Source organism: Mauremys mutica, chromosome 9, assembly GCF_020497125.1.
Source record: "Mauremys mutica isolate MM-2020 ecotype Southern chromosome 9, ASM2049712v1, whole genome shotgun sequence".
Classification (NCBI taxonomy): Eukaryota; Metazoa; Chordata; order Testudines; family Geoemydidae; genus Mauremys; species Mauremys mutica.
In genome coordinates, this window is record NC_059080.1 from 52,487,744 (window position 1) to 52,631,922 (window position 144,179).

The 144,179-nt window shown below is 47.2% G+C and overlaps 2 protein-coding genes and 1 long non-coding RNA gene across 6 annotated transcripts; 2 read left to right on the top strand and 1 right to left on the bottom strand.

Annotated features, from left to right (window-relative positions):
- Positions 1 to 37,843: 37,843 nt before the first annotated feature.
- On the bottom strand, positions 37,844 to 56,551 carry LOC123378011. The gene is made up of 3 exons (XR_006582421.1): positions 56,505 to 56,551; positions 38,932 to 39,067; positions 37,844 to 37,995 (listed from the first exon to the last, which is right to left on the bottom strand). It is a non-coding gene; the product is annotated as an uncharacterized LOC123378011 (long non-coding RNA).
- A 72-nt stretch (positions 56,552 to 56,623) lies between these two features.
- LOC123377981 (intracellular protein transport protein USO1-like) lies at positions 56,624 to 94,093 on the top strand. 4 transcript variants are annotated; one of them, XM_045031397.1, is made up of 12 exons: positions 56,624 to 56,788; positions 57,869 to 57,915; positions 61,081 to 61,245; positions 63,641 to 63,758; positions 65,550 to 65,600; positions 69,283 to 69,360; positions 70,150 to 70,206; positions 71,741 to 71,800; positions 73,917 to 73,978; positions 86,726 to 86,804; positions 91,394 to 91,449; positions 93,359 to 94,093. In XM_045031397.1, the coding sequence occupies exons 1-12, from the start codon at positions 56,786 to 56,788 to the stop codon at positions 93,573 to 93,575; spliced, it is 993 nt and encodes a 330-aa protein (XP_044887332.1). In that variant the 5' UTR covers positions 56,624 to 56,785; the 3' UTR covers positions 93,576 to 94,093. The 4 variants fall into 4 exon arrangements, with proteins under 4 accessions (XP_044887332.1, XP_044887335.1, XP_044887333.1 ...); XM_045031400.1 differs by having other exon boundaries at positions 91,394 to 91,445; positions 93,359 to 93,496; XM_045031398.1 differs by lacking the exon at positions 91,394 to 91,449.
- Positions 94,094 to 102,473: 8,380 nt separating this feature from the next.
- LOC123377566 (alpha-1,4-N-acetylglucosaminyltransferase-like) lies at positions 102,474 to 104,375 on the top strand. Its single transcript, XM_045030611.1, has 2 exons — positions 102,474 to 102,887; positions 103,764 to 104,375. The coding sequence occupies exons 1-2, from the start codon at positions 102,477 to 102,479 to the stop codon at positions 104,373 to 104,375; spliced, it is 1,023 nt and encodes a 340-aa protein (XP_044886546.1). The 5' UTR covers positions 102,474 to 102,476.
- The last annotated feature ends 39,804 nt before the right edge of the window (positions 104,376 to 144,179 follow it).

The following is a 144,179-nucleotide window of genomic DNA, read 5'->3' on the forward strand; positions in this document are numbered from 1 at the left end:
GAAAATTCCTTCCCGACCCCAAATATGGCGGTCAGCTGAACCCCGAGCATGCGGGCAAGACTCTCCAGCCATACCCTCTGAAAGAGGTTAAGAATATCATATCATTGACCCAATTTGACCCAATTAAGTACCAGTTTGGCACTTAATTGACCTATTGACTAAGCCCGTTATCCTATTATACCATCTCCTCCATAAACTTATCTAGCTTAATCTTAAAGTCATGGAGGTCCTTCGCCCCTACTGTTTCCCTCGGTAGGCTGTTCCAGTATTGCACTCCCCTGATGGTTAGAAACCTTCGTCTAATTTCAAGCCTAAATTTCCTGACTGACAATTTATATCCGTTTGTCCTCGTGTCTACATTAGCACTGAGCTGAAATAATTCCTCTCCTTCCCTGGTATTTATCCCTCTGATATATTTAAAGAGTGCAATCATATCTCCCCTTATCCTTCTTTTGGTTAAGGAAAACAAACCGAGCTCCTCAAGTCTCCTGTCATACGACAGGCCTTCCATTCCTCGGATCATTCTAGTGGCCCTTCTTTGTACCCGTTCCAGTTTTAACTCATCCTTCTTAAACATGGGAGACCAAAACTGCACACAATACTCCAAATGAGGTCTCACCAACGCCTTATATAACGGGACTAGCACCTCCTTATCCCTACTAGAAATACCCCGCCTAATGCAACCCAAGACCGCATTAGCTTTTTTAACGGCCACATCACATTGCCTACTCATAGTCATCCTACGATCAACCAGGACTCCCAGGTCCTTCTCCTCCTCCGTTACTTCCAACTGGTGCGTCCCTAGCTTATAACTAAAATTCTTGTTAGTCATCCCTAAATGCATAACCTTACACTTCTCACTATTGAATTTCATCCTGTTACTAATACTCCAGTTTACAAGGTCATCCAAATCTCCCTGGAGGATATCCCGATCCTTCTCCGAATTGGCAATACCTCCCAACTTGGTGTCGTCCGCAAACTTTATCAGCCCACTCCTACTCTTGGTTCCCAGGTCAGCAATAAATAGATTGAATAAAATAGGACCCAAAACCGAACCTTGAGGAACTCCACTGGTAACCCCCCTCCAACCCGACAGTTCCCCTTTCAGTACTACCCTCTGCAGTCTCCCCTTTAACCAACTCCTTATCCACCTCTGGATTTTCATTTCGATCCCCATCTTTTCCAATTTAACCAATAATTCCTCATGCGGTACCGTATCAAACGCCTTACTGAAATCCAGATATATTAGATCCACCGCATTTCCCTTGTCTAAAAAATCTGTTACTTTCTCAAAGAAGGAGATCAGATTGGTTTGGCACGATCTACCTTTCGTAAATCCATGCTGTAATCTATCCCAGTTGTCATCGGCCTCCTGCTCCTTAACCACTCTCTCTTTCAAAATTTTTCCATTACTTTGCATACTACAGATGTTAAACTCACAGGCCTGTAGTTACCCGGGTCACTTTTTTTCCCCTTCTTGAATATAGGAACTACATTAGCTAATCTCCAGTCCAACGGTACAATCCCCGAATTTAGAGATTTATTAAAAATCATCGCTAACGGGCTAGCAATATCACTCGCCAATTCCCTTAATATTCTAGCATGAAGATTATCCGGGCCCCCCGATTTACTTCCGTTAAGCTGTTCAAGTTTGGCCTCCACCTCAGATACCGTAATGTCTACCCCCATATCTTCATTCCCATCGGTCCCTCTATCACTATTCCTTAGCCCTTCATTAGCCTCATTAAAGACCGTGGCAAAATATTCATTCAGATATTGTGCCATTCCAAGATTATCCCTAATCTCCACTCTGTTTAAAGTTTTAAGCGGTCCCACTTCTTCCTTCTTGGTTTTCTTCCTATTTATATGGCTAAAAAACCTTTTGCTATTGGTTTTAATCCCCTTCGCTAGGTCCATCTCCACCCGTCGCTTTGCCTTTCTCACTGCATCCCTACACCCTCTGACCTCAATAAGGTAGGTTTCTTTGCTGATCCCTCCCATTTTCCACTCCCGGTACGCTTTCTGTTTTTTCTTAATCACCCCTCTAAGACGCTTGGTCATCCAGCTTGGTCTAAAACTGCTACCTATGAGCCGTTTTCCCTTTCTTGGGATACAGGCCTCTGACAACTCCTGCAATTTCAACCTGAAGTAACCCCAGGCGTCTTCCGCCTTTAGATCCCTAAATATGTTAGTCCAATCCACTTCCCTAACAAATCGCCTTAATTTAGTAAAGTTAGCCCTTTTGAAATCGTAAACCTTAGTCTCAGATGCAATTTTGTTTATCCTTCCATTTATTTTGAACCGAATTAGCTCATGATCACTCGAGCCAAGGTTGTCCCCTACAACCATTTCCTCAACAAGGTCCTCACTACTCACCAAAACCAAATCTAAAATGTCATCCCCCCTCGTCGGTTCAGCTACCACTTGATGAAGGAATTCATCAGCTATCATGTCTAGGAAAAGCTGAGCCCTATTATTATTACTAGCATTTGTTCCCCAATCTATATCCGGGAAGTTAAAGTCTCCCATGATCATACAGTTCCTATTAGTATTTACCTCCTTAAAAACATTAAAGAGTTCTCTATCCATATCCAGGCTAGATCCCGGCGGTCTATAGCACACCCCAATCACTATCCCAGGGGAGGCTCTAGTAGTTTTCTTCCCTAATGTGACCATTGCCCAAACAGACTCCGTATTATCCATTCCATTACTAGTTATTTCATTACAGTTTACCTCCTTATTGACATACAATGCTACTCCCCCACCTTTACCTTTGTTTCGGTCTTTCCTAAACAGCACATACCCTTCCATACCTGTACTCCAGTCATGACTACCATTCCACCATGTTTTGGTTATTTCTACGATATCCGGTTTCAATTCTCGGACCAGGAGCTCCAAGTCCTCCATTTTGTTACCTAGGCTTCTCGCATTGGTGAACAAACATCCTAATTTTTGCTGTTTGGCTTCTCTCACCTTTGTTACCCAATTTGGTAGGGACACAGTACCACCAGTATGATCTATTGGTCTAGTATCCATCCCCCCCCTCTTCCTTATGTCCAAACCCCTCCCTCTGGCTATATCCGTTCTTATCCTGTTGTCCTCCCTCTCAATGTTTAAATTTGGCATGGAGAGTGCCTGGACATCTCCCAACCGTCTCCCCCCAATACCTAGTTGAAAGCTCTTTTGATCAGATGAGCCAGCCTCCCTCCTAGAAGTCTATTTCCTTCCCTACTCAGGTGGAGCCCATCCCGTGAGAACAGTTCTCTGTCCCCGAAAGCCTCCCAGTGCCCATACATCCCAAAGCCCTCCTTATAGCACCACTCCCTGAGCCAACTATTTATCATCACAATCCTGTCACCCCTTTGTCGCCTTTCCCTAGGGACAGGTAGAATCCCACTGAAGATCACCTGAGCCTCAATTTCCTTGAGCGTCTTACCCAGCCTGGCATAGTCTCCCTTGATTCTCTCCAGCGAGAATCTAGCCGTGTCATTCGTTCCTACATGAAGGATGATCAACGGGTTCTTACCTGCTCCTTTTAGGATCCTTTTCAACTGCAGGTCCACATCCCGTATTTTAGCGCCCGGTAGACAGCACACCCTTCTGTTCTCCGGATCGGCCCTGGTCACAGGCCTGTCCAACCTTCTCAGTATGGAATCCCCAATCACGTAGACCTGCCTTTTCCTGGTGACAGTGCGGTCTGCTAACCTATCCCCCGTTCCCCCTGGTTGCAAGCTCCTTCCATTCCTATCATCTCTTGTAGTCCCCCTTAAGCCACCTAGTTGGTGGCAGCTTTACCAGATCTAAACTAGGATTTTAGTTTAGAGGAGCCTATGCAGGTCCCCATCTTGTGAACGCTAAAGTTCAGAGTGGGGAATAAACCTATGACACAGCCACCCCCCAGTTTAATTCTTAGCAAAACCTTTGCTGTTCCTATTTTGACAGTGTCATTAATCAGACCAGTTTTCTGGTCCAAGAAGCTTTATTTAGAATGGGTTAGTGGGGGCTGAAGGGCAGGATTTGCCTTATATGGAAAAAAGGCATGGTAACACTTCATAATACTAAAATTTCCCATAAAATGTTTAAAAGGGGTATTTATCGCCTCCTCTCCATGCATGCCTTTGTAGTCATTTCCAAGGGAACATATGGCTGCAAGGGAAGAGAGCACCATTTCCTACAAGTAGCTGGGTGCATTTGCTGCAATGGAAAGCATCCCTGCTTCCTAAATAAGAAATGTGGATGAAGGCATTAATAAGGTGAAATTTACAAAGTCAGTGGCTGCAGATGTTTTAAAATCAGTACAACTGTTTTAAACTATTTTATTTTAGGAGTAAGTGAAATGATGCAGACTTTCAACTTTGCTTCCTAGGAAGACTAAAGACAAGCATGAGAAGGGTTTTCTGGGCTCCAGTAAACTTCACAACTGGAAATGTGGACAGAACTGAAATCAGAGATCTCCATCTGCCCCTCCACCTCTTGCATATACATGCTTACAGTGAGTCATGTACAGTAGATATAGTGTCTCCTTTTCTTTCACTCTCTGCCTACTGTGGTGCAGCATTTGGAGCCAGCAACCTGATTTTGTCTTTATGCCCTTCACATGAAAGGCTTGTGATTTGTCTGATCTTTCTGCAGTCTGTCTCAATTTCATGAGCAGCACAATTTTTTTACCTGTATCTTTGAAGAGGTTCTAAAAGAGAATCTCCTAATTCGGGGGCACGGGGGTGGGGGAAGAGGGAGGAAGGGAGGCAACACGGTGTATCTGAGCTGTAGTAATCATAGATTCATGGTTGAAAGGGACCATTATGATCATTTAGCCTGACCTCCTGCATATCACAGGCCAGAGAACCCATATTCCTTTTTATCCTCAGTGCATTTCCTCATTAGAATGTTTTAATTTTAATTCACTCCCTGATCTCTTCCAGTTGTCCACTGCTCTCAAGGAGCAGTTAGCGCTGGGGTAGGCAACCTATGGCACGGGTACTGAAGGCGGCACGTGAGCTGATTTTCAGTGGCACTCACACTGCCTGGGTCCTGGTCACCAGTTCAGGGGGCTCTGCATTTTAATTTAATTGAAGCTTCTTAAACATTCTGAAACCTTATTTACTTTACATACAACAATAGTTTAGTTATATATTACAGACTTATAGAAAGAGACCTTCTAAAAAGGTTAAAATGTATTATTGGCAAATGAAACCTTAAATTAAAGTGAATAAACAAAGACTCGGCACACCGCTTCTGAAAGGTTGCTGACCACTGAGTTAGCGTATGGCATCTTTCACTCTTTCTATGGGGATATTCACCTTGGGTGCTTAGCCATCAGTTGTCCCTAACATGCCAGCTATTAGTACTTTTAAGCATTATATGCTTATGCCCTCCAGGAATTAGCTCTAGCCAAGCCCTTTATACTTGGCTAGTGCAGTGTGGAAACCCTTTCCAGGAGGACAGGGAACAGATCTATGGACTCCCATATTCCATGCGCCAGATCCCACAGAAGAATAGCAGTTGTTATGACTAGAACTGGTTGAAAACAAAACCCAGTTCACAAACCATTTAATAATTCTTTTAGTTTCAATGGGCTCAGAATAGATCCCTTTCCTTTTTGGCACATTTTATTGATACATATTTTTATTCAAAAACATCATTTTTTGGTAAGTGAAAATGGTCTAACCATTTTTGACTTTATAATTATCAAGATAAAGGCACATTTTTCAAGAAAAATGTTCAACAATGTTGGTGATTTTTTTTCCTTCATACACTCAAAATTGTTTTTGAAGGCACGCAATTTTTTGGATGAGAAATCTTTTTGTCTCAAAAATTGGGACTAGTTCCACTCATGACGGCCAAGGTCTCCAACTTAGCTCCCCTCCCCCCCGGAAGCTGAAGACTGACTGGATTTGCATGGGTGGAGAAAGCAAAAGTCATTACTACAAGCATGTCACCCAAATGACTGTATAATGTTCTGCAGTACGATGCCCTAGCACTAAACTTTCATCCTTGTTCTAACCATTTCTAAATAAAAGGACTATGTAACCTTTGGCTTCTCTTACTTGCAAAGTATCTCTGCAGAGATACATTTGCTACAGCATGTACCATAACCAGTACATAAAGCTGGCCTATCATTTTCCTTTGCTAGTAACATATGGCCCTTCACTGATTGCACACATGAATATGGACATTAAGAACTGGCCAATATCGTGGGGAAGAGAGTTTTATCTTCAAATAATTATATTCTCCCATCAGAGTCTTCACATCTAGAGATTGTCAGTTGTCTTTGACTTCTTGGTGTTTCTTGGAAATTCCTGGGAAATTTTCCGTTGTCTGCAGTAGCAGCGGGATGGAACACCTAGATTTGCCCCTCCCTTTAAAAAATAGATATTCTGGGAGGACTTGGGGGTTTGTGTGTGTTGACAGATGTTTGGCTGCATGTGTGTGTTCCCTCTGTGTGCCGCCCCAGCCCTGTGCAGATAGCTTTCAAGGCAGACCGTGAGGAACTGCCCAATGACCACAAGATCCGTTAAGGGACAAAGGCACCCAGCCAGGTTTATTGTTAATGAAGCATGGTATTAGTAGCCTGCAGACTCTACCAGACCACTAATACATGGATGCCTATAACACTGGACCAACACAATAAACAGCGGGACATTCTGTTCCTCTCTAGGCTAGACAAAGATACTTCCTCTAAGACACATATTTATACTCCGATACAAACAAGTTAGTACTGCCCCTCTGACATAGTTAGTTACTGCCCCCTGACGTGCTAGTTATCACCCACCACCTTGTACATGTTGGTTTGATTTTTATTATGGACTGTTATTTTGACCTTATTTTTTACGGGCAGTGAGTGTGTTCGTGTTATCCTTGAGAAATGTTTTTGTACCATCCTTAATATCAAAATGTTCTGGTACCACTTAATATCAAAATGTGTTTGAGTAAGTATTCTGTAACTAGTGCTACTTAGAAATATGTATTTTTGCAATATTAACCCTGTTCTTGCCAAATTCTATAAGCAGGTCCTGGCTCATACCAAGCCTCCAGTACAAAGGCTTATGTCTCAGGCTGTCTTCCTACTACAGCATCTTTGTTTTTAATCACCTTCCTCTGAAGCAGGAGGAATGGCCATGGCTGGAGATGGGACACGGGACAGAATGGGCCATGGCTCTGAGGTGGTAACAAGCATTCTCTCTAGCAGGTACTTGGCTGGCTGGTTCTTGCTCACATGCTCAGGGTCTGAGTGAATACCACATGTGGGGCTGGGATGGAATTTCCTCCCAGGTCAGACTCATAGGGATCTTGGGGGCTTTTCACCTTCTTCTGCAGCATGTGGGTGCTGGTCACTTGCCAGCATTAACTGGGTCTCTCTCATTTAATCATTTCCCTGCCATTGCAGGGGCCCCAAACACTGCTGCACCTCAGTCCCTCCTATTCTCTGCCTGCAGAACATACTAGTCTAGTCTCCTGTGGGCTGTAATAGAATCCTAGAATCGTAGGACTGGAAGGGACATAGAGAGAGGTCATATAGTCCAGTCCCCTGCACTCGTCGCAAGACCAAGTATTATCTAGACCATCCCTGAAGGTTGTTTGTCCAACCTGCTTTTAAAAATCCCCAATGATGGAGATTCCACAGCCTCCCTAGGCAATTTATTCCAGTGCTTAACCACCCTGACAGTTAGGAAGTTTTTCCTAATGCCAAACCTAAACCTCCCTTGCTGCAGTTTAAGCCCATTGAGTCTTGTCCTATCCTCAGAGGTTAAGGAGAACAATTTTTCTCCCTCCTACTTGTAACAATCTTTTATGTACTTGAAAACTATTATGTCCCCTCTTAGTCTTCTCTTGTCCAGACTAAACAAACCCATTTTTTTTCAATAGGTCATGTTATCTAGACCTTTAACCATTTTTGTTAGTCTTCTCTGGACTTTCTCCAGTTTGTCCACATCTTTCCTGAAATGTGATGCCCAGAACTGGACACAATACTCCAGTTGAGGCCTGATCATAGCAGAGTAGAGCAGAAGAATTACTTCTCGTATTTTGCTTACAACACTCCTGCTAATACATCCCAGAATGATGTTTGGTTTTTTTGCAACAGCGTTACACTCTTGATTCATATTTAGCTTGTGATCCACTATGACCCCCAGATCCCTTTCTGCAGTACTCCTTCCTAGGCAGTCATTTCCCATTTTGTATGTGTGCAACTGATTGTTCCTTCCTAAGTAGAGTACTTTGCATTTGTCCTTATTGCATTTCTTCCTGTTTATTTCAGACCATTTCTCCAGTTTGTCCAGATCATTTTGAATTTTAATCCTACCCTCCAAAGCACTTGCAACCCTCCCAGCTTGGTATCATCTACAAACTTTATAAGTGTATTCTATGCCATTATCTAAATCGTAGATGAAGATATTGAACAGAACCAGACCCAGAGCTGACTCTTATGGGACCCCAGCGGATATGCCCTTATAGCTTGACTGTGAAGCACTGACAACTACTCTCTGGGAATAGTTTTCCAACCAGTTATGCCACCCATCTTACAGTAGCTCCATCTAGGTTGTATTTCCCTAGTTTGTTTATGAGAAGATCATGCGAGACATTATCAAGAGCCTTACTAAAGTCAAGATATACCACATCTACCACTTCCCCCCTATCCACAACACTTGTTACCCTGTCAAAGAAAACTATTAGGCCGGTTTGACATGATTTGTTCTTGACAAATCCATGCTGGCTGTTACTTATCACCTTATTATCTTCTAAGTGTTTGAAAAATTTGTTGCTTGATTATTTGCTCCATTACTTTCTGGGTACTGAAGTTAAGCTGACTGGTCTGCAATTCCCCAGGTTGTCCTTATTTCCCTTTTTATAGATGGGTACTATATTTGCCCCTTTCCAGTCCTCTGGACTTTCCCCCATCTTCCATGACTTTTCAAAGATAATCGCTAATTTATAACACTTTGGTCTCATGTCAGTTATTGGGTTTAGTGTGCAGGTGCTGGGGGGGGCTGGTGTCCAGTGATATACAGGAGGTCAGACTAGCTTATCTGGTGCTTTCTTCTGCCTTAAACTCTATGACATCTGAGACCAGCTACTAATAAGCCCCTGGCACCTGTTTGGGCAGGGCTAGAAGTGCTCATGTTATGCTCTATGAAGGTTATCTTCATTTTTAAGGGTGAAATGCATTTTTTTAAGTATATCACGACTTCATTAATCACATCAATATTTTAAGATGTTCACAGGCCCAAATTGTGCCACTATTTGGCCTAAGCTTTGTAGCCTCATCAGATGACCCTCCTATGGTTTGTTTCCCCATCATTGAGTCCCACCTAAAATAGGACCATAAACGGATTGGGGCACAACATGAGGTCTCCATTCCTCCTTTGCTGGCAGGTACTGATATGAGCAGGAAGTGACAAAGTGATATTTCAAACAGGAAAGAAAGCTTTGAGGGTTTCTCACAAAGCCTGATCTCGGTTGGGGCCTCTCAATGCTATTCTGATCCAAATAACAACTATTATGCATCTCCCATAAACCATGCTTGCTGACCTGCTGTGATGCTCTGTACCTCGGGGGAACACCCAGCACTCCCATGTTCATCCTTGTAAAATGATTGTGTGGTATCCAATGCAAAGTTTGTCATGTCGGGTGTCTTCGGAAGCTCATGATGCATTGAGTATTGTTGTTATAGTGATGTTATAGTAAATGTTCTTATAGTAATGTTATAGATTATAATTTCATGTATATAGTTATGAGGCTGAAAATGTGTCTTCATGGCTTAAAATAAGCCCAGGAAAAAAACCTCTCTAAGAGCAGAGAGGCAGTTCACACCTCATCAGGGCAGGTATGGGACAAACCCAGCCCAGCCTCACAGGAACAAAGGACCCTGGCCTAGGCAGCAACAAAAGGATCTGTTGGCCTCTTGAATGAGTCACCCCCCCACCGTCCTTTAGTAAGTTTGGAATTGCGATGAGGTAATGCTCACCTGACTCTGAAGGGGGGGGAGCAAAGCCAGAGGGAAGAAAGGACATGATAAAAGGGAGAGACGTTTGCCATGCTCTCTCTCTCTCTTCCACCTACATCTACAGACACCACCACCACCAAGTGACTGAAGTGCTGATCGAAGGGGAGAGCCTGCGGAAGGGCAACCAGCCAGCCTGTGGTGAGAAGCATCTAAGTTTGTAAGGGCACTGAAGGTGTTAAGATCAGCTTAAAATGTGTTTTGCTTTTATTTCATTTGACCAAACCTGAATTGTTGTGCTTTGACTTATAAATCACTTAAAACTTATCTTTGTAGTTAAAAAATCTTTTTGTTTATTCTCCCTGAAGCAGTGTGCTTGGTTTGAAGCATGTCAGAGACTTCCCTTGGGATAACAAGCCCAGCACATGTCAATTTCTTTGTTAAATTGACAAACTCATATAACCTTGCAGCGTCCAGCGGGCATAATGTGACACTGCAAGATGGAGGTTCCTAGGGTTGTGTCTGAGGCCTGGTCTACACTAGGACTTTCAATCGAATTTAGCAGCGTTAATTCGAATTAACCGCTCAACCGTCCACACCAGGAAGCCGTTTAATTCGACCTAGAGGGCTCTTTAGTTCGAATTCGGTACTCCACCCCGACGAGGGGAGTAGCGCTAAATTCGACATGGCTATCTCGAATTAGGCTATGTGTGGATGCAAATCGAACTTAGTAGCTCCGGGAGCTATCCCACAGTGCACCACTCTGTTGACGCTCTGGACAGCAGTGCAAGCTTGGATTCTCTGACCAGCCACACAGGAAACGACCTGGGAAAATTTGAATTCCTTTTCCTGTCTGGGCACTTTGAATCTGATGTCCTGGTTGGACATCGGGGCGAGCTCAGCAGCACCTGCAATGATGCAGAGCTCTCCAGCAGAGGAGTCCATGCAATCCCAGAATAGAAAGAGGTCCCCAGCATGGACAGACCGGGAAGTCCTGGATCTGATCACTGTGTGGGGCGATGAGTCTGTGCTTTCGGAGCTGCGCTCCAACAAACGGAATGCAAAGACCTACAAGAAGGTCTCCAAAGCCATGGCACTCAGAGGATACAGCCGGGATACAACGCAGTGCCACGTGAAAATCAAGGACCTGAGACAAGGCTACCAAAAAGTCAGAGCGGCAAACGGACGCTCCGGAGCCCAGCCCCAGACATGCTGCTTCTACGAGGCACTGCATGCCATTCTAGGTGGGTCTGCCACCACTGCCCCACCAGTGACCGTGGACTCTGAGGATGGCATAGTGTCGACGGGCAGTTCCTCGGCGATGTTCGCCGATGGGGAAGATGAGGAAGGGTTTGTGGAGGACGACGCAGGTGACAGCGCTTACAATACCGCTTTCCCCGACAGCCAGGATCTCTTCATCACCCTCACAGAGATCCCCTACCAACCCTCTCCGGCCGTTAACCCGGACTCAGAATCAGGGGAAGGATCAGTCGGTAAGTGCTATAAACATGGAAACATTTATTTTTTAAAAAACAGGAATAAAAACTATATAAAAAGAAGGTCCACACAAATAGGGATGGAACAGAAATCCTCTTGGGACACTTCCACGAAGCTCTCGTAGAGGAGCTCGAAAAGCCTCCGCAGGAGGTTCCTGGGGAGAGGTGCCTTATTTGGTGCTCTGTGGAAGCACACTCTTCCGCGCCAGGCCATCCTAACGTACAGCGGAATCATTGCCTCGACCAGCATGGCAGCATACGGTCCTGGTCTGTGCAGGGATTTGAGCAGCATCCTCTCTCTCTCTCTCCGAGTGACCCGCCTCAGGCTAATCTCGTTCGGCGACTGCTGCATCTAATTAGGGCAATTAGTGTACTGTTACTATTGTGAATGCTTGACTTTTACTTTGCATAGCAATGACCTTCGTTTAACAGCCACGTGTTGGAGGCCGCAGAGGAAAAGCATACAGTGATCTTTCCCGGGCACAGCCACGAGGGGCTGGAACAGGGTCAGACTTTATGTTTTACAGATTGCCTTCAGCGGGAGGGCACAGCTATCCATTAACTGTTAAGCAGCCTATAGTGTAGGGCTTACCAGGCCTGGCTGCTACACGGATTCAGCTGTACCGCCCCGCTTGTCCGATCTCCTGTGCAAGACCGCAGCCAATGAAAGCGTATTCCGAAATCTCGAACTTGTCCTGAGAGCTCATGAGACTAGGTGCCCTGTATGGTCTTGTTCACAGAAACTGAGTAGACTGTGTTCAGTGTTTGCAAACATGTATCTTTTCAAGGAAATCACTTCCTTTTTCCCATCACACAGCTGCGGCTCTTTCACGAACTGCCCCGGCATCCCCCTCACAGAGGCTGGCGCAGATTAGGCGGCGAAAGAAAAAGACTAGGGACGACATGTTCTCGGAACTGATGGCTTGCTCCAGAGCCGAGGCGGCCGAGCAGAGACAGTGGAGGGAGACCCTATGTCAGCACCAGCGCTCACACAGCGAACGGGAGGACAGGTGGCGGCAGGAAGACCAGCAGGCGACTCAAACGCTGCTTGGGCTAATGAGGGAGCAAACGGACACGCTCCGGCGCCTTGTAGATGTTCTGCAGGACCGCAGGCAGGAGCAGAGAGCCCCCCTGAACTGTATCTGCAACCGCCCTCCCCCGCCACAAAGTCCTGTCCCCCCCTCACCCAAAATCACAAGAAGGAGGGGCACTAGGGGCCGTGAAAACTGTCACTCCACCCCAGCAGAGCGCTCATGTACCAAACAGCTCTCATGCCATAAATTTTGAGAAGTGCTTCCCTTCCTGGATTACCCAGTCCCAAATCCAAGTTTCATCCCCCCACTGTGTAGTTGAGTATTAAAAGTAGTTTGTTGTTATTCACTGTTTCCGTCACGTTTTCCTTGTCAGAAGACTTTGTGTGAAGGGGGGGAGGGGTTTTTTAATTGCATAGGACAGCCTCCATTAGCAGGGTACAGACTTGGGGGCAGGATCAACAGCAGGACACACACAGACTGCAGTCACTAGGCACCAGGGTCAGTCTGTGAGGTGTATGCTGCCCCGGGTCAGTCTGTGAGGTGTATGCTGCCCCAGGGTCCTAATGCCTGCCTTTACCATGCCCTTCCACCCTAGCCACGAGCCTCTCCGATGCCCTGAGCCCCAGCAAGAGCCCTCATCCACGGACACATACTCACCCTTCCCACACACCCCTCACCCCTTCCTATGCCCCAACCCCCAGCCCAGAGCCTGCATCCAAACTCCATCCCAAAGACGGCACCCCTCACCCCTTCCTGCAAACCCACCCCTTCCTGCACACCCACCTGCAACCGTCCTCCCCCCAGAGACCGCTGTAGGAGCAGGAGCCTGTCATTCCTCTAGTGTAGAAGCGGTCTGTACATCAGTGCACACCGTACCCACCACAGTCTGCGTCCATGTTTCAACCCTTGAACAGGAATTCATAATTAAAGAAAACTTTGTTAATAATCAGTGTTCCATTAAATTTATTTTAAAACGTGTGTTGGAAGGGGGGAAACCTGGAGAACGGGGTATGTAACCGCAGATCGAAGTCAACAGTCACTGAAACAGGCTCAGGTTCAGCTTCTCTGTAAATCAAGTGGACAGTCATAGGTTACCCTGCTCTCCGAGGAACCTAGCTTTCAAGCCTCCCGGATGCACAGCGCTTCCCGCTGGGATCTTCTATCGGCACGGCTGTCTGGCTGAGCATAATCAGCAGCCAGGTGATTTGCCTCAACCTCCCATCCCGCCATAAAGGTCTCCCCCTTGCTCTCACAGAGATTGTGGAGCACACAGCAGGCAGCAATAACAACGGGGATATTTTTTTTTTCGCTGAGGTCCGAGCGAGTCAGTAAGCTCCGCCATCTCCCCTTGAGACGTCCGAAAGCACACTCCACCACCATTCTGCACTTGCTCAGCCGGTAGTTGAAGAGTTCCTTCTCACTGTCCAAGGCGCCTGTATAGGGCTTCATGAGCCAGGGCATTAGTGGGTAGGCTGGGTCCCCGAGGATCACTGTAGGCATCTGCACATCCCCAACCGTTATTTTGTGGTCCGGGAAGAAACTACCTGCCTGGAGGCGTTTAAACAGACCAGAGTTCCTGAACACACGCGCGTCATGAACCTTGCCCGGCCACCCGACGTAGATGTTGGTAAAACGTCCCCTATGGTCCACCAGTGCTTGCAGCACCATAGAAAAGTAGCCCTTTCGGTTAATGTACTGGCTGGCCTGGTGGGCTGGTCCCAGGATAGGGATGTGAGTCCCATCTATAGCCCCACCGCAGTTTGGGAATCCCATCGTGGCGAAGCCATCTCCGACGACCTGGACGTTTCCTAGAGTCACTACCTTTGAGAGCAGTTGCTCAACGATTGCATGGGCTACTTGAATCACAGCAAGCCCTACGGTAGATTTGCCCACGCCAAAGTGGTTCGCTACTGACCGGTAGCTGTCTGGCGTTGCAAGTTTCCAGAGGGCTATGGCCACTCGCTTCTGCACACTCAGGGCTGCTCGCATCCGGGTGTCCTGGCGCTTCAGGGCAGGGGACAGCAAGTCACAGAGTTCAAGGAAAGTGCCCTTACGCATCCTGAAGTTTCGCAGCCACTGTGATTCATCCCAGACCTGCAGCACTATGCGGTCCCACCAGTCCGTGCTTGTTTCCCGGGCCCAGAATCGCCATTCCACACCATGAACCTGACCCATTGCCACCATGATCTCCACTGCGCGGCGTACCCTGCTTTGTGAGAGGTCTGCGCCACTCTGTGACTTCCTGTCCTCACCGCGCTGCCGGAGCCTCCTCGCCCGATTTCTCAGCAGCTGACTGAGAAAGAGGTGGACGATAAGGTGCGAGGAGTTGACAACGGCCATAAGTGCAGCGATGATCGCAGCAGGCTCCATGCTCGCAGTGCTGTGGCGTCCGCGCTGTAACCGACCAGAGAAGGGCGCGAACAGATTTCCCGCCGGCACTTTCAGGGAGGGAGGGCGTGATTGACGGTTCAGTGACGACAGTTACCCAAAACCACCCTCAACACATTTTTTTCCCCCAGCAGGCATTGGGGGCTCTACCCAGCATTCCAATGGGCAGCGGGGACTGCGGGAACTGTGGGATAGCTTCCCACAGTGCACCGCTTCCAAAGTCGACGCTGGCCCCGTTACTGTGGACTCAGACAGTCGAATTAGTGTACTTAGTGTGGATACACAAATTCGACTTCATAAGGTCGATTCCACAAATTCGAGTTAAGTAGATTCGAAATAGTCTTGTAGTGTAGACGTACCCTGAGACCGGAGATATTGGTTAGTGCCATTCACTTGCAAGTAGCTGGGAGAAGCTTACATGCCAGAGGCTGTGTGTGAACAGCCCAGGAGTGGGTGTTCTCACAGCAGAGCAGGGTAAGACTGGCTCCCAGAGTCAAGGATTGGAGAGGCCCAGCAGATCACTGGTCCATTTAACACCAGAGGGGAACGTCACACCTGCCCCGTGGCAATGAAGGAATTACAACCCTATGGGAATGGATACAGTGAGCCACTAAGAATGGTCTTAGGTTGCTGATAGGCTTTATATATCACTTCTTGCACCCACTCTTTCTTAAGAGGTCCCTTTCATTTGGCTTCATGGGCTCAGCTAGTGTTAATCCCTTTGGGTTTGATCAGAACCTTGGACTTTCCCAGGTGACCCTAACTGCGTGCTTGTTGTAATTGCTGTTGATTCCATAGAGAATGTATAATGGGTTATTGAGTGTTGTCACATTTTTATTCACCATACATTGCCTCTGCCTTTCCTGTCTGCCACTGGAAGATAATTCCCAAGTGACCACTGGGGGATTGCTTCCATAGAAACTATTTGATATGCAGAAGCTCCAGAAGTGCTTCCAGAATTAGCAACTACTCCAGGTTCCCCTGATCTCTTTGAAATGTGCCACTTCAACTCCCTTCAAGAGGTTGATTTGGGAAGTAAATGGGATTCGGAGCAGGTGAAACATTAAGTAATTACAAATTATTGGAACACTTCACATTATAAGAGCCCTTCAAATAATTTTAAATTGCTCTGTGCTAATTGTGATCAGTGCTCCATTCACTTCCAAAGGCCTCTTCAGACAAACAGCAATGGTGTATTTTAGGGTCTGGTACACAAGGCTTGGTTTAAAAAAAAGTCAATTTTTTTAAGCTAAAATACTTCTAGAAATATAGAAAAATATTTTTTTCAGCTTGACAGATGTTCCCCACACACACACCTTCATTCTACCTACAGAATGGTGCATTAAAAGCATAGCAGGGCCAAATTCTTTCAACACTCCATTGACTTCAGTGAAGTTGCACCAGCGTACACAGGAAATTCGACCAATATATATATGCCCACAATATAAGGGGAAAGGGAACCTTTCAGAGTTCCATGTTCCTGGTAGAATTTCAGTGGTTCTGAACCTATTTATCATTGTGGGCTGCATATGCAACCCATAATGTGTTACCTGGGCCACAGGTTGAGAACCACAGCTTGCCTCCTTCCAAGCTCCCCCAAAACCCCTATTCCCAGCGCCTCCTGCCCAGAGACCCCTCCACAGAGTGGGGCCAGGAGCAGAGCCCTGGGGGGCGGAGCTGGGCAGGTGGCCCGCACCAGGCCGGGTGAGCAGCCTGGACCCTGCCACGTGGCCTGGCAGCCTTTAGCACACAGCTGGGCCACAGCTGTGTGCTAATTGGGCCGCATGCAGCCCTTGGGCTGGGGGTTGAGAGCCGCTGAGAGGAATGATTGGAATTTGGGGTCATGACCAAAGGCTTCATTTAGTTAACAGATTATTCACCAGTTTATACTGTAGACAGAGCCACAAATGGCCAACTGGGTCACCCAGACCTGCACTGGCCTTCTTCCATCAGCTGCATTAACAGACTAATTTTCTAGACTGCTAAGAGCTCAGCTGTGGTCACTTGCTTCACCAGGAACTTCTGAGTGTTCAGTGCATTTGAAAGTCTGGCTCAGAATCCTGACTGAGTAGCCTAAGCCCACTGTAGTCTATGGGAGTTCACAGATATTAGGATCCAGGCCCAGGTGCCAAAATTTGGCTTTAGGAACATAACTTTAATCCTCAGGCCAAAAATGGGTGACTAAGCAACCGCCTCTCCCCCCCACCCACCCACATTCTTGAGTATCTCCTGAGCAGTTACCAGTGGTGGCTCTTTGACAATCTAGTTTCATATTCCATTGTTCCAATTACCAAGAATTGTTTCCTGATGTCTCACCTATGTTTTCCAACCTTAATTTTAGGTCACTGTCCTTGTCTTATCAATCTGAAATAATATGAATTATTCATCAGATAGGATTAGATTCATTGAATGTGTTTAGGAAATTTGTATTTATAGACAGACAATACAAAACATCCTAACCTATGGAGGCCAAATCTTCAGTTTTTTAGATCCAGTCACAACAGGTTTATATATTGCAGAATTATCTTTGTTTTTATTTCTGATGACTATCAAACACTCTTATTTTAAGCTGTTTCTCTCACTCATTCATGAAGATATTAAATCTTAAATGTCCCTGCAATCATCCTTACAAGGTCTGTGTGTTTGACATCCAAAAGCTGACGGCACTTAAGGTCACACAGATGGTTGACACACTAGAGCTGACAGGCCAGAAAGGCAAGAGGGGTATAATCAGTGATTCGAGCTGCCAGGCAGCTCATCATTAACCTTAACATTCCAAACAAAAATCAAGCTGCTTTTCAGGTGTTTCTCTTATTCTTTGCTCAGAATGTGGATAGGAAACAGTGCCTACTGATTCTGAGTACCATTTCTTGGTCAGGTGATGGCCAGAAGTGGTTATAAAATTCAGAGCAGAAATCTTCTCTCTCTCTGAGTTATGCAGGACTCTATCCATTCTCTGATAACATTCTGAGGAAGCGATAGGAAAACCAGCCCCGGGAAAACATGACTTTGCTTGGAATGGTTATGGTAATAATTAGCTTTGAGTCAGCTTCAGCCAGGGTATGTTCCTATTGGTTTTCCAGCATATCTTTCCAGCCTGAAACTGTTTTGTTGACCTCATCGATTCTCAACATTTTGTACTTAGTCATGTATCCATGGCCAACCCTGCAGTGCCTCATGGGATGCTGTTCCTAACTGGAAGGATTTAGGGTTAATGAATATTCCATTTCCTGTTTGGCAGCAAAGGTCTGAGCCATGCTAGGATATTTTTACCTGCCTGATATTTATCCACTTTTCAATGTGTTTTACGTGGTTCTGCATTACTCATGTCCAAATGTACCTCAAGGCTGGCCTTGTATGGAGCTGTGAGCATAATTCTGCACCAAAGAAACGGCAAGTGCAATTCAGTGCACTTAGGCCTCTACCTATGTGATTGCGCCTGGGTACAATTCCATTGCGGTCACGGGTAATACTGGCTCCCTCTCCTCTCCTCTCCTGATGCTGCTGCTCCTCTGCCATCAGCTATGATGAATCTTCAGACCTTTCCCCTCCCATCAGCCATGAAAGAGCTAGGTGCTCCCTTGGGCAATGGGAAATACTAATGATTTGAAAAGCCATGCCACTTATGTAGCATCCTTAAATATGGATTTAGGAGCCTACCTTCAGGCTCCTATTTTTGAAAATCTTAGCCTGTGCACTGACTTTAGTTGTGCAATAGGGCAATAATGCTCATTTGCCTTTGTAAAGTGCCTTATCTATAGATGGGGAAAATACAATTTAAGTGCATTCTCATTAGCTATATTTTTTCAGGTGGGGTAAGTAAAGCACAGGGAGGTCCACCAACTTGGTTTGGTGGTGCGGTGTGGGCATTTTCATTCCACTCTTGGTTGTGTCACTTAATTTGCTATGATTTGTGAGCACATTTACCAACCTCTGAAGCAGAGGTAGGCCGGGCAGGGCATGAATGTATCTCCAGCTCTGGATCCAGAAGAACACTTGAGCAGTTTCATTGAGTTCAGCGGGATTACTCCTATGCTCAAAGTGGAGCACATGCCCAATGCTTTGCTGGATCGGAGCCATAATGAGTGTGTGTGTCCTGTGAGATGTGCATTAAACAATGCAGGTCTCTGCACAAGCCATTATGAATGTAACAAGCAATTCACACTCCTTCAATTTAATAATCTATGACTTACTTAAACATGTTTGTTATTCAAGAAATTATTTAGCTATACATTTTCCCCAGGAACTGGATTTAGCTCAAACAATAGTTATGTAGCCCACACAGTATATGCAAAATCTGAAGAACCTAAGCTCTCATTTTTTTAAAAAAGAAAACTTGTAGCCCTAGTGGTTGTGAAGAAAACCATCCATATATGAACTGACTGTAACTGATGCAGTGTTGTCCATCTGAGTTTGCAGAGATCCTGAAACAATGAACCTGAAAGAATCCCCTGCCCCCATAAGTCCTATTGAGGTGTTAATACCAAGGCTGAATGGGTCTTTAAATGTCACCAGGAACTAGATCATACACTTTCAAATATTTTAGAAGTGAATTCCATGGTTGTGGGGGAGGGGTAGGCTGGGAGTTGCTGCAGCAAAGGAAATGCAGAGAGATAAAGGAGAAGTGAGAAACATGGAAGGAGAAGAGAAATGGAGGAAGGAATGTGGAGAAGGAAGAGAAGCAAAGGGCAGGAAGAGTTGGTTGCCTGAAAGGGAATAGGTTTTCCTACTGAGTGATACTGAATGTGACAATAGACACATACTAAATAATATTACCTATACATTCAGGTGCCATGTAAAAGCCAAGCCTCACACACCGAGATCAGTGGGAACTCTGCTGTGGAATGAAGGGAAGAGTCCTACATTAGAAATCCTGGCCCATGGTCCATCATTAGAATTCAGTTGCAGAACAAATTTGATCTACTCCTTCCAGGGTTTGACATGAAAAAAAATGAGGAAAAGAAATCAAAAAGAGACAGGGTAATTTACTAATATTTAAAAAAACTGTCAAGTTTGCAAACTAGCAACAATGAATATACACCTCTACCCCGATATAACGCGACCCGATATAACACGAATTCAGATATAATGCCATAAAGCAGTGCTCCATGGGGGCGTGGCTGCGCACTCCTGCAGATCAAAGCAAGTTCAATATAACGCAGTTTTACCTATAAGGCGGAAAGATTTTTTGGCTCCCAAGGACAGCGTTATATCGGGGTAGTGGTGTAGTTACCTGTCCCATCATTTACAAAGCCCAAGCCCTGAGAAGCATGTACATGAATAGTTCAGGCCAAAGTTAACGCTTAGCCTACCCCCAGAACACACCTCCGGATGATCTTAGCACATACAAGGAAATGCATATTTCATCACAACCCAGCAACCTTAACTCTGATCCAATACACATAGTATCCTGTCAACAGTAACTTCATACGCAAATTCTGTTGAAAAAGAAACATAAAAATGATGCAGGTACATATTAAAGACTCATTTATCAGCCTCAAATGTAATTCCACATACATGTGTAGTGTTACCATAAATTAACAATACTATATACATTCCTTGGTAAACTACACATGCAAGCAATGCCAGTTATAAGTTCTGGTCGAAAAATCTCTATCATTTGATAAAGATATTAACTGATATTATATATTTCAAAGTGTTACTTAAAAGATAATATTAAACCAAAAATCAAGATAAAAATCCAATTAAAAAAGCCAACAGCTCATGGATCAGAGTAAATATTGTGTTGTGCTGGAAAAGTATATTCCTTTATATGTCACAAAAATAATGTGTCTCTTAGGAGGACATGGTAAGACTGGTGATTGCCCTTAGCTAGCCATTTCCATGCATTTAAGTGCTTAGGTTTTGTAAGTCCTGCTGTGAAGAATGCCACCTAAAGATGGCTGAAAAATTTCTGTCAAAGCAGTTGTGACAGAAAATTAAATTTTTGATTAAAATAATTAAAAAAAACCCCAATTCTACTTTCCACGGAAGAAAAAAACTGTTTGCCAAAAGATTTCAGCTGAAAATCAAAGATTTTGGCTTTACAAAATTTTGGTTTTCCAATTTGCAGTAAAAAACTTGAAAAATTCTACAGAATTTTTCCCCCCATAACAGTTCTAGTACCTATGTTGTTGTCACTCGACAATCTTAACTGAGTTATGAAACAAAGTTCTATTATTTAGTTTCTGATCAAATAATTGACTGAATGACCATGTTGCCAGCTCATGCCTCTATCACAAGTCTCACAATATTTGATGTTTTTCTTAAAGCCCCAGCTGCCACAGTCAAGTGATCACCTGAGAATCTCAGCTTTCATTTAAAAATAAAAATAAGTCTCTAGCCCTCATAGTTGCAGAAAAATATGAAATCATGACCCCTAAAGATTCAGAAACCAGAAAGCAAATAAAGAGAACCCACGGTTTATTCTTTTTTTAAACAAACCAATCATGATTTTTAAGCCAGTCACATGATTTTGGATGCCCTGACTCTCAATTTCTGAATGCTAGGAGCTGGCAATACCTGACATATGTGTTTGGTCCAGAAGTCTGGGTCCGATCTTGACAACAGGACTTACTGGGTTGGGATTGGAGCAACACTCCTGATGACACGGTGGGCTCTAGCAAAACCAGGTTTTTTTCCAAAGTTTGTTAGAACGATGAGATACCAGCTCAGCTCTTGTGCCATCCAGCCCTGTGGGAAAGGGGGGTGGGCAGAGAGCCGTCCTATATCTGCTACTTTCTTTAAGAGGAACAAGGGGGAAGGGTGGTGAGAGAGCAGACAGATGTGGCAGGAGGAGGGCTGGCCAGAAATTAATGGCAGAGGAAAGGGGTTGATGATGATTCTGTGCAGGGTTATGGCAGTTATTCAGCTACTCTTTGATTCTAGTATTTTCTGAAAAGGCATCTAGCCTTGGTGAGACAAGGTGGTAGATTCTCCATTTCATCCATGTGCATCTCTCCTATTGAAGGTTAATGAAATGTAGGAGTCTGCATTGTGGAGGAGAACATTGCCCCACACTATGAACGGCAGTATATTACTAACGTTCTGCAGCTATGTGGCTAACAGCTCATTAGTATTGAAATTGGTTCATACATAGTTCACTTGCAATTTAGGCTTCAATAAGCTTTCTATTTAGACCCTGCAATGCTATGCATTTATGTCCAACTGAAACCTCTTCTAATGCTACTGTGCAGACATGCAATTTCATACAGTGATAAGATACAGATCTTATGTACTCTGATGCTTCACTTTCAAAAGGATACCTTGTCAGACCATAATTTGATACGCTTTTACCACTCCAATGGGGAAAAAACCTTTAATTAAAAAAAAAATCACATTTTTACTCTTTTGTTCAGTAATGACACAAATAGTAAAATGTTCAGATTACATCAGGGAATGGGAAGGCACTTGGAGAAGACGCTGACAAAAGTTTCATTTTCTGGTGCAGTTGCATGTGGCTTGGGACATTGCACAAGATAGTGGATTCCCCCCCGCCCATCCACCCACAAAACTCTGAATATTAATAGATTTTACACATGTGCATTCAAGAATACAGACCACAGGGAACAGGGGGTTTATGCTCTGTAATGCCTTCCAGGAATCTCAAAGTGATTTATTATAATAAGGTACATGCTGGTGGTTCAGAAATTGTATAGACCAATGCTCCAAGTTTCATCAATAGCTCACATCCAGCTTTGGGCATTAGGTGTACTCATTAAAACAGTTTCTGAATTTTCCCCCTAATCATTTGTTTTAAAAGTACTTTGGTATTATTAACTCCTACCTGGACAACCATCAGACAGAGCCAGAAAGGGTTTGTCTCACCCGTCTGTTTTGTCTCCTCTGTTAAGACTGTTTTGGGCAGAGACAGCGGCTTACTATATATTTGTACAATGCCTAGCACAGTGAGATCCTGGCCTGTCTGGCCTCTAGACGCTACTGCAATAGAAGTATTAAACAGCAAAACAAGAAAGCACCAAAGCAAAGTTCCCCCGAGAGAGCACACAAAGTTCCTTCTCTACCCTGTACTGAATGTTGAGAACAAAAGGGCTGCTGCATGGCGTATACGAAGGGGATGCTTAGAAACAAAGATGAGTGCACAGAAAACAAAACACTCCAGTTTCATTGTTACGTACAGTACATGGATATTGTTAATCTTACAGAGCTAGGGTCTTAGTGCACAGGCACTTTTCTGTGTGCACCGAGGTACAAAGTTGACTACTGTTAGGCAGCCCTCAGTTGCCTCCAGAGTGGATTACTGCAATGTGCTCCCACAGGGGCTACACACCTGATGACTGCCTGGAAACTGGCTAATACAGAATGCAGCTCCCCTCTTGCTTAGTTCTCACAGCAAGTACATTGCACATGTGCTCTTTGGTCTGTTTCCTAGACCAAAACAGAACGCTGCTTTTGATCTATAAAGCCCTACTGCAAATGACTTGGGCCCTCGCTGTGTAAAAGCTGCCTCTCTCTCCTCCTCACATCATATTGCTCCAGGTGAGATCAACTTGAGCTAAGAGACCTCCAGACTAAATGAGAGAGAACTTTACTGGGACTCCACAAGGAGGTGAGATTCCAGCCAGGGGGATCCCAGTACAGGAACAACATGTAACTGAACTAGGAGGTTACAAATCCATACTCTCGTCCTGTTTCCTATTTCTGATGCACACACAGACAGGTCTCTTGTCAGAATTTCATGTCTAATTCTAATTAGGTTTTAAAAGATCTAGATGGTTTTAGTACTTCCAAGTTCCACATCCACATTTGTTTAGTTAATAACCCAGAGGAAACAGGGACTATAGCAGACAGCAGCACAAGCAGCAAGCTAAGTGATCCAAGCACCATTGGACTACAACACTCCACAGCTGCATGCCACTGGCATAGTACATTGCTAGTAGCGATGGATAGCAGTGCAGGATCTTTTTTTCCCATTGATGCCTCCTGATTTGACCCTTATCAATATGGCATGAAGTTCTGGTAAACTTTTTAATATATACCATGTGGGTAAGATTCACAAAGGAGGAATTTACTGCAGGAATAATAAAGTATTGATCAGGCTAGTGCTTAACTGCACAGCTTCGAATCAATACCAAACACAGATCGCATTCAGGTAGAACAGTCAGTTATTGTTAAAGCAATTGAAAGTTCTCCGGGATGACAGATAGGAAGGTATAGCCACTTCATATTATTGTGTGTTGGACAGAAATACAGCAGCGGCCGCAAGCTTAAAAAGGTATTTGAGTGCCAATAAACAAGAGTACCTCTCTCTTTCACCTTCAATGCTCAGAAAATGCAGCATAGCCCTTTCAGCTATTCAAACCACTTACCAAGTTAGAGAAATCAGCTTCCAGTGCATCAGAAAAAAAATGGATCTATTCAAGAAGCTTACTCTGCTGTTATATTTTCGATGTATGGTACCTAACTAAAACGTTTAGTGAAACAATGGAGTGCTGTTAAGTAAACACACTCTAAAGATTTATTCGTTGGAAGAGTATATGTTTTTGTGTACTGGACTTTAAAGATCGAACTGGACAACACGTTATTATTAATTGAGGCCCTGTAAAAGGGTGGACTCCCCACTGGCATGCCCCCACTTGGCTGGATGTGGCATAGCAGGCACTCCTCCTCTTGTGGCCCTGGAGACAGTCACTCTGGCTGTGTGGTGGACAGCTTCTTCTCCTGGCCAGGCCCTCCAGCCAAGTCATGTTTTAGTCCCGCCCCTTCTTGGGTAACAAACAGTCAATGTAAATAAAAGTCCCAATCCTTACACCTGGTCTTTGGCCCTTAACTGGGGGGGGGGAAGCGGCTGTGGTCCTTATGTAACTCACACACCTATTGGGTGTAGTGTTCCGTCCCATCTAGTGGCACCGGGACACTGAGACAGAGCTAAAATGAGACTGCTTGACAGCCTTAGCTAATAGCCAGTGGCTCTTTAGCTCATGCAGTAGAGGCTCATGCCCTAAGGTCCCTGGTCCAATCCTGCCTGATGAAGACTGGGGTCTGTCAACATTAGACTTACACCCCCTTCTCTCAGGGCTTTCAACTGTTCTTATCCCTTCTCAGGGGTTGACATTTTCTTCCCAGTGGCTGGTACTGGAACCCAGGCCCTCCTGCTACACCTGGTTCCAGTCCAGGGAACCTGGGACAAGCAGCCAAGATCTGCTCCATCAGATGCATAGCTGCTGCCTTCCTGGACTTTTTCCTACCACTAGTCTTCCTTCAGGCCTCTCCCCAGATGCAGCAGCCTCTTTGCATCAAACATCACCAGATCTCCTCCCCAGATTAGTCCTGGTTCCTGGCTCTGTGTCAGGATCAGTCACAGGAGTTTGCTTCAATAAATCCTGTGTCCTGCAGGTATCATTTCTCCCCACCCCGCAGGAGCCTTCCTTTTCCCCACAGGCCCTTCATTCTCTCCTACCAAGAGAAGAAGTATTAGTACAGAGTATCTTTCCGCAGCTACTTTCTGCCTTCATAGCAGCCACCCAGCTGAGACTCATCTTCAGCTGGAGCTGGTGCAGCCTCTCAGGCCCACATTAACGCTTTTTGAACCAAGATGGGGTATGTAGCCCATCACAGACCCCATTTGAAGCCAATTGCTGTGCACATGCATGGTCCCTTCCCAGAGAGTTTACAATCTAAATAGACAATGGGGGAAGGGGAAACAGAGTCAATGAGAAATTAAAGGCCAGGTCTGTGAAGGTGTTTAGGTGTCTAAAGATGCACATAGGTACCTAGTGGGATTTAAATGGCCCTGTGTCAGTTGCCAAAGGTAACATATGTCAGGTTGGAGGGAGAGCCAGAAACAGAACCCATATTTTCTGAGTCTAATGCTCGATTCTCTAGGCCCTGCTGCTTCATGATCGCGTGCCTCTCATGATCTTTTATGATACTGTCTTAAACTTTGCGTAAGATGTGAAGTTAGCACATGTAAAGTAATCACGTGCATAGTCTTAAATACCTAGGACCTGACCCTGCCATGTGCTGAATGCTTGTGGAGAGATGCTGAGAACACCTGACTCCCAACTAAAGCGCTGACCCTGCAAACACATAATCTAGATGAGTAAATTTGTGAGTTCAGTGAGACAACTTTGGGGACAAAGGTCCTCGTGCATAAAGCTACTCACCGTGCACAGCTCTGTACACACACATACACAATCCCACCTAGAAACTTTTTGAAAAACAGCTTTTTTCCCTCCCAGGGCTTGTATCTCCTGAACGCCTTTCTCAAATGATCCCAGATAGGGGTCTCTAAGCTTACTCTATACTCTCACGAGGCATAGCCATTTGCAAGCAAATCCATGCAAACATGCAGATTTTAGAGCACACAGGAGCATGGTCATTTAAACAGGAAGGACAGAGGGAGGATGGAGGGAAAGGGCTCCACATCCTCTGCAGCACAGCAAGCTCTGAAAGACGCCTGGCCCATTAATCCCAATGTGTTGGTCACAGCTGAATGAGAACACACCAAGGAGATGAATACAGCCAGAAACAACAGTTCTGAGATGTGTGAACTGCTCCATCCATCTCACTGGGTGTTCCCATACCCCTTCCTGAGTGTCCTAGAGCCCATGGTATGCATTAAGTATGTCAGCTCTCATCTCCCCACCAAAAGGGTAGGTCTTCCCCAGAGATATGGGGGCCAGGGAGGGGGGCCTCAGACCTTCCCAAAAGGGCAATGCCTTGCTTCCCCCCTAAATTCAGCTCACATGGAGTTCCCCAGGGGTCGGTCCTGGGGCCAGTTTTGTTCAACACCTTCATTAATGATCTGGATGATGGGATGGATTGCACCCTCAGCAAGTTCGGCAATGTCACTAAGCTGGGGAAAGAGGTAGATACACTGGAGGGTAGGGATAGGATCCAGAGGGACCTAGACAAATTAGAGGATTGGGCCAAAAGAAATCTGATGGGGTTCAACATGGACAAGTGCAGAATCCTGCACTTAGGATGGAAGAATCCCATGCACTGCTACAGGCTGGGGACTGACTGGCTAAGCAACAGTTCTGCAGAAAAAGATCCAGGGATTATAGTGGATGAGAAGCTGGATACGAGTCTACAATGTGCCTGTAACGGGTTGGGACTCACCCCAGCGGCGCCTCCTCCTGGTGACTCTGGGAATTAGCTCATTCCAGTGGAGCGCCTCCTCCTGGTGGTGTCCCATCCGTCGTTCTGTCCTCTGTTATCTCTGGACCCGCATTGCTGCGTGCTCGGCGGCGTCCTCTTCGAGGCCACTGCCCTCCGGCAGTGCCCCTTAGTCCTTCTGCGCCCCCTTCCGGGGGGTCAGTGCTCAGCAGTCTCACACCCCAGTCACTATGTGCAATCGCCCTCTGAGTCTAATCCCTCCTGTCAGGGATCTGGCATAGCAAGATGGCCGCTCCCTACAGCCAATGGCTGGGTGCACTGCAAAGGGTGAAGGGGGGGACCCAGGCCCGCCCTCTACTCTGGGTCCCAGCCCAGGGACCCTCTGGCGTCAGCCTCGCTGTCCTTCTCTCCCCTTCTGCTGTCTGTTTCCCTGGGCCGCTTCCCCTACGGCCCCTTGCACCCGCTAGGCCCTTCCCTTCAGGGCCTGCAGCCTGGCAGGCTATGGGTTCAAGCTCCCTAGCCTCCCCGAGCCTGGCCAGCACTGCGCTGTCCGCGGTGCTAGTCTCCTCCCTTGGAGACTGACCTTCCCCTGTCGAAGGCCTGGGACAGACTGACTGCTCCTGCTCTGGGCAGCCTTTATATACCTCTGAGCCTGGCCCTGATTGGCTGGCTCTAAACTGGGCCCTGATTGGCTCACAATAAGCCCCTCTCTGATTGGCTCACAATAAGCCTTGTCTGCGCAGGCGCCCTGGCCTGCCACAGCCCATTCTCACAGGGAGTGGGGCAATCCACCCCACTACACACCCTCCCCCTTAAGAACCCTCGGGGGGGGGGAGGAAGAGAGAAATCCCTTATCGCCCCTGTGCTCCTCGCAACTGGGCCCTCAGGGAATCTCTTTCAAAACGCAGGCCCTCCACCAACTGGAGCCACCTGCTTCCTTCTTCTATTGTTTGGGTCCCCACCGTAGATCTCTCTAATCCTACGTGGGTTCCCACATCGGTTTGGGTTCCCACCTCGGCCCTCTTGGCCCTTAAGTGGGTTCCCTGGAAAGGTGGGGCCTCTCTACCCCAGCCTCCTTCTCTCTGGAGGCCTCAGTCTGGCCTACCCCTTCCTGGCGGCTAGTCCCAGACTGAACCTTAGTTTCGGACACTCCCCCTCTTTGCCTCAGGGGGCAATGCCTCTTTGTGGCCCTTTTTGTGGCAGTGGAAGCACCCTCAGCGCCTTCCCCCTGCCACGGCCCTGCTCGTGCTTGTTTGGGTCCTAGCCCCTTCTTCTGGGCTGGCCCGGGCCTTGGGAGCCCTGCAGGGGCACTCCCTTTTCAGGTGTCCCGACTCCCCACAGACCCAACAAGCTGGTGGCCCCCCTGTTACTCTCACAGGGGGAGCCTTGTCTGGGTGAGGCCTCTCTGTCCCAACCCAGTAGGGACACTCCCTCCTGAAGTGGCCCTTTCGCCCACAGGCATAACAGTTCCTAGACCCAGGCCCTGGCCTCTCGCCCTGGGTGCCTGGTCTCCTATATGGTCTCTGATATGGTCTGGGTGCCCACTCCCGCAGCAGCCAGAGCACCTCACTCTGCTGCTCGGCAAGCCGAGCCACCCAGGCCCTCCAGTACAAGTCTCGTTTCTCCACCATTTCCATCTCTCAGTCTCTCAATGTGGCACAAACTGCCTAGTCCTTGCTCTTGCCCCTTGTATCAGGGACGGACCGCTCGTGCCCACATTCTCCACCATGTGTAACGGGTTGGGACTCACCCCAGCAGCGCCTCCTCCTGGTGACTCTGGGAATTAGCTCATTCCAGTGGAGCGCCTCCTCCTGGTGGTGTCCCGTCCGTCGTTCTGTCCTCTGTTATCTCTGGACCCGCATTGCTGCGTGCACGGCGGCATCCTCTTCGAGGCCACTGCCCTCCGGCAGTGCCCCTTAGTCCTTCTGCGCCCCCTTCCGGGGGGTCAGTGCTCAGCAGTCTCACACCCCAGTCACTATGTGCAATCGCCCTCTGAGTCTAATCCCTCCTGTCAGGGATCTGGCATAGCAAGATGGCCGCTCCCTACAGCCAATGGCTGGGTGCACTGCAAAGGGTGAAGGGGGGGACCCAGGCCCACCCTCTACTCTGGGTCCCGGCCCAGGGACCCTCTGGCGTCAGCCTCGCTGTCCTTCTCTCCCCTTCTGCTGTCTGTTTCCCTGGGCCGCTTCCCCTACGGCCCCATGCACCCGCTAGGCCCTTCCCTTCAGGGCCTGCAGCCTGGCAGGCTATGGGTTCAAGCTCCCTAGCCTCCCCGAGCCTGGCCAGCACTGCGCTGTCCGTGGTGCTAGTCATCTCCCTTGGAGACTGACCTTCCCCTGTCAAAGGCCTGGGACAGACTGACTGCTCCTGCTCTGGGCAGCCTTTATATACCTCTGAGCCTGGCCCTGATTGGCTGGCTCTAAACTGGGCCCTGATTGGCTCACAATAAGCCCCTCTCTGATTGGCTCACAATAAGCCTTGTCTGCGCAGGCGCCCTGGCCTGCCACAGCCCATTCTCACAGGGAGTGGGGCAATCCACCCCACTACAGTGCCCTTGTTGCCAAGAAGGCTACTGGCATATTGGGCTGCATTAGTAGGAGCATTGCCAGCAGATCGAGGGAAGTGATTATTCCCCTCTATTCGACACTGGAGAGACCACATCTGGAGTATTGTGTCCAGTTTTGGGCCCCCCACTACAGAAAGGATGTAGGCAAATTGGAGAGAGTCCAGTGGAGGGCAACGGAAATGATTAGGAGGCTGGGGCGCATGACTTATGAGGAGAGGCTGAGGGAACTGGGCTTATTTAATCTGCAGAAGAGAAGAGTGAGGGGGGATTTGATAGCAGCCTTCAACTAGCTGAAGGGGGATTCCAAAGAATCATAGAATCATAGAATATCAGGGTTGGAAGGGACCTCAAGAGGTCATCTAGTCTAATCCCCTGCTCAAAGCAGGACCAATTCCCAACTAAATCATCCCAGCCAGGGCTTTGTCAAGCCTGACCTTAAAAACCTCTAAGGAAGGAGATTCCACCACCTCCCTAGGCAACCCATTCCAGTGTTTCACCACCCTCCTAGTGAAAAGGTTTTTCCTAATATCCAACCTAAACTTCCCTCACTGCAACTTGAGACCATTCCTCCTTGTTCTGTCATCTGGTACCACTGAGAACAGCCTAGCTCTATCCTCTTTGGAACCCTCTTTCAGGTAGTTGAAAGCAGCTATCAAATCCCCCCTCATTCTTCTCTTCTGCAGACTAAACAATTCCAGTTCCCTCAGCCTCTCCTCATAAGTCATGTGCCCCAGCCCCCTAATCATTCTTGTTGCCCTCCACTGGACTCTTTCCAATTTTTCCACATCCTTCTTGTAGTGTGGGGCTCAAAACTGGACACAGTACTCCAGATGAGGCCTCACCAATGTTGAATAGAGGGTAATGATTTGACCCTGGCTGTGCTCAGTGGTGGCAGATGACAGAACAAGGAGCAATGGTTTCAAGTTGCAGTGAGAGAGGTCTAGGTTGGATATTAGGAAAAATTATTTCACTAGGAGGGTGCTGAAGCACTGGAATGGGTTACCTGGGGAGGAGGTGGACCCTCCATCCTTAGAGGTTTTTAAGGCCTGGCTTGACAAAACCCTGGCTCATATGATTTAGTTGGTGTTGGTCCTGCTTTGAGCAGGGGTTTGAACTAGATGTCCTCCTGAGGTCTCTTCCAACCCTAATCTTCTGTGATTCTATGAATAGGAAGCAGAGGGTCCAACCCCTGGAGATGGGCAGTCCTCCCCCCAGATTCTGGCACACACATGGCAGAGGGATGTGGGGTGAATGGCCCCAGAGGGGCAAGTTTCCCCATGCCCCAGCTCAGATGAGGGGCTGAGAACTCCCTGGAGGGGCAAGAGCCCCCCAGCTCTGGGCACACAGATGGCAGGAGAGAATGTGGGGCTGACGAGTTCTTTAGCTCGTATTCTTTCCTCAGTCCACTCCCATTCACCCACATCCCTCTTCCCACTACCAACCCTCTCCACTCCCCCTAACTCCCAACCCTTTCTCACCTGACCACTCAGCTTCTCTTCCCTCCCTTCCCACCCATCCTAGGGTTTCCAGGTGTCCAGTTTTCAACAGGAACACTTGGTCGAAAAGGGTCTCTGGTGGTGCCGGTCAGCACTGCTGACCAGGCCATTAAAAGTCCGGTTGGCGCAGGGTGGCAGACTCCCTACCTGGTCTGCACGGTTCCCAGAAGTGGTGACATGTCCCTCGGCTCCATGTGCTGCCCTTGCCCTGAGCACTGGCTCCACAGCTCCCATTGGTCAGGAACTGTGGCCAGTGGGAGCTGCAGGGGTGGTGCCTGTGGGTGGAGACAGCATTCACTGTGCAGAGCCCCCTGGACTTGCCTCCTCCTAGGAGCCAAGGGACATGTTGCCACTTTCGGGAGCCACTTGAGATAAGTGCCGCCTAGAGTCTGCACCCAGCACCTCCTCCCACACCCGAACCCCCTGCCCTAGCCTGGAGGCCCCTCCCACACCCTAAACCTCTCATTTCTGGCCACACCCCAGAGCCTGCATCCTCAGCCCAGAGCCCCTACCCCTCCTTACACCCCACCCCCTGCCTCAGCCCAGAGCCCCTTCCCACACTCCGATCCCCTTGGCCCTACCACCCCACTCAGAGCCCCCTCCTGCACCCCAAACCCCTTGGCCCCACCCCCCAGCCCAGAGCCCCCTCCTGCACCCCAAACCCCTCATCCTCAGCCCCACCCCAGAGCCTGCACCCTCAGCTGGAACCCTCACTCCCCCATACCCATACCCCAGCCTCCTGCCTCAGCCTGGTGAAAATGAGCAAGTGAGGGTGGGGGAGAGCGCATGACAGAGGGAAGGGGGATGGAGCGAATGGGGGTGGGGCCTTGGAGACAGGGCAGGGCCTCAGGGCAGGGCAAGGGTGTTCGTTTTGTGCAATTAGAAAGTTGGCAACCCTAGACCCATCCCCATATATCCCTTGCCCTGTAAGTTCCTCCCCTTGCTGCAGCCCCAACCCTCCCCCCCATTGCCCCACTCCTCAATCCCCTAATTATCCATTCCCTTCCAGGAAGCATTCATATGTCTAATTTTTCCCCAAAGACTTTGGAGGATAGGGGGCACACTGTCAGAGCTGCGGAGTGTGGGAAAATTGGGGTGCTCTGGTAGATCTGGGGAGGGCAGGGGGTTGGGGTGCACTGTCAGAGCTGTGGGAGTGCCATGCCTCATTCACCTGATCCTGATCCTGCAGCTTCTTTCCCCCCCATCACCCATCCTCATTACCCCTCACCTCCCAGGAAGCATTCACATGATTAATTCCCCATCCCCACTCTCAAATACTTTGATTACACCTGTAACTCACAAATAGATGTAACCTCCAGCCACTCTGATCAAAACTCCTTTTGTGTTTCTCAGGTGAGGGGTTATGATTAATTTATCCTTAGACAACTCACTGAAGGGTGAGTTCACAGCAATCAAGAGGTCTGTGATTCATCCAATCATTAGTACCTCTGGTTTAATAGTGCCAGGCAGCAGAAGGAAACTCATTTCTTGGGGAGAGCTGTAACTCAGAGACCCCTTCATCAAATGATCCCAAATTTGGAACACCAGTGCTGCGCTAAATCTCCACAAGGCCGACCAAACTTCAAAGCAATCTGATTAACCATTCAGATTTTAGAGCACTTACAAGTGTCAAGCTTTAAAGCATATAAAATGGTGGGAATGGAAACTCTGCGTCTAGTTGTTTTTCTGTATTGCTGCATACACAGTGTAAAAACATACGTTTTCTTAAATACCATTCTCAACGTGGGTCCCCCAAAGATTTAGTGAGTGTCATGCACTACCTTCGCTAAAATCTGACAGATTGAGACCATTTTAACTCATAGTTTATCAATAGTTTAATGTCCAGTTCTCGGTAAAACAACAAGAAAAAACCACCTAGAACCTTATTTTAATGGCTATCTTGAGGGGGTATACATCTCTGGCCTGGTCTACACTAGGCGTTTAAACCGGTTTTAGGAGCGTAAAACCGATTTAACGCCACACCCGTCCACACTAGGAGGCACCTTATATCGATTTTAATGGCTCTTTAAATCGGTTTCTGTACTCCTCCCCGACGAGAGGAGTAGCGCTAATATCGGGATTAACATATCGGAATAGGGTTAGTGTGGCCGCAAATCGACGGTATTGGCCTCCGGGCGGTATCCCACAGTGCACCACTGTGACTGCTCTGGACAGCATTCTGAACTCTGATGCACTGGCCAGGTAGACAGGAAAAGCCCCGCGAACTTTTGAAATTCATTTCCTGCTTCCCCAGCGTGGAGAGCTCATCAGCACAGGTGACCACGCACAGCTCATCTGCACAGGTAACAATGCAGTCTCCTGAGAATCGAAAAAGAGCCCCAGCATGGACTGCACGGGAGGTACTGGATCTGATCGCTATATGGGGAGAAGATTCAGTGCTAACAGAACTGCGTTCCAAAAGACTAAATGAAAAAGTATTTGAAAGAATTTCTAAGGCTATGATGGATAAAGGCCACAGCAGGGACTCAGTGCAGTGCAGAGTGAAAGTTAAGGAGCTCAGACAAGCCTACCAGAAAACCAAAGAAGCAAACGGAAGGTCCGGGGCAGGTCGAAAAACATGCCGCTTCTATGCTGAGCTGCATGCAATTTTAGGGGGCTGCGCCACAAGTACCCCACCCCTGACCGTGGATTCCGAGGTGGATGTTGTAATCTCTGCCATGTCTGAGGATTATGCAGACGGGGAAGATGAAGATGAAGAAGAGGAGGACGACCTAGCAGAGAGCACACAGCACTCCGTGAGCCCCAGCAACCAGGAGCTTTTTCTTACCCTGACGGAATTACCCTCCTCCCAGCCCTCCCAAGCAACTATCCCAGACAATGACGCCATGGAAGGGACCTCTGGTGAGTGTACCTTTGCAAATAGCAAACATTGTTTTTTAAGCAAGCGTTTTTAATGATTGATTTGCCCTGAGGACTTGGGATGCATTCGCAGACAGTATAGTTACTTAGAAAAGTTTGTTAACATGTCCGGGGATTGAGAGGAAATCCTCCAGGGACATCTCGATGAAGCGCTCCTGTAGGTACTCCAGAAGCCTTTGCAGAAGGTTTCTGGGCAAGGCAGCCTTGTTCCGCCCACCATGGTAGGACACTTTACCACGCCATGCATGTAGCAAGTAATCAGGTATCATTGCATGGCAAAGCATAGCAGCGTATGGTCCCGGTGATTGCTGGCATCCGTTCTTTATCTCGCTGTGTTATCCTCAGCAAAGTGAAATCATTCAGGATAACCTGGTTAAAAATCAGGAATTTAAGTAAGGGGGATGGCCATTTTCCTACTGGGTTCGTGGACTGCAGCAGCTTAAAAAAAAATCCTTTCCTGCACGTAGCCAAGCGGGGGGAGGGGAGGGGAGGAGTGAAATGCCGATGATCTTTTTTGTGTTTGGTCACCGGGGATCTTCCCCAAGCTACCAGCCACGCAGTGGGTGGGGGGGTGGGAAGGGTGTTGATTAGCAGGGAGCTAGCGTGGTATTAGCCATGCGTTGGGGGGAGGGGTAAATCACTACAGAAGCCGAAAGACAGTGGCTTACCATGGCCACATGCAAGCTGAATTCTGATGCCCGGACCTGTGTCTGTGAGATCTGTAACTCCAGAGCTGCAGGCACTCAGTATTAAGATGAAAAATGCGACCTTGTAGGGAAATCACATGTGCTATGTAAGGTGAATAGTGCTGTTCACTGTGAAAGAGTATAACCATTGTTCTGTAAAATGTATCTTTTTAAATATTTCTCTCCCTCATGCAGCTGCAAATTTTTCAAGCGTCCCTCCTCCATCCCAAAGGCTAGCACAGATAAGGCGGAGGAAAAAGAAGACGCGAGATGAAATGTTCTCGGATATTATGGAAGTTACACGCAATGAAAGAGCTCATCTGAATGAGTGGAAGGATGTGGTATCAAATTACAGGAAAGATGCCAGTGAACATGAGGACAGGAGGGACACCCGAGATGAGAGGTGGCGGCAGGAAGACCGGCAGGAAAATCAGCGGTGGCGGCAGGAAGATCAGCGGTGGCGGGATGCAACTCTGGGGCTGCTGCGTGATCAAACTGACATGCTCCGGCGTCTGGTGGAGCTTCAGGAATGGCAGCAGGATCACAGAGTGCCGCTGCAGCCCCTGTATAACCACCCTCAACCCTCACCATGTTCCACATCCTCCTCACCCAGACGTGTAAGAACGCGTGGGGGGAGGCTCCATGCTCCCGCCCACTCCACCCCTGTGGACAGCCCAACTAGAAGGCTGTCATTACTGTGAAATTTTTTTAATGGCCTTCTCCATCCCTCCTATCCTCCTCCCAAACCACACCCTTACTTCTCTCCCTCTTTTTATAATGAATTAATAAATAATTCATTATTTTTAAACGAGAGTGACTTTATTTGCATAAGTAAGCTGTACTCGAAGGGGGAGGGTGAGTTGCTAACAGGGAATGAGTCAATCAAGGGGGGGGTGTTCATCAACAAACACAGCAGTCACACTGTACCCTGGCCATTGATGAAGCTCGTTTTCTAAGCTTCTCTGATGCGCACTGCTTCCTGGTGTGCTCTTCTAATCTCCCTGGTGTCTGGCTGCGCGTAATCAGCGGCCAGGTGATTTGCCTCAGCCTCCCACCCCACCATAAAGGTCTCCCCCTTACTCTCACAGAGATTGTGGAGAATACAGCAAGCAGCAATAACATAGGGGACATTGGTTTGGCTGAGGTCTGAGCGAGTCAGTAATGTGCGCCAGCGCGCCTTTAAACGGCCAAATGCACATTCCACCACCATTCTGCACTTGCTCAGCCTGTAATTGAACAGATCCTGACCACTGTCCAGGCTGCCTGTGTATGGCTTCATGAGCCATGGCATCAAGGGGTAGGCTGGGTCCCCCAGGATAACGACAGGCATTTCAACATCCCCAACTGTTATTTTCTGGTCTGGGAAGTAATTCCCTTGCTGCAGCCGTTTAAACAGAGTAGTGCTTCTGAATACGCGAGCGTCATGAACCCTCCCTGGCCATCCCACGTGGATGTTGGTGAAACGTCCCTTGTGATCCACCAGTGCTTGCAGCACCATGGAAAAGTACCCCTTGCGGTTTACGTACTGGGTGCCCTGGCGCTGCGGTGCCAAGATAGGGATATGGGTTCCATCTATCGCCCCCCCACAGTTAGGGAATCCCAGTGCAGCAAAGCCATCCACTATGGCCTGCACGTTTCCCAGAGTCACAACCTTTCGTAGCAGCAGCTTAGTGATTGCTTTGGCTACTTGCATCACAGCAGGCCCCACAGTAGATTTTCCAACTCCAAATTGATTCCTGACTGACCGGTAGCTGTCTGGCGTTGCAAGCTTCCACAGGGCTATCGCCACTCGCTTCTCTACTGTGAGGGCTGCTCTCATCTTGGTATTATGGCGTTTCAGGGCAGGGGCAAGCAAGTCACAAAGTTCCATGAAAGTGCCCTTACGCATGCGAAAGTTTCACAGCCACTGGGAATCGTCCCACACCTGCAACACAATGCGGTCCCACCAGTCAGTGCTTGTTTCCCGGGCCCAAAATCGGCGTTCAATGGATAGAATCTGCCCCATTACCATCAGGATCTCCAAAGCGCAGGGGCCCGCGGTTTGAGAGAATTCTGTGTCTACGTCCTCATCACTGTCATCGCCGCGCTGACGTATCCGCCTCCTCCTCGCCTCGGTTTGAAGGTCCTGGTTCACCATATACTGCACGAGAGTGCGCGAGGTGTTTAAAACATCCACGATTGCGGTATTGAGCTGAGCAGGGTCCATGCTTGCTGTGCTATGGCGTCTGCACAGTTCACCAAGCAAAAAAGGCGCGAAACGGTTGTCTGCTGCTTTCAGGGAGGGAGGGGTGAGGCTGTACCCAGAACCACCCGCGACAATGATTTTTGCCCCATCAGGCACTGGGATCTCAACCCGGAAATTCCAATGGGCGGGGGAGGCTGCGGGAACTATGGGATAGCTACGGGATAGCTACCCACAGTGCAACGCTCCAGAAATCGACGCTAGCCTCGGACCGTGGACGCACACCACCGATTTAATGTGTTTAGTGTGGCCGCGCGCAATCGATTTTATACAATCTGTTTTGCTAAACCGGTTTATGTAAATTCGGAATAATCCCGTAGTGTAGACGTACCCTCTGGAACCCTTGGCTCAAATGACTCCAGGTTTGGGTCGCTAAAACTACCCTTCACTCTCCTGAGGTACACCAAATTTCAAAAAAATCCAACTAAGTATGTCAATTTTAGTGGATTTAGGAAGATCAAGCTTTAAACAGATGTCTTGATGCAACCTTAACTATAGCAGCACTGATGCACCACAATAATATGTGCCCATTAATTGTTCTGTATATTTCCCCCCATTCTACAGAGCTAAGTACTTCTGTCTTGTCCGTGTGATGTAAATAAATAATAAGCAATAATGACATCTAATAATAATTCAGAAATTAGGTATGTATTGGACCCATTCCTGGGTTATGGAATATTGCACATCTAGGGAATGGGGAAAAAAATCTTGTTTACTGATAAGTGCTTCTGTAATCTGGACTGGCTTCATTTCCTGTGTCAGCACCATTGCTAAAGACTTCTCCTGAGTTCTCTCTTAAGCTGCTTGGGGCAGGGACTGTCTTTTTGTTCTGTGTTTGTACAACACCTAGCACAGTAGGGTTCTGGCCCGTGACTAGGACTCCTAGGCGCTACCACGGTTTCACAGCTCTGACAGACTGTGGCTGGCTTCAACATTCAAAGCTCTTGTGTTTGAGCAGCTTTGTGATGCTCTGTCTCCTGAAACAAATGCTGCGTGATGAGTACTATTCACATTCCCCAAAACCAGCTCTCACATGGCCAAGGAACAGGGGCTTTTACTGCAAAGCAGGGACACCAGTGAGATTGCTTCCTTCCCCACAAGCAGTTGGAATGAAGCAGCACAAAAAAGTCAGATCTCTGGTTTCTAAATGTTTGAACCTCAGCCTTACAAGATGCAGTGGAAGGGTCTGTGGACAAATGTAGAGGGGTATGAATGAGTCATCATGTTTTAGAATCATCATGCTAATGCTGCTGCTGATTTAATACAGGACAATGGTCAAAACTGGAGAAAAAATCCCAGATCAAGCATTAGAGTCTTAGTTCTGAATTAAATTCTATGGCCCCTCTTTCTTCATTAGGATTTGGATATTAGTTGACTTATTAGAACCCTATCTCAGACAGATGACTATAATAACCCCAGACAGTGCTATCTGAAATTTTTTTGAAAGAACAGTTTGTTGTTGAAAAATGCAGTTTTGTTGAAATCAAATTGTTTTGCAGGAATGAATTGATTTGAATAAAATTTTCAGTGGGAAAAAGCCCAAACTTTTGACTTTTTCTTTTCTTTTTGATAATGTCAAAATGTTTAGATTAATTCATTTTGGGGGTTATTTTAGACTATTATTAGTTACATAATATATATAATACAATGAAATATATCACCATCCAGACAAGATATTTTTACTTTATGTAAATGAGACATTTCGACACTTTCTAAATGAAATGATCTGACATTATTGAAGCTAAAGATTTTGATGATCTCAAATCAACATTTTTGGAATACTCAAAAAATTCAGCTTTTTGTTCCTATTCTGAATGATTTTCTCACCCATCAAATTTCAGAATTTTCTGCAAAACAGAAAATCAAGTTTCTGACCAGCTCCAAATCCAGGAGATGTTCTAAGAGTGGGGAATATGCTTTGTCTGAGTGAATCTGTATCATGTACCATGTTAATAAGCTATATTTCAGTGTCATTCCATATTATGGCCAAGATTTCAACTGAATTACTTTCTCAGAACATAAAACACTCAGTGATGAGGCTCTGCCCTAGCTGCTTTATACTGCTCTGGTTCATGTCTTCATTTATCTATGACATAGCTCTGAGAACACAGTCACTGCTTACCAAATGTGAATTAGAATGAATCATGTGCTATGGACCATCCACCTCCTCGACCCAGTGCTTGAATTTGTTGTGCACACAGTTATGACATATCCACACGGTGCTGCTCTTGGTTGCAAAAAGATGTAAAATCTTGTGGCTGGGGGTGAAAAAAAGAAAGAGAAAGAGGGGTGGGAGAGCTCTGGTACTACCACATCCCTTTATTTTGCATAGCATCACTTTGCTCCCATGTTCCACATTGCCTGGATATCTCTGTGTGTAATACAGGTCACCCCAAGCGCTCCCCATAGGACATCTGGTGGGTCTTGTGGGACTGTAGAGTACAATTATTATTTGGTTTCCTGCTGTGCTAGTGATCTGGAGAGGGCTGCATTTCTGCACTGGGACTCGGAATCTCAGCAGCTGGAAATCAGCCTTGCACCATTGACCATCTCCATTGGAGTCCATGGAGCTATGCTGATTTCCACCAGCAAAGGAGCTAGCCCTGGGCTTTTACACCACAGGTTACCTGCAGAACAAGACATGATACTGTGTGAAACCTGTTCAATGGAGATGAGGTGTAATCAGTGGGCCAGATCCTCAGCTGGTGGAAATCAGTGCAACTCCATGGACATGAATGGAGCTATGCTGACTTACACCAGTTCTGGGGCTGGCCAACAGCTATTAATCTCCCCAAAGGAGGGTGTGTATCTCTATGCTCTCTGTCTCTCTTGATGAAAATTGCATGCAATTTTGTTTTTATACACGATGTGCATGAGCCACCCCTGTGCCTAAGCTAGATAAAGCAGAGATCTCAAATAGCCCTTTTTAGCAGTGCATTTACCGTTTCCAAAGGCTTAAGAGAGCAGAAGACCACTCATTCAGTTATTCACTTGGACTCAAAGCTGTTAGACATGGATCTTAATGGATAGTATTGATTGAAAGTAACAAAGCAGTTTTTTATCAGGGGATTTCTAGGCTAAAATGAGAATATAAGGACATTTGCTGGCTCGCTTTCTTGACAGAGAAATACTGTCCTACAAGATGCACAAAAAGCCCTTGGGATATCACACCAGTGAAAGATTGATGTGTTAAGTATTAATGGCAATAACAAGTGAATAGAGAATGGAATTAACAGGAGAGTGTTTGGAACAGAGGTTTCTGAGAAAATACCCATTTTGGCAGTGCCCTGAAATGGGGACTCAGGCACAATGTGATCCTTTTGTAAGTGCTAGCCTGGAGACAGTACACTAGCCCAGGCCTAACCAGTGCTGAGTAGAGCAGAGCTAGTCCATCCTGTATCTTACACATGACACCCTCTTAATGCACCCTAGAATGATATTAGCCTTTCTTGCAACTTCATCACATTGTTGACTCAGTTGATTTATTATTCACTATAACCCCTGAACCTGTCATTCAGCTCTGAGATCCAGACCTTGAAAATACAGTTTAATCAAACATGATGGGGGAGAAGAGTTGCTAGAGTGAAGAAGTCACAGGACACACCCCATCTTGGCTAACACCAAGGATTGAACCAGGACCTCTGACGTTAAATGCGTAAGTCTCTGTAGGTTGAGCTAAAGAGCCAGGCTCTCAGGAGGAGAGCTGTAACAGACTCGCCCACTTTACAGAGCGGGCACCAAGGAGGACACGCAGCACACAATAACCAGTGGGTTCCTCATGTTCTCCCCATTGTCAGTGTACAGGAGGCATGGGACCTGAGACATATTCCCAAGCCCACCTGGCCATACCCTGTTGTGCCATACAGCACTGACTGGATCCTCTGCTTGCATCCAGGAACTGCTGCTGTAGCAATCAGTCCCCTCATGTGTAGGTGCACATGGGCACGGGTGTGGAGAGAACACTTCTCGTTTGGCCTGTACCGTTCATCTTAACCCCATCTACACTTCCACTCCCACATATAGCATTACTCTCCTTAGTATGATGCTCTAACACAGCTGCACATCTCTCCTCTTCACACAGTTTTGTGTCACCACTCTTCATTTCTGATTCCTCTCTGCTTCTAACTGCATATTTGCTCTTTGTGAGCAATGGAAATGTTACCACCTTCAGGATCCATGGCATTTTTCCTATCCATTCACTTTCCGGGTGGGTCTGATGGATTTTGCATATTGCAAGCTAGAGCCTTCTGCACCATTGTTTAACTGATCATCCTAGAGGTTTATTCCAGGCCAAGAAAAAACAAGCAGCCAAACTTTGGGCCTGATCCCAGAAATACTGCACAGGGGGAAGTACCATGAGCGGTATGACAGACCCTCAGCTGGTATAAATTGGCATTGCTGCATTAAAGTCAATGGCGCCACATCAATTTACAACAGCTAAGGACCTGGTGCAGAATTTAAGAATTTGGGGGAAAAAACAGAAGAAACCCACACAACTAACCTCTCACTCAAGCCCCTCCCCCAATTACAATCGAGTGATTTATAAATCTCCAGTAATTATTGGGGGTCTATGAAAGTGAGAGGAGAAATAATTGCACTTAATGTGTTAACACTAGTGTAGAGGCAATCACATATTCCTTACTCCCTTCTGTCATGCTGAATGCTCACACGGGCATTAAAAACACAGCTGGTTGGAAGTGCAATCACAGCCCTGAGAGGATTTGCACTGATGGTGCAGCGGTGCAGCTGCATTGGTGGAGCTGCGCTGCTGTATTGCTTCTATTGGGCACTTGACAACACTTGGCCGCAACAGCCAAGCCTTGCTTGTTACATTGGTCACATTCTTTGTGGAAATACCAAATGTCAAAATGTGAATCTTCAATAATTTCAAAACTTAAAATTCAAAATGGGAAATTTGGCAAAACCGATTATCTCTTATGAATGCTTTCGACTTCAACTAATCAACATTTCCTGACAAAAAAAAATTTTTACTGAAAAATTCTAAATCAGCTCTACTTCTGGCAGAGTTTCAATTGCATTGCAGGTACAAAAGTATCTTATTGATATTCTTCATGAGGCCCTAGGATGCCTCTGTTAACTGCTTTTACTGAGATATAATTAATGTGAGCAGGGTCTAAATGAGTTCTCCCCTGACATCCAGTGCTGAACTGGGGGAAAAGAGTTCAGGAGCCTGCCGTATTTCCATGGACACACCTACTCTGCTGAGGTGTTCAGCAGACAGAGCTGCTTTGCAACATGATCAGTTTGGGCTGGTTTTGGGTTGCAAATCACTTCTATATTCGAATGCAGGGGCAATAAAATGGTGTTATCTTTATGGTATGAGTAAACAGCAGCAGAACTGCACTTAGCATGCTCTGATTGAGGGGATCACCCTGAACTGAGCCCAGGGGCAGCTCTAGCTTTTTTGCCACCCCAAGCACGGCAGTCAGGCAGCCTTCGGCGACTTGCCTGTGGGAGGTCTGCCTGTCCCGCGGCTTTGGCGTACCCACCGCCAAATTGCCGCCAAATCTGTGGAACCGGCGGACCTCCCACAGGCAAGCCGCCAAATCCCCGGGATCAGGGATCTCCTGCAGGCAAGCTGCCGAAGGCTGCCTGACTGCCGCCCTCGCAGGGACCGGCAGGGCGCTCCCCTGCCACTTGCCTCCCCAAGCACGCGCTTGCTGCACTGGTGCCTGGAGCCGCCGCTGATTGAGCCTCACTTTCTAAGCAGAGGGCAAACATCTGGTTGCTTTATACCATTCCTGCAATGTAAACGTGGGTTAACAGGCCAATTAAGATAGGTTTAGGGGTGCTTTGCATCACCAGAGGAGTGCAAAGCAGCCACAGCACCAGGGTGAATCTGGCTCACACCACATAAGGACACTCAACTCTACATTGTGCATTGGGTTTGAAAATCTCCGTCAAAAGCTCATCCCCACCCTTAACTTCTGAGCTTTTTAAAGTTCCTTTATCACTAATAAAATATTGATCTGAGACCTTTTAAGCCCAGTAAAATCTCCACTTCTCTAACATTCATATTCCATTAATTCTTTACCAGCCCCTAAAGAAAAATCCTTAATTTCTCTTATTTTTCTATTAGGGAAGGAAGGAATTCAGGGGCATAGGGAGAATCAAGAGGAAAGTCTAGGTGATTCAAGTATCAAGGTGAGGTCTGAAAACTCATTTTAGCCCTTGACTCCACAAACACCTGCCTACCTTTAAGCACTGGAATACTTTCCCTGAAGTGAATATGGCTATTCACATGCTTATAGTCAGGGTCTTAATGCTTGGCTCAAATATATTTTCTGCTTTTCCTCAATGCTTAAAAAATGTGTTAGCACTTATTAGCATCAAGGGCCCCTTTCAGTCACACAGATCTGACATTTTGGTGCAACATAAGCTAAAAATATTTGGCAGACCTACACATTCATTTCTTTATATGCACAAAACACTCTCTCACACACACAAACTTATCCTGAACAATTTATTTCAGCTGGATTTTTTAAAATGGGAACTGTTATTTGATCTCCTAGCTCCTCAGGGAGCATACCAGTGAAGCCAGTTATGTCTCAGGCTTCAGCCCATATGTTAAGAATCATTTATCATTTGCTGTGTCACCTCCAAATTTTCCCTTTAAATTAAAACAGGGGCTGATTGTCCAATGCATACACAAGCCAACTTCAAAATGTTTTCTTTTACACTTGGCTCTGGGACACAGATTGAACACGGGAGTTTCTCTCTTGGAACAAGTACTGGACTGAACCTAACCAGAATTTCATATATATGTCATAATATAAGAGGCATATATATATACTGAGCTAGAACTTTTCATTCATAGAGCAATAGTGCCACCCAGTGATACAAATGAATCCCTCCACCGAGCAATGCTACATTGTGAGCAATATGTAATGAGTTGCATGTTTGCATGAATTGTGTTCAGGATTACCCACTCCAAACATTAAAAAGTCATTAGTCAGACTACAAAAAATATCAAGGGATAGGCTTAAAAATCATGAGGTTTAAAAAAATTACTGTTTTGGGTGTTCTTTGTTTGCCTTTGGGTTTCTGAGCCTTTAAAGTGTACTCAGGTTGTGTTTTCAAGCTTTTCTCTGGATGTATCCAGAGTCTTCAATAGAGCATTAACAGGACTAAATCTTTCAGATTTGTGGCTATAATTGGCCATTCTAAAGGTCAGACTATTTCACCACAAAGACTACCAAAATGAATAACACGATGTATCTTGACATATTATCATCTGACTCACTCCAGCAGAGCTCAAGCGACAATCTCACCCTGCTCCTGAAACGTACCAACATCAGAAATCTGCAAGGCAGCTACACATAGTAACCCACTTAACGCTTGTCAGACATTATACACTGTCAGGGCCAGGCTATGGGCAGCCTGAGTGCACCAGTTACAGAGTTGTGGTCAAGAGATGAGTAGCAGGGTCAGGGTCTAGCCAGGTCAGGATACCAGGGAGTCAGGGTCAGGCATCAGGTTACAGACAGCAGGCAAGCAGTGGACTCGGAGACAAACCAGAGTCTATGGTCCACACCAAAGCGATGTGAAGAGCAGAAGCAAGAAGACAGTCTACATCATTGCTCAGACAGCTCCCTATGCTGGCATCCTGGTTTATATACCAGCATGAGCCAATCAGTGGGCTGTAGGGGGCTGCCACTCATAGCCTGCTAGGCGATACTTCCTGTAGTGTCTTCCTGCAGAACCCTAGACTAAGCTTCCAATGGTGATGCAGAAGCATCTTTGGTCTAGAGCTTCCTAGGTTCTAGTCCAGCGGGTTCTTACAATACACTGTGCTTAACCACTAGATCAGACATAAAATTTGGGAGCACAGTACTCCAGTCTCTATTTGACTGATTCAGCTGACGTTCCTCATTCCCACCATCCTGTGAGGACACTGCTTGCTAGTCCCCTACAATGGGATCCATATTCATACATGCTCACAGCGGAGAGAACGGTTATTTACCCTCCCGTAACTGGCTCTTTGAGATGTTGCAGTTTGTGTGGATCCTACAAACCACCCTCTGTTCGTGGTCTTTGGAGTCCTCAGCAGCCACAGGCTTTCATCTGTGAGGGAGCTGAGGGAGGGTCATGGACATGTTGCCCAAGGGGGTTTGAGTTCCTCTGCCTGGGGCAGATGTGCCCCTGTGATGGAATCCACACTGATTACAACATCTCAAAGAGCCCGAGTCACAGGAGGGTAAGTGACCATTCTCTCCATCTCTTGGTGTCTTCTGATCCAGACTGGGGGCCTTTCTGGAAGATGCTTTAGCCAGACAAAAGTTATTAGGCTCAGTACAGGGGTCCCTGAGTGAAATTTCATGGTCTGTGATATACACAAGGCCAAACTAGATGAGCTAATGGTCCCTTCTAGGTTGTCTGGCCCTTCTCCAAGGGGGTATAATCCCCCACAAAGAGGTCTGACCTGTCCTGGGCCTTAACTCTTAATGGCCTAATTAACTTGGAATCTGACTGACTTCACCCCAGCAATCATCAGTGACTGAAGACAGGGAACATGAGCTACTTTTGAAACCAGAAGCTCGGCGTGAGGAGGTGGAGTAGAGTTTCAGGACGGCTAATGCAGATTGGCTAACTCTGAACACGGATTTAAAAATGAGGTAATGACACATTCGGGTAGATTTCCCCACAGTACATGGGGATCAAATGAAAAGCTGCTGTCACTGTGAAGAGAACAGATCTCATTTCACCAGAGGAGTCATGGTGAATTCATGTGCTCAGCTGTTGCCCTGAGAGCTGGGACCCAATCCGGATTCTATTCACCAGCTAAATGAGGTTAGCATTTTCAGATTAGTGGCCAATGTACATCTGTGGACATCATTCCCGCAAAAACCACCCTTGCAAAAATAATAATTTGCTCATATGGCTTTAAAAAAGTGGCTCTCTATTTAGCCCTGGGTAAGCTGAGTGTTGTGATGCCTGCATGATTACTTACCCATGGAGCTGGTGAAGCGGAGATGTGATTGCCATGACGGGCAGTACAGTGGGGGTTTGCTACAATAGCTGGTGCTATTATTATTATTGTGACAGGCAGTGCTGGTGGCACTGCCTACAGTGCAAGTTTCCTGACACTTTCTGTTATAAATCCCTGTTTTCAGTTGCTATAACTTTGCCAAAATACAACTGTTTGGGCTGAAATTTTGAATGCCGCGTGCACACATCAGGCTGAATAGTTCTGGAAAATTTCAACAGAAACAAGTGAGCCATTTCTCGAGATGAGATTAAGGGACAATATGTTGCTTTGCCCACAATACACATGCTCACAACCATTTGTGTTGAGAAGCAATAGTGCCTCCACATTTTGGAGCAGCGACTTCAAATTTGGAAGAGGAGGGGTCAGCCTGTCAGAAATGTGCCTTTTGCTCCATCTGAAAAATTGCCCAATCTATGGTCCTTTGAAAATCTCAGCTTGCACATGGCAGTAAAGGCTTGTAAGAGTTTGGCAGCTAAATTCACCAAAGAATCTGTCTGCACTGAGCATGCTGAAGCCCAGGGCAGAGCAGGCTTCCTCTGCAATTGCTCTGTTTTGGTAGCAAATGGCTGCCATGGGGCTGGTTACAGGCCCAGAGAGCAGGGGATGGTCTCTCCTGTGCTCTCAGTGCTCCTACCAATGGGGCCCAGGCAGTGAGGAGGAAGAGGAACAGCTTGACTGAAATGCAGCAGGGTGAGGAGCTGAGCCTGGAGGAATGGTAAATGGGGAGCCAGGGACATGGAACTGAGCGGAGGACTGGGACATGGATGAGGAATCGGGTGGGGAACTGAGACAAGGACAGGCTGGGGACAGTGGAGTGGATAAGGGACAGAAGGGTCTATGACCATTTGTTGCAGGGCTTGTATACCCCGTCACCCCACACTCATGTCACTAGGCTGCCCTTAGCCACAGGGCTGCACAGCCTAGAGACCGGAGCCAATAGGGGTTTGGTGGGCCACCACCCAAACAGTCTAGGGTGGGGTCCCTGGCTTGTGCTTCAGGCAGAGTAATAATCCATCTAGGAGATCAGCTCTGTGGTGGGGCAGACAGCAAACAGTCTTCTGTCCTATCTTTGCGGGACAGCAGAAAAACACAGGCATCTTGTTCTCAGCAGGGGGAACTACCAGCCTAGGGGTGGGATGGCAGAGTGTAGGGGGACACAGGCCCACCTGACTGCATCGCATCCCAGCCCAGGACCCTGATAGTGGTGAGTGGGTTTGCCACTGTGTCAGTGGTGGGGACAGGGTCCAACCAAAACTGGCCAGCTCCCATGGGGGCAATAGATAGTCTCCCCTGGGCTATTTTCTACTGAGATTCCTGTCATCATGGTCTGGGTGTCTTCAGTGTCTCTGGTATCCACACGCTATGCTGCTTCCGGCAACTGCAACCTCCCTGAGGCGTCCGCCAACACTTAGGTGTCAGTCTGGGGCTTGGCACCTCCAGCTCTTGCAGTCTGGGATTCTGGCTGCTCCTTGGCTGGAGCCTGTAAGGTGTGTCCTTCCTCCTCAGCAGTCAGCCCTGACTGAGCTGGGCTGCTCCCATCCCTTTTATACTACAGCAGCAGTTGGAGCATGCCCAATAGGGGTGAGAGGGTGTGGCTTCCACTGCCAAGAGTGCTGCTTTAACCCCTTCATCTCCAGTGTGGGGCCTGTATACTCCATCACACCACTACAGCACAGTCCCCTCAGAAACTGGAATGGAACCCAGGATTCCTGAGTCTCACCTCTTTCCTGATAACAGATACCCGTGAAAACAATGGCAAAATGTGTGTGCCTCATCTCCTTTCAGTTCTGGCTCATACAGATGACAATAACCTACTATTGCAGTTGGTTACTTTGTTAGCAGAGGTCTTTGTGGTGACTCCAAACCCTGCTAATGACCCATATGTGGGCCAATACGGTTCCACATGATAGAAGTTCTGTTTTTTCAGTTAGCTTTTTAAAAGTCCTAGGACGTAACCACGTGGGGGGGGGGGGGGAAAGAGACATTAAAGGAAAATTAAGCTTGCAAAATCAATCACCGAAAGAAAGAACATGCTAAAGAAGGTTGACTGTGCAATCTTGGTTCAGACTTGTTGTGCGTATACAGTACGATACAGTCTTTAATTACATGATCCCTTTACTTTTTTCCAGAGATGCTGCCTTATTCGGGGCACCGAATGGATGTGCTCAGGCAATGAATCAGGGTTGTGTAGTGAATTAGATTGTTGTCTGTAGGAACTCTATTTCATTTATTGCAGAAGCTAGAAGGCAAGTAGTGAACAAGGCAGGGGTTTGCAGGAAGAGAAAGGAGGGTCTCATGGTTCAGGCAGTTGAATGCTGCTCTGGAGAACTGGATTCTATCCCTGCCTCTGCCACAGATTTCCTGTGGGATGCTGGGCAGGTCCCTTACATCAAACTTTCCCCCCTCATTTTCTGGGTGCCTGACTTAAGACTCCATGATCTGATTTGCAGAAGAGCTGAGCACTGACAGCAGCAGCTGAAGCCCCTGGGAGTTGTGCTTTGAACATATAAATACAAAGTACTCTAAAAAAACTTTTGACCTTCATTGCTGTCTCTCAGTTTCCCATCTGTAAAATGGAGATAATGCCACCCTCTCACCTAACGGGGTGTTCCGACAATAAACTCATTAATATTCGTGAAGCACTCAGACCCGATAGTGATGAACGCCATGGCAAAGCCCAGGAGGATATTAATCATGCTGTCTTCAGAGCAGCGTTTGAATAATGTGCAGTAAATAAGGCCCGAGGGTGCACATTGAATGATGAGGATAAAACAAACTGTTGAATAGCAGATCTGTCATTGAGCACCATCCAGCCTGTGCCCTGAATGAGGCAGGGGTTGCGTGGAAAAATATAATTTGTGATTATGTAATTAAAGACTATATAATAATGCATTCGCACAAGGGGATGAGATTAAGTTTGCAGAAGCAACCTTAATTCTGGTATTACCTAACTTTAGGGTGTTTGGCTTACTGTTCTTAAGGTTTTTCTCTTCCAAAAAAAAAAAACAAAAAAAACCCCTACACCCATGTTGTGTAATTATTACTGATATCAAAGTAATATCTGGAGATCCCAACTGAGCTCAAGGCCTCTTTGTGCTTGGCACCATAAAAACTATGGCAAGGCACCTTCTAAGTTTCACCAGCTTCAGCTGTTTTTAGCCTTGGCGAGATGGGCTTGGGGTAAAACAGTCCCTCTTGGCTGCACAGGGGCAGTCTGTCCTTCTCTCAGCCAGTGTTATGGGCTTGTTTTTCTCCCTTATGGGAGGGAATGTAGCCTCCCCTCCTGGTGAGGCTCACTGTCTAGCTGCTCCTCACATACTGGCAGCTTTACTTCCCCCCTTTCTCCCCAACAGGGGGAGCCCTCTCAGGGAGCCCTTAGTTGGAATCAGCTGATCCTAACTGATCTGTGGTAACCCCTTCTCAGCTGAACCTGACTGACCAGTAGTCACCGCTCCTCAGTTGATAGGGAGGAGGGGTCTTACCCTTCTGGGACTGTTTTCTACTCCATTCTTACAGCTGTCTGTCCTGAGTTTATCACATATCCCGCCCCCTCTGCTCAACACTATGGGGTTGGGCTACTTGAGTCGGCAAACAGTGCACTCTTAACAGGCCATCTGCGTTGCTATGTTTGATTCCAGACCTATGTTGTACTCTGAAGTGGAAGGGTTGTAGCGACAGGAATCACCTTGTTACTCTTGTGTTTCTTTCTTTGTTTTGGTGCATCCACTTCAGAGGGACATGGTCCGTGATGAGGGTAAACCTCCGTCCGAGTAGGTACTAGCATAGGCTTTCTACTGCCCACTTTACTGTCAGGCATTCCTTCTCAACTACAGCATATTTACATTCCCTGGGCAGGAGTTTCCTACTGAAAAACAGGACTGGGTATTCTTCTCCCACCATTTGTGAAAGAACCGCTCCCAACCCAATCTCAGAGGCATCAATTTGCAATATAAACTCTCTCTCCCAGTCTGGAACTACCAGCTCTGGGTCAGTGCAGAGGGCGGTCTGCAGATCTGCAAAAGCTTCCTCGGCTGTGCTGGTCCATCTTACTACGTCTGGGCCATGGGCTTTTGTTAGGTCTGTTAAAAGGCATGCCCTGGTAGCAAAGTGGGGGATGAACTGCCTATAGTATCCAACTAGTCCCAGGAATGCTCTGACCTGTTTCTTCCAGACTGGTCGGAGCCAATTCTGTATTGCCTCTAACTTGTTCAGTTGGGGCTTCACCACGCCCCTCCCTACTATATACCCAAGGTATTTGGCTTCTGCTAGCCCAGTCGCGCATTTGGACGGATTTGCAGTCAGCTCCGCCTTCCTCAGGGTGTCCAGGACTGCTTCCACCTTCCCCAAGTGCATCTCCCAGTCTGAGCTATGTATAATGACATCGTCAAGATAGGCTGCTACACACTTGCCATGTGGATGCAACAGTTTGTCCATGAGTCACTGGAAAATTGCAGGAGTCCCATGTAAACCAAAAGGGAGGACAGTGTACTGATACAGTCCCTCTGCTGTTGAAAAGGCTGTCTTCTCTTTGTCAGCCTTGGCCAGAGGGATTTGCCAATAACCCTTGGTCAGGTCAAGGGTGGACAAAAATCATGCTTTTTCCGGTCAATTAGCTCAGCTATCCAGGGTATAGGGTACATATCAAATTGGGACACTTAATTCAGTTTCCAGAAATCATTGCAGAACCTCATACTGCCATCAGGCTTAGATACTAGGACAACTGGGCTTGACCATTGGCCATGAGACTCTTCAGTGACTCCTAACTTCAGCATTTTCCTGACTTCTGACTTGATCTCTTCTCTTTTTGCCTCCAGGATGGCTTGACATTCACCTTCACTCCAGGAGCTGTGAGGATGTGATGATGAACCTCAGTAGTCCTGCCTGGCTTTTCTGAGAATATATCCTGGTTGTATTTGATCATGTTGATCACTTCAGTTCATTGGCCAGGGGTCAATTCTGGGGATATTCCCAGTTGGCTGGGCCGGTTGCTTTCGCGGGGTAGTGACTCTTTAGTGACCACATGAGCTTCTCTGTCTTGCCAAGGTTTCAACAGGTATATATGATAGATCTGTTCCAGCTTCCGGCAACCAGGCTGTCGGACCTTTCCAATGGCTTCTATTATCTTGTATGCCCCCTACCTCCAGGCCAGGAGCTTGCTCTCCACTGTGGGTACGAGCACCATTACCCGATCTCCCACCCGGAATTTTTGGATCATCGCTTGGCGATTATAGTATGTCTGTTGGGCCTCTTGCGCCCTCTCCATGTGTTCCTGCACTATGGGGGCGACTTGGGCTATCCTGTCTTTCATCTGCAACATATGCTCGATGATGTTTCTCCCTGGGTTCGGCTGTTCTTCCCAACCCTCTTTGGCAATGTCCAGTATGCCATGGGGGTGCCGACCATATAAAGGCTCGAATGGGGAAAACCCAGTTGAAGTCTGAGGAACCTCCCTTATAGCAAACATTAGGTATGGCAGCAGGGTGTCCCAGTTCTTCCCGTCCCAGCTCACCACTTTTCGTATCATGTTCTTTAATGTTCTATTAAAGTGTTCGACGAGGCCATTGGTCTGCGGATGGTAGACTTACGTTCTTATGGTCCGTATGTGGAGCATTGCACATCAATTCTTCATTAATTTAGACACAAAGAGGGTTCCTTGATCTGTCAGGATCTCTTTGGGTATCCCTACTCTAGAAAAAAATTGGATTAATTCCTTAGCTATGGCCTTGGACATAGTGTTCCGTAGGGATACTGCCTCAAGATATCGGGTGGCATAATCTAGCACAACCAGTATGTGCTGATGGCCCCAGTTTGATTTATCCAGTGGGCCTACTAGGGCCATAGCTATTTGTTCGAATGGGACTTCAATAATTGTCAGAGATACCAAAGGGACCCTTAAGTGTGGTTGGGGGCCATGTAATTGGCATTCAGGACAGGAGGCACAATATTGTCAGACCACCGCATAAATTCCAGGCCAAAAAAACCTCTGCAGAATTCGATCGAGGATTTTATCTACCCCTAGAAGCCCCCAAAACAGATGTCTGTGTGCTAGATCCATCATGCCTGTATGATGCTTCTGCGGTACTAAGAGCTGTTCCATGACTTGTTCCTGGATCTGGACTACTCTGTATAGCAGATCCCTCTTTATCATATAATGTGGCCCTGGCCATTGGCTCTCCCTTCCACAGGGACCCCATTCACCTCAACTACTTCTTTGTGAATATTGTTATATATTGGATCATTGGCCTGATCCTGCCCAAAATTCTCCAGTGAAGGTCCAATTTGCCCAAACTCAGGGGAATCTGTCTCCGTCTCCCTCTCGGGGGGAGTCTCCGGGGAACTGGGTCCGGCTGTGGGTTTGTCAACTCCCTGCATAGTCCCCTTGTCAGTTGGGCCAACTCTTTCCCCTACGAGTGTAGGCTTCTGGTTCTGGGCCAAGATTCTCGTTTCCCCTCCTCTTATCTGCCCTCCTTTCTCGCTGAGTCTTCCTGGGCTTCCCAGGAGAGAGAGAACAAATCCTGGGCAAATTCTTGGAAGACTGGGGGCCTAACTATTAGGGTCATCCCATTGATCTCAGGATTATTACCTTCTTCTGACTCCTCTCTGGGGAGTAGGCTGCCAAACCCTGGGAAGTCTCATCCTATGAGGACTGGATATGGGAATTTTGGGACCACCCCCACTGTCACCTAAGTGGGGTTTCCCAGAACTTCTATTTTTACCAGGATGGTCAGGTAGTAATTGACATCCCCGTGTACCAGGATTGTTGGCCTTGCCCAACCAGCTTTTCCAAGACCAACGTGACGGCACTTCCCGAGTCCACTAACGCGGTGGTCTCTATGCTGTTCATCTTAACTGGTCTAGTATACCTGTGAGTAACCATCGCAACCCCTACTAGATTTATTAGGTCTCATAGTCCTCTTAGATCTCCCAGGTTGCATTGCATGGGCTCTTCTAGGTTCAGGCATTGGGCAGCTATATGCCCTATTTCCCCACATGCATAACATCTGTACTCTGCTTGGGGCAGCTCCCTATTTTTTGGGCTGTTGGGCCCCACCCCCCGAGTCTTTTTCTCCAGTCCCCAAGTCCCTCCATGATCTCCGGTCACTCTTCAGCCTCCTTCCTCCCCTCCGTAGTTCTGCCCTGGGCTACAGCAACTCGGGCCCTCAACACAGAGACGTGCCTCCTATTCTGGTGCATTCCTTCCCCCATGGTCCAAGAAAGTTCTTGGGCCGCTAGGTGTCTCTCTACGATGGCAACTAGCTCATCATAGGAGGAGGGATCATTTTGACTGACCCATCCTTGTATGTCCAGTGGTAGCCCTCTCATGTACCTGTCCAAAATTATGATTTCCACAATTTTCTCCGGGCCATGGGTCTCGGGGCACAGCCCCTTTTGGGTTAGGTGGATCAGATCAAACAGCTGGGACCTCGGTGCTTTGCTGTCCCAGTATTTCCACTCGTGGAATTGCTGGGCCTTTATAGCTGTCGTCACATTAGACCTCGCCAGGGTCTCTGTCTTCAGCTGGGGGTAATCTGTAGCTGCTTCTGTTGTCATGTCAAAAGACACCTTCTGAGCCTCCCCACACAGAAAAGGAGCCAGGATACTGGCCCACTGGTCTTGGGGCCAAGCCTCCCGCAGGGCAGTTCTCTTGAACGCAAGGAGATATGTCTCTATGTCATCATCCATCATCATCTTGTGTAAGTAGCTGCAGGCCCGCAGGGGTCGGGTCCCATGGGGACCGTGCGTCAGGGTGGTCAGAGCCTTTACCTGATTCAGAACCTCATGCAGGGTGGCTTGATCCTGGGCCACCTGGCTCATCAGTAATTGATTCGTCTCCTGCTGTATTTGCACTGACTCCTGCTGGGTAGCCATCTGAACCCTGGTAGCCTCTTGTTGGGCCACGGTGGCCTGCACCAACGTCTTCACTACATCCTCCATTTTTTTCCCTTTTTATTGGGGGTGATTTACCCTGCCCTGAAATGGTTCGCCACAAAGTCTCAATCAGAGCTTCCCACCTCTGACACCATGTGTGGCAAGGCACCTTCTTGGTCTCACCAGCCTCAGCTGTTTATAGCTTTGGCGAGATGGACTTGGGGTAAAACAGTCCCTCTTGGCTGCACAGGGGCAGTACACTCCTTCTCTCAGCCAATCTTCTAGGCTTGTTTTTCTCCCTCATGGGAGAGAATGTAGCCTCCCTTCCTGGTGAGGCTTGCTGTCTTGCTGCTCCTCACCTACTGGCAGCTTGACTTCCCCCCTCTCTCCCCAACAGGGGAGGGTTTAAAAAGGTCTCAGGTAGCCCTTAGTTGGAATCAGCTGATCCTAATTGACCTCGGGTAACTCTCTGTCATAGACTCATAGACTTTAAGGTCAGAAGGGACCATGATGGTCATCTAGTCTGACCTCCTGCACAATGCAGGCCACAGCATCTCACCCACCCACTCCTGTAACAAACCCCTAACCTATTCTGAGTTATTGAAGTCCTTAAATCATGGTTTAAAGACCTCAAGGTGCAAAGAATCCTCAAGCAAGTGACCCATGCCCCACGCTGCAGAGGAAGGCGAAAAAGCTCCAGGGCCTCTGCCAATCTGCCCTGGAGGAAAATTCCTTCCCAACCCCAAATATGGCGATCAGTTAAACTCTGAGCATGTGGGTAAGACTCACCAGCCAGAACCTAGGAAAGAATTCTCTGTAGTAACTCAGATCCCACCCCATCTAACATCCCATCACAGACCATTGGGCAGATTTACCTGCTAATAATCAAAGATCAATTAATTACCAAAATTAGGCTATCCGATTATACCATACCCTCCATAAACTTATCAAGCTTAGTCTTGAATCCAGATACCTCTTTTGCCCCCACTACTCCCCTTGGAAGGCTGTTCCAGAACTTCACTCCTTTAATGGTTAGAAACCTTCATCTAATTTCAAGTCTAAACTTCCCAGTGTCCAGTTTATATCCATTTGTTCTTGTGTCCACATTGGTACTAAGCTTAAATAATTCCTCGCCCTCCCTGATATTTATCCCTCTGATATATTTATAAAGAGCAATCATATCTCCCCTTAGCCTTCTTTTGGTTAGGCTAAACAAGCCAAGCTCTTTCAGTCTCCTTTCATAAGACAGGTTTTCCGTTCCTCAGATCATCCTAGTAGCCCTTCTCTGTACCTGTTCCAGTTTGAATCCATCCTTCTTAAACATGGGAGACCAGAAATGCACACAGGGGTGGCTCTAGGATTTCCGCCGCCCCAAGCAGGGCGGCACGCCGCGGGGGGCGCTCTAGCAGTTGCCGGTCCCGCGGCTCCGGTGGACCTCCCGTGTCTGCCTGCAGGAGGTCTGCCGGAGCCGCCTGCCGCCCTCCCGCTGGCCCCGCGGCTCTGGTGAACCTCCCACAGGCATGCCTGCAAATGCTCCACTGGAGCTGCGGTCCCAGCGGACCTTCCGCAGGCATGCCTGCGGGAGGTCCGCCGGAGCCGCCTGCCGCCCTCCCGCTGGGACGCCGCCCCAAGCGTGCGCTTGGCGTACTGGGGTCTGGAGCCGGCCCTGACTGCACACAGTATTCCAGATGAGGTCTCACCAGTGCCTTGTATAACAGTACTAACACCTCCTTATCTTTACTGGAAATACCTCACCTGATGCATCCTAAAACCACATTAGCTTTTTTAACGGCCATATCACATTGGCGACTCATAGTCATCCTGTGATCAACCAATACTCTGAGGTCCTTCTCCTCCTCTGTTACTTCCAATTGATGTGTCCCCAATTTATAACCCAAATTCTTGTTATTAATCCCTAAATGCATGACCTTGCACTTTTCACTATTAAATTTCATCCTATTACTATTGCTCCAGTTTACAAGGTCATCCAGATCTTTCTGTATGATATCCCAGTCCTTCTCTGTGTTAGCAATACCTTCCAGCTTTGTGTCATCTGCAAACTTTATTAGCACATTCCCACTTTTTGTGCCAAGGTCAGTAATAAAAAGATTAAATAAGATTGGTCCCACAACCGATCCCGGAGGAACTCTACTAGTAACCTCCTTCCAGCCTGACAGTTCACCTTTCAGTATGACCCGTTGTAGTCTCCCCTTTAACCAGTTCCTTATCCACCTTTCAATTTTCATATTGATCTGAATCTTTTCCAATTTAACTAATAATTCCCCATGTGGAACCATATCAAATGCCTTACTGAAATCGAGGTAAATTAGATCCACTGCATTTCCTTTGTCTAAAAAATCTGTTACCTTCTCAAAGAAGGAGATCAGGTTGGTTTGGCACAATCTACCTTTTGTAAAACCATGTTGTATATTGTCCCAATTACCATTGACCTCAATGTTCTTAACTACTTTTTCCTTCAAATTTTTTTCCAAGACCTTGCATACTACAGATGTCAAACTAACAGGCCTATAGTTACTCAGATCACTTTTTTTCCTTTTCTTAAAAATAGGAACTATGTTAACAATTCTACAGTCGTACGGTATAACCCGAGTTTACTGATTCATTAAAAATTCTTGCTAATTGCAATTTCATGTGCCAGTTCCTTTAATATTCTTGGATGAAGATTATCTGGGCCCTCCAATTTCATCCCATTAATTAATTCATGTGTGTATAGAATCCAAGACCACGGGGTCCTGATCCATGATTGGTGCTCCTCACACTACTGCAATACGAATAATAAGGAAAATAATTCTTACCCTTTGGAACAGACCTGTTGTAAACTCTCATATGCCAGCCCAAAAGGCTGTTCACTGGAGAGTTGTCAAGCCCTCTGTGACCTCACAGGCTCACAGTTAGCAAGCAGAGACACACATGGTCACGTACCAGACACATTTTAGCTATTGCTATTACTCAGACACTAAGTTGAGCCATTGGGAAAATGTGGCAAAACCTGTTTCTGAATTATTGCTGCCAAATAATGACATGACTGAAAACAAGATAACACTGGAAATTACTGACTTCCTTGTGGCACTGCAGTATGGTAAGTCTGTCCATGTCTTGCATAATGCTTCCAGGATAGTAAAAAAAAAAAGTCCAAAATGGACTGTGGGTTTGAATATTGTGACATGGTGGAATCACATCATTTTTCATCCAGTAGGATACATCTCAGCATATCTTCCCCTCTAGATTGCCTCCTGGACTTCTGTGTATCCTACATGCTTTGTTCAGCTTCTATGTGCATCACTGGGACAGGCATTCTGATGGGCAAAGTGTTCTTGACAACATCTAACTCACATGGTGGGAAAGCATGAGGGGAAGTGGGGCAGAAGGTCGTAGCAGAGCAGGCTCAGGGAGGGGCATGGCTGGCCAAGTGGGGAGTCCATACAATAGGATGAAGTAATAAGGGATGGAGAAGTGCTGGCACTTTCAGGTGGTTAAAAAGGAGAAAGGCAGCCAACGGAGTGTAAGGGCAAGGTGGGCATGGCAGAGAGTCGGCGAAGGAGGAAGTCCTACACAGGAGGTGGTGCTTGTGCAGGAAGTGAATGGGTGAATGACTGGATAGATGAGGGAAATAATTTGGAAGAAGACATCAGCTGTGGCAAGGGGTTAAGAAAGGAAGGGAGGAAAATACAATAGGAACCAAAAGTGCATTAAAACGTAAAAGGAAGACGAGGATAGCAGGAGGTGAAATGTAGGTACAGATGGGAACAGCTGGATGGAAAGAGGGTCATCATCTGATTTATTTGGCTTAGGTTTGGGAAGTACATGCATTGTTCCTATTATTTATATTCCAGTAGCAAATACAGGCCCCAACCAAGTTCAGAGCTCTGTTGTGATAGGCACCAGATACACAGAGACCATCCTGAAGGGCTCAGAGTCTAAACCAACCACCCAGACAGGGCAAGAAAACAGAGACACAAGGTGATGGAGTAACTTGCTTAAGGTCACAGCAGGACAGTGGTAGAGTCAAGAATAGGACCCCAGTTTCCAAAGCCCCAGGCTAATTGCCTAGGCCCTGGTCCATGCTGCCTTACTGCACATACACCATGGGAGAATGAGACTTTATATCAAGGCCATTTCTAGCTTAAAAGTATTAAAAGTAAATTATTGTTGCCTGCAGATTTCTGGAACTTCTCCAGCTGCCAGTGAGGAAACAGATTATTGCTGGTATGTGACACCCCTTTGGGTTATTGTGCTAAAGCTGAACTTTGTTAACCTCCAAACAAGCCATTTTGGCACTGTTGTACAAATCTGGCTGTCACAGTGAGCTCATGATTGATTCTATCCTGCCTTCTCACCCTGTTTTCCCCATCCTCTCATTCACCCCTCTCCTTTATCTCCTCTGCCACACATTGTCCAGGGGTGGGATTTTTTCATCACACCCAATGAAACTGGGATAGTGTAGGTAAATCACTAATGAGCTACATCTCTCATATCTTCTCCTCCCTGTTATCTGTTCATTTGCATAGTTCAATCCTATTAGTTAAATTAAATGCCTTGCCCCTTTTCACTTGTGATATATAAAAACTATTCTATTTAGAGGTTTGTACCCCATGCTTAGCATTCCATTAACTGATGGTCTCCATAGTGTTTAAGAGCCTTTGATTCATATTTTTAGTGGCATCCCCCTTCTACAATAGATTAGATCCGAACTGTGGAGAAGTGAAGTGTCAGTCTGGACATAGTTCAGTGTGCGCACAGTCAAATTTATAACTGAACATTATTAACTAGCCATCTATATCTTGGATATAACATAATCACAAGTAGCTAGCCAAGAAGTCATAGTCCACATTTCTGTTGAGCATATGCAGCAGCTGCTGTGGCACTTTACAATTTTCTTGTCTGTTGTCTGAAGTGCCTAAGTAGCCATGTTTCAGACTGCACTTACGTCTCCTAGCAACTCAGCGGACACAAGCCTTTATAAAGAGTATGGATTATGGGATAGTTTGGGGGAGTATGTAGTGGTTCAGAGCATCTTTCAAATGAAGATCAACAGCGCAAACTCCACCTGGACAGGTAGTGCATAAAATGTGTTGCTATCTGAGGCCTTGGAGTTCTCACACTAGGTCTCAGGGGACAGGTGTCCACAGAACCATAACTAATGTGAATTTTCCAAATCTGGCAGCAGTCTCAATAGGGAGACCAAAGATTGAACTCTTATAGAAACTCCACATCTCTTGGCTCCAAGTCAGGGCCAGACACACTAACAGAACAGTGTGGCCTTGCTTTGGCCATTGGAGTGGTATAAATGGCTACAGTTAGTTATCTAGCACAGTGTGCATACACTGCCCATGTGACCACACAGCCATAGAACCTCAGTATTATTTAAAATATCTTCTGTAGGGAAAATACAGTCTATGTTTTGCCTACGGTGCATCAGTGATGGAGTTACTGAGATTAGGTCCAAATTCACAGAAGCCCCCCACAATCAGGGGGAGTTTGGGTTCCAGTGTGTGTGCCAACCTCAGCCAAGGTTCAGATGAAGGCCAATAACCTGGACTGGATCATCACAGCTCCCCCCTACACCCTTGCTGTTCCCACAGGAGCTCCACTGATAGCCCCCATACACTGCAGACTCTGTGATCCCTCCACCTTACTTCGGATGTCTTCTGCACCAGTCTACTGAGGTCACCCTGTGGTCATGGTGACTCTCCACCAGTACACAGGTCCCACACCCCTCAATAGGCAGGGAGAAGGATGTGCCTGCTCCTCCATAGGGAAGTACCTCCTAGGGCAAAGGGGGAGACTCCTCCTCCCTCTGCCAGCTCCACTCAGCTGGGAACCCAGACACTCCATAATGCCCCATGTGATTGGTAGGGAACCTCAGGGTGTCCTAGCAACCACCTGTTGGGAAAAAGAAGCCTCCTACTGCCTAACATGCAGTTGTTACATCATTTTAGAGGTTTCACAGCTATTGCACTAGGTATTATGAAGTCTCCACAGCCAGCCCCACTGCCAGGGGAAGAGTTTCCCAGCGGCTGTTGCCCTGTTTCTTCATACAGGTCTTTAGAGGCCCTAACACACCACTGGTGCTATGTGAAGAGTAGAAATTAATGCCATTAAAATTAGGAGCCTGAACGAATAAGGGGCATTATACTTTCTGGCAGTGAGCTGTTTTTCTTCGGCTGGTGGTAGCTCTCCTCTCCTCCTCCTCCTCCCTCATCTCTCCCATGCCCTGGCGCCTCTCTACACACTGTCTTTGTTTCTTTTGTTCTGTATCTTCCTCCTCCTCTCACCTCCCACTCTGCTCCTCTGGCCACCACATTTCTCTCCCTTCACTCATAGTCTTTCTTTTCACCCTACCCCCACAGGTGACCAATCTCTTTCCATCCCTCACCTTAGGGCCCCAACATTTCTCCTCCCCTCCCTCTCGCCCAAGGCTATTGGTATTATTCCCTCATCCCCTTCCCGTGTCCCCTGAGTTTCATTTCTCACCCCTCAACTCTAGTCTCTTCCCAGAACCCTGAAAGTGGGGTGGGGGGAGATTCGTGGGGTCAGCACCTCCAGGAGAGCAAAACAGCCACTAACACCTCCCTCATTCAATGACTCATTCACACAAACACTATCTCAGCACCATTCCCATCTCCCTGGGTACCATCAGCTGCCCAGGTTTTCCCCTCAGGGTTCCCACCAGCACTGAGGGCAGCTTCATGAACACATAGAGATTCTATTCTGTCATTGCACTGATCATCCAGGGGCTGGTGCCCATGTCCTTGAATCTCAGAGGTCATACTGATTCCCTTCTAAAGTACCAGAGTGGGATTTTCAAAAGTACCCATGTGGTTTAGGAGCACACACCAAAGGAACTTATGTGCCTATGTTGCTTAGGAGCTTTGGAAAAATCTCACCTCTGGAATGTAATCAAATGCATCTCCCTATATCTCTAGGCCAGCAGTTCTCAAAACTGTGGGTCGGGACCCCAAAGTGGGTCACACCATTTTAATGGGATCACCAGGGCTGGCATTATACTTGCTGGGGCCTAAGCCAAAGTCTGAGCCCCACCGCCCAGGGCTGAAGCCGAAGCCTGAGGTCTTCAGTGCTGGGTGATGGGGCTCAGGTTACAGACCCCACACCCAGAGCTGAAGCTCTTGGACTTTGACTTTGGTCCCCACACCCGGGGTGGTGGGGCCTGGGCTTTGGCAGGGCTTGGGTGGGCTCAGGCTTCGGTCTCTCCTCCTGGGGTCGTGTAGTAATTTTTGTTGTCAGAAGGGGGTCGTGGTGCAATGAAGTTTGAGAACCCATGATCTAGGCATTTACTCTACCCTCATCAGCATGGTATCTGAATGGGGTAGACTTTTCTGACACTGAGAATTTTTTTTGTACCTGTGCTAGGGACATCTGGATAGCAGCAGAAGGTGATTCAGTCTTCCAGTCCCAACACATAAACATGCTGCTGAAAGAGCAACTTCAAAGTCTATGTAAGGAAGGGAACAACATCAAAACTAGCATTGGAGATGTAGAAAAAGCCATGAGCAGCATGGAAGCCGAGCTCAGCAGGTAAAGGCAAACAGCCTGGGGTTTTAAATGAACATCCCATCCATTGATGACATGTCCAAGGATGTCAACAACTCTAACACTCTTGAGCAAGACCAGATTTGCACTTTCCCTGATGAGCTAAGATAAGGGGAAAGATTTGGGAATATAGTAAGTAGAAGCTGTCTAGGTCAACTGGCCCATCATTGCCCCCTGCCTTTCATGTCCTTGTATTCATTTGCAGAGTATTTCTTGGTAACTCACATTTCTCTAAGTATATATTTCACTGATCTGCACAACTAGAATTTCAGGCCATCAGCCCATCAATTCCGAGCAACACACCACAGTACCCGGGGTTGCATGCATAGCATGCAAGAGATCAGCTCTGGTAGGGCACAGATTTCAGAGTTAAGCTTCTAAGTGATTACTTGAAATCACAGGGAAGGGAAAAATGAAATGATGCAGGGGCTGGGCTGCAGTTTCCCCGCCCCTGCCATTAACCATCAGTATTGTTCTATTCCATGGATGAGCCTCTGCCAGTGACTTACTTACCACACTGCATCAGACCAGTACCAAGTGCTTCAGAGAAAGGAGGCAGAACCCCTGCTATGGGCAGAAATGGAAAGTTTCTTCCTAACCCCTGTTATTTACAGGTTATTGACAAGTTGCCAAAATGACATTTGGACTTGATTCACCTTGGCGGAGGCAGGACAATCCCATTGCCACCTTCCTGAACCAGCAGTCAGCACTGGACCCCAGCTATGGCTCTAAGGATACTGCCCCCTTCACATTCCTAGGGTTCCCTGGCCTTGCCCTCTGGCTTCCAGGCAGAGCAGCCTGGCTGCAGGCTCCCTAGCAGAACAGGCGACCTGGGTTCAAGTGATTCTGAATATTCACTCAGTGTCAGCACATAAAAAGACCCCAGAGGATCCTGGGGCAAGAATAGGTTAGGGGCCCCCTTCCCAATTCCCAAATCAGAAATTTTGTTTAACCCCAACATCATAGCCCCCAAAGTCCCCTTGTCCCCCAGCTCACCCTACACCCCAACATCCCGCACAACTCTTCCCCACTGCACTGAACTCTTCACCCCATTGCCCCCCAACACTCCCTACTCAGCCATAGACCCCCAACAACTCACTCTCAGCCCTTCACCCACACCCCCAGGCTCCTCCTGGTCACTCACTGGCACCTGCCCCCTTTCCTCCCCCGCCAGCTCAGTGCTCTGCTCTTAGCTGGGCTGGGGTGGCTCCTCCCGATCCTGGCTCGCCAAAGGCTCTATTCGCTGTCAGTGCCCACTTTGCACTTGCCCAGCACAGCCTGAATTTGAGTGATGAGTGGCATTGTGTGTGACCTGGTGCATGGGCCTGCAGTGCCACTCAAGTTTGGCCTGACTGCCCATGTCATGATGGAGAGCTGAGTGGGCCAACCTGAGCGGCATTGCACCCCTGTATGCCTGGTCTCAATACCACTCAAATTTGTCCCAGCTATCCTGCGGCTCAACAGGGGAGCTACGTTCACACCAAGCCATCTATTACACTTGTTCTCCTTCCATGTGCATACATGTTCATGACTTCAATTCAGGTTAGCAATACATCATCTTGACAGTCCATTATTCCAGACAGAATTTCACCAAAATTCCAGGAGCAGGCAAAGCTGTGGCAGCAAACAGAACATTCTCCATCCCAAATAGCATCACAAAAAAGAAAAGCTAGACAATTATTGTTTCCAAATGACCATGGTGAAAGTCCGGGTGAGAGGGAGAGTGCAAAAAGTGGAAGGTATAATAGAGTAGATAGACCTATGAAAAGTTTTTTTTGGTGGGAGGCAACTGCCTGTCTTTCCCCATAGTATATGACATCCCTGCCCATGATTGGTTGGTTCCTTTTTTCCCCTCTTGTTCATTGTGTATGCCCAATGCTGTATAGCAGGAGTTCCCAAACTTTTGGCTGGCTCAACTCCATTTTAATGAACTATTTCCTCTGGGGACCCCAGACAGCAGAAAGGATGCCATTTTGTAGGGAAAATGGCATTCTCCATACATCATGACCTCGCATGCAAGGTCATGCTGTGTGGAGCAAAATTGGGTCCTCAGCGCACGACCCCATCTGCTGATGGTGCCACCCCTTTGGGGGTCATGACCCACTGTTTGGGAACTGCTGCTTCATAGACTTACATTTGAGGCTGAAAGTCAATGGCACTAGTACTCCTAAATCACCTGGGTACTTCTGAAAACCCCACCTTTAAAGCACGCTGAAAGAGTCAGAAGCACCAATGATAACCTGAAATGAATAAATAAATGTCAGCCAGGGATTCACAATCTAGCTCAGCCTTTGAGAATCTGTAGTAAACTGCTATATTAGCAACCTTTGGATTAAAATTTTATTGTCTTGAGTTTCTTTTCCCCTTCTGATGCATACAGAATAAAACAGGCAGAAACCATGAAAACGCTTTTAGAAGCAGAGATCCAAACAGCCAAGAAAACTCTGGAGGAGGAGCAAGAGTCAGCCTCACAAAAGGAACTTTACCTCAGGAAACTGGTAGTGTTATATTGTACCTAATAATGGAATTATTCCACATTTCTTATTTCAATAGGATTAACAACAACAACAATTTTATTATTGTGTAGATTACTCTTTTAGGACACTATGGTATTATTAACAGCAACAATTATAAGTGGTACCCAATAGAAGAATATATCTCAATAATAAAACAGATTATTATTATTATTGCTGTAGTTTTAGAAATAAAGTCTCTGAGATTAATTTTATTAGAACATATGGGTATGAGATGTCCTGGAAAATGAGAATGAAAGCAAGTAAAATAATCAGGTGGATTTCAGTGCAAAATTCAAATGCAGTGATTCTAAAGGAGAAGAAAAAAACAGATTTCTCTCAGAAAGTGTGTATTTTGCTATTAAAATCTCTATACAAAGTTTCTGATTCTCCTGTCTCAGACCAGAGAGTGTGATCCCCATCCTTACTTTCACATCAGAGCGATGATGTTTTTTTGTCCCATCCCACAAGTTGTATCTCTATGTGTTAGTTTGGAAACTCAGAGGAATCCAACAGAAAGCAACAAACTAACTGGTTAGTTCAACATTGGCAAGCAGGGTAACAATAGGCCCAATAGTGTCTAGCACCAGATGCTTCAGAGGAAGGTGCAAGGAACCCCACCTTAGGCAGATGCAGCTCAGAGCAACACCCGTATTGTACAACTAACAAAATAACACACTCTATATAGAAGAGTTGACTCACCACTGGCATGCCCCCTTGTGGCATGGCATGGCATAGCAGCTCTTCTCTAGCACCCTCAGCAGACAGCTGCTCCAGTCCTGCGGTGGTCTCTCCTCTTCTCGCAACTCAGCCCTCTGGCCAAGTTATGCTTTAGTTCCACCCATTCTGGGGTAACAGAACCACAAATAAGAATCCAATGTTCCTACAAATGCTCTTCAGCCCTGCAGCCCTTACACCTTTCTCTCAGGCTTTTAATCACCCACCTCCCCTTACATCAGGGGACTCATCCCACCTTCCCCTGTGGCTGGTAGGGGAACCCAGACCCTCCCATAACACCAGGATCTAGCCCATGGTACCAGCAGCCAGGAGCTGCTCTAACAGACTCCTTACTGCAGCCTCCCTGGACATCTTCCTACCTTAGCCCATCAGCAGGTCTCTCCCAGAGATGTCCTAGGTTCAGCTTTCTTTCAGGGCCAGAACTCACAGAGCTGCTCCCTGGCTACTCCCAAAAGTACAGCTTAACCCAACTTCTTCCCTCCTCAGGCTTGACCTGTCATTCCTCATAAGTTTCCCTTGTTCTTTTCCTCCACTGAACACCTCCCAGGGCTCCCTCCCTGGAAATCTAGATCCTGCCCTTTTATCAGGGTTCACCACCAGAGCCTGCTGCACCCCAGAGGCTGCTCTGTGTCTCTCCTGGCCTCCTGCCAGAATTCTCTACTCAGGTGAGGATCCCAAGGATCAGCTAACTCTGCCCGGGCTTCCGCTTTGCCCCTCCCAGCCTCTCCCCTCTCTAGTGCCAAGAGAGGAACTACAGAGCTTTCCCTCTCTCCCAGCAATCCCTTTCTGCTCTGGCCTTCCTCTTTTTATGGCACCACCCATCTTTTCCTCATCTGGGCTTCATCTTCAGCCTGGCCCTCCCTCATGGTGCAAGTGGGTGAGTTAATTGGGCTCAGGCTCCTGTTAACCAATGTGGGGTTTATATACCCCATCACCATTATATTTGAAATGTCAGCTTGCACAGCCACCATATCCAGTCCACAGAGCCAGCGGCAAGCCCTTTGCATTTCAATCAAGGAATATTTGTTCCTCCCACAGGAAAAGGACAATGAAGATTTACATTTGAGGCTTCTCATGCTCTCGGAGGAGGTATGTAGGAAAAGCGGATCATGCCCCTTGGGACTGTTTCCTTTTCACTCTAGCACAAAAGATAAACAACTTGTCAGCATGTATGTATAAAACCATGAGATGTAACACAATCCAGGAATGCACCTAAGAGGTTTGGAGGAAATTGTGCACAGCAATGTGCTGAGCTTTGTTCGCAAATGAAATGAAATGGGCCCCCTCTGCCTTGTACCATTCATTCTATACCACCTTCCATTCCATAGATACAGGGAGCTACCCACCACCACCACTCCCCAAGGGTGTGAAGGCTGATTAGCTGATTGTATTAGCTTGTATTGCCACAAATGTGACTGCTGATCACACAGTTATTAAGTCTTTTTTAAGATCCAGCCACAGTGTTTCAGTATTCATGACAGAGTCTGATCTCACTTACTTTGGATTTGCACAGTGTAACTCCACTGAAGTCAATGGAGATATCCCAATATAAAGCTAGGGATCTATGTAGCTACTTATATGGCCTGCATCACCATGGTATCTGAGACCCTCACAAGCATTAATGGATTTCACCTTCACCACACCATCTTACTAATGCACATAGATTCTGTAACTTCCCCAAGGTTACACAGCACATCCGCAGCCTACATGGGAATCAAACCTAGTTTTCTTGACTCCCATTCCAGCACCCTAGCTACCAAACCACCTGGCCTTCCCTGCTGTGAATATTCTCCCCTGGTGTCAATGGAATCTGAGCTAGATGCTTGCTGTCCTTTTATTTGATGAAGTCAGGGATTGGTTAAAAAGGAGGATTAGAACGGTGTTCCTGATGCCCTTCATAATTCGGAATACCCAGTTTGCTGCTCTCCTTTCAGTCCCCAAGGTTGATTCCATCATGCCTTACACCTTGGGTTGTCATTGACACCTCTGAGTGGGTTTAAAACACCATCAGATCAGAACAGGTGCATTTTACATCTACATTGCACAAGTGTCAAGGATGGCACGAAGTGCAAGGCAGGGGGGAATCGGGCACCATATTAGATCAAATACTGCTGTCCTGAATCATTCCTTTCCGTGTTGACATCAAAGTGAATTTTGACCTCAGGGGAAGCTTGGTCTGATGAATCCTGCAGAATCTGGCTTAGCTTTTGCAAGATCTTGCATATGTAAAGCCTGCTGGGAATTATTGCTACCCTTCAGCCTCTGCCCTACAGGACATGGTCCTCCAGAGAAGGGTGTGCTATTGTTCACTATGACGTGGCTATATCCTGAGTATTACCAATGCCCAGTGATGAGCTGCCAAAATCTTAACAACCGGTTCCCTATAAAAAGTTCTGATTTAAGAGGAGGGGAGCGGGGGAGGGGCCGGGGCAGGGGGACACATACTTGTGGGGCCGGGGGCCCCTGCAGGGCCTGGGGCAAATTGCCTAGAGCTTGCAGCCCCCTCCCCCCTTACCGTGCCGGCAGCTCAAAGCAGCAGGACGACTCCGGAGCTCAGCTGAGCTGCCCAGCTGATACCAGCGGCTGGCCACGCTGCAGCTGGGGGGAAGCGGGGGAAGGGCTGGGGGAGCCTCAGCCTCCCCAGCTGGGAATCCTGGGAGCAACAGGATGGTCCGGCCCATGGACCGGAGTTCTTTGCCCACTCCCTGGCCCTTTAACAACCGGTTCTCCACGGAGGTCTAATTTTAGCAACCGGTTCTTGGGAACCTTTGGGAACCTGCTCCAGCTCACCACTGCCAATGCCTGCACTCTTCACTAGGATGGACTTTGATAGCAAACATACTAATAGCTTTTGGCTACCCATCCTCTCCTCTTAAGGGAGGAAGGATGGTCTTTTGATTAAGGCAGAGATCTGGCAACCTGGGTCAATTCCAGCTCTTTTATAGACTCCCAATGTGACTTTGAAACAGTCACCTGATTTTTCTTGCCCTCAAGACCCTAGTTATAAAATGGGGTAATAATCCCTCCTTTCTTCCACTCTTTGTCTTGTGGGTTTAGGTCGTAAGAGACTTAGACTCAGCATTGCAGCACCTAATTTTTAGGCACTGTCACCTGGTGGAATCCACAGGCCCGAGCTATGAGCCCAGGCTCCCTGTACAATGCCTGGGGGGAGCTAGGCACCTGAGAATAGGATACACCAAGACTCACACGCAGAGTGGGGAGTCCCCTAAGACAGCCATTATGAAGTGCCAGGGGGAAGGTTGAAGCCTAAGCCACACCTTTTCAAAGGACTTAGATGCTTAAACCCAGTTTGAAGGGAAGTACCTATCTCTGCGTGGGGTTCACAGCCATGAACCCTGTGCTGCAGTGAGGTGCCTACATCCTTTCCCATGAAAAACTCAGACTGTTTCCCCACTTTAGCCCAGTGGTTAGTGCGCTCATCCAGGATTTGGGAGACCCCGGTTCACATTTGCATGCCTGATATAAAGCCAGGGTTTGAACCCATGTCTTAGGAGAATGTCCAGACCACTGGGCCATGAGGTATTTGGGAGGGACTTTTAAAAAAATAATTCTCTTAATTGATGTTGTTCTGCTCTTTAGAAATATTTAAATATTAATTGGGACAGGGACTTGTGTCTGCGGGGAGTGCCTTAACCACTGGGCAGTACAGTCATTCTTAGGCAATGTTGTCACTAGAAACATGGCAGGAGCATGGCTGTGGTGCATCATTGTAGACACTCGCTACATCAGTGGGACGGTTCTCCCATCACTGTAGTTAATCCACCTCCCTGAGCGGAGGTAGCTGGGTCAAGTTAAGGGGCTAGGTCAGCTGAACTACATCGCTTATGGGTGTGGGTTTTTCATGCTCTTGAGCAACAGAGCTGGATTGACTTAATTTTTTAGTGTAAACCTGGCCTCAGTTTTTCTCTTGCCCAAAGAATATTTACATGTCTTTTACATTCATTTGTTTATTGCAATTAATTATTGCATCCTTTTAATTAAAAGGGAAATTTTTTCAAAAGCTACTTTTTTAAAAGTACCATTTTTAAAAGTCACTTTGGCACCTGAAAGTCAGTTCAAATAAGGCAGTAAAGTGCCTACGTCACTTTTTAAAAAGAGACTTTGACTTCTAAGTCATTCAGATGCTTTTGAATTTTTACCCCCAAGCCTTTGTCCATAGTATGTGCATCTGCAGAGACGTGTTTTACATTCCACCTCAGCTCCCTGGAATGGATCAGAACAGTAGAAGTAATTTGTTTTCACCTAAAGACAGTACCTACAAATAGCAATGGAGACCACAGGGCATTACCACATATTGTAGATCATGCATATTGACAATTACATACCAGTCTGAGTGTCAGGTGCAGGTAATTTACACTGAAAGCAAAGCATCCATGGATCTCCGCTTTCCCTTTTGACAGCTGAGAAATTGGAGAAAAATTCCATGCTGGGATGGTCTGAATTACTCCAGTGTCCCACCTGGCCTGGTGCTAGTAGAGATAATAGACCTGATTTTCTTCTTATCGGCACCTGTTACCACTCTGGTGAAATCAGTGAAATTACTCCTGATTCAGACCAGTGTAAGCGGGAGGAGAATCAAGGCCAAATTCTAATCTCACACCTCTTATACACCAGTGACTTCCATGGAATTATGCTTAGATGAGGATCAAGCCCATAACAGAAACGTTTGTTGGAAGAGTAATGACTTTCCTTGCATGCAAGATATTTGGCCCTACAGCAAATGAAGTACAATGGCACCGTCTGATTTCAGAACTCATCATTGACCGTGTCGAGAAGAGCCAGCCAGCGCAGCCACATGCAGCTTTGGGCTGATGTCCACAAACTAGGGGTGAGTAGAGCTGCATCCAGTGAAGAGGAATGCTTGAAACACAAAAGGATCCAGTTCATGTAAAGGAATTGGGGGCCTGACCCACAACCCAGTGAAATCAGTAGGAATCTTTCTGTTGACCTCAGTGTGGTTTGGGGTCAGGCACTTGATGCCTGTAAATGTCATTTTTGTCAGATCAAGTGATTTAGGTGCCCAATGCCCCCTGAAATCCAGTGGAAATTGAGAACCTCATTCCCCTAGGCCCTCTATAAATCTCAGCCTGTGCCCCAGCTCTTCCATTCCTGTAAAAATTGTCATAGCACCATTGATTTCAACTGAGCTCTGATGCCGCACAAGTTCAGGATGTGGCCCTATATGTCTTTGTTAGATGTAAATCAAGGAAGCATGTGAAACAAATGACTCACTATAATCAGTCAAGCCTTTTTTTACCCTTATTCTTTTACTCAAGAATATTGCAATTGATGCCAGAGTTGAAGAGAGAAATTAGCCATGTGAATATTCTTTGGAAGATGCTTTGGGTAGTTTTTTTCTGAACCAGCCTGGATATGAACTTTGTGGGAAAAGTATAAAGATACCTAAAGCTGTGTCTAGATCAGCTAGCATGCAGGTAGCACCACTGTACTCATACCAGTGCCATGGATTCAGGAGGGGGCTTAAGACTTCCCTTCTTTGGCTAGCAGAAACCACAGTGGTGCATGGAAGTGTATATTTTTGGGGGTCCGGGGAGGGACTGTTGGCCAGGAAGTTGTATTATCAGAACATATTTATCGAAGGTTTGTCTCCTATTAGAAAAAGCTACAGGAATGCAAACTGGCTTCTGGTGTCGAAGATGAGATTTTCAGAAAGGTACAGTAAACTCATTTATCTAGGCATTATTTATTTAGGCTAGTGAGGCATGTTAGTGCATAGACAACTCAATATCACTAGCTGAATATGATCCAGGGTGTATATACAGGTAGATAGGGTCTTAGCTGGGCCTTCAATACAAGCTACTACAGCTGATATGCAATATGAAGGATATTTTTGGAAAGTGGGTAAAGCCGAATGAGACCTAGAGAAAATAATCAACAGCATTGTTTGTCATCTAGCATAAAAACTCAGTGCAACTTTGGGCTGCAAACTCAGAGGCATCACTTCACAGAACTGGAAGGCTCCTTTCTAAATGGTATGGAGGGGCCATATCTCACAGCACAACCAGAAAGCTTTTGATTAATTGAAAGGAATTCAGAGACTAGCAAGTACAACTATTTTGGGGCTCGAGGGACTGGACTGCTTACATATACATAGCTAGACTCAACAAGGACTGGGGGGGAAAGGTATAATAATAGTCCACGTGTATCTGAAGGATGTGACACCAAGGAAGAAGAGGAATGTTTGGGGTACTCTGCAAAGCATAACTGTAACCAAGCATTAGAAACATGATTATAAAACATGAATATAAAAAATATGAAACATGAATATAAAAACATTTAATCAAAAGTTTGCACAGAGATTTTTTTCACATTTGAGTCCCTACAGCACCAGCTGTTGATTATTTCACATGTTGGTTTTTCCTTGAAGGTTGGGAGAATAGAAATTCCCACTAGAGGAGTTCTGCCCAGTTTGAATCACCTCTGCTGTGGAGGGAACAATATGGGCTTAAATAATTTTTCATTCTGTATAGATATTTGCATTACTGAGAAGTGATTTAATAATTCCCAAGCAATATTTATTGCTTTTCAGTCATTCTTAGTAAGCGCAAGTAACAAGTCATTACTTTATTATTCACCTGTAATTAAAAATCACTGATTCATTTAGCAAAAAAAGTAATTCTGAGCAACGATGGGTGAGTAAGTAGCAATTATTGCACTTGTTATTAGCATTTAATAATGCCAAGTATTTTGATTTTCTTTGTGTGTGTGAATACACAGAAGGCTACAGTCTTCAAGGCTACCAAACTAGCACCTTTCACAAACAATAGATTCACCCATATTTCTTTCTATACAAGGTTAGGCACAACCCTCTCATCTGTATAATTTAGAACTTTATGGCCTGTTCCAAAGCCCACTGAAGTCAGTGCAATACCCATTCAGTGGGTTTTGGAGCAGATACTTATGTAGTAAAAATAAACCCTGGAGCCCCAATCCTGCAATGAACTGCATGCAGACAAAGCTCATTGCACAATAGTAACCTTAAAGAGCACATGCTGCCATACAGGCAACATAAAGGGAAAATGTGTTTCTCTTCAGCGTTCCTGGGTAAAGAACCTTTAATTCCTGCTGTCATACTGGGTGCAGTTTGCTATCTGTAGCACTGTTCAGTGGTAACCTGAGACAAATGGCATTGGAATAATGTAGCCTATGGGCCACATGAAATTATACCTCAATATGTATTTTTCTAGATGAAACACCAAGCCCGAGAATTGGAGGAATCCATAAAAGAATATGAGGCAGTAATCCAGGTAAAGCTTCCATATGATAAAGTGGCTAAAGGTAGCATGTCTTACATAATTCAACCTGTAACACAGAAGAAGAAGGATCTTGTAATTAAGGCACTGGATTAGCACTCCAGAAACCTGGGTTTGTTTTTTGGCTCTGTAACTGTGTCCCTTGGTTCTCCATCTGTACGGTGAGGGTGCAGTGCTTCCTCTGTCTATTGTCCTCCTGTCTATTGGTATGTTAAGTTCAGTGGGGTAAGAGTTGTCTCTTGCTGCGTGTCTGAACCGTACCTAGCACGACTAGGTCTCCATGTCAGCTGGGGCCTTTAATCATATTAAAGACATAATCATAGCTCTCCCCAACACTTGTCTTTGGGCTAAAATTTTTGAGCCTTGCTGTCCATCCAAAGGGACTTTGGAAAGTGGGGATAGGGTCTCTTCAGAAGCTTCTGCCGTTCTAGGACAGTAACAACACACCTTTTCCCACTGTAAACAACTGTTGCTATTTTGGGAGGTGTGGAGGGAAGAGTGGGAGTGACAGAATAGCACCATAATGGCTGAACCTATAAACTTTACAATGGCCATTGTCACAGGGCGCATCACTCACCGCCGGACTGGCGCATTCTCCTGGTACTCTGTGGATTAGCTCGAGGCCAATGCTCCCCCATCCAGAGTTCACAGTGTCACTCCATCTCTGCTGTCCACCTGCAGTCCCTCTCGCAGCCTCAGGAACCGCAGCATCCTCTTCATGGCTCGGCCCTCCAGCCGGGTCACTGTCCATGTTCCCACCTTCTGGGGGGATTTAGCTCCCCAGTAGTCTTAGGCAGTCTTCCCATTCACTGCCTCAGTGCCACTTGCCAAGTGGCTGATAGGGGAACCCGGCCCACCCTCTTCTCTAGGTTCCAGCCCAGCGGCTCTCAGCTCTTTTTCTGGCCTCACTGCTCTATCCCTGGGCTGCTTCCTACTACTGGTTCCCCTTATCTTCCTGGGTCTATCAGCTCCCAGATCCTCCACCCTGTTCCCAGGGAGTGACTACACCCTGCGGTCCCCACTCGCTCTTCCCTTTCTCCTGGTAGTGTCTGCCTTTTCCCAGCAGCTTCTGCTTTCAGCTCCTGGACTTTGTAGGCCCCATCTATTCCTGCCCAGGTGAACCTCCTTAATCAGCAGCCTAATTGGTTAATTGGCATATCTGGCCTGCATAAAAATCTGCAGGGTGAGTGTGGAGTAGACACCTCATCACAGCCATGTGCACAGTTGAGTCCTGAGTGTGTAGAAGAGTGGTGCCCGCAGAGGTGCACCTTGCTTACAGTGCTTTCCATTGCCAGCAGCAAGGAGAAGCAGCGCTCTCCACCCCAATGCCCACTCAGGTTTGCCCCACCAGCCCATCATGATATAGGTGCCATGGGACTAAAACTGAGTGAGTGGCATTGCAACCTGGTGCTGGGGGTCACAGCACCACTCAGGAAGGAGGGGCAGCAGGGCCCCTCTGAGTGTCAGCATGATCCCTGGGGACCAGGTCACAACACCACTCACTCAGTTTTGGACATGCCACCCTCCCATCATAATGGAGGGTCGTGGGGCCAAACCTGAGTGGACGGTGGGGCAGCTACTCTTCACTGCTGCTGGCTCCTGCACCTGGATGATTCCCCCCAGTGATCTACCCAGCCTTCCCGCTTCCAGGGTCCCCTCTCCGGGGTGGGGAGTGACACTGCAGCTGGATGGGCAGTGCTGGAAGGCAGGGGCTGAGCATGGCATGGACTTGGTGGGCAAGCCACTGAGATGCTGATTTACTTTCACGAGGAACTACCCTGGCCCCTGGATTGCTCTGAACCAATCCAGAGAACATTCTGGGGATTTTGCTTTTCTCTGAGGAGTTCCAGGTACCACACTGTCATATACTGAACATCCACTACTTGTTGCCAAACCCAAACTGTAGCCATGTGGGTTCGCTGAGTTTAGTCTTTTGTCTGATTCATCTGCTTAGCCTCGCTTTGCCAGCCAATGCAACCAACTTGTTCTTGAAGCAGATCTGTAGGGAAAATACCCTCAGCATCTTATGGAACAAAATTAAACTGTTGAGATATAAAACGTGAAACAGAAACCAAAGCAAGGGTAATTTAATGGGTTTGCTGTTTCTAAGGTTCTTCAGAATAAAGAGAAGTCTCTTCAGGACCAGCTCTCAGCTGCTGAGGAGAAGGCTCGGTAAGTCTGCTGGGTGCAAACCAAAGCTTTTTATGGCCAATGTCTTAGTGATGAGCATTACACGGGGAAAAGTAGTTTTGTATGCAAAGTTGAGAGTAAGCCTGTGTAAGGAATTTAAATTATAAGTACTCAGTACTGCAAAGGCTCAAGAAAGTGACTGGTTATTAGCCTGGTCTGAGTCAAGTGTAACATGGTAGTTCTTGCACAAGCACCTACCATAGCTCTTTCAGTTCACCACAGTCGTAATCTGAGTTATGCTTCCCGTACGGATACTGGGCCTCTCTCAGACAGACTTCTTAACTGCAGAGTGGTTTTGTGATGTGCTCTAACGGGAGCTAGGATAAGACTGTCAAACTCCTATTCAGTTGTGTCCTATCCAGGATTGTTGCCTGGACTCTCACTCTGGCAGGTGAGACTCCATTTGGAGTACCAGAGACTTTTGGCTACCAGCACAGGTAGCCCTGCAGTCCATTATGCTAAATGGTGGGGGTTGTCAAAGGAATGTGAGGCTCATTTCCATCAGGCAAATTTCTCAACTCAGCCAATTCCTTCATAACCTTAGGAGAACCTCCTCAGCTTCTACTTGGGTTCTCCTGAGCTCTTTCTCTCTTCTCCTCAGGCTACCCACAATGGTGACTTTTGGAGGCCTAGGACTGTATCATGGTAGCATGCCTTTGTCTCCTGTTCCCCTTACATGTCTTGTTATCTTTTTAGTTTGATGACACTTGTAATCACATGGGGCCTAAGCTTCATTAACCCCATCCTCCTGGCTTTCTGTTTTGATGGCTGAATTGGCCAGGGTCACAGAAGGCCTGCTTGTTACCTCTGCTTATTACACCTGCAGAGAAGTGTCCTGCAGCATGGACAAATCCCTCCACCAGTCATGGCTAACCTATTCATTCTGGTGTCTTGGAACGTACAAGGCCTAAATAGTCCCACTACATGTACAAATATTCTGTCTCATTAGAAAAAGACTGAGCTCAGACATTACTTTCCAACCCATGTGAACACCGTGTGGTTCACTCTCCCCCTCTAGTGGTTAGACCACATATAGAGGTTTATGAGTCCATGGCAGTCTTCGAGCTAAACAATCTGGGTTTCATAAAGACTCATGCTTTTAGATCTTAGGCCTGGTCTACACTATGAGGTTAGGTCAATTTAGGCGCATTAGGTCGATTTTATAATGAATGCATCTACACAACCAACCCTGTTCCACTGACCTAAAGAGTTCTTAAAATCAACTGCTGGACTCCTCCCCGATGAGGGGAGTAGCGCTAAAATTGACCTTCCTGGGTCTAATTTGGGGTACTGTCGATGCAGCGCTGTGCAATTTGATGTTATTGGCCTCCAGGAGCTATCTCAGAGTGCTCCAATGTGACCGCTCTGGACAGCACTTTCAACTCTGATGCACTAGCAAGGTACACAGGAAAAGCACTGGGAACTTTTGAATTTCATTTCCTGTTTGGTCAGCATGGCAAGCTCAGCAGCACAGGTGACCATGCAGAATTGTATACGAGCTCCAGCATGGAGCGAACAGGAGACACTGGATCTGACTGCAATATGGAGAGAAGAATATGTGCCAGAAGAACTCTGATCCTGCAGAAGAAATGCTGATATATATGCCAAAATCTCACAGGGAGTGGTGGAGAGAGGCTACGCCAGGGATGCACAGCAGTGCTGCATGAAAATTAAGGGACTCAGGTAAGCCTACCAAAAAACAAAGGAGGCAAATGGTTGCACTGGGTCAGAGCCTCAGACATGCCACTTCTATGATCCACTGCATGCCTTTCTAGGGGGGGACCCTACCAGTATCCCAACACTCTCTGTGGACTCCTGCGAAGTGGCAGCCTCATGCAACAGAGATGAGAATTTTGTGGCTGAGAAGAGGAGGAGGAGGAGAATGCGCAGCAGGCAAGCGGAGAATCCATTCTTCCCAGCCACTGGGACCTTTTCCTCACCTTGGAGCCAATATCCTCCCAGGGCCTATTGTTCCCATACCCTGAAGGTGGAGAAGGCACCTCCGGTAAGTGCACATTTGAAACGACACTACAGGGGTTAAAAACAATTGTGTTTAATGTTTGATTTGCCCTGAGCAATTGGGATTCATTCATGGCCAGTACAGCTAATGGAAAAGTCTGTTAATGTGTCTGGGGATGGAGCGGGAATCCTCCAGGGACATCTCCATGAAGCTCTCCTGGAGGTACTCTGAAAGCTTTTGCAGAAGGTTTCTGGGGAGGGCTGCCTTATTTCGTCCTCCATGGTAGGACACTTTCCCACACCAAGCCAGTAGCAAGTGGTCTGGAATCATTGCAGCACAAAGCATGGCAGCAAATGGTCCTGGGTTTTGGTCACATTCATGCAACATTTGGTCTTTATCTTTCTGTGTCAGCCTCAGGAGAGTGATATTATTCATGGTCACCTGGTTGAAATAGGGGAAGTTTTGTAAGGGAACAGTAATACCCTGTTTGCTGATCCCTGACACATTAGACCCCGGGCATGGTTGGCTGTTTGTGCTTTGCTAAAAGCAGGGCCAGCTCTACCATTTTTGCTGCCCAAAGCAAACTGCCGAAGCAAAAAAAAAAAAAGCCACCTGGACCGTGCCACCCCAAGAATGGATGGAATGCCGCCTCTGCTGGTGCCCTGGCTAAAAGGGATCATCCCGGAGAATAGCCACGTGTGTGTGGGGGGGAGGTTTGCTGCACATCCACCCCAAAACCGCAGCCCCCCCTTTTAAATGGCAAACACAACCGGCATTGGTTGCTATGGGAAAGGAGGGTGCTGCAGCTTGAAACCATTCCCACATGTTATGAATGCAGAAGAAGCCAACCCCATGTACCCTTTGGCTTACCATGGCTACCTGAAAATTGAATTCTGTTGCCCAGCCATGTATTATGTGTCACCATACCGGCAGAAGCGCAATATAAAAGGCAAAATACAACCTTGTACCTAAAATACATGTGCTGTCTGCTGTAAATTGCTTGATTCATTGTGAAAGAGTCTCCCTTTTGTTCTCAGAAATGTATCTTCTAAAAGTCTACTCTCTCTTTCCCCCCCTGCAGCTGCAAATGCTTCTATGCTCCCCGCATCAACTCCATCCCTGAGGTTATCGCAGATTAGGAGGCAAAAAAACCACACTCACGATGACATGTTTCAGAGTTCATGCAATCCTCTCACGCTGATAGGGCACAGCTGAATGCATGGAGGCATTCGGTGGCAGAGACCAGGAAAGCATACAGTGAGTATGATCGGAACACGCAGGAGGAGATGCTGAGGCTAATGGGGGAGCAAACGGACATGATGAGGCGTCTGGTGGAGCTGCAGGAAAGGCAACTAGAGTTCAGACCCCACTGCATCCATTGTGTAACCGCCTGCCCTCCTCGCCAAGTTCCATATCATCCTCATCCAGACGCCCAAGAACATGTTGGGGGGAGGCTCTGGGCACCCTGCCACTCAACTCCAGGGGATGGCCCAAGCAACAGAAGGCTGTCATTCAAACAGCTTTGATTTGTAGTGTGGCTACAATAAGAAATGTGGCCTTGTCCTTCCCTCCTCCCCCACCCCACACCGTTATCAAACCCTTTGTACACCCCAGCTTCCTTTTACTCGTCAGTGATCTCAAGTTTTTTTTAATAAAAAAGAATGAATGGATTCAGAACAATAGGGACTTTATTTCCTGTGCCAGCTGTGGTCGAAGGTGGGAGGGGAATTGGCTTACAAGGAAGTACATTCACCAAAGGGGGCGGGTTTGCATGAAGGACGAACACACACAACAGTCACACTGAAGCCTGGCCAGTCATGAAACTGTTTTTCAAAACCTCTCTGATGCACAGTGCGCCTTGGTGTACTCTTCTAATTGTCCTGGTGTCTGGCTGTTCAGAATTGGCCGCCAAGCGATCTGCCTCAACCTCCCACCCTGCCATAAACATCTCCCCCTTATTCTCACAGATATTATGGAGCACACAGCAAGTAGCAATAACAATGGGAATATTGCTTTCGCTGAGTCTAACCTAGTCAGCAAACTGCACCAGCACCCTTTTAAACGTCCAAAGGCACATTCTACCACCATTCTGCACTTGCTCAGCCTATAGTTGAACTGCTCCTTACTGCTGTCCAAACTGCCTGTGTATGGCTTCATGAGCCATGAGAGGAAAGGGTAGGCTGGGTCCCCAAGGGTAACTATTGGAATTTAAACGTCCCCAGTGGTAATTGTCTGGTCTGGGAAGAAAGTCCCTTCTTGCAGCTTTCCCACCAGCCTCTGAATTGATTCCCGACTGACCGATAGCTGTCTGGCGTTGCAACCTTCCACAGGGCTATTGCCACTCGCTTCTCAACTGTGAGGGCTGCTCTCATCTTGGTATTCTGGCGTTTCAGGGCAGGGGAAAGCAAATCACAAAGTTCCATGAAAGTGCCCTTACGCATGCGAAAGTTTTGCAGCCACTGGGAATCATCCCATACCTGCAACACTATGCGGTCCCAACAGTCTGTGCTTGTTTTCCGGGCCTAGAATTGGCATTCCACTGTATCAACATGCCCCAATGCTGCCATGATATCCCAATTGCCACATCCTGTGCTTTCAAGAATGTCTGTGTCCATGTCCTCCTCACAATCTTCCTCATGCTGGTGGCTCCTAGCTAGGCACTGCACATACTTCAGGATAATGCGTGAGGGGTTTACAATGCTCACAAAAGCAGTATGCAGCTGAGCGGGCTCCATGCTTGCCGTGCTATAGCATCTGCACGGATAACCCATGAAAATTATTGTTTGCCGTTGCTTTCAAGTGGGGGGGGAGGGGAGACAGATGACATGTACCTAAAACCACCCGCGACAATGTTTTTGCCCCATCAGGCATTGAGACCTTAACCCAGAATTCCAATGGGCAACGTAGACTGTGGGATAGCTACCCACAGTTCACCACTCCGTGAGTCGATGCTGGCCACAGTATTAAGGATGCACTTTTCCAACCTAATGCACTTAGTGGGGACATACACAATCGACGATCAACATGAGGGCAGGGGACTAGACTCAATGACCTCTCGAGGTCCCTTCCAGTCCTAGAGTCTATGAATCTATGACTGTATAAAATCTCTTTCTAAAGATTGACTTCTATAAAATCAACCTAATTTTATAGTGTAGACATGCTCTTAGGTTCAAGTCCCCCTGCTGCCAGACTATCCAGGGGTGTCATGTTATTCAGCCTTACAAGAATCGTATCTACTTGACCCTGAAACCACTAAAATACAAAAGGAGAGGCTGTGTGTGCATGTGGAAAGTAATATCTAATACTTTCTCCTCCAACTGTAGCAGGGTGTCACAAGAAACACTGAGTCAGTATTTCCTAGCTGTGTTTGGCTATACTCATAGCCAAATGGCTTATCTTGCCAAGGCGGAAATCCGGTTTGTTTCCCAAGATTGCTGTAAAGATTTATCAGAAAGCAGCCTCTGAGATAACTCACATATAAACAACAACAAGATCTTTAAAAATGTCATGACCGAGGTCTTTACATTTCTTAGCTGAAAACTAATCATTGCCTTTCTTTGTGTAACATTGAAAAACTGGAGTTAACATACAAGCATGGCTGATAAGCAATACACTGGCTTGATCGTTATAATCTTCTAACCTCTTCCTCTCTGTTCTTTTCATTTTCTTTTGTTCTCCACTCACTTTTGCTTCTGGGCTGAAGTCTCTGTGGTAGATACATGGCACTCTCTTGTTCTCTTCTAGACCTTTGTCTTTCTATCCATCTTTTTTTCCTAGAACAGGGAGGCACAAGAAAGATATAGCAACTTACGACAAATGATTGGAAGGGATCTCTTGGGTCACTGAGTTCAACTTCCTATTGCAGGCAACCTCTAATTTGCTCTGTCTCTTTGATTGTCTTGTGTGACTTTATACCCTATACAATTTTAAAAAAATTAATTTAGAAAACCTCCAACTAAAGATAGGTTGGTCGTGGGCTGTGAAGGTGCAGTCTGAGCATTTGCTTAGAAACTCAGAGTCAGAGAAAACTATACAGATCTGCCAAGTGCCAGGACAGGCAATCTTACAGATGTAAGGATGGTAACTGAGATGCTCTGTGTGAGGTTATTGCGCGGCAAGACGTGAAAAAAACCCTGCCTAATGAGAATAGTCAGTGCAAGGAAGGGCACCCAAACCTTATAACACGGCAAAACAACAGCAGGAGGTATCATTGCCTAGGGGTTAAAGCAGAGCAGCTGAGAGAGAGAGGAGACTTGACATTCTCTTAAGCAAAGTAGGTCTATACGTACTATCAGATGGGTTCACAACTGTTGAAAGACTGTATTCAAAGAATAGGTACCAATGGTTTGCAGTCAGACTGACAGGCATATCTAGTGGAGTCCCACAGGGGTCAGTCCTGGGTCTGGTACTATTCAATATTTTCATTAATGACTTGGCTAATGGAGTGGAGAGTAGGCTTATAAAATGTGCAGATGACATCAAGCTGGGAGGGGTTGCAAATACTTTGGAGGACAGGATTAGAAGTCAGAAGGGCCTTAATTCATTGGAAAACAGGTCTGAATTCAACAAAAGTATAAAGTACTTCACTTAAAAAGGAAAACTCAAGTGCACATCTACAAAATGGGGAGTAACTAGCTAGGTGGTAGTACTGCCAAAAGGGATCTGCTGGTGATAAAGGAGTATGTGTCCAATCCTGGGGACCATGCTTTAGAAAAGATGTGGTCAAATTGGAGCGAATGAAGAGAGCAACAGAAAGATCAAAGCTTTGAACTAAGAGAAAAGGTTAAAAAAATAACATGGGCATGTTTAGTCTTGAGAAACAATGACTGAGGGGGGACCTGATAGCAGTCTTCAAATATGTGAAGGACTATTATAAAGAGGACTATGACCAACTGTTCTGCATGTCCACAGAAGGTAGGACAAGAAGTAATGGACTTCATTGGCAGCAAAGGGAGATTTAGGTTAGACATTAGGGAAAACTTTCTAACTCTAAGGGTAGTTAAGCTCTGGAATAGGAATAGGCTGTGGAATCCCCATCATTGCAGGTTTTTAAGAACAGGTTGGACAAACACCTGTGAGGGATCATCTAGATTTATTTGGTCCTGTCACAGTGCAGGAGACTGGACTTGATGATTTCTCAAAGCCCCTTCCAGCCATACAGTTCTATGATTCTATTCCCAATACTGCCCTTTATTTGCAATATAATGTTGGGCAGTTTACTTAATCTCTCTGGGGCTCAGTTCTCCATCTAAACGGGGGGATAAAAACACATATCTCCAATCGCCCACAAATTGCATATAAAGGGGATGCGTGTTAAAATCAGCACCCTGCATAGCTGTGGTGCATCAAGGCAAAAGTATCCTCCATTAGTGAAAAAGACAAATGTCCCACTAGTGTGCTGTACATTAGCCACAACAGACCCAATCTCAGTTTGAGGCATAAGGAATGGAACGAAAATATGCCTTTGTGACTGTCCTAGGGGACAGAATACCTTTTCTTAGAACTGGAATCAAGCCATTAGGACTGAAACGTACATTCTTATACCAGGAGACTTGACAGAAAACATCACAGCTTTAGTGGCAAAACACGTGATGGTGTTTACAAGAGAGATATTCATAATAGATAAAATAACTGTAAAGAAAGAAGTATAATCTGTCATAAATGTCTTCAGGAAAGTAAGCGTGTCTCTAAGAGCAGACTACAATCAGAACAGCATATCTATGGATGAAAATGACAGAGCTAAGAAACCTGCCAAATGAGCACATGGGAATGGGCACCCTACCCAACAGTAATGCACTCATGATGCAAGTTTCAAAGGTACTCAGCATTGGCTATACCAGGGGTGGCCAACCTGAGCCTGAGAAGGAGCCAGAATTTACCAATGTACATTGCCAAAGAGCCACAGTAATACGTCAGCAGCTCCCCGCCACTCCCAGAGCCTCCCACCCACTGGCAGCTCCGCCAATCAGCATCTCCCCCTCCCTCCCCACACCTCCCGATCACCTGTTTTGTGGCATGCAGGATGCTCTGGGGGAGTGGGGAGGAATGAGGGATGGCAGGCTCAGGGGAGGAGTTGGGAAGGGGTTGAATAGGGGCAGGGCCTGTGGCAGAGCCAGGGGTTGAGCAGCAGGCACCCCCCTCTCCCCGGCACATTGGAAAGTTGGTGCCTGTAGCTCCAGCCTCAGAGTCAGTACCTATACAAGGAGCCGCATATTAACTTCTGAAGATCCACATGTGACTCCGGAGCCACAGGTTGGCAACCCCTGGGCTATACTCTGAAGTCAGGGGCAAAACGCCAATGGGAGCAAGGTTAGATCAAGGCTGGGAGCTTTTGAAAATCCCACCCTGCATAGTGATAGGAGATAAACAGTGAGATATCTGTGCTTGTGCTAGGATCCAAAGGAATCAGATGCCAGCATTATAAGGGAATGTTGTCATATGCCAACCAGTTATGAACACCTAGAAGAGATGGCGGGTACCACATTTTTCTCCATTCCGGATGCATCATGTGTTATTTATTTATTTATTGGTGAATTTCCTCTGCTAAGCAGAACACAGGAACGTTCACTCCTACTTTCTGAATAAGCTTCACACAATGTATTCCCTACAACCCTGCAGGAACTCCTAGGTGATATTGGAAATGTCTGATAATCCAGAGAGGATACTCTCATCTGTGAGAAGAGGAAGATGATACATTTGTCATGGACTGTCTGCTGCCTCCTGCTGTTTGATGTTTGAGAGCATGTCTCCCATTGGGATAGGAGACCCATTTTACTTGCCCACCCTCAGAAGCTGATGAATCCAGATAGCTTTCAAAGATTCGGACAAGGATTACTGTACACAGAACACTATGTGGTTAAATTTCTGAGCTGAAACTGATCAGTTACAATAATGAAGAGTGTTTGAAATCTTCTTCCATGGCTGTTCTAGACATAAAGGAGAGGCTCTTTGCTTCTTCTGTAACACCCATGATTTCCCAGGCTGTGACAGAAGAAGCAAAGAGCTCTTAGCATCTGTGGGCTCTTAGCATCTGTGGGCTCAGAGCAGTTCTAGAGGCAGCGAATGCAGGGTCTTCTCTGCTTGTATTTTGGCCAGTGAGATTCTGCAGCAGGGAACTTCAAGTTTCCACATACAAGCCAGAGCCCTGTTGCTGTAGCTGACCAAGTCATGGGCAGTCAGGTCTAGTGGTGGAAGTGAGAGTATGGCTTACCAGTTAGAGCTGGGCCCAGGATGGGCAGAGTCTAGGAAATGAGCTGAGGGTTAGTACCAGAGGGACTCAGAAGCCAAATGCCAGAGCTGGATGGTAAACCAGAGTCATAAGCCAGAGAATGAAGCTAGAAGTCTGAAGACAGAGGGGAGCAGGGACTGGAACAAGGGCAAGCACAGCTGCCGGCATGCTGTGCACTGAACAGCCGCTGATCTGCTGTGGTGGCCAGGCTTGTAGGCAGGGCTGCTTGTTAGGATATAGATATTCAGGCCTGTCTGCAAAGGCCTATACTTTAAGAATTTAGGTGTATTCTTATCACTTAGCTAGTTATAGAGGTATAAAAGAAAGAATCAAAATCACTGTCTGTGGAATGGCCTTCTCTTACTGTGACAGGCTAAGGCCTTCAGTTAAGATGTAGTTAGGCAGCCATAAGCTGGGAAGTGTATGGTCACATCCTCACATTCCAAACTAGTCACATTGAAATAAGGTGCTATTGGGCTATTAGGAATACAATCCTGTCCTGATATTCCTGTCACCTCCAGAGAAAGGGTAGAGCCTAGAAGATGTAAAAGGAAACTTAGTTTAATAGCATCCTGTCTGGCAAGAACTCACTTATCAATAGACACAGCTGGAAAACCCTTATCTCTGTATAGATGTAGTTGTGAAATCCTCACTTCTGTATTGTTTTGTATGTTTATTTGCATGGTCTCTGTCTGGTTCTGTAATTGTTTCTGTCTATTGTATAATTAATTTTGTTGGGTGTAAACCAATGAAGGTGGTGGGGTATAATTTGTTAAATAACCATGTTACAATATGTTAGGGTTGGTTAGTTAAATTTCAGTAAAATGATTGGTTAAGGTATAGCTAAGCAGAATTCAAGTTTTACTATATAGTCTGCAGTCAATCAGGAAGTGGGGGCGGGAATGGGAACAGAGACTGGGGATGGGGGAATTAAAATCATGTCTTGCTAAAGGGGAAAATGGGAACAGGGGATGGGAACAGGAACAGGGACACAGGCAAGGCTCTGTGGTGTCAGAGCTGGAAGGGGGACGCTGAGGAAGGAAACTGGAATCATGCTTGCTGGAAGTTCACCCCAATAAACACCGAATTGTTTGCGCCTTTGGACTTCGGGTATTGTTGCTTTCTGTTCAGGCGAGAAGGACCAGGGAAGTGAGAGGGTGAAGGAATAAGCCCCCAAACACTGCTAAACCAGAAGCCGACCAGGTGCTGTGGCCACTCTGTCAGTCCCAAGGTTGTGCAGCTGGGCTCGTTTGTTGCCTAACAGCAAAATTAGTCAGGGAGCAGGCCAGCAGCTGGTCCTAGCTGGTCTTGTCCCTGACAGCACCCCTCTCCTTTTGGGGTCACCTCCCAGAAGACCTCAGGCTGGATTTCTCAGGATAGGCTCAGTGGAAGGGATACAGGAGGTCTGGGACCTGGACATGTTCCACAAGTTTCCACTAAGATTCCTCTGGGCTGTATCCCTCCCAGTCAATCAGATATCAGAGTCTTCCCCAGACTCAGCAATAGTCCAGAATGTGCTGGACCAGGTACTCCTCTTGGCCCTGCGTGGTTAAAATGTCCCTGAAACTATATGAGCTCAAAACAGAAAGAGACTTTAGTTAGGAGAAAATGCAAACATCTCTAGCCTGTGATAACAGATTAACCTGCCTTCTTGGGGCACTAAAGAATTTACCTGTGATCTCACTTGTATGATGAACTATGGATGTAGCTGTGGTCATGGCAGTGTATTAGATAGGATTCAATCTGTTGTGACCACAAAGGATTTGGCTTTACCTGACACAGGACCAGTGGACTCTGTTGGTGATGATGTGTTGAGTACAACAATGCAAGAAGAGAATGCAGTTGCTTCTTTAAGACTTCTTGCTGATAGGACTGTCCCAACTATTATAACAATGAGTAATGGCAAAACATGCAAAAAAATCCAGAGACTCATGGGAATTTGTAGACTGACTCTTTGTGAAACTATATGGATTGCTTTATTCTACAATAAAACCTTAATGGATTGTATAAAAAGGGTATGCATATGCATGTGGGAGTGGCTACAGAAGCAAAGATTGTCTATAATTTTAGACTGGTGACACACCCAGGAACTGTCTCATCCTGTGAACTGGAGACTGCAGCTCATCACTTTGGATTTACGTATTCATCTTTAAAATGAAAATACTTCGTTTGCAATCAGGACTTCCTGCTGGTTTTGAGAAAGGAAAAGCACACTGTACACTGTACACTCAGCAAGAGTCTTTCCATTGTCTGCAGTGGGCTATGGATGTAGTGGGCTTTGGATATAGAGGGCTCTAGTCCTTCTGATTGACTGAGTCCATAACAACATTGAAATTCTACAAACAAGCCACTCGTGAATGTGAGTGCGCAAAATGAAAGGGATAACGCCTTTTTCAGACATGGTATTCTGCAAACTTTGCAAATAATTTCACCTACAGCTTGAGACCAAACATACGAATTTCTAGTCAGATACGGAAGAGCTTCCTTAGAATGTAAGAAAAGGGTGGGGAAAAGGGAACAGAACAAAGATGGGCAAACTACAGCCCAGGGGCCGCATCTGGCCCTTCAGACATTTTAATCTGTCCCTTAAGTGCCTGCCAGGAAGTGGGGTCCAGGGCTTGTCCATGGCTCTGTGCGGCTCCCGGAAGCAGGAGCATGCCCCTCTCTGGCTCCTATGCGTAGGGGCAGCCAAGGGGCTCCGCACACTGCCCCTGCCCCAAGCTCCGCCCCTGCAGCTCCCATTGGCCAGGAACCACAGCCAATGGGTGCTGCAGGGACGGCACCTGCAGACAGGGCAGTGCACAGAGCTGCTTGGCCGTGCCTCCATGTAGAAGCCAGAGAAGGGGGCATGCCACTGCTTCCAGGAGCAGCTTGAGGTAAGCGCGGCCCAGAGCCTACACCCCTGATCCCCTCCCACACCCCAGCCCTGATCCCCCTCCTGACCTCCGAATCCCTCAGTCCCAGCCCGGAGCACCCTCCTACATCCTCAACCCCTCATCCCCAGCTCCATTCCAGAGTCCACACCCCCAGCCAGAGCCCTCACTCCCCCGCCCCCCCCACACACACACTAGCCCTCTGCCCCAGCCCGGAGCTCCCTCCCACATCCTGAACTCCTCATTTCTAGCCCCACCCCAGAGCCCACTCCCCCAGCCAGAGCCCTCACCTCATCCCACACCCCAACCCACAATTTCGTGAGTAGTCATGGCCCGCCATACAATTTCCATATGCAGATGTGGCCCTCAGGCCAAAAAGTTTGCCCACCCCTGGCATAGAAAGAGATTCCATTTGCAGCCTTTGCTATGGCACTGCAGTGCATGGTGAGCTTGGTACCCATGCTGCTAGAAAGTTTTTAACATCAGGTCCCTTCTAATGGTCCTTTCTTCCATTTTCCAGTGCTCATAAAGTGGTTGAAATGCATCATCTTTAGAAAGGAATATGATGTTCTTCAGATCCATATGTTCATAGAGAACAAATTGGGCAACTGAATATTATGATAATTATTGAAATTCTCAAACAAATCAAGTTCCTTTTATTTTTACAGAACTCTCCCAAGGACACCCAGTAACATCCTGAGCATCAACCCAAAGAGTCTGATGTTTGAAATAGTCAAAGCTGAGTTGGTAAGTACTTTTATCTTAACCTGTAGAAGAGGAACTGTAAATGAACCCACCCTTTCTTTAGTTTCTTGATTTTATGTTAGGAATGGATGCATTATTGTGTTACTGCATTACTAATGTATACTGTAGGTCAGTGGTTTTCAACCTTTTTTGATTTGCTGACCCCTAAAAAATTTCAGATGGAGGTGTGGACCCCTTTGGAAATCTTCGACATAGTCTGCGGGCCCCCAGAGGTCTGCAGACCACAGATTGAAAACCACTGCTGTAGGTGCATGCGGAGACCTGACTTAAAATACTTTTTAAACAGTTTACATTACATTACTCCCTACTTACTCTCACTGCAACCTAGAGGACATACCATGGAGGTGACAAGATTCATGTTTATATGGTTTATTCCTGTTTATATATCAGGATACTCCTTCCATGTCCATCCTGGAGCTAGACAGGCTTGTTTTAGGGCCAGCTGTCAAACAGGTCAAAATTCCAAATGTAACCTCTATAGGAAATTTTGACATTTCAAATTTAGCTTTAATTCCAAATTGGAATGAAAACATATATTTTCTAAATGCCCCGTGAATCAGAATTTCCAAAAAAATTCATTATTGGAAAAATTTCATTTCAGAATTCTAAAATTTTATTTTGAATTTTATTTTTCTATGTTCTTTCAGAACATTTCACTTCCACTTCAGAAAGCCATAATATGACATAATTTAGTAGTTGAAATATATTATTTTTATTTTATAAGTCATTAAGGGCAGCTGCTACTTAGTACTGACTGAAATATTTTATCTTCTTTTTTATTTTTATTCCTTTTTGTGTTGTATGAAACAAATTGACACTATATTACACACTACCACCTCTACTAACATGTTTTGAAAGAATGTAAAAATAATAAAATATGAAACAAAATTTTGTAATTCCCTGAAATGAAAATTTTATGAAATGAACTTTTATTCTTCATTTTGCAATATATTTTTCCACAGGAATGTTCATCAAAATTGACACATTTTTCAGAATGTTTTGATTTTGACAAAAATGATATTATTGGTCAAAAAAGTTGCAACAAAGAAATTCCAACCAACTCTAGCTGTGAGCCTCAACTCCAAAGGCCTTCATGGGAACAGACAACCAGTTCTCTTCAGCCATGCCTGTCACTGTGAGTGGCTTTCACAGCACACCCACCTCTCAGGAGACTGTATCTAGGGTGACCAGATGAGAGACGTGAAACAACAACAACAAAAAAACCCAAGAGCCAGCGGCAGAGGAAATAACAAAAACAAAAGCAAAAAAAAAAAAACTCAAAAAACCCAAGAGCCGCCAGAGCATAGGAAAAATTGGTGGGGGCTGAGCACCCACTGGCAGCTCCACGCCCCACCCCCCTGCATCTCGCCTTCGCTCTGCCTCCACCTCCCCTGACCTAGCTGCTGCATCCTGCTTCTCCCCCCTCCCTCCAGCGCTTGCACCGCCATACAGCTGATTAGTGCAAGCCTAGGAGGGAGGGGTGAGGAGAAGGAATGCTTGCTTGGGGAAGAGGCAGGGCCAGGGCGGGGATTTGGGGAGGAATCCAATAGGGCAGTGAGGGAGCGGGGGTAGGGGTGGGGCCAGGGCAGGATTTGGGAAGGGATCCAATGGGGGAGGGAGGGACAGGGCTGGGGTAGATTTAGGGAGGGCACGAGCCCCCTCTGCCTGGGCAAAATATCGGTTGGGATGTGGGACAAACAAGTAAATATCGGGACAGTCCCGATAAAATCGGGATGTCTGGTCACCCTAACTATATCCAGGGGCAGATCTAGGCACCAGCAAAGCAAGCAGGTGCTTGGGGCAGCCCATTTGCAGGGGCAGCAGTTGGCAGGGATTCATCCTGGGAGCTGAGAACCAACAGGGGGCCCTGGGAGCTGTAGTTCCTTGGTTAGCTCCCTGCCTATAGAGCCAGCCCTGGAGCAGGGAAAGAACTACATTTCCCAGCAGTCCCTTGGCTGCTATCAACAGGAAAGGGAAGGGGAGGGAGTATGGTAGCTGAAACCTCATGCTGCCGCTTGCTGTGAATGGAGAGCTCATTGCTAGAGTGGGGTGGCACTGTAAATGGGGAACAAGTGTTCCCAAGGAGTAGAAGGCTTTGGCCCAGATATCCCCTTCAGAAGACATCCCCAGACTGGCTTAGGGATACTGGTGTGACCTCACCTTGCAGCCCCCAAAGAAAGAATTGGGTGGACTAAATGGACAGTGCCTCTCTCTATCTGAAGCCTAGCAAGGGAGGCATATGAATCCCACTAGAATTTAAAATGAAAAGTAAGGGATGGGAGGCTCTACTGGACCTGGGCAGCTTTAGATACAGTACTGGGCACTTAGGAGGATTTCCACTTCTGAGCCACGGAAGCAGAAATTGACTTTTCCTTTCCAGATTTAGCTAATATTCAGAAAGAGAATCTAGCACCTGCCTTCCAGATTTGAACACCTCAAAATTCAGGATTGCTCAAGCTCAATTTGGGCAGCTGTTACTTCATTTCTCCCAAATCAAATATACTGATCCACTGTAATTTGCTGTAGAAAAAGTAGGATAAAATTAAGCAAGAAATGCTTCCCAGTGGTTTTTAGGACTGGAATTGCTATTTTCAACAGCCATTGCCTTTTTTTTTTTTTTTTTTAGTTTTATTTGTTTAAAAGTACGACAGTGATATTGCATTGTTCCACTTTATTGCAGTTCTGTAACCATATGGGAACACCCGCCCTGGGAGCAAGTTACCAGTGACCCAGGGCTGGGGTGGAAGGGGGTGCGGGTGGAGGGGGCAGAGCCCAGGGCTGGGACGGAAGGGGGATGTGGGGGGGCACTGGTGGGGGGAAGGGGGGAGCCCAGAGCTGGGGCAGCACGGTGTGTGTGTGTGGGAGAGCCCAGGGTTGGGGTGGCAGGGTGTGCGGGGTGGGGGTAAAGCCCAGGGCTGGGGCAGCAGGGGGGTGCGGGGGGGAGAGCCCAGGCCTGGGGCAGCAAGGGGTGCAGGGGGGGAGCCCAGGGCTGGGGTGGGGGCAACCAAAATTGTTTTTGCTTTGGGCGGCAAAAAACCTAGAGCCGGCCCTGACTGTATCATAAGGCTATATACCTGTATCTCAGTAAATAGCTGTATGAGCAGTCAGACAGAGAGATGACTTTGTGTTTAGGGCACCAAACGGGGATTTGGAACTTCTGGGTTCAGTTCCTTGTTCTTTGTGATAGGCTGAGTCTTTACCAGGTCTCATGTGGGCATTTTCAGAGTCTCTCATCCCCTTCCAAAGTCCTTTCCCACTTTGGAACATCACTTCAGTCTGTCTGGAGTCACAAGCAGGGGGTTCTTCCAATTAAAGGCGGTGTTCAGTCTCTATGTTTTCCTTTAAAAGAATGTATAGAGATGTGACTTGTATATGGTGGCTAGATATGGCTAAACTCTGACTCAGAGTTTATCTGTAATTGCTACCAGCAGTGATCAGCTTGTAACTAGTCTGATGAGTCTTTATGGGTGGCAGAGGTTTACAAGCTGTCTTCCTCCTGGTGACTCAGTTGCAAGAGTCAGAAAATTCTGGGGTGCAGCAGTTTTCCTCCTGGTTGCTGCCCCTTCCTATTACAACTTCTCCCTTTTAAGCTTGCTTCTTCCAAGAGGAGCAGGCTCTGCAGGTGCACCTATTTAACACCAGATGAGCCTAGAGACATGCTCAGGTTTCTTCTGATTAGGATGGAGATGTGCCATATCAGTTTGCTACAGACTCATGTGACACTGCATCACTGAGTCTCTCTGGGCTTCAGTTCCCCATCTGTAAAATGGGTATGATAACATCATTCCCTATCTGTTACACCAGTGGTCCCCAACCTTTTTGTGGCCAGTAGCACATTCATGTTTTCAGAAGAGTGTGGTGGGCGCCAACAATTTTTCAAGGCTTATTTTGTGTTTGTACATTAAATAATACAAAAAACATCATATTTAATATTACATAGTATATGAATCCATAAGATAAAAAGAGTAATTTTACATGTAAAAGGTATAATTACATTATTTGGCAAGCACTTTTTCACCTTACCAAGTGAATTTGCTCTTTTTTATCTATCTGTAAGAAAAATTAAGGAGTTTTTACAAAATAAATATCATAAACAGTTTTCATCTTATTTATTTTAAAAAAGTAAAACATTGTTGAACTGCTGGTCCAAATATATTTATTATTCTTACTTTAACATAGAATGAAGCCTGAAGCCCCGGAGTTCTCTGTCGCCGGCAGGTGCGGGGCTGTGGTTTCTCTCCGGCTTAAGCCACAACCCAGCGCCTGCCGGGAACAGAAAACACCGGTGCCCGCAGCCTGCAGCCCCGGAGAAGCCGGAGAGAAGTTGCTGTCCTGTGCCTGCCAGGGACAGAGAACACCGGCGCCCGCAGCCCGTGGGGCCTGGAGTTCTGTGTCCCTGGCAGGCGCAGGGCCGTGGCTTCTCTCTCCTACTGGGCACTAGGCGGGCGCACATAAATGCCCCGGTGAGCACCATGGCGCCCGCGGGCACCGTGTTGGGGACCACTGCTTTAAACAATCTCTTGCTTGCTTATTTGCAATTGAAAGTGTCTTAAAATTTTCTTTATCTGCAGGAAGACAAAATACGAGGAAAAGAAAAGAACCAAATGAAGCACATTTTTGGTGGTAGGTTAGTGAAGATCCCTGTTTACATTAATGAAACAGCTGCATTTTAAAAATATTGTATGACCATACAAGAATATGCACATTTAAAGAAAGAACAGAATGGAGCAAGGGCCAGCTTTTGAAAGGTATTTAGATACATAAGGATGCAGGTGGGTGCCTAGTTGGTGCCTGCGTACTTTTGAAAATCCCATCACTCATTGGTATCTTTAGGCACCTAAATACCTTTGAAAATCTGGACCTAAGTCTATACAAAAGGACTTTGCTTAGAATGAGCAAATTTTAATGGATAGGGCCCATTAAAGGGGAATATATTGGCCTAAGACTTTCAAGGCTATCTAAAGGAATTTAGATGCTGGATTCCTATTAAGTTTAATTTGTGCATCCAGATCCCTTCCACAGCTTTGAAAATTGCAGATTTAAATCTTCCATTAAGTTCAAACGATGGGACATTGCATTGTAAGTGCGTCAGGGGCAAGGACTGTCTTTTCATTCTGGGTTGTACAGAACCTAGCACAATGTACGTGCGTGACTAGGGCCCCTAGGTGCTTCATAATATAGACACTAAATAAAATAATAATTGTAGGGAAAATTAGAATGTAAACCATTTTTAAAAAGCGGAAAGTATCATTTTAACCATAAGGTAGCAGCAATAATCAGCCTTACCAATCGGTGTGAAATGAACAGGGATAAAGAGGATGAATGAGAGAGAAATGAAGGAGAAGAGTGTGAGCTACACAAGGGAAAGCAGTGAGGGAGGAGAAAGAGGCAGTGAGATGGGGAGGAGTTGCTGAGTTGCAAGCCTGAGCATGGCAGCGGGTACCATAGGCTAGGGAAGGCTGTGCCTCCCCAACAGCCAGGCATGGCCTGGCCCACGCTTCACCCTCAGGTCCCACTCCTGCTTCCTGCCTGCTCTGCATGAGGCAGTGTGACTCCAGTCCTCCTGTCCGGTGGCCCTGGCTCGGGCTGGGGCTGAGCCGCCTGCCCTCCTGGCACTCCGGAGCTGGCGGGGGGTTAGCCTGGGGTGGGGGCCAGGGGCTGCAGTGGGGAGGGGCTTCAGGCTCCAGTGGGGGAGATGTGCAGAAGGGACAGGGCCTTGGGCAGAAGTGGTGGGCCTGGGGACTAGCCTCCCACAGCCTGCAGTTCACGCGCCGCCTATGAGCCTGAGAGACATGGACTTACAATAAGACGTGGTGTTGAGGGCACGGAATGTCTTGTGAAATCCAGCGACTCAGATGGCAGACCGCTGTTACCTCGGCTAGAGGGTTTTATCCTGTCCCACTGAAATCACTGGGGGAGTGATTTTTTCCCTTGGTGATCGTAGGTGCTGTCTTAGTTCCATTCTGAGCCTGGAGGAGGATGCAGAAGGAAGAGCTGTGAAGACAGTTTTTCCAGGTCCATTTATACAGGTTTCTCTTCACTGAGTCTGAGCAGGCAGAGTCTGACAGAAGGGTAGGGCTGAGCAAACCGTTCATTCTTTCAACAGTTTGCATTTGTCTCTTTGCCAGTTGCCCATAAACAGCTTCTGATGATCTCAAATCTATTCATGATTCAGAAATATATGCTGCATGACTGGATGAGCGTAACCCTAAAATCAAGTTTCTGGTGCAAATATCCACATTGAGGAGTTCAAAATTCAATTAGCGGCCAGTCCAGCGCCCACTGAAAGTAGTGACAGTCTCCCACAGTCTTCAGTGGGAGTTAGGTAAAATCCTTAAGGCAAATAACCCTGCTATTGTCTTTAAAAGTTTTCACGAACATTCCTGCCAACAAATGTGTTTGTGTCACATGCAGTGTGTCAGTGTGTTTGCGTAATATGTAGTATGTCTGTGTAACATGCAGTGTGTTTGTGTAACGCACAGTGTGTCAGTGTGTTTGTGTAATGTGCCCTGTGTTTGTGTCTCCTTATCCTGCAGGCTGAGCCCCAAGTGGATTCTGGTTCTGCTGTGGCAGCTCACTGGTGTGCTGCTGGCCATCCTTCTGGCTGCCACCCTCGTCACTCTCTTTGTCCTCTACACCTGCTTCTCAGATCACACAGTGACAGAGGCCTATCACCAACCACCATGGCAGTTTCTGGACTATTACCTCTGGCCTTATATGAAGCTGCACAGTTCTGGCATGTTACCCAAGTAATCCCCGGGCTTTGCAGAAGCTATTGACCAGTGCAAGCGTATTCGCAGCAAAGCCTTGTCACTCTACAACCTCCAGGCATATTTCCCCCAGATGGTTTGTGATCTGCAACGCCCAGAGCTCTAATTTTACACTGTCCATTCTGCAGTAGTGACGCACACAAGCAATTCAAATGTCAAACTCCTGGGGCCCTGGGGGTCACCTACACATTCAGTTGTTTAGTGAATCACTGGGGTAGCAAGAAGCTGTCATGTTAGGCCAACACTGTGCTAGATAAAAGCTAGAATAGAATGTTTATTAAAATATATCATCTGTTCCTATACATGCCCCCATATTATTCTACAAATGTATGCTGTAAGCTCGGCAGACAGTACTGATGTTCATTGAGAAAAGACAGACGTTAGCCACGTTCCTCTCTGGTGTAACTCCACTGGTTGCAGGGGCTGCATTCAGAGCATTGTATTTTGTTGCAGAATGAACTGGAAATTCTGGGCCCAATCCTCAAGTCTGGCCAAGCTAGGACCGAGACAGTTTTTTAGGCAGATTCCCATGTTGCCATTTGTACTGGTCTCTGGGGTGCGCTGAGGTGTTTCTGGGCACGTATATACTCATTTGCAGTGTAAGCAAAGCTATAGTCAGTGTAAATTAAACCCTCTTGGCGTAATCCATGTGCCATTATTTATCCATTAAGAGCAGAATATCTAGATAACATATCATGGCAAGTGTTTGCACTGCTCTGTTCTGGCAGCATGAACAATGCTACATCCTCCATGAGCCATTTGAAACAGGAACCACATGTTTCAGAAAGCAAACACAACAGGAGCTAGGCCACAATATTGGGTTTCCAGGGACATTGCAACCTGGGGTGCAACATAGCTATGGAGGAGTGGGGAGAGCGGAATGCATTTGTATTTCAATGGTAGTAACTTTCTGGCTTTATTTGGTTGCTACTGTGTATCTGAATACCTGTGTGCAATGTGTAACCTCTTCTAGTGGGCTGGGAACTGGCCAATCCAGTGGTCAGAAAGGAATGAAGAAAATAATGGGTGAGCCCCGGTAAGGATGCTGTGCACAGCATCACTGTAGAGCTGCCTGTGAGATTCACGTGGTGCAAAGATTTGCACCAGAAATTGCTTCTGTAATGCCTGAACCAGAGAGCAGCCAACACTGGCTGCCGGGCATGGCCTCGTTGCACTTGCCAGTTGACACTCAGCAGCCAGAAACAAACCAGCAGCACACTCCCACCTCACACTGTGGCCAAACTCAGCCTCAGAGAGGATGGAGAAAGGGAATGAAGAGGACACAGTCTCCATGAACAGGGCAGGAGCTGATCAACTCCCAGTCAGCATTTAAATACCCTGGGTTATCTTCCTCAGTAGGATATAGAAGTGATTCCTACAAAGGTGCACATGGGCACAGGGTACCCAGAACCCCTGGTGAGAGTTACAAGGTAAGTCTCACTCACAGGAGCCAGGCTATACCTGAGGGGGTTATGGGTCAGTAGGCCGGGCTGGCAGACTACAGGCTTTGGTCAGAGAGCATGCAGGAACTTGTTAGCCGTTGGAAGTTGATGTGGCCTGTCTGAGTGCCCTTGTAATGGGGGTTAGTCATTGCAGTATCCTGTGACAGGCGAGTCAGGAGAAAGCTTCCTGGCTTAATCCAAGCCCCCAATCCTGGGTGCTGTAGTTCACACCCCTCCAACGGCAGCCTCCTCTGGGGCGAGGTGGCCCATGGCAACATGAAGCAGTTCTGTTCTATCATCACCAGACACCTCCACCCAGCAGTAGTGGTCCAGAACACAGGAGTATGTCATGTGTCTCGTCTTCTGAAGAGGTCTAGCTTCATAAGAGACCTTTGAAACCAGGCATTTGTGTAGTGGCTGAATACCAAGTGTAGTGGCTGAATATGCAGGAGACACTACCACTCCCTCAGAGACTCCTGGTTCAAATCCTTCCTCGAAAGTGATTCATAGCATTGCAAACTATGCCACCAAATTTACCTCTCCTCCCTAGAGAAAGTAGCAGCTCTTCTTCCAGGACTTTGTACAAATTACAAGTGACAACACATCCCTGATTCCCATTTCAGGTCCAAGGAGGAACAGTTAAATGTGCTTAAGAAATTACATCCACACCTAATTTCCATGTGCCCACAGATAAAACTGTGCCCCAAATAGGTGAACATAAGCAATAATTTTGTGCCCATTTCAGTCAACAGCGACAGCATCTGTCCTAGTCACGGGTGCAATTTTCCACTGTGCACATATGCTCCTCCATTTTGTTAGCAGTGCAACTGTGCATCTTCAAAGTAGCAGTGCCTGCATTTTTTCATTGGAAAGTATTCATCGTTGCACTGCAAATTCACATGTTTTTGTGCAGCATCCTTTCTTGTGCTCATAGTCCTACACATTTGCAAATGCAGCTCTTTGTGTTTCCTCCTCTTATCTCAATGGAGACAGAGTGCAAACACCAGCATGGCTCAAAAGCAAGGCAAAAGATACTGCTCTGAAAGTTCCACCTGGCGTGAATGTACTGCATAGGCAGTCTGAATTCTTAGGCACCAGGTCATGGACTTCTCCGACCTTCCTACTCATTCTAGTGCCTGCTTTCAAAAGCATCCTAATTCAAAATAATTCAGCACTGGTTTCCAGCAGACTGCAAGCTCTGTCTGGCTTTTTCTGATCAAAGAAGGTGAGTTTTGATTTATTTATAAATATGTCAAAAGTAAAATCAGAAAATGAGATGGAAATTGTATAATAAGATTTGACATAATTCACATGATTTGTTTTAGTTTCATAGATATATAACTATTCTATGTATTAAATATTATATAATCTAGAGGTTTTTCATCAGGCAGAAATTTACTGTGAGCCTGGGTTTAAATATGAGATGCAGCTGGCTTTGAAGTGCATGTGTGGGCTCTAACTCTACTTTTAATAGAATTTGTAATTTAATCGATAATTGACTATAGCAGATTCAGAAAAGAGATAACTGACCTATGCAGTTCAGATGGTGTCATGTCTACTACAAATAACAGTGTCTCTGGGAATCCACTGTCAGAAGAATTAAGAACAATCACTAACCTTACTGCATGCAGATCCTAATGTAAAACCCACCCCTTTATCCAGACAGTCCCACAACAGCACCTGCGTTTTCATAGATTCATTCATAAAAACAAAACAAAACCCTGAGCCTGTTTCTTGTTGTCAGGGAAGGAGAGGAAATTCAGAGAGCCGATTATTTTACTAGGAGGTGCTCAGATACCATGGTGATGAGCCCTGGATAGACAGATGAGTATGCATGGTGATGGAATGTATGGCAATGACAGATAGCTAGATATGGGTATTATTTATCTTTTCTTGCAGATTATATGGATTTATATTTATGATGTGTGCGAATCAGTTCAGATAAAAGAGGAATTTACAGTAGCTGCTCCTTAGTCCAAACCTCAAACCAAATCTGAACTAAAAAAATTGTGTAGATTAAAAGTTTCAGCCCATTTAAAAATATCCAACAATATTCTGAAATGGTCAGACAAGGGAGGGAAATCACCCCCGAGCATATATATGATAGCCAAGGCATTATGCTTTGACCTATCCATTCAATTCTAAATGTATATGTTATAACTAAGCTTGTCAGGAATCTCTGGGGAATTATAACTAAGCTTGTCAGGAATCTCTGGGGAATTCTGGGGAATTGTTCTGAATATATTCGACTGCCCCACCCCGTCTCATTCTGTGGAGAGTTTGAATTATTTTTAAAGCAAATACAGTCAAAATAGTTATGAAAATAAAATATACTAGTGGCATATCATGCTCAGATGAACCATGTGCAAAGGGGACTCAATGTGCATGGTTCTCTCCCACCCAACAGCAATTCCCCCCTTCCCAGGACCCATGGAGGGCTCACCATGGTTCTGGGGATCTGTGATTGGGGATCAGGCAGCAATAGGGCAGAAAGGATGGAGCTGTGAGATGCATGTCCCCCCACATCCAGCTGTATTAACTTTCATGCTGAGCCCCTTGTGTTGGGGAACCCCTTCACAATAGGGTTCTAGGGATAGGTGCTGACTGGGGGAGTCATTGGCAGCACTGACAAAGACCTGGAGTACAGTCACAGATGGCCCCCAAAAAAGATGCAGGGACACAATGGCCCCTTACCGCTGAAAGATCCCTGAGATCTGCATGGAACTTGGGGAGCCTTCAGGACATATGGGCCAGGTCCCTGTTCTCTTCCACAGAGGTGGCAAAAAATCTGCCCCAAAGCAGAATTCAGTGGCAATTCCTTGAGAAGAGAGTCACAGAGCTTCCTGGCCCTGATGAAGAAAAGCGGAGATTCAAAGAGGGCTCTAGAGATAGCACCCTCCCTATTTCCGCAGCAGCTGCTCACCAGGAAGATTGCTCAGGACAGTTGGGGCCCTTCCACCTTCCACAGCCTTCTTTGGTTAGTAGGGTGAGTCCTGTGGCTAGTAGGCATCTGATCAACTCTCCAAGCCTGATGTGGGAGTGGAGGGTGTGCATAGTGGGGTGTGAGTCGGAGAGTGGGACAGAGAGAGAGAGAATGACTGGATATGTTAGAAAAGAGAACTATGCTATTGAGCTGGTGTCACAGGGTGTCTTCACCATTACCCCATGTACTCAGCTGCCTGGCCAGTTTGTGTGGCCTCACGGCCACAAACACCCTCTACCCCGGGTTGTTATCTGTCACCAAGGTGTGTAGTGATTCTCTTCTTATAAAGTAACAGCATAATGCGGGCTTGCAGCAAGGGGACGCTTCCATGCCACCATCACTGCTCAGCCCAGGATCCCCCTCTCAGCTTCCTCTTCCTTCCATTTGTATCCTCCCAGTTACCCCATTAGCACCACCCAGGTGCTCACAATCCCCTGACAGAAAGTGCATAATTGCCTCCCGCTGGGCTTGCAGCTTCTTCAGGCTGCAGCAATGTCCATGACCAGAGGGCTGCTGAGAGGGCCCTGTCCCAGCTGGGGACAGACTCTGAGGAGAAAACAGGAAGAAAGGAGAAGCAGCAAATGCAGGGGAGGAGGTAGAGGAGACACTTCAGGGTGTGAGAGAAACAGACCTAAAGTGTTGGCTGGACGAAGAAGGAAAAGAGGAGTCACATCCTGAAGACAATGTAAGAAGGGAGACTCAGTGATGTTGCCTGTGATCGGAAAGGAAAATCAGGAAATGGGAAGTGGAGCCAGATGAAGAAGGTAAAATAAAAGCAAAAGAGATGGAACAACTGGTATTTTCTAACTATACCAACTGAGTTAAAGTGGTGCCCCTCCTCCCCACTCCAGTGTGGATATAGCTAAATTGGTATAAAGGGGCTTATACTGGTATCCATAAAGGAAGGTGTCCAAGGCACCTTTATAACTGTGTCCACACTAAGCGCTGTACCTGGATTACTAGTTTGGTATAAAATTACACCCATGACGGACAGAGTTATTCCAGTACAAAATCGGTGTAGACCAGGCCTAAGAATGCCCCAAACACTGAAATGCAAACAATACAGACACTATATACCAGGAGTAGGCAACCTATGGCATGCGTGCCAAAGACAGCACGCGAGCTGATTTTCAGTGGCACTCACACTGCCCGGGGCCTGGCCACTGGTCCGGGGGGACTCTGCATTTTAATTTAATTTTAAATGAAACTTCTTAAACATTTTAAAAACCTTATTTACTTTACATACAACAATAGTTTAGTTATATATTATAGACGTATAGAAAGAGACATTCTAAAAACGTTAAAATGTACGACTGGCACGCAAAACATTAAATTAGAGTGAAGAAATGAAGACTCGGCACACCACTTCTGAAAGGTTGCCAAACCCTGATATATAGCCTCCCTTCACAGCCAGTGTAGGGGTGGCCTGCTGTACTAGTTTAGCCTGGAGGTAAAGATGATGTGCATCACCATGGCTAGTCTTGCATCTAAGAAAAAAGGGGGTAATCTGCTGGCTGGACAAAGACAGAAAACAACATTCTTACCTAGGACCAGTGAAGTCACCAAAAGAACCCCACGATGACCTTCCACCTTTGTCTATAAGGAGTCAGTGCTCCAAACAGAGAGTGAGGTTGTATTCCTCATAGTTCCTCAAACTTCTTCCCTCTTCCTACCAGCATCACCTCTGTAATACCTAGCCAGAGTGTGAGCGAAATGTTTTCACTCAGGTTCCAGGGTCCCCTCAAACACTGCCTTTGTTTGATGAGAAAGGTTGTTGTCAGCCTGTCAATGGCAGAGCTTCCCATAGCATCTCAAGATCCATGACACTTCCAGGACATTGCAGAAGTATAATTGTCACAAATGTTGGTAAGATGGCAAATGTTAGATGTAATGAGTGGGCCAACTGACTTGCCCCTCTACTTGTGGAAGTTGTCTAAACAAAGTGGTATTATTTAGTGGCAATTAGATTGTACCTTTCTTTAACAAGTATTTCACAGACTAAGTTGAGGGAATTATTGCACAACGTTACCAGGGATGTAACAGGTTGGCATTCTTGCTACTCTTTCTCACAGCCTCATCCCCTTTTCCATATTGTGTTTGAAATATTGAAACAACCAAGAGAAATGAAATATCTTGTCAAGGAAGGCCTGCAAGTCGGCATCTTGTCTGATGCACAAGAAAAAGAAACCACTTGACAGGGTAATCTATTTAATGGCTGGCATGTATTTTTAATGCTTGGTTCTGCAGCCTTCTTAACTTGAGAAGAGAAGTGAACATTTTGATAACAGTTGCCCCCAGGTCAAATGTGAATTGAATACATAACTCAATGCCTAGGAACACTTTGGCTTTGGAACACTAATCACGGAAAACAATTCTTCGGAATAAGACAACAAAGATTCTTTTTTTTTTCATGTCGTCACACACAGAACTGATATCTGTTGGCATGTCGGCTTATTCGGTTTCCACAATTTCCTTCTGGAGTACTTTGAAATTTATTGCAACCACACTTTTGTTGGGGTCCTCAGAAAGAATTGAGACATCAGATTTTAGTTTATGCATTTTACAAGAACTAGAAATATTACAGAAGGGGTATGTTTGAGAGAGACACACACAGAGAGAGTTTGTATTTGAGAGTCAACATACCTACCTCTATTTATTATTTCTCATGTCCTTTTCACACTTTGGTTCATTGTTCTCTAGGTCTCACTGGCAAATTGTATTGACAAGTACAGGCCGCTGGAGGTCCAGCGGTCTACAGTGCACTACGGTCTGTTTGAAAAGTTGAGGCTGGTTGATTGCTGAGTCAGCCGTATGCACTCCCCCTCACCTTCCCTGAACCCCCAAACAAATTAGGCATTGGCAGGCGGGGCACCGTCTTTCACAACGGAACTGGAGGGTCGAGCTCCTCCAACATCAGCCCCTTGGGATGAATTATTAGCTAAGTGGGAATGAAGATTTAGAAAGGAAAGAAAAAAAATCAATGGAAAGTTTGTATGTGACCCTGAGATTCCAAATCTCTCTCTCTCTCTCTCTCACTCACACACACACGCATACATGCACCAACATAAACACACTACATACATATAAACATATTTGACTCCTTCTCCTTCTGCCTTCACATTGAGGTTGCAACCAAGTCCTGCCTTTTTTTCCTCCAGAATTTATGAGGAAACGTATCCTTCCTATCTGTTGCTACAGTGTAATCACTGCCAAACTCTCCAGCTTCCCCTGAACAATTTCTCTGATGCCGTTACAACAGTCAGTGGCTTACTGAAAACTGAATAGGTGGGAACAACATAGAGCAAAGTAAATTTAACATCCAAATAAACAATCCAAGGGGAGTCTGAATTTCCACCAACATGCCAGAGTATCCAGGGACCTCACAGTAGAGTTTTGGTGTAGCTTAAGAACGTAAGAATGGCCATATGTAGCCCGGTAGCCTGTCTTCTGACAGTATGTGATGCCATATTCTTCAAAGGGGATTAACAGAATAGGGCAATTATTGAGTTCACTCCCAACTTCTGGCAGTCAGAGTTTTAGAGACACCTGGAGCATGGGGTTACATTCTTCATGATCTTGGCTAATAGTCATTGAGGGACCTATCCTGCATGAATTTATATAATTATTTTTTGAACCCAGTTATACTTTTGGCCTTCACAATGTCCTCTGGCAATGAGTTCTACATGTTGACTGTGTGTTGTGTGAAAAAGTGCTTCCTTTTGTTTGTTTTAAACCTGCTGCCTATTAATTTCATTGGGTGACCCTGGATTCTTGTATTATGTGAGGGGCAAATAACACTTCCTTATTCGCTTTCTCTACATCATTCATGATTTTATAGACCTCTATCATAACCTCCCTTAATAATCTCATTTCTAAAATGAACAATCCCTGTTTTTTAATCTCTCATTTGACAGCTGTTCCATACCCCTAATCACTTTTGTTGCCCTTCTCTGTACTTTTCCCATTTCTAAAATATCATTTTTAAATGGGGCAAACAGAATTGCATGCTGTATTCAAGGTGTGGGCATATCATAGATTTATATAGCATCATTATGATATTTTCTGTTTTATCATCTATCCCTTTCTTATTGGTTCCTAACATTGTGTTACCTTTATGACTGCAGCTGCATATTGAGTGGATGTTTTCATGGAATGATGCACAATGACTCCAAGATCTCTTTCTTGAGTGGTAACAGCTAATTTAGACCCCATCATTTTGTATGTATAGTTGGGATTATGTTTTCCAGTGTGTATTACTTTGCATTTATCAACATTGAATTTCATCTGCTATTTTGTTGCCCAGTCACCCAGTTCTGTGAGATCCCTTAGTAACTCTTCGCAGTCAGTTTTGGACTTAACTATCTTGATTAATTTTGTATCATCCTGTCACATTTTTCTCCCAGGCATAAACAATGAACCACTAACATTGACTTTGTTTGTTTTTTAAGGAAAAGCAAGGATGTTGAAGGAGATCCAACTAGTGCTCTGTTTCTTTTTTGTCTTTGTGTTTGCCATTTTGTATGAACTCTCTCTGCAGTCTGGCTGTGTCTTCTCTTGTACACCTATTACTAAGCGATTCCTGACGCAAGAGGATATTATGAGCCAGAGCAGAAGCATCATCTTTGTGGAGACCACAGATCGCCTTGAGCCTCCTCCACTGGTTTCATGTTCTGTGGAATCTGCTGCCAGGATCTACCATGACAGACCTGTTGTTTTCTTCATGAAAGGCCTGAACAATAGCACATGGCTGGATTCAAATTCCACTTACACAGCCTTCTCACTTTTATCTGCTATGAAGAATGTCTTCATTTTTCCTTTACAGATGGAAACTTTGTTCCAGGAGACACCTCTGGTCTCATGGTATCATAAGGTGAGAGGAAATATTAAGGGAAAAGTGTTTTTGAACAAGATTTAAAGTAGAGGTTGTGGAAAATGAAAATAACATTTTTGCACATTTTAGTGAAGTTTTGAAGCTGTTGTCATTTTGTTTCACTCAGTATGGATCCCTGGTTCATGACAGTTCTCCATGCATTAGTCAAATATTTATTGAAATTGTTATAGACATTTGAGTTCTTGTTCTGAGTCCTTTGAGTCCTGTCTAAAAACTCAGGCAGGCATCACTGCATTAGTCTGCACTTGCTTCATGTGTTCATGGGTCTATTGGCAACTATAACAGCTAAGGACTTCTTTAGTTTATTTATTTTTAAATTAAAGTGGAGAGTCTGGAAGATAAACAGGGTGCTGGCTGCAATACTGGTTCTCCAGCCCTCTGTGCACCAGCATAACCCAAGGCCTGAATTTCTCTCTCATTTTTTATCCTCTTCAGAGATTGCCAGGAGGGGCCTATTCCAAAGCCCACTGAAGTCAATGAGAATCTTTCAATTGAATCCCACGGGCTTTGAATCAGACAGTGAGTGTGTAAAGTGAGATGCAGGGTTGTTTTATGGAAATAACAGTTTATGATTCATATTCTCATTATTTCATAAACACTGCATGTTTCCTTGGAGTTTACTGCACCTTGGAAACACTTGTAGAATCATGTTGAACAAAATCTACATCTGCTCTTGCCTTTTTCCAGCAAAGTTTCATAGCTAGAAAAGAAAAATGGCCATTAATTTTTAAAGGGATTAAAGTGAGGCTAGACACGGCTGAGAGTTTTATAGAATATATAGCTAATGGGATCAGGTGTTTAGAAATTTCGAAGTGGAGTCCATTGCATCTCTTTGATCCCTTTCCAACTCTGCAGGTAAATGCAACCCAGGAAAAGCATTGGGTTCATATTAGCTCTGACGCCAGCAGACTTGCACTGATCTGGAAATACGGTGGGATCTACATGGACACAGATGTCATCTCCATCAGGCCTATTCCAGTGGCAAACTTCCTGGCGGCCCAGGCTTCCCAGTTCTCCAGCAATGGGATTTTTGGCTTTCCTCACCATCACTGGTTCATTTGGGATTGCATGAAAGATTTTGTTCAAAACTACAATGGACACATTTGGGGAAACCAAGGCCCATTCTTAATGACGAGGAGGCTGCGAGCCTTATGCAACCTGACCAATTTCCATAATGTGGAGGATCAGAGCTGTCAGAACATTTCCTTCTTACATCCTCAGCGTTTCTACCCCATCCCTTACCCAGCATGGAGGCAGTACTATGAGGTCTGGGATACAAACCCTGACTTCAATGACTCCTATGCTTTGCACCTGTGGAACTTCATGAACAAGGAACACAAGCCTGTGGTTGCAGGAAGTAACATATTAGTGGAAAATCTATACAAAACATACTGCCCTACCACTTATAAGGACCTTATTCAAGGCACAGAAGGCAGTGGTCATATGCAACAAAACAAGACTGAATGACTGGATCTAGCAGAACGAGGTGTTCTTTCCAGCCCTGATAGTCTTTTGACTAAAATAAACTGCACAACGTGTATCTCCTCTTAGTCAGTGACGCTCAGCCATTTTCTGTCTGCAGACCACTTTGTAGGAGAGAATCTCTCAGAAACCACTTCTTTTCCCAAGTTTCCCCAGGACCTAATGAAATGTGTAGGAAGGTGTGTGTGTGTGTGGGGGGTGTAAATATCATGTCATCACCAATGGTAAGTATATTTTGTCCTTTAGAGTAAAAGTTTCCAAAGCAGCTAAGTGATCTAGGAGCCTGAGTCCCACTTTCAAGTCATGTTGGCTTTGGGAGCCAAAGATCCACTGAAAATCAGTGCGACCTAGGAACCCAAGGGTCACATTTTGCAAGGTATTTGGTGCCTGCAGATGCAGATAAGTGCTTTTGCAAATCCCATTAGTCATCTATCTGCATCTTTAGGGGCCTAAATGCCTTCAACAATCTGGCTCCTAAGATGCTTTGGGAAATTTTGTCCTGTCATTTGCTGTGTGATTGTACAGCACTTTGTGCAATGCGGCCCCAAACTGTCTCAGGCCTCTCGGTGCTACTGTAATATCAGTGTTCAGTAATAATGAATATAATGACAATCAATCATAATCCCACTCCAAGTGTTCATTAACATTTTTATTTTCCCTCTCTTTTGCTTCAGCTATGTACCCTACCTTGTGGCCAGTGACATTTTAAATGCACATGTAAATAAAATATCTAACCCACTCCAATGGCTCTGGATTTGTATTCCCCTCTCGAGCCTCCTTCAAGCTTCTGGGATGGAGTGCAGAGAAAAAGGGAGTTGTGTTTATTCATTGTTTCTTATGGCCCTATTCTTACAGTATTTGGGCAGCTCATTTAAATTATTAAATTATTAAATTATTATCTCCCCAGGCCGAGAGTGGCAAGTGCGGCTGCCCCGCTCCCGCGGCCGGAGCCCCGCAGCCGCGCGGCTCCGCTACCACCGCCGGAGCGCGGAAATCCGAACTGCCCTCCGGAGAGTACATGCCCCACAAATCGGCCCCGCACTGACTAAAGCTGGCCCTGCTGCTAAGGGAAAGGGATTGTAACTTAGGCTTCCCACCTCTCAGGGGTGTGCCCAAGTCTCTGAACTATGGGTAAGGCTAAGTTTTTTCATCCATATTTTTAGTAAAAGTCATGGACAGGTCACAAGCAATAAAGAAAAATTCATAGAAGCCCATGACCTATCCCTGACTTTTACTAGAAATATGCATGACAAAATGGGGAGCTGAGGGGCCCCCACACCACACCAGAGGGGCCTGGCTTGGAGCTCCCAGGGTTCCCCCACCACCACAGCAGGTAGGAGCTGCGGGGCACTTGGGGAGCTCCCAAGGACCTTGCAGTCCCCAGTCTCTACAGGCGGAGGGGGCACCCTGCAACTCCCAGACGCCGTGGGCTCAAGTCACAGAGTTCTCTGGAAGTCATGGAGTTCATGACATAATCATAGCCCTAACTATAGGGTATTCTGATGTGAGAGTCTCTCCTGATGAAGCTTGGTCGACTTTGTATGAATAATTAAATACACATTGGGGCAGAGAAAGCATGATCCTCGGTACATCCTCTGCCAGGCTGTGGCTACATTGCTATTTTTAGCATGTTAGCTCAATCAGAGGTAGCCATGTACATTTACATAATGTAAGAGACCACAGCACAGGCAATGTGGCCAAGCAGTTAGAGCTGGACTGGGATCCACATGGCAGGGACAGTGGTCAGAGGAATTGCTAGAACCAGGTTCAATAAATAAGAGTCGGGATTGAAGTCAGGCCACTGTCAGAGACCAGAGATAGCGCCAGGCTGCAGTCAGGAGGTAAGGGTCAGGGTCAGGCTGAGATCAGAGGATGGAGAGGAGGCAACAAGGTGAGGTCTGGAGTCAAAGCAGGCCCAATGTCTACATAGTTGCCCAGTCAGCTTCCTAGGGCACCCTCCAGGATTAAATAGGGCTCCTGGCCAAAGGGTACTGTCACTCTGGATCTACAATCCACCATGCTCCCTGGTTTACTCCTGGGTGAATTCTGTGCCAAAAAAATAAAAATTCTGCAACAAAAAAAATAAAATTCTGCACACGATATTTTAAAATTCTGCAAAATTCAGCATATTTTATTTGTCAAAATAACAATATAATCACACCATTTTCAATTATTTTGGTCATTTATTTCAAAATACCTGTCAATAAGTATGTCTGTAACAATACAGACAATAAATAAGATTCAGAAATGTTTTTTGACAAATAGATTCCTTACTACGCATATTAATACGGAACTCGGAGTAATAATTCATTTAAACTACAATACAGACCTGTATTTCCCACACCCCTCAAAAGCAGTGAAAAGGCTTGGGGGAGTCCGGGGTAACAGAGGAGCTGAGGGAGAGGGAAGTAAATTGCTGGGAAGGAGCCTGGGTGTGAACTTGGAGGTTTGTTGGGTATAGGTGGGAAAAGTATGGAACAGGGTTTTTTTCAGGGGTGGGGAGGGATTGTTACGGAACTTCCCCCATGCAGACCCTGGCTGACCCCTAGCCTCTCCCATTCAGTCAGGCACATCTTCCCCTGTCCCACTGTGTTCCTGCACCCCCTGTGTCCTTGCACCACCTGTCCACATGTGTTCCTCCACCCCCACCCAGACACCCATTCCCCTCATCACCATGTGGCCCTGCACCCCATTCCCCTTTCCCTATGTGGTTCTCTACCCCCTCCCCCATCCTCATGTGTCTCTGTGCTCCCACCCAGGCACTCCCCTTCCCCCATGTGTCTCTGTGGCCCCACCCAGCCACCCCCTGTCCATATGTAGCTCTGCACCCCATCCCCCCTCACTTTGTGCCCTGCACCTCTCTCCCACCTGTTGCTCTGTGCCTCTCCTCCCATTCAGCCCCTGCCCCAGTCTGTCCTCCCGGTCTAGCCCTTATGAGACACTGTCTGACTCCCTCCCCCCCACCACTCCAGCACCCCATGCTATCTGTCTCCCCATAGCAGGGCCGCCCAGAGGATTCCGGGGGCCCGGGGTCTTCGGCGGTGGGGGGGGGCCCCTTCGGTTCCGGGACCCGCCGCCGAAGTGCCCCGAAGACCCGCAGCGGGGGCCCCCCCACCGCCGAATTACCGCTGAAGCGGGACCCGCCGCTGAAGTGCAGCCCGGTCTTCAGCGGTAATTCGGCGGCGGGAGGCCCCGCCGCAGGTCTTCTGGACACTTCGGTGGTGGGTCCCGGAACGGAAGGGCCCCCCGCTGCCGAATTACCACCGAAGACCGGGCTGATCTTCGGCGGCGGGTCCCGCTCCATCTTCGGCGGTAATTTGCTGGCGGGGGGGTCGTTCCGCCCCGGAGCGGAAGGACCCCCTGCCGGCGAAGACCGGGAGCGAAGAAGCTCCTGCGCCCGGCCCCGCAAGAGTTTTCCGGGTCCCCCGGAGCGAGTGAGGGACCCCGCTCCGGGGGCCCCGAAAAACTCTCGTGGGGGCCCCTGTGGGGCTCGGGGCCTGGGGTAAATTGCCCCTCTTGCCCCCCCCTCTGGGCGGCCCTGCCCCATAGCCCCTGTCTCCTGACCTGCCCTGTGAGGTGCTGTGAAGAAGGCAGCTTTTCTCTTCCTTAGCTGCCCGGGAGTGGCAGCTTTGATCTCTTCCCACAGTGCCCTCTTGTGGGAAAAAGGCAGAACTATAGAAGTTATTATCTGCAAGGAGCTACTGCTGTTCTTGTGCCATAGCACCAGCTGGCGGGCAGAAGGCAGAGCTGCAACATTTCGGCAGAAGTTTTTTTTGCCCACTAAAATCTGCTGTGCTCATTAATTATGTGTGTGTGCAGTAGCGCAGAATTCTCCCAGGAGTACTGGCTGTGGCTTTGCATGGGCTCCTGGTGGTGATGTGGGATTATAATCTGTCCCAGGATCTGTAGGCCTTGGTTCTCATCCCTGAATCCTTACGCTTATCCTGGCGATTACAGCTGCAGTGTAGCTACACCCTGAGAAAAGAATGACAAGATTTTTCACCATCCCTTCCCATCACCCCCCTGTTATTCACCATGATGCTTCCCTCCACTCTGTGGTACAAACAAACCCTCCCCCTTGTCTTCCCTGTGGTATGATTTTCAACCCAAAACAGCAGAAAGTCTCCTAGCATTTTATGAGGGGGTTAAGTTTACTTAGAAAGAAATTTAAGCTGGATTCTTTCCCAGTTTTAATTCAAATCCTTTCAAACCCGGACCTCTAAGAAGTCTAAATGGCAAATCCCTTCCTGCTCTGCTTGAAAGGCTGTTTAGAAATCCAAAGCCCAGGGGATGGCAGTTTAATAACCCATTATCAAATGTTTGCCATCTGTGATATGGTATCTTTTGTAGACACAGCCGCTAACAAGCAGACTGCAATCTGTAGCCTTTTATCTGCTTCAGCAAGTTACAGTAGAATTAAACAGGGGGCGCATATACACTAGGGTTGCCAACTTTCTACTTGCACAAAACCTAATATCTTTGCCCTGCCCTCTGCCCCACCCCTCCTCTGAAGCCCTGCCCCTTCTTCAAGGTCCCACCCACACTCACTCCATCCCCCTCCCTCTGTCGTTCACTCTCCCCACCCTCACTCACTGGCTCATTTTCACCAGGCTGGCTTAGGGGGTTGCGGTGCGGGAGGGGGTGAGGGCTCCATTTGGGGGTGCAGGCTCCAGGGTGAGACCATAAATGAGGGGTTCAGTGTGCAGGAGGGGGCTCTGGGATGAGGCAGTGGGTTGGGATGCAAGACGGTGTGAGGGCTCCGGCTGAGGGTGTGGGCTCTGGGGTGGGGCCATGGATGAGGAATTTGGGGAGCAGGAGGAGGCTTTTGGCTGAGGGGTGAAGCTGAGGGGGCTCTGGACTGAGGCAGGGGGTTGGGACGTGGGAGGGAGGTATGGGCTCTGGGATGGGGGTGCAAGTTCTGGGGTGGGACCAGAAATGAGGGCTTCAGGGTATGGGAGGGGGATCTGGGCTGGGGCAGAGGGTTGAGGTGCGGGGGGGTTGAGGGCTCTGGCTTGGGGTGCAAGCTCTGGGTTGGGGACCCACACCCTATACCCCTCCTGCACTCCAACCCCCCTTCCCCAGCCCTGAGCCTGCTCCCACACTCTCAACACCTTAGCTCCACCTGGAGCCCCTCCTGCTCCCCAAGCCCCTCATCCCCATCACCATCCTAAAGTCTGCATCCCCATCTGGGGCCTTCACCCTCTCCCACACTCCAAGCCTCTGCCCCAGCCCAGTTAAAGTGAGTGAGATGGAGGGGAGTGAGCAACGGAGGGAGGTGGACTGGAGTAAGTGGGGGTGGGGCCTCAGAAGGGATGGGAAGGGACGGGCCCTCCGAGAAGAGGTAGGGTAGGAGGAGGGGCAAGGGTGTTCGATTTTGTGCCATTAGAAAGTTGGCAACCCTCTCAGACACACACACACACACACACACACACACACACACATTACCGGATTTGCTCGTTACTTTGGGGTGTGCTCATTTATTAGGGTTACTCTTCGGTGGGGGGGGGTCTGTAATTCTATCAATGTACTGCTTATGTTACTTGTGTTCTCATACAGAGCACTACTTCTCCCTACTGCAAGTTCCCTCCCAATGGAGCTATCCTGCAGGTTCCCCAGGGCTGGGTTCTTCCAGCCCCAGAATCAGATGAACACACACACATATTAACAGAGTGCATCTGAGAGGATCGGGTTAATCAGCACTTCCAAGCTGGCCCCTTATATGTCCCTGGATTCAGTAGGCTGGGTCGAACAGCACCTCCAACCTGTCACCCTCATATGCAATGGGCACCGCACCGGAATAGAGCATGCCTGAGCAGGCTGGGTAGAGCAGCACTTTCAATCTGCCACCCTCATATGTCCCATGTTCAGCACGTCCCTATCCCCACTTTCACATTACAATTGTTCTGGTAGTAACCCACTTGATGAGCAAACCCCACAGGATTTTTGGGCGCTGCAGGGATCTTTAGCTTAGGTACGAGGAGCGTTGCTGCAGAGCGAATGGGGAAGCCAAAAAACACCCACGGGGGGGAGAGGGAGGGAAGGAGATGAGAGAGAGAGGCAACCAGTTTAACCATGACAGTTATTTATTGCCAGGTACCAACCATAGGGGAGCCAAACAAACAAATCAGTTATAATATTAAATCTAACTTAAATTTGATTATAAAAGTCAGGTTTAGAAAACTATAACTGATCACACAAGTCAGGGTCAGAAGGCTGTACTGAGAGAGAGAGAGAGAGAGAGAGAGAGAGAGATGGGTTCTCACCACTCTGTGAAGCTTGAATCAATTGGGGTTCCCAGGTGGTGGTGATAGCTGAGGGTCCAGAGAGCTGGAGACAGGCAGAGCCCCCAGCACGATCAGTCAGGAGAAGATGAAGTCCCAATGGAAATTATGCAGATTTTGGATCCAGGCATCAGAGCACTTACTTGAGCATGGATAGGGGTTTTTGTAGGGAAAGAACAATGGTTCAAGAGAGAACACTAGATTTGTTTATGGGTAAACTAAGGGTACGTCTACACTTACCGTCCCGGTCGACGCGGTGAGTTCGACTTCTCGGAGTTCGAACTATCGCGTCTGATCTAGACGCGATAGTTCGAACTCCGGAAGCGCCGCGGTCGACTCCGGTACTCCACCACTGCAAACGGCGGTGGCGGAGTCGACCTTGGAGCCGCGGAGTTCGACCCCGCCGCGTCTGGACAGGTGAGTAGTTCGAATTAGGGTACTTCGAATTCAGCTACGCTATTCACGTAGCTGAATTTGCGTACCCTAATTCGAACCCCCTTTTTAGTGTAGACCAGGCCTAAGTATACCAAAGTTGTTTTGTTCAGGTTAGACAATAGGAACTAATCATTCCTGGCTATGGGTGGTGTTCCTTGGAGGGAGCTCACAATGCAGTTAGGGGGCTTCACTATTTTGGATACCAATAAAGGATTTATTATTAGATTTGGTCTGATAACTACTGAGCTGGGTGTGTGCAGGCGGGTTCATTAACACCTGGAGCAGAGCTTCCCTGCTTCTCTGGTCCCAGAGTTCCATGTGGTTCTTACCTTGGAATCTCTGTTCTCCATTCTGTATGTTAATGGAGATGCTTCCCTGTCCCATCTTTGATGCAAATGAGGCTAGGGGAGTTTCCTTAGGGAGTCACCCTTGTCCCAGGGATCTAAGTGTGTCTCCAACTGCCTTTTCATTGCTTTTTGTAAATCTTTCTTCTGATCAGTTCAAGCAAAGGCTGAGGGAGGGAAGGTCTTTTGTGAGTTGGACAGGCTGGGTACTGCACCCTGGTTCCCCAAGAACACAGAGCTGAGAGGTAACACACGCTTCACCCTCAAAAAAATTCAGACAATGAAAACAAGTTTATTTTAACCACCTGGAGATCTCAGGATGGCTGTGATATCCTCTACAACAGGCTATGCTTAGGCATCTTGTTACTATTGCACATGACATACCTAGTAAAATGCTGTTGCCCTATACAACTCACTGTTGTCAGTCCTCTTGATGCACAGGGTTGATCTGAAAATATGGTATGTAATATTTTGTAAATGGAATTTTTTCTAAATATCTTTTCTTACTCCTGGGGGGATTCTGCACCACTGCGCATGCACATAATTTATTTCCCCTATAGATTTATTTGCTTCCCTGCAGAAAAAACACTTTCTGATGGGGAAACAAAGGGAAGTCACAGGAGCAGTCATGCGACCCTCCCCAGCAGGATGTTTTGGGTGCCCAGAGCAGCTGGCAGAGACGTAAATCACTGTGGGGCAGGAGATGAAACTGGGGAAGTCCTGACTGGTGGCTCCTACCCTGTGCTGGGCTCAGCTGCTAGTCTGGGCTGGGCTGGGGACGATGGGACTTCCTCTTCCTCTGCACGGCATCCAGGGCTGGTCAGACCCACCCCCAGATTTCTTCCCCAGCTGCAGGAAGCTCTGCAAACTGCTTCCATCCCCACCCCGTTTCCTGCACTCATTTCTCCTCAGCCGAAGAGAGAAGGATCCCTATACAGGGAGCTGCTCCCCCATCTGCCTAACCCCCGTGCATGCAGACCCCTTCATACCCATACCCTCCTGCCGAGCCTCACTCCCCCTGCACTCAGAACCCCCCTGATGAGCCCCCTTCCCCCTGCACCTGAACCACACGCCACAAGCACACGTACCCCAATCCCCACCCCACAAAGCCCCAACCAGTTGCACCTGGATCCCCATCCCACTGATCCCCACTCCCCCAGCATTTGGATCCCTCACTAAGTCCTCCACACCCAGACACACACACCCCATTGACCCCTAACCACCTTCACCTGAGCCCCCCTGCAGAGTCCCATTACCATTGCACCAGAACACACACCCCCAACAAGCCCCTGTATATCCAGATCCTCACCGCACTCAGATCCCCCACTGAGCTGCCTGAACCCTAATTACCTCTCAGAGAATCCTCTCTACCCACATCTGGATTCCCCCACACTAAGCCCCTCCACACTTGGACCCTGTCTTGCTGAGCCTACCTGGTGCACCTGGCATGGAGGGGCAGGGCCCTGCGGTGTTTCTGGAGCAGGCCCCGTCCTTGTGCTGTGTCAGGGTTGGGTGCAGCCTCACTGCTGAGTCCCTGTCCGGGAGTGGAGGGGCTACACAGTGGTCTCCCACCTCTGTGCAGCCAGTGGCCTGTGCTCCCCGATGCCATGCTGGAGCCTCCACATTTATTTGACAAATAAAGTTTGCAAAATTTGGCAGAGTTTTAAACTATTGTGTGCAGAATTTTAATTTTTTTGGCACAGAATGCCCTCAGGAGTATTCTCTGCAGGAATGTACAACAGCACGTATCCCATCCCATTCAGGATGATTGTAAACACTGAGAACAGAATTTTAGAATCCTGCAACTAATGTCTTGATTTTAACGGTTAAATGGTTGCCACATTTTACAGTTTGTAGATTTTAACCCACAACAGAATTTCCAGCCACCAAGGCCAATGAAAAAGATTCCTTGAAACTATATAGAGATGTTACAAATTTTTAAAATATCTTTTAAGCCTGATTATCTAACTGCTCTAATATGTATGTCTGTATTTTAGGATACAAGCAAGAAAATGACCAAACACTGTGTCAGAGAATAACTTATATTTAAGTTGGAGCTCTGTATCACGGAAAAGTGTTTTTGGCCTGGTTGGCTAGGAGTTGGTTAGAAGTAATTAAAATAAAATACAGATGGATTTTTCCCCTTTGTAGTGGAATGATAAACGATATTATACTGTTCAGCCACTCGGTGGTGCTGTATGTAAAAATACCGTATTTTAAATGAACTTCTGCCTTACTGGGCAGGGCCTTAATGGACCTTGTGATGAACAGAGCTGGGGTGCAGAAGCAAACTCTGTGACCAGCCCATACGTACAGGCGTATGACACCCTTTAAGCGCCCCACAAGGGATAGGCATATGATAGAAAAAAGAGAGAATTAGGACCCTCAAATGAGTCAACCTTCTGGAAGGCTGTCCAGGCTCCCTGGAGGACAGACAACATACCTGCAAGCCAAGATAAGGATTAGCAGTTAGTCAAACTTAGAAAGAGAGATCACCAAAAATCAGGAACAGTAAAGTCTAGAAAAAGATTCAAAGAAGATGTTCATCCAAGATGAGAGACGGGAAAGTAATGAGAGCACGAGAAACAAAGCAATGTGTCCCCTTTGCTTATGAAGCTTAGTGTATTCTCCCCACCCCCTGATATTGGTCCTTTTCAAAAAGGAACAGTGCCCCAGCTTCACACGGGGCGGGTCAGTGTCAACATCCCCCTAGAGATCACCATACTGGAGGAGAAGGCAGGTTGGCTGGATCCATCTGGGACCTAGATCATTCTCCACATTGTAAAAAAGGGAAAGGATTTCCCCCTCCTCCCTTGCAGTTCATTTTGGAGGCTTGAGGGATTGGCAGGGGAGAAGGAGAAGGAGAATATGGGGGAAGGGATTGGGGCAATTAGAATAATGTTCTAATGTTTAACTTGATATTTATAGTGAGCATGTTACTTTTACATGGGAGGGGTGGACAGGCTGGTTGGCAAGTGGTGTCAAATGAAAAGAGAAAAGGGAGATAAAGTTATAAGGGGGAGTGTGATAAATGAAGGGGGGTGGGGTTAGCTTCCTTTTATGGACACCCAGCCAGACAGTTAGCTATAAAATGACTCTTGGTAGCTGTTCTCTACTTGCTTTACCTGTAAAGGGTTAAAAAAGCCCATAGATAAAAAGGAGCCCAAAAGAGCCAATGGGATGGGTAGAACTGTTTAAAATTGAAACAAGATTCCCCTTTGTCTATCTGTTGTTCTCCGGAGAGAGGAGACGCAGAGCTGGAACAGGACTAAACTATGCTGTAGAAAGCTTTAAGCCAGGTATGAAAAACCATCAGATCATACCTAGAGACTACTTATCTGAAACCCCAAATCTGTAAGTAAATCCAGGAATGTCTAGGAAGACGCAATTAGGGTTTGTGATGTTGCACTCTATATGATTTTATGAAAATATGCTGATGAGTGTGAATATAATGTAACTAAAATATGCTTCATGCAAAAGGTCTCTTGTAAGGTATCATTACAAAGCTTATAACCTACTGAGTGTGGTCATCCTATTTGTATAAATGTACCACTCTTGTATCTGAAACTATAAATATGAAAGGTAACTCTGAGGGCCTATTGTAACTATGCAAAGTGTGGGCCATTAATGGTGGTTTGGAATCTTGATGGCTTCCATGAACCAGGACAATTGACTGTGGATGGCTCTGTTTGCAGGCAGGCCTTCCTGTGAGTCAGGCTGGGAGAAATGAAGACTTGGGGTCTCACAGGACATGTGACCTTGTCACCTGGTACTGGAATCCATCTTAAATCTGTCGCTTTTCCATTTAGAAGGTGGGGGTGGGGACCCAGAGAGATAAAAGATTCCTTCCTTGTGCCAAAGCCATATAAGTTCGTGGAACACAACAAAGAGGGATGCAGTCATGAGAAATCCCCTAGCTACCACCTGAGCTGGAACAAGGGCTGTACCAGGGGATAGGATTGTGCCTAGACTAGGAAGGCATCCAGTCTGTGAAAGAAGCTTATTGAAACATTTCTGAGGGTGAGATTTTATTATTGTATTAGGCTTAGATTTGCGTGTTTTATTTTATTTTACTTGGTAATTCTCTTTGTTCTGTCTGTTACTACTTGGAACCACTTAAATCCTACTTTCTGTATTTAATAAAATCACTTTTTATTTATTATTTAATGTATATATTAATACCAGGGGGTGGGGGTGGGGGAAACAGCTGTGCATACCTCTCTATCAGTGTTATAGAGGGCAAACAATTTATTAGTTTACCCTTTATAAACTGTATACAGGGTAAAACAGATTTATTTAGGGTTTGGACCCCATTGGGATTTGGGCATCTGAAAGTTAAAGACAGGAACACTTCTTAAGCTGCTTTCAATTAAGCTTGCAGTCTGTGGGACGTGGTTCAGACCTGGGTCTGTGTTTGGGGCTGGCCAGAGTGTCTGGCACAGCCAGGCAGGGCTCTGGAGTCCCAAGCTGGCAGGGAAAGCTGGGGCAGAAGTAGTCTTGGCACATCAATTGGCAGCCCCAAGGTGGTTTCTGTGATCCAACCCGTCACAGGGTTATTTCTTTTATTTTTTATTGGCTTGTGGACTCATCTGTGCTAACCCCCAAATTCTTTGGTTTTGCTTGTAGCCACTAAGCTGGACATTAAGAAGGTTATTCTTGATGTTTAATTTTTGTAAGTGGGTTTTTAAAATCTAGCAAAGCCTAAGTTCCAGATGTATTTTCTTTCTTTTTGTTTTTAATAAAATTTACCTTTTTTAAGCACAGGATTGTGTTGTTGTTTTTTGTTTGTTTGTTTGTATCCTAAGAGGTTTGTGCATATGTTATTTAATTAGCTGGTGGCAACAGCTGATTTCGTTTTTCTTTCTCAGCTCTTCCATGGTGTGTGTGTGAGAGAGAGAGAGAGAGAGAGAGAGAGGGAGAGAAAGAGGGCTTGAGGGTACTCTACAGGAAGGAATTCCTAAGTGTGCCTTTCAGGGTTCTCAAAAGGGGTTTTTTGCAGTTGGGTGGTGGCAGCATCTACCCATCCAAGGTCAGAGAGAATCTGTAACCTTGGGAGTTTAATACAAGCTCGGAGTGGCCAGTATTGATTTTTAGAATCCTTGTGGGCCCCCACCTTCTGCACTCATAGTGCCAGAGTGGGGAATCAGCCTTGACAGGGAGGAAAATTGATTAGGAGTAATCAAAATAAAAAAAAAATCTTGAAAAGTCTTTGGATCTAAAGAATGAAAATGGATATTTCATGTTGAATAACATTTTTGGTTTCAGTGAGGGGAGAGACCTACCAATGGCACAAATAGACTTTTAATTAAAAATCTGTATTCTAAAAAAGTCTGATAAATAAAAATTCCAAAATTTGGTTTTATATTTTCTTCATACAATCATCTCTACCAACTAACAGTTTAAATCTCTTTGATCATGGCTAATATGATTGAATTGTATTCCATAAATGCCACCGGTCCTAACTGTAGTTTAAAAAGGGGGAAAAAAAGGTTTTCAAGCTATTAAAGCTGAGGCTTCAACAAAAACAAAACCCCACACCTTAAATAGGAACATAAATACTTCAAAGGTAACTGGTTCCACACTTCTTATATTTCTCCAGGAACATCAAATAAAAGAGTAGCAATTATTATTGCCAGACATACCTTTCAAATTCAAGAATAAATATATGGATAATATAGAGAGATGTCTACTAGTTAAAAGCACAGTTGGTGATAGACTGCTAATTTTAGGAAGTATTTATGCCCCATATCTAGGTCAAATGCCTTTTTTTTTTCCAGAAAATTCTGTCAGAGTAGAAGATCTTAGAGAAGGAGCTGTTATTACTGGAGATGATAATTGTGTTCTAGATGCAGAGAGCAGTATAGTAAAGTAGAAAATTCAGGTAATTTGTAATCTTTAATGACTAAAGATGATTTGTGTGACTCCTGAAGGTATCTTAGTCCAAAGGAAAGAGACTACTCCTTTTCAATACCTGGTAGAATATATGTAAGAATTTATTATTCTAATCTCTAGATCTTTGCTTAATACAGGAACATCAGAGCAGCAAGGCTGCATCTCCTGTTCAACTCATGGCACCATTTTTTATTAGAAACTGGAAGTGTACAGGGAGACTTTGGCAAACTAGTAAAGTGCCTGAAACCACTATAGCTTATTGTTAAAGGCAGCCTAGTCAGCAAGTTGTATATTGGCCATTCAACAGTCTCAGCTTGACCAAGGCGGGGGGGGGGGGGAGTTTTTGGGGTGCCACAGAAAGGACTTCTTGACCCCACATCCTTCCTGATAAGAACTGTGTTGAAGTTTCTGATGCATGCTTTTAAAAGAGCAAGATGTGACTCAGGAATGTCTATTGGGGTCTCAAGGCTGCAAACTATGGAAAAACTCACACCTGGTTAATCAATAATCAGAAGGAGCCTCTTGCTTGCCCATTGGAACTGCTTGCTTAACAAGTTTTCTTTAAGGGACATGTCATTCTATTAATAATGTATAAATAAAAGGAAAAAGCTTGAGATAGTTGGACTCGTTTGGGGACTCTTTTGCACTGTTTTTGGATTCTCCCTCTGGATACATCTTGTGGTCCCCACTGGCAGATGGAAGATTTGGCCACCGAAAGGCTGCCGCTATTTCACTTGAGAACCACACTCAGCTTTGGTAATTATCAAGGGTTGGGGGTGTTTTACTAACTTGTTGCGGATGTGTGTAAGTGCTTGAGACTAAGTAAAGTTTAGCTTTAAGTGAAAGCATTCTTGTGTTTGTGACGGAGCGATTCTGGCGGGACCCAACTGAGAGTGCCAAATCAGGACCAATTGCTCAAACAGGGCAGTCACAGCCCTAGGCTGGGGTTTTTCCACCTCTAAGGCCAACCAAACCAGCCAGACAAAAAGGACTTTGGTCTCACCCCACTGGCTAACCACAAGTCACACAAGCAATTTCCTTAGACACTCCAGTCTCCCAGCATCACCACCAGTGCACTCGTCCTGGGGATGAATGGTTATGAAAACCAACACCCCAATAAAAGAAAACGGTTCCCTCGATCCCAAAGGACCAAGCCCCAGACCCAGGTCAATATACACATCAGATCTTACCCACGAATCACGCTGTTGCCAATCCTTTAGAATCTAAAATCTAAAGGTTTATTTACAAAGGGAAAAAGGTGGAAATGAGAGGTAGAATTGGTTAAATGGAATCAATTACATACAGTAATGGCAAAGTTCTTAGTTCAGGCTTGCAGCAGTGCTGGAGTAAACTGCAGGTTCAAATTGAGTCTCTGGAATGCATCCCCCACTGGGATGGGTCGTTCAGTCCCTTGTGTAAAGCTTCAGTTTGTAGCAAAGTCCTTCCAGAGGTCAGAAGCAGGATTGAAGACCAGATGGAGATGAAGCATCAGCCTTATATAGACTTTTCCAGGTGTAAGAATCTCTTTGTCTTCACTGTGGAAATTTACAGCAAAATGGAGCCTGGAGTCACATGGGCCAGTCCCTGCATACTTTGCTGAGTCACAAGGCGTGTCTGCCTTCTCTCCATGGGTCCATTGTGTAGCTGACGGTCCTTAATGGGCCATCAAACAGGCTAGGCAGAGCTAACACCAGCTTGTCTGGGAGGCTTCCCCCAGAAGCACAGCACAAACTTGAAATACAGACAGCATAGAGCCAACATTCATAACTTCAACTAAAAATGATACAGACATATAGACAGCATAATTATAATCAGCAACCCAGAACCTGGTCTTAGACACCTTATATGACCCCCTTTACTTAGGATTTGGAGCCACTACAGGACCTTGGTTGCAACCCATGTTCTACATGGTCCCCATTTATATCAATAACGTCACAGTGTTGTCCTGCTTGTGCCAGTCATCTATTGATCGGACGGCCGTGTCTCCCCTGATTTATTTCCTGACACCACCTCACACAGAGTAAAAGTTACCAAGAGCTTTGGGTTGAAAGACCCCCGGGTAACAGAAGGAGACACCTAAAAAAAAATGGAGATTAAACACCCAACTTCTAGATGATCAGAAAAGGGTTCAAGATATCAGGTATAAGCAATTTAAGAAAAACAATGCTGAGCAGATTTTGAAAAACACTCTGTGGTAGGCCTTCAAAGCAGTGATTAGGGGCAGCTTAATTAACGAAGAATCTTATCTTAAAGTTAGAGAGAGGAAATGCAAACATTACTCAATGAGGTTGAAAACCTGAAGTTATATCAGAAAAATCAATCACAGAACATTTTAAAAAAATTTGAGGCCACAAGCAAGCTAGAGTTACTACAAACAGACAAAGCTGAACAGGCAATCAGATACACAAAATAACTGTGCTATGAAAAGGGGATCAAAAGCTATAGATTACTAGCTAACAGACTAAAAACACTTAAATAAAATTATACCTTCAGTCTGAAAAACTCCAAGTCAACTGGCAACTAGTCCAAAAATATGACAAGTTGGCAAAAGCCACAATAGGGAGCTTTACTCCCTAGAGTCAGCTGACCATAAACTGATAAAGGAATATTTAGCTAAAGCTATATCAAAACTAGAACATGCAGACCTAGAATCCCTGGAGGAAGATATTAAACCAGAGGAAGTCCTAGAGGTTATTAAGTCCCTTAAAATGGTAAATGGCCTGGCCCTAATGGATTTCCTCCAGAATTGTTAGGGTGTTTAGGGTATATCTAATGCAACAATTAACAGATGCCTTCAGTGAAATATCAAAAGAAAGATCCTGGAGAGAAGCACAAATTGTAGTTTTCCCAAAACCTGGTAAGGACTTATCCAAGTATGTATCTCTTAGAGGACCATCTCCTTATTAAATCAAGTTGCACAAACATATATTTCAGTCCTAACAAACAGACTGAATAAATTACCTACATACATTACAAGAGACCAGACAGGATTTGTATTAAACAGGTAACCATTGGATAATGTTTACAGAACTTTAGACCAGACCCTCTGAGACTCTACCAAAGAGCCCCATCTATTTTTATCACTTGATGCAGAAAAAGCTTTTGACAGAGTAAATTGTCAGTTCTTAAAATATACTCTAGATACATTTGGTTTAGGCCCTAAATTTTAAAATAGCATATGGGCTGGAGTATAAGACAAATGCAGCTATAAAAGTAAATGGATATCAGTCAGAAAAATCCCCCCTCCTTAGAGGTACATGCCCATTATCACCTCTTTTTTGCTGTGATAATCACCTGTTTGAAAGGATTAAGTGGACAAAAGGGGAGGGGGAGTAGCACATTATGTCAAAAATGGCATCACCTGTTTCCAAGTCACTGACCACTTGGAAGAAAATGATCTTGAATGCTTGTGGATCAGTGTCTGAGGAGATAAGGCACAAGATGAGGTACTAGTTGGTGTCTGCTGCTACAGACCATCAAAATCACACTAGGGAACAGGGTGATGGGCTGCTTATGCACCTATCTACAATGTATAAGGGGAAAAAACCTGACTGGGGACTTTTCTAGCATATGTCACTCAAAATTGGTCTCATGCTGCCAGTTCTAAACCATCCCTGGATGTCCTAAACATAACAGATGACAATTTCCTAACTCAGAAAGTGTTGCAGCCAAACATGGGGGAATTCTGTATTAGACTTTATCCTAACAGACAAAGAGGAACTGGTCACAGAACTAAAAGTTAACGGTAGTTTAGGTACAAGTGATCATCACTCATATGTATAATGTGCAAGCAGAACAAAGTCCAGACCAGTTATATATATATTTGGTGCTTTAATAGGGCCAATTTCACACAGTTGAAAACAGTTATAAGCCAACATCACCTGGGAGCAAGAAATGGATCAGAAAAATGTGAATAATAATTTTAAAACATTTAAAAACACCTTACTAGATACCCCAAAAAACACAAATTGAGGGAGAAAGTTGTGCTGGTTTAAAAAATAATAATCCTGGTTTAGAGGAGAAGCGAAGGCAGGTTTAATTTTTTTACAAACTAATAATATAACAAATGAAAGAAAGGGGAAGTAGATAGTAATTAATATAAATCAGAAATTATGAATTGTCGAGAATTGATAGGGGAAGCCAAGGGAGAGACAGATAAATTTATGGCCAGCAGAGTTAAGAACAATAAGGTGTTTTAAAAATATATTAGGAACAAAAAGAATCCTGACAATGCTATTGGTCCATTACTAAATGGAAATGTTAGAACTATCAGTTATAATGCAGAAAAGGGAGAGGTGTTCAAAAAGTATATCTGTTCTCTGTTGGGGGAAAACCAGTGATGCAATGTCATCATATGCTGAGAACACTCTCTCCATTCTGCTAGTATCTCTAGAGGATGTTACACAGAAACTACAAAAATTAAACATTTTAAAATCAGCAGGTGTGGATAACTGGATAATTAGCTGAGATACTCATTGGACTGTTAATGCTGATTTTTAGTAACTCTTGTAGCATTGGAGAAGTTCCAGAAGACTGGAAGAAAGCTAATGTTGTGCCAATGTTTAAAAAGGGTAAACGGGATGACCCAGGTAATTATATGCCTGTCAGTCGGACATCGATCCCGGGCAAGATAATGGAGTGACTGATAAGGGACTCGATTAATAATGAACTAAAAAGGGTAATGTAATGAATGCAAATCAAGATGGGTTCATGGAAAATAAATCATGACAAATTAACTTGATTTTTTTTTTATTGAGATTACAAGTTTGGTTGCTAAAGGTAGTAGGGTTGATTTTTGTAAGGCATTAGACTTGATGCCACATGACATTTTTATTAAAAAACTAAAATAATATAGAATTAACATGGCATATTAAATGGATTAAAAACTGGCTAAGCTATGTGCAAAATGTAATTGTAAACAGGGAATCATCATCAAACGGGGGTGTTTACAGTGGGGTGTGTTTACAGAAGGGATCTGATCTTTCTGCCCCATTTTTTGGCCCCTGCAGCTTTGTGCCCTGGGCAGCTGCCTCGCTCACCCTGCCCTGGTTATGGCCCTGCTCTCAAGTGGAGTAGAGAAGTTATTTTATTTCTGTATCAGGCACTGGTGCGACTGCTGCTGGAATAGTGAGTCCAGTTCTGGTGCCCACAATTCAAGGAGGTTGATACATTGGAGAGGGGTCAGAGAAGAGCCACAAGAATGATTAAAGGATAGAAAATCTGCCTTATAGTGATAGAGCTCCATTAGTCTATCTAGCTTAACAAAGAGCAGGTCACAGAGTGGCTTAATTACAGTCTAAATATCTACGTGGGGAACAAATATTTAATAACGAGTTCTTCAATCTAGCAGACCAAGATATAACACAATGCAATGGAAACTGAGGCTAGACAAAATCAGACTGGAAATAAGGAATAATTTAACAGTGAGACTGTTAAATCATTGGAACAATTTACCAAGAGTCAGAGTGGATTCTCCATCACTGATAAATTTTAAAAATCAAGATTGGCTGTTTTTCTAAAAGCTCTGTTCTAGGAATTATTTTGGGGAAGTCCTCTGGCCTCTGCTATGCAGGAGGTCAGACTAGATGGCCAGAACGCTCCCTTCTGGCCTTAGAATCTAATGGAGTCATTTAATCAGAAATAATTTCAATACAGTGGAGTCACATCATAGGCTAATTTAACTTACGTGATTTTAACTATACACTCTCAGCAAAACAACAACAACAAAAAGAGAAAAATAACAACTTAAACACTGTACCTGTAGTGTGGGTGATTCCACACTACAATGAGCATTTGACTATATGCGATTTTTGCCTTTCGCGCTGACTATAGAACCTAACCCCCACGTAAGACGCAACTCCCCTGTACGAATCAAGGAACACAAATTAGCCTTATATGCAGATGATGTCATGGTATTTTTTTATTAATCCAGCTCACAGGCTACTAGAATTGCAAGAGAAAATCTTAACATCTGGTGAGGTGTCAGTATTTAAAACAAATCAGAACTCCTGCATGAAGATGTGGGAAAAAGATCTAAAAGATAAATACAAATGGGTAACTACTTCAATCAGGTACCTGGGAATATGCATTTCTAAAAGATGGAAAGTTTTGTATAATATTAACTATACTCTTCCAATTAAGAATATGAAAACAGATCTGGATAATTGCCCCAAAATAGATTTCATTATCAGGCAAAATTGCAGCTGTTAAAATTAGTATCTTACCCCTAAATAGATTCCTTTTCTAGACACTCTGGTTTTAGTTCCAGTCTTAGCTCAATGGCAATCCATGGCAAATTTAAATCATTTGGGGAAATAAGAAACCCAGGGTTAACGAATCTACCTTACAAAGGCCATGGCAAAAGGGAGGATTGCCTCTACCAAACATTAAGCTCTGTTATCAAACTAGTCATAACAAAAACCTGATGTACTGGGTAACACCAAATCCCGATAAGAACTGCATAGAGGTAGAACAAGCCCACCTGTTGTTTGCAATCAAACTCCACATGATCCTTTGGATAAATAAAACATATAGGCCAAAAATCAGTATATAACCACCCTTTAATGCAAGCAAAAAGAGCAACTTAGGTACTTTATTTAGAAAGCTAAACCCATTCCCATTACCTTTAACACCTATAGTAGGTAATATAGAATTAAACTGTAATAAAAGCCTGATATACCTATAAGCTCCCAAAAAGTGACATTTGGGAACTTATAGGTATATCAGAATTTGGCCAACTGTTTAGAGCCAATACATTTAGATAATTTGATGAAATACAACTTCCAAGACACACTAGAATTCCAGTATATCAATACCTACAATTGAGAGTTTTCAAAGAGGCAAACCTAAGCAGGAAATTGATGGTGTAGCAGGGTGGACCCTGCTCCTGCCCGGAGGGGCTTGAAATGCTGCTTGAGAGGGGTGGCTCTGGAAGCTGGGCTGATTAAAGAAGTGGCTGCAGCTGGGGCCATGCCCCAAACTGAAGCCCTGGGGCTTATAAGAGGCAGGGAAGCCAGAGCACAGACAGTCTCTCTCTGCCTTCAGAGAGGGATGGGCCTGGCTGCTTATGAGCAGAGGTAAAGTACCTGGGTGAAGCAGGGCTGGGAACAGGCTGAGGAGCTAGGGAAGCTCCAGCCTGGAAAGCCCCAGGCTGCGGCCTAGCAAAGGGCCAAAGGTACTGGGGGTTGCAGAGGGCAACCCAGGGGTAGGAAGAGCACCAGGTCCAAACCCCCTTTGCCTGTGATGAGTGGGCTGATACTGCAGTCTGCCCCAGGGTGTGGGGCTAGACCATGACTGTCAGTGGCCACTACTGAGGCGAAGTGGGGATAGTAGGGTGGGGGTTTCCCTGGGAGGGGGAGACCCAATTATAGTAAAAGGGGCACTGGGTCCTGGGAGGGACACGGGGCCGATAGGAAAAGGGGGGGATCACCGGCCTGCAGAGGGCGCTCCGGGCTGAAAAAGAGCCAATTCCCCAGGAAAACCAGCAGGAGGCGCCGCGGCGGTGAGTAGCCCGTTTACAGATGGATTCTGGAAAACCACTCACTACACCTATGAAACACAAAGGCTTACATTCTTCTTTATACAGAGTAATCTCTAACTGTTAGTTAGAAGAAATAACTATGTTCATGAAAGGATGTAAAGTTGGCGTAGGCACAGACAACAAAACTGAGTAATGGAAGAATATATGGAGCAATGGTTCCCTCACATCAATAAACCCATTAATAAAAGAAAATTAGAATAAAATTATTTATCCATGGTACCTAACACCCCTTAAAATTAATTTAATTTATGGTACAGGGACAGGCTAATGCTGAAGAGAATGTAATGAAATGAGAGGGTTTCTCCACATATGGTGGATGAGCCCAAAAGTTAAGACATTTTGGACAGCCATTGAGGTTGCATAAGGAAGATAGTGTCAACTAGCAAATAACCTCTTGGTATTTTTATTGAATTGTCCTGAAAATGCTGCACCTTACAAAAGTCATAAAGATTTACTCACTCACCTCCTAGTTGCTCCTAGAAATACCATAGCAAGCCGGTGGAAGAAGAGTGACTCCTCTAAATCTATTGACTTGTCTCAGGAAGTGCAGGAAATTCTGCTAGTAGAAAAATTCACTCATGTTAATTCATTAAGTCAGAGTTTACAGAGGAGAAGGAAAAAAGATAACTATTTAGAAATCCAGTGGAACTTTTTGGAGTTTGCTAGAAAAGGGTCATCACCCACCATCAGACCTGATAGTATTCAAGAAAAGTTCTCAAACTCAGGAAAGGAGAAAGTCCTTCAGCAGTAGTCAAATTTAAATTTAACATGTTATAAAAAAGGAAAATAGATGGGGGGAAGGAGATAAGCTTACTGTTGCATAGAGTTTAGATAGGACAACTAGAAAACAGATTATGCATCTAAATGTAAGAACAACAGAAATTTGGACATAAACATGAGTTAATGAACAAACCTGTACTGACTCTATCAACTGACAAGGCAGAAGATGAAGACAAAGAGTAGAGAAGCATCAACCACTGTGACGTTGTGTGTGACGTTGCACTCCATAAGGCTTCATGGAAATATGCTTCTGAATGTATATATATGACATAGATGGAATATGTTTTATACTACATATGCCATGTAACATCTATGTAAAGGTTATGATCTACTGAATATATTCATCCTATTTGTATTCATGTGTCATTGTTGTATTTGAAGTTATGAATATTGGCTATATACTTGCTTGATTTCTAAGTAGCCTTAGTAAAGCATTTGCTCAGCTTCTTGAGAAAGGAATGTTCAAATTAAGTGCCCAATCAAGAAACACTTAAAGGAAAATGAATCTTCTAAGGCTCCAATCCACATAAGAAGTCTACCTGAGGACGTTCAGGGTAGCGTGTAAGCAATGGCTGCTGCCCGTAAAAACTGAGTCATTCATGGACATGGGACTTGCCCATGTGACTCCAAAACTCCATCTTGGAGCTGGAATTTGCATAGGAGAGAGGAGGGGGTCTCCACCCACAAGAGAAAGTCTATTTAAACCCATGGGAGACCCCTCCATTTGGTCTTCAGCTGGCTAAAGAGAGAGCCTCTCCACCCCCAAGGTTACCTGAAAGAAACTGGAACAAATGACAGTAACTACAGGGGGTGTGAGTGATTGCTGGACCCAGAGTAGAAGGAGACTAGTCTGTAAAAGGAAGCTTACTGGAATACCACTAAGGGTGAGGATTTTATCCGTATTCAGTTTTCTTACTCTATTAGAAATAGACTTGCGTGTTCTATTTTATTTTGCTTGATAATTCACTTTGTTCTGTCTGCTATTACTTGGAACCACTTAAATCCTACTTTCTGTATTTAATAAAATCACTTTTTACTTATTAATTAACCCAGAGTATGTATTAATACCTGGGTGGGGGAGAGGCAAACAGCCGTGCATATCTCTCTAATAGTGTTGTAGAGGGCGAACAATTTATGAGTTTGCCCTGTATACGCTTTATACAGGGTAAAATGTATATGGGGTTTGGACCCCATTGGGAGCCAGGTATCTGAGTGTTAAAGACAGGAACACTTCTTGAGCTGCTTTCAGTTTAAGCCTACAGCTGTTAGGGGATGTGGTTCAGACCTGGGTCTGGGTTTGCAGCAGGCTAGTGGGTCTGGCTCAAAGCTGGGAGGGCAGGGAAAGCAGGGGCAGATGTAGCCTTGGCACATCAGTTGGCAGCCCCAAGGGAGTTTCTGTGATCCAACCCGTCACAACCACAATATGTGAACAATATCACAAATTTGAAGAAGGTGACTGGTAGCAGGTCTTATCAATACAGCTTTAGAGACTTCCACAGCATAATTTATAATTATATAGGCACTAAATCTATATGATTTTATAACTTCTTTTATAAAAGAATGGATCTGTTTGTGACAGACAGCAATTTACTGCAATATCCTTGAAAAAGTATTATTAAATTAAGGTTAAGTAGCTTTGGAGTCTATTGTATTACAAATGTAAGTTTATTGTACCATTCCACAATAACTTCTGTAGGTCAGTGTGAATGCTGGGAAGTGTTATAAGCTTCAAAGGACTGTTTGAAATAAAGGGGCAGACAAGAAGTGCCACCTCCCTGCCTCAGGAGGTGGGGGAACTTGATGGGGCGAGAAGGGAAAGGGGGACAGCACAGCAGCAAGGGAAGGAGATACTCACTGAGAGACATTAGATAGCCCCTCCCTCCTTTGGGGTATCTAGCATCCATTGAGCCACTGGGGACGGGGTGGTGGGGAAGGGTGCTGATTGGCCAGCATTCCCCACCTCCCAGGATTTAACTTGGTGTAGGGGCCATTTGGAGCCTCTTTCAGCTCTGTTCCAGCAGCTCCCCCTGACCCACCCTGAACTAGTAAGGGGAATAGCCTGACAGATGCTGTGGGGGTCAGGAAGGAATTTTTTTCTCTCATGGGCCAATTGGCAGAGGGCCAGGAAGCTTTTCACCTTCCTTGAAGCATCTCCAAGCCACAGTGAGCTAAGTAGGAATGCACTTAGTACCTAACTGAGGCACTTGGTTGAATTGTTAATTCATCACAGCTTGTGGCCAGTTTCCAGGGTGGTTAAAAAGACGATATGAATAGTTCCCAGAGTTAAAAGACCTGGGATTTTGCTGAGAGGCCTTGGGCTCATGAGATTGGGTGAGACGTTGTGGCCTTCATGGGCTGAGGTCTCCACCCTTCTGCACCTCCTGTCCCCCTGGCTGGGCAGGAAGCATGGTCGGCCTCAGAGAGCTGAGTCCTGGTGCACAGGCTGACACTGTCATATACCGAACATCCGCTACTTGTTGCCAAACCCAAACTGTAGCCATGGGGGTTCGCTGAGTTTAGTCTTTTGTCTGATTCATCTGCTTAGCCTCGCTTTGCCAGCCAATGCAACCAACTTGTTCGTGAAGCAGATCTGTAGGGAAAATACCCTCAGCATCTTAAAGAACAAAATCAAACTGTTGAGATATAAAACACGTGAAACAGAAACCGAAGCAAGGGTGATTTAATGGGTTTGCTGTTTCTAAGGTTCTTCAAAATAAAGAGAAGTCTCTTCAGGACCAGCTCTCAGCTGCTGAGGAGAAGATTCGGTAAGTCTGCTGGGTGCAAACCAAAGCTTTTTATGGCCAATGTTTCAGTGATGAGCATTACATGGGGAAAAGTAGTTTTGTATGCAAAGTTGAGAGTAAGCCAGTGTAGGGAATTTAAATTATAAGTACTCAGTACTGCAAAGGCTCAAGAAAGTGACTGGTTAAGAGCCTGGTCTGAGTCAAGCATAACATGGTAGTTCTTGCACAAGCACCTACCATAGCTCTTTCAGTTCACCACACTCGTAATCTGAGTTATGCTTCCTGTACGGATACTGGGCCTCTCTCAAACAGACTTCTTAACTGCAGGGTGGTTTTGTGATGTGCTCTAACTGGAGCTAGGATAAGACTGTCAAACTCCTATTCAGTTGTGTCCTATCCAGGATTGTTGCCTGGACTCTCACACTGGCAGGTGAGACTACAACCCCACTGCACTATTAAAGAGACCATATCACTTGGAGTACCAGAGACTTTTAGATATCAGAATAGGTAGCCCTGCAGTCCAGTACGCTAAATGGCGGGGGTTGTCAAAGGAACGTGAGGCTCATTTCCATCAGCCACATTTCTCAGCTCAGCCAATTCCTTGATAACCTTAGGAGAACCTCCTCAGCTTCTACTTGGGTTCTCCTGAGCTCTTTCTCTCTTTTCTCCAGGCTACGCACATTGGTGACTTTTGCAGGCCTAGGACTGTACCATCGTAGCATGCTTTTGTCTCCTCTTCCCCTGACATGTTTTGTTATCTTTTTAGTTTGATGGCACTTGTAATCACATGGAGCCTAAGCTTCATTAACCCCATCCTCCTTGCTTTCTGTTTTGGTGGTCGGATGGGCAGGGTAGCAGAAGACCTGCTTGTTACCTCTGCTTATTACACCTGCAGAGAAATGTCCTGCAGCATGGACAAATCCCTCCACCGGTCATGGTTAACCAATTCATATTGGTGTCTTGGAAACTATAAGGTCTAAATTGTCCTGGAAGACACCTCCTGGGTCATTGAGTTCAACCTCCCTTTGCAGGCAACCCCTAATTTGCTCTTTCTCTTTGATTGTCTTGGGTGACTATATACCCTGTAAATTTAAAAAAAAATAATTAGAAAATCCCAAACTAAAGATAGGTTGGTTGTGGGCTGTGAAGGTGCAGTCTGAGCATTTGCTGAGAAATTCGGAGTCAGAGAAATCTGTACAGATCTGCCAAGTGCCTGGACAGACAATCTTACAGATGTAAAGATGGTGGCCAAGATGCTCTGTGTGAGGTTATTGCTCAGCAAGACGTGGAAAAAAACCTGCCTAATGAGAACAGTCAGTGTAAGGAAGGGCACCAAAACCTTATAACAGGCCAGGAGTCTAGACATGTATGTGAATCGCAGAAGTGAACTTTCAGATAGTTGCTGGCTGGCATTGGGGCAAAACAGCAGCAGGTGGTATCATTGCCTAGGGGTTAAAGCAGAGGGGCTGAGATGGAGGAGACTTGACATTCTTTTAAGCAAAGTAGGGAAATGTGGTCTAGATGAATGTACTATAGGGTGGGTGCACAACTGTTAAAAGACTGTATTCATAGAGTAGGTACCAATGGTTTGCAGTCAAACTGGCAGGGCATATCTAGTGAGGTCCCACAGGGATCAGTCCTGTGTCTAGTACTATTCAATATTTTCCTTAATGACTTGGACAATGGAGTGGAGAGTATGCTTGTAACATTTCCAGATGACACTAAGCTGTGAAGGGTTGCAAGCACTTTGGAGATCAGGATTAGAATTCAGAATGACCTTGACTAATTGGAGGATGGTTCTATATTCAACAAAATGAGACACTGAAAATAAGTGTAAAATATTTCACTTAGAAAGGAAATATCAAAGGCTCATCTACATTAGGTGGTAGTACTGCAGAAAGGGATCTGGGGGTGATAGTGGAGTACCTGTCCAATTCTGGGTGCCACACTTTAGGAAAGATGTGGTCAAACTGGAGCAAGTGAAGAGGAGAGCAACAAAAAATGTTCAAAGCTTTACAAAACTTGAGCTAAGAGGAAAGGTTAAAAAAACTGGGCATGTTTAGTCTTGAGAAAAGATGACTGAGGGGTGAAATGATAACAGTCTTCAAATATTAATATTAATGTTAAGAGCTTTCTAAAGAGGATGGTGATCAATTGTTCTCCATGTCCTCTGAAGGTAGGACAATGGGCTTAATCTGTAGCAAGGGAGATTTACGCTAAACATTAGGAAAAACTTTCTAACTCTAAGGGCAGTTAAGCTCTGGAATAGGCTTCCAGGGGAGGTTATGGAATCCCCATCATTGTAGGATTTTTAAGAACAGGTTGGACAAACACCTGTGAGGGAGAGCGAGAGCAAGAGAGCACTGGGTTCTCAACACTCTGTGAAGCTTGAATCAATCGGGGTTCCGAGATGGTGGTGATAGCTGAGGGTCCAGAGAGCTGGAGAGAGGCAGATCCTCCAGCACGATCAGTCAAGAGAAAATGAAGTCCCAATGGAACTGATGCAGATTTTGGATCCAGGCATCAGAACACTTGAGCATGGGTAGGGTTTTTTTTTAGGGAAAGAACAAAGGTTCAAGGGAGAACACTAGATTTGTTTATGAGTAAACTAAGTATACCAAAGTTGTTTTGTTCAGACTAGACAATGGCAGCTGATCATTCCTGGCTATGGGTGGTGTTCCTTGGAGGGAGCTCACAATGCAATTAGGGAGCTTCACTATTTTAGATACCAATAAAGGATTTATTACTAGAATTGGTCTGATAACTACTGAGCTGGGTGTGTGCAGGCGGGTTCATTAACACCTGGAGCAGAGCTCCCCCATCATATAGTGCTTCCCTGCTTCTCTGGTCCCAGAGTTCCATGTGGTTCTTGCCTTGGAATCTCTGTTCTCCATTCTGTATGTTAATGGAGATGCTTCCCTGTCCCATCTTCAATGCAAATGAGGCCAGGGGAGTTTCCTTAATCCTGTCACTCTTGTCCCAGGGATCTAAGTGTGTCTCCGACTGCTTTTTCATTGCTTTTTGTAAGTCTTTCTTCTGATCAGTTTTGGTTCAAGCAGAGGCTGAGGGAGGGAAGGTCTTTTGTGAGTCAGACAGGCTGGGTACTGCATTCTGTTTCCCCAAGAACACAGAGCTGAGAGGTAACAGTTCCTGTGGGAGCTCCACTCCAGATGTTGGTGCACCCCTGTGCCTTCACTCGGAGATTTTTACAACAGTACTCGCACAGGCCACGCACACGTGGTGCCTACCTTGTGAGCCAAATGTGACTCAATAACACACGTGCACAGCCAGGGCTCCTCAGTTCCTTCTCTACAACAGAGACTGCTCCAAATTCTGAAGTAGAGGGGAGGAGGGTGGATAGTGGAGGACACACAGGGACACTCATCTCAAAGAACTGCACAGGTGAGTAAGCTCCTCTTCTTCTTCAAGAGCTGTCCCTGTGGGTGCTCCACTCCAGGTGACTGAAAAGCAGTAACTCTTAAGGAGGTAGGGACTTCAGAGCTGGTAAGAAAGCTGTAGAGAACAGAGCTCGGCCCATTCAAATGTTGGTCTGGCGTTCCTGAGTAAGAGCATAATGTTTAGAAAAGGTATGCTCTGAAGCCCAGGTGGTGGCTCTGCAAATATCTGTGAGGGGAGTGTTACGTAAGAATGCCACAGATGTTGACACAGATCTGGTGGAGTGTGCTCTAACAGAAGTTGGAGGATTCATCTTCTTTAGTTGGTAGCATAGGCGGATACAGTCTGCTATCCAACTGGATATTCTTTGGGTAGAGGCGGATTTGCCTCTGGATCATTCTGTGATTGAAATGAAAAGTTTAGGGGGAGCCCTAAAAGGCTTAGTCCTAGCCAGATAAAAGGACAATGCTCTGCACATGTCGAGTGTGTGAATTGCTGATTTGAAAGTGTTTGTATGTGGTTTAGGAAAGAAGTTTGGTAGGTGGATAGGTTAATTGAGGTAGAAGGAGGAATGCACCTTTAGGAGAAATTTAGGATGCATTCAGAGCGTGACTTTGTCCTTAAAAAATATAGTGTACGGTGGGTCAGCCATAAGCACTTCAAGTTCTTCTACACATCTGGCAGATGTAATGGCAACTAAAAACATAGTTTTTATGGATAGATGTAGAAGGGAGCATGTTGCAAGCGGCTCAAATTGATGGCACATCAAGCATATGAAGACCAAGTGTAGGTCCCAGGGTTGAGTGGGTGGTCTAATGTCCAGGTATAGGGTCTGGAGGCCCTTGAGGAACCACTTTGTGATGGGGTGGGCGAAGATAGTAGTGTCTCCATGTGAAACAACGTAATTGCTGACAGATGTACCTTTAAGGAGCTAAAGGGAAGCCCAGATGGTTTAAGTTCTAAAAGCTAGTCTAGTATTAGTGAAAGAGGGGCAGAAGCAGGAGCGGTTTTCTTGGTGGAGCACCAGTGAGTGAACTTAATCCATTTCTGGAGTTAGGTGGTACATGTGGATTGTGATCTGCTATGTAATAGTACTCTTTGTACCTGTTCAGAGCTGTCTAGTTTCTCATTAGAGAACCATTGAGGAGCCATGCTTTGAGGTGCAGCATCGTTACGTTACGTTGGGGTGGTGTAGTTGATCCCTGCATTGTGATAATAGGTTTGGAAGGGGAGGGAAGTGGAATGGGCGGGCAAACTGACATCCTCATTAAAAATGGGTACTACGCCTGTCTAGACCACATGGGGCTATTAGTATGACCCTGGCCCTCTCCACTCATATTTTTTGTAATACCCTGTGAAGAAGTGGAATGGGGGGGGGGAATGCTTATAGGAAATTGTCGCTCCATTTGATGATGAATGTGTCTCCCATCGAGTATTTCTTCTTCGAGTGATTGCTCAGGTGTCTTCCACTATAGGTGTGCGTGCTCACCACATGCACCGGTGCCGAAAGTTTTTCCCTTAGCAGTATCCATAGTGGAGCACTGCTGCGACCCCTGGAGTGACATATCGTGCCATAAAGGGGGCTGCGCGCTCCCTCCACCCTCAGTTCCTTCTTGCCGCCAGTGAAGGTAGTTGGAACTTGCTCCCGCCTTCAGCGTTATAGCCTTAGTGGTATCCAGTTTCACTGAAAACTTTCCTTGCTGAACTTTCTTTCGTGAGTGCCTGGCTCGGGGCATGCCCTGTGGCCTAGACTTCAAGTTGTGCGACTCCTGTCACAACTCCATGCCCAGAAGCAATCCACACACTCAGTGTCTCCGCTGTCTGGGCGAGGCTCACATTAGTGAGAAGTGTAAAATTTGCCGCTCATTCAAGCTGCGAACAAAGAAGGAGCGTGAGATCTGACTCTGAGCTCTCCTCATGGAGTCAGCATTGGCCCCGGCACCGGCACGTTGAGCCGACCTCGCGCCGGGCACCTCGTCTTCTGCATGTAGCGAAGAGCCTTCAGTGCGTCGTCTTGATTCCACGCCCGGTACCGTGTCCTCGGTGTGCAGCGAGGCGCCATCGACAAGCCGGCACCGCTCCCTTGCTAAGAAAAAGACGGTTACTCACCGTAGTAACTGTTGCTCTTCGAGATGTGTTGCTCCTATCCATTCCAGTTAGGTGTGCGCACTGCGCGTGCACGGCTCTCCGGATCATTTTTACTCTAGCAACTCCGGCGGGCTGGCTGGGCGCCCCCTGGAGTGGCGCCGCCATGGCGCCGAATATATACCCCAGCCGTCCGCTCCTCAGTTCCTTCTTGCCGGCTACTCCGACAGTGGGGAAGGAGGGCGGGTCTGGAATGGATAGGAGCAACACATCTCGAAGAACAACAGTTACTACGGTGAGTAACCGTCTTTTCTTCTTCGAGTGATTGCTCCTATGCATTCCAGTTAGGTGATTCCCAAGCCTTACCTAGGCAGTGGAGTCGGAGTGAGACGTGGCAGAGTGCAAGACTGCGGAGCCGAAGGCTGCATCGTCTCTGGATTGCTGCACCAACGCGTAGTGGGAGGCGAAGGTGTGGACAGAAGACCAGGTGGCTGCTCTACAGATGTCCTGGATGGGGACATGGGGCAGGAAGGCGGCCGACGAGGCGTGCGCTCTCGTCGAGTGAGCAGTGAGGCGGCATGGTGGCACGCGAGCAAGCGCATAGCATGTCCGAATACATGCCGTTACCCAGGAGGAAATCCGCTGCGAGGAGACCGGCTCGCCCTTCATGCGGTCGGCGACTGCTACAAACAGCTGGGTCGAACACCGGAAGGGTTTCGTCCGCTCGATGTAAAAGGCAAGGGCCCTGCGGACGTCCAGGGTGTGAAGCTGTTGCTCCCTAGGGGAGGCGTGCAGCTTCAGGAAGAAGACCGGGAGGAAGATCTCCTGGTTGAGGTGGAATGCCGACACCACCTTAGGGAGGAAGGCCGGGTGTGGTCGAAGCTGTACCTTGTCTCCGTGGAAGACGGTGTATGGTGGACCAACCGTTAGAGCACGGAGCTCAGAGACTCGTCTCGCTGATGTAATTGCGACGAGGAAGGCTGTCTTCCAGGAGAGGTAGAGCAGAGAGCACGTGGCCAGAGGCTCGAAGGGCGGTCCCATAAGCTTGGCCAGAATGAGATTTAAATCCCAGGTCGGGACAGGACGCCGCACCGGCGGGTACAAGTGGTCCAGGCCTTTAAGGAAGCGGGAAACCATCTGGTTGGAGAAGATGGACCGACCTCCCATAGATGGACGAAAGGCGGACACTGCTGCCAGGTGTACCCTCAAGGAGGAGACCGCAAGACCTTGCTCCTTAAGGTACCAGAGGTAGTCCAGGATGGTAGGGACAGGGACTACGAAGGGATTGAGGCCTCGTTGATCACACCAGAGCACGAACCGCTTCCATTTCGCAAGGTAGGTGGAGCGAGTGGAAGGCTTTCTGCTCTCTAGCAGGACTTGCTGTACTGCTGCCGAACAGTCCCTCTCTGCGTGGGTCAACCACGCAGGTACCAAGCTGTAAGATGGAGGGACTGCAGGTTTGGATGGCGGAGTCTGCCGAAGTCCTACGTGATGAGGTCCGGCCATAACGGAAGGGGGATGGGATCCCGAACGGAGAGCTCGAGCAGCAGGGTGTACCAGTGCTGCCTTGGCCAGGCCGGAGCTACGAGTATGATGTGGGCTCTGTCCCTCCGAAGCTTCAGTAGCACTCAGTGCACGAGCGGGAACGGAGGGAAGGCGTAGAGGAGGTGATCCGTCCAGGAGTAAAGGAATGTGTCCGACAGGGAGCCTGGCGAGCGACCCTGGTACGAGCAAAACAGGTGGCACTTCCTATTCTCCTTGGAGGCAAATAGGTCTATCTGGGGAAACCCCCACCTCCAGAAGATTGTGTGCACGACATCTGGATGGAGGGACCACTCGTGGGAGAGGAACGACCTGCTGAGATGGTCGGCCAGCGTGTTCTGCACTCCCGGAAGAAAGGACGCTTCCAGGTGAATTGAGTGGGTCACGCAGAAGTCCCACAGGAGCAACGCTTCCTTGCAGAGCGGGGAGGAGCGGGCTCCACCCTGCTTGTTCACATAGAACATCGCCGTCGTGTTGTCCGTGAACACTGCTAGGCATTGGCCTTGCAGACGGGCGTGGAAGGTGTGGCACGCCAAGCGAATTGCTCGCAGCTCCCGGACGTTGATGTGGAGGGAGAGCTCCTGGGGTGACCAGAGACCCTGGGTGTGAAGGTCGCCCAGGTGGGCCCCCCATCCCAGCGCCGAGGCATCCGTGGTCAGTGTCACGGATGGACGAGGAGGGCGGAACGGGACTCCTGCACACACGACCTCTGGGTCCAGCCACCAGCTGAGCGAAGCGAGGGTAGGCTTCGTGACCGTGACTACCCTGTCTATGGAGTCGCGGTGCGGGCGGTACACTGACGCCAGCCAGGATTGAAATGGGCGAAGGCGCAGCCTCGCGTAGGCGGTGACAAACGTGCACGATGCCATGTGGCCCAGGAGGCGTAGGCAGGACCGAACTGTCATAGTGGGAAAAGCGTGCAGGTCTCGGATGATGGAGACCATCGTCTGGTGCCGAGGTCGAGGGAGGCAGGCCCTGGCCATCGTGGAGTTGAGGACCGCTCCGATAAATTCCACTCTCTGTGATGGAGTCAGTGAGGACTTTTTGGCATTGACGAGAAGGCCCAGTACCCGAAACAGGGATAGTATTTCGGAAATTTGGTCTGTTACCAGTTGTTGGGATGGCCTGCGAACCAGCCAGTCATCAAGATACGGGTAGACGTGAACGCGACGACGGCGGAGGTCTGCAGCAACTACCGCCATGCACTTGGTGAAGACCCTCGGCGCGGTGGATAGGCTGAAGGGTAGTACCGCAAACTGGTAGTGCGCACTGTTGACCATGAAACGTAGATAGCGTCGATGGGGAGGGTAGATCGCGATATGGAAGTATGCGTCCTTCATATCGAGGGCGGCAAACCAGTCTCCCGGATCCAGGGAGGGAATGATGGTCCCCAGGGTTACCATGCGAAATTTGAGCTTGACCATGTACTTGTTGAGCTCCCGGAGGTCCAGTATGGGTCTGAGACCTCCTTTCGCCTTGGGGATGAGGAAATAACGGGAATAGAATCCCTTGCCCCGCCTGTCGTGCGGCACCTCCTCTATGGCACCCAAACTCAACAGCGTCTCGACCTCTTGTAAAAGGCATTGCTCGTGAGAGGGGTCCCTGAAGAGGGACGGGGAAAGTGGGCGGGAAGGAGGGGGCGAAATAAACTGAAGGCGGTAACCATACTGGATAGTACGAAGTACCCAGCTGTCCGATGTTATTTGGGACCACGCCGGGAGGAAGCGGGAAAGGCGGTTGCAAAACAAAGAGGTTGGATCCTGGAAAGAGTCTGATGGGCCGTCCTCGGGCGTCCCATCAAAACTGTTGCTTGGGCCCTTGTGGGGCCTTGGACGACGCCTGGGCCTGGTTGCGCCTGCTGCTGGATGGCCTACGGTGGTTTAGACCGTTCCGCCGACTATTATAGGGCCTTGACCTGGCCTGGGTAAAAGGCCGGTAGGGTTGTTGCTGCCGGAAAGAGCGCCTCTGGGTAGCTGGTGTGTGCATACCCAGAGTGCGAATAGCTATACGACCGTCCTTGAGGGTCTGTATCCTGGAGTCCATTTTCTCCGAGAACAGACCATGAGTCTCAAAGGGGAGGTCCTGTAGGGTATACTGCACTTCCGGCGGCAAGGTGGAGGACTGCAGCCAGGAGATGCGCCGCATAGTCACTCCGGAGGCCAAAGTCCTGGCCCCTGAGTCCGCCGAATCCAGAGCAGCCTGGATGGAGGACCGGGAGGCTTTTCTGCCCTCTTCGACCAGAGCTGAGAACTCTTGTCAGGAAGCCGTCGGGATCAGCTCCGAAAACTTAGTGAGGGACACGAAAATGTCAAAGGTGTAATGAGCTAGGAGGGCCAACTGGTTTGCAATCCGAAGCTGGAGACCCCCCCGCCGAATACACCTTCCGGCCCAACAGGTCCATGCGCCTGGCGTCCTTGGACTTTGGCGCCGGGGCTGGTTGTCCGTGCCTCTCACGGTCGTTAACAGACTGCACGACGAATGAGTCTGGAGCGGGGTGGGTGTACAAATACTCGCACCCCGTGGGCGGGACCGAGTATTTTCGTTCAACGCCCCTTGCAGTAGGAGGGACGGACGCCGGCGACTGCCAGATGGTAGTGGTATTTTTCTGAATGGTCTTAATAAACGGGAGGGCCACCCGGATTGGGGCCTCGGCTCCGATGACGTTGATCACCGGGTCTTCATCTTCCAGGACCTCCGCCACCGGGAGGTCAATAGCTTTCGCCACCCTGCGAAGAAGGTCCTGTTGGGCCCACAGGTCAATCGGGGGAGGGTCCACCATAGCGGCACCCGCCACCGCCTCATCCGGTGAGGAAGATGAGGAAAGAGTCTGTACCACCACATCTGCCGGTGGTTGCTCCGGGGCTTGAGAAGCTGTATCGTGCCCCGGATGCTCTGCGGGACCTGACGGCGACAGGGCCTCCCCCGGTGGTGTTGGGGGAGGCCTGCTCACCGTGGCTTCTGGCACCCTGCGTTCAGCACCCGCTGGGCGCGGGGGGAAAGGGAGCCCTTGGGGCTCATGGTAGGCCCAGGGGACCCAAAAACCCCACTGCTGTGGACCTGGGTCTGGGTGCCAGCCCGGAGATCTGTCCCGCTGCCCGCCTGGGAGGCGACGGATGGCTGACGCGAAGGCCACGGGGGGGCAGAGGCGCTGATGGAGTGCGCCGTGGAAGGAGGCAGCTTGTCCCCGGACGGTGCTGAGGATCGGTGCCGGCCGTCATGGTGCCAGGATGGAGATCGGGACCGTCGATTGCCTCGGTACCGGGAGCCTGACTGCGACCTCGATCGGCGGTGACGGGAGCGGCTTCGGGAGTCACGGTGCTGAGATCGGTACTGGGAGCCAGACCTCTGACGGTACCGTCGGTCTGGTGACCAGGACCGTGAGCGTCGCCGGGAGTGCGACCGGTACCGCGATACTGAGCGGTACTGGGACTGCGACCGGTGCCGAGACGGGGAGCGGTACCGAGACGGTGATCGGTGCCGGGATCAGGATTGGCATGACGGTGACCGTTTCCTGGATCGGGACCGGGTCCGAGACTTGGAGCGCCGTCCATCCCGTCTGTTGGGGGTCGGGGGCTGCATCATTGCCGGCTTGCCCACCGACTGAACAGCCCGCACCGGCGGTGCCGGGGGCCGGAGGCTCGGTGCCTCTGCGAGCTCGATAAGCTCTCTCGCCGTCGCGAATGTCTCAGGCGTGGACAGGAGATGCAGCTCGACCGCAGTCGGCACCGGGGAGCAGGGAGGTACCGGACTCGACGGCTCTTGAGGTGCCGGAGTCAACGGAACCGTGCACGGCTTGTGCACTACCACAGCCGGTGCTGGAGGTGCCGGTGATGGCTGGGTAAGCTGTCCCGAAGCTGGAGGAGGCTTAGGAGCCGAGTGCGCCGTCTTCCGCTTCCTCGGTGGAGAGAGGGAACGGTGCCGGGACTTCGGTGCCGTCTGCGAAGCTTTAGCTGCATCGGTACCGGGGCGGCTCGGTGCCGCTGGTGCGCTGCGCGCCGAGGACGGTTTCGGTGCCGCCGGGGACGGAGCGGGAGGCTGAAGTGCCGACTCCATAAGGAGCTGTTTGAGGCGAGAGTCTCGCTCCTTTCTCGTGCGCGGCTTAAACGCCGTGCAGATTGGGCACTTATCTGTTCTGTGAGACTCCCCGAGGCAGCGCAGGCAGGAGTCGTGCGGGTCGCCAATGGGCATGTGCCGCTGGCAAGCCGTGCAGGGCTTAAATCCCGGTGCCTTGGGCATGAGCCCGCACCGGTTGTGGAAGAAGAGGGGCTAACCCTTCTAATTCCCTTACTATACTATAACTACTAAACTTATTCAACTAATCTAACAACTAAACTAAGTTAACCAACTATATACACTGAAGAGATGGAGAAACGCTAGGGCTGTGGAGGTAAGAGAGCACTCCACTGTTCCAACTGGCCGTCACGGGCGGTAAGAAGGAACTGAGGAGCGGACGGGCTAGCTGGGGTATATATTCGGCGCCATGGCGGCACCACTCCAGGGGGCGCCCAGCCGGCCCGCCGGAGTTGCTAGGGTAAAAATGTTCCAGAGAGCCGTGCACGCGCGGCGCGCACACCTAACTGGAATGCATAGGAACAATCACTCGAAGAAGAACAAGGGAAGACTCAGCGGTGCCGAGAGAAGGAGAAGGGTGAGGCCAGACCCGAGTTGGGCAGCCCACAATCCCCATCGGGACACAGACCTCTGACTCATGCTGAGTGGAGTAGTCCAATACCGTCCGCGCGAGCCTCGCCTGAGGTACACATGCCTTTGATGCCAGAGGCAGCTCAGGCTGCGCGTGATATCCTAGCGTTTCCTGTGCCGGGAGCGCCACCTCAGTCGGGTCCCCAGTCCCGTGGGAAGCCGCCCTTGGATGCCCATCAGCCCTCCCCGGAGGTGTTGGAGGTCGAGGTACCTTCCTGGGTCGAGGTGCCGAGCAAAGCCCCGCGACGCACGTCGACTCCGCGTCCCGGCTCTTCGGTGAGCGGATCCCACTCCTCCGGTCTCGGACACCATCGAGGAGGTGACAAGAGGCGGCGCCGTTCCTCCTTCAGCCAGTCCGAGAGGAGCAGGTCTCGACACAGTCAGCTCCGACGCTCGTACTCAAGCGCCCGCCATCACAGAGGCCATGCTTGGGGTGCGTCCCGAGAATCCCCGGCACCGAGGCGCCGTGGACATAGGCGCCGCAGGGAGTCTAGAGACACCTCTTCAGACATTTACTTCTTGACTTCTTCCAGGTCAAAGTCTTGGGGCAGGAGCCATCACAATAGACACTGCTCCAGTCGTTCTTACGGCACCGTGCGCTCCTCCAGGACTTCAGCGTCGGATTCTGAATTCCTGTGTTGCTCCATCAGGGGTTAAACTCTGATGCCAGCCTAGACCAGGGGAGATCACTGTGCTAAATACTGTGTGGACCCCCAAACGCTTGAGTCCACCCACAAAAGGGCTCCAGACAGCGCAGGACTGTGCCAAATACCAGGGGGGGTTAGACTGGATTGTAGCAAATAACTGCTGGGCGGTGCTGACCTGTGTCAATCTGAACTGTTCTAGTGTGTATGTGGGCAAGGACCAGCCAAAGTGGTTCCATTAGCCCCACCAGGCAGACTTTTGAAATCTCCCAGAATCCACTGCTTCTGGGATCTTTACCAGGGAATGGGACAGTGAGGTACCTACCCAGAGGGCATTGCTACTGAAAAGGTTTAGGACAGCACTAGGGTAATCCCCAGCGGTTCTTTATACAAATCTGCATTTCTAATTAGGGTGGGCACAGATACATTCCCAGAATATGGGACATCCCCACACCTGCCTGCATGGACCCACCCCACCTTTGCCATTCTGCATGGAGGTGACCCCCACCCCGCTGTCCTTCATGCATCCTCAGTCTCCTCCCAGGGCCGGATTTCCCATTAGCACAGTAGGCATGTGCCTAGGGCAGGGATCGGCAACCTTTTAGAAGTGGTGTGCCAAGTCTTTATTTATTCACTCTAATTTAAGGGTTTGTATGCCAGTAATACATTTTAACGTTTTTAGAAGGTCTCTCTATAAGTCTATACTATATAACTAAACTATTGTATGTAAAGTAAACAAGGTTTTTAAAATGTTTAAGAAGCTTCATTTAAAATTAAATTAAAATGCAGATCTTATCAGTTTAGTGCAGTGGTTCTTAACCTGGGGTGCACGCACCCCCTGGGGGTGGGAGATGCCCTTTCTGGGGGTGCGAGACATGTGAGATTTTTTTTAGAAGGTACATCATCAAAAACACAAATTAAGTACAGGCACATAAGTACAACCACCGCTGCCAGCCTGGGGTTCACAATCAGGAGGGGCAAGCAATCATTTTGAAAAGTGAGAGGGCTAAGCCTTAAGCCGTGGGAAGCAAGGGGTGGGTGGGCTAGGGAGTGGAGAGGAGCTAGTGGGCAGGGCCATATTTGCTGTACTGCCCAGGTAGGTTGGAGACTGTGGGGATCAGTTGACACATCATCCCCAGCCCAGGTGACGTGACAGCCAGTGGTGGATTTAGAGTTAGTGGGGCCCCCCAGCCCTGTGCTCAGCTTCATTTTTGGGGCCCCTCCTTGGGACCCAGCCAAGAAAAAGAACATTCTCATCTCCGCTCGCCCCTGTTTTTCATTCTTTTTTTCTTCATCCTCCTCCTATAAGTAATAGCAAGTAAATGAAAATAAAGTGAGGTACCTTGATTGTTCTTGTAGTCTAACTTATTTTTCCACAGACGACTTGAAAATCGTGGAGGGTCTCTACAGACCACTTAGTGATCTTTCCAAATATTGTAAAAAAACATTGGGGTGTGGGGTCTGGCCAGGAGCTAGGGTGAGGGGGGGGGCTCAGGGTTGGGGCAGGAGGTTGGGGTGTGGAGCGCTTCCCTGGGGCAGCTCCTGTTTGGTGCGAGGGGTGCAGGTGGGACTGGGGGGGGGGTTTGCAGGAGCTCCCATTTGGTGCTCAGGATGGGGGTGGGGATGTGGGGGGGGTTCAGGAGTCAGGGCAGGGGGCTGGGTGTGTATGAGGAGATGCAGGGGGCTGGGTGTGTGTGGGGGTGCAGGAGTCAGGGTAGGGGCCTGGGTGTGTGTGAGGAGGTGCAGGGGGCTGGGTATGTGTGGGGATGCAGGAGTCAGGTGAGGGGGCTGTGTGTATGTGAGGAGGTGCAGGGGGCTGGGTATGTGTGGGGATGCAGGAGTCAGGTGAGGGGGCTGGGTGTGTGTGAGGGGGTGCAGGGGGTGCAGGGGTGTGTGGGGGGTGTAGTGGTCAGGGCAGGGGATGGGTGTGGGGGGGCTCAGGGGGCTGGGTGTGTGTGAGGGAGTGCAGAGGTCAGGGTGGGCAGAGGGCTGGGGGTGTGGGCTGAGGTCGTGGGGGTGCTCACTGCAGGGGACTGGAGGAGGTATGCCCCGATTCCAGCCCCTTCCCCAAGGCCCTGCCCCCACCTCTTCTCCTCCCAGGGGCGGCTCCAGGCCCCAGCACGCCAAGCGGGTGCTTGGGGCGGCACGCCGCGGGGGGCATTCTGCCGGTCGCCGGGAGGGCGGCAGGCAGCTCCGGTGGACCTCCCGCAGGCGTGCCTGAGGAGGGTCTGCTGGTCCCGCGACTCCGGTGGAGCATCCGCAGGCACGCCTGCGGGAGGTCCACCAGAGCCGCGGGACCAGCAGATCCTACACAGGCACGTCTGCGGGAGGTCCACCAGAGCCGCGGGACCGGCGACCGGCAGAGCACCCCCCGCAGCGTGCCGCCGTGCTTGGGGCGGCGAAATGGCTAGAGCTGCCCCTGTCTCCTCCTTCTCCTCCCGGGAGCGGTGAGCACGCTGCAGTTCCACTCTTCCCCCTCCTTCCTGCTGGCAAGCAGCTGATCGGCGGCTGCGGGGGAGGGAATGTAGCACGCTGCGGGAAGAGGCAGGGGAGGAGCTTGGCTGCAGGCAGAGCCTGCCTGCTGTAGCAGGAGCCCCAGGAGCCAGCAGCACTAAGCTTCTGCCCCAACAGGGTTGGGGGGCGGAGAAAAGCAGGCCTGCATGGTGTCCCTTTGGACCGTGGGCCCGGCCCCCTGGTAAATCTGGTACTGCCGGTGTGGGGTTCCATCCGCCGACTCCTGCCAGCCGGCAGTGGGCTGAGCGGGGCCAGGACCCAGCGTGCCAGTAAAAATCGGTTTGACACACCTGCCGCAGGTTGCCGACCCCTGGCCTAGGGGCACCAGCATTCTAGGTGCACCTAAAATGTCAAATGTTGCTGATCCCAGGTCCCAGCAGGGGGCGGGGTCAGCTGAGCGGGAGACGGCCCCACGCAGCCCTGCAGGAGGGCTCCTCACTCAGCCCAGCAGACACAGTCACCTCCCAGCAGGGCTGGTGAGTGGGAGCAGGGCACGGGGCAGTGGGTGTCTGGGAGGGTTTGTGGGGGGGCTCTGGGCAGTGAAGGGGTGGGCGGTGCTAGGCAGTTGGGGTGCTGGGCAGTGGGGGGGGGTCTGTGTGGGGCAATGGGAAGTTTTGGGGGGGGCTGTGCAAGGGGCGCTGGGCAGTGGGGTGCCTAAACGTTAAAAGTGGTGGTACCCCTACTTCCTGCGGGGGTTAGGAGCTCCGAGCTGCTGTGGGCAGTGGGGTTACTCCGCAGCTCCCAGCTGCCATGGGCAGCAGGGGACCTGGAGCTCCGAGTCCCTGCAGGCAGAAGGAGGGAGCTCGGAGCCGAGGACCCTTCAACTGCTCAGCCACTGGGGGCAGTGTACGGACCCCGCCAGGGACATGCAAGCTGTAAGTCCAGCTCTGT

What these genes read in the sequence shown, in the direction of transcription:
- LOC123377981 (XM_045031397.1), top strand. An exon ending in ATGGAAGCCGAGCTCAGCAG is followed by an intron (nt 61,246 to 63,640) that starts GTAAAGGCAAAC and finishes TGATGCATACAG; the next exon opens with AATAAAACAGGCAGAAACCA. An exon ending in AAGATGAGATTTTCAGAAAG is followed by an intron (nt 70,207 to 71,740) that starts GTACAGTAAACT and finishes GTATTTTTCTAG; the next exon opens with ATGAAACACCAAGCCCGAGA.
- LOC123377566 (XM_045030611.1), top strand. Translation starts at nt 102,477, where the DNA reads ATGTTGAAGGAGATCCAACTAGTGCTCTGTTTCTTTTTTGTCTTTGTG. An exon ending in TGGTCTCATGGTATCATAAG is followed by an intron (nt 102,888 to 103,763) that starts GTGAGAGGAAAT and finishes CCAACTCTGCAG; the next exon opens with GTAAATGCAACCCAGGAAAA.